General features: G+C 43.1%; 4 protein-coding genes across 13 annotated transcripts; 1 reads left to right on the top strand and 3 right to left on the bottom strand.

Annotated features, from left to right (window-relative positions):
* Positions 1-15842: 15842 nt before the first annotated feature.
* Positions 15843-24210, top strand: Letmd1 (LETM1 domain containing 1). 4 transcript variants are annotated; one of them, XM_042668757.1, is made up of 9 exons: positions 15847-16010; positions 16532-16683; positions 18071-18186; positions 18999-19081; positions 21183-21369; positions 21494-21595; positions 21697-21849; positions 22883-22979; positions 23789-24210. In XM_042668757.1, the coding sequence occupies exons 1-9, from the start codon at positions 15886-15888 to the stop codon at positions 23857-23859; spliced, it is 1086 nt and encodes a 361-aa protein (XP_042524691.1). In that variant the 5' UTR covers positions 15847-15885; the 3' UTR covers positions 23860-24210. The 4 variants fall into 4 exon arrangements, with proteins under 4 accessions (XP_042524694.1, XP_042524691.1, XP_042524692.1 ...); XM_042668758.1 differs by having other exon boundaries at positions 15855-15900; XM_042668759.1 differs by having other exon boundaries at positions 15855-15900; positions 18067-18186.
* Positions 24211-24484: 274 nt separating this feature from the next.
* On the bottom strand, positions 24485-43800 carry Csrnp2 (cysteine and serine rich nuclear protein 2). Of its 2 annotated transcripts, none has more exons than XM_042668815.1 (5): positions 43631-43800; positions 37171-37407; positions 35430-35689; positions 30374-30670; positions 24485-28699 (listed from the first exon to the last, which is right to left on the bottom strand). In XM_042668815.1, exons 2-5 carry the CDS (start codon positions 37319-37321, stop codon positions 27776-27778), a joined length of 1632 nt encoding a protein of 543 aa, XP_042524749.1. In that variant the 5' UTR covers positions 37322-37407; positions 43631-43800; the 3' UTR covers positions 24485-27775. The 2 variants fall into 2 exon arrangements, with proteins under 2 accessions (XP_042524749.1, XP_042524750.1); XM_042668816.1 differs by lacking the exon at positions 43631-43800 and adding an exon at positions 43522-43577.
* An 8937-nt stretch (positions 43801-52737) lies between these two features.
* Tfcp2 (transcription factor CP2) lies at positions 52738-107909 on the bottom strand. Of its 5 annotated transcripts, none has more exons than XM_042668817.1 (16): positions 107724-107909; positions 107115-107273; positions 82063-82214; positions 80455-80531; positions 76849-76954; positions 72895-73001; positions 70539-70691; positions 68442-68552; positions 67310-67398; positions 63985-64033; positions 63328-63421; positions 62382-62472; positions 59962-60104; positions 59349-59491; positions 54590-54641; positions 52738-53203 (listed from the first exon to the last, which is right to left on the bottom strand). In XM_042668817.1, exons 2-16 carry the CDS (start codon positions 107234-107236, stop codon positions 53166-53168), a joined length of 1527 nt encoding a protein of 508 aa, XP_042524751.1. In that variant the 5' UTR covers positions 107237-107273; positions 107724-107909; the 3' UTR covers positions 52738-53165. The 5 variants fall into 5 exon arrangements, with proteins under 5 accessions (XP_042524751.1, XP_042524752.1, XP_042524754.1 ...); XM_042668818.1 differs by having other exon boundaries at positions 107652-107729; XM_042668820.1 differs by lacking the exon at positions 107724-107909 and adding an exon at positions 107547-107616.
* A 5136-nt stretch (positions 107910-113045) lies between these two features.
* Pou6f1 (POU class 6 homeobox 1) lies at positions 113046-132489 on the bottom strand. Of its 2 annotated transcripts, XM_042668731.1 has the most exons (12): positions 132404-132489; positions 130183-130408; positions 129153-129245; positions 127159-127354; positions 124123-124244; positions 123235-123460; positions 122454-122707; positions 121693-121821; positions 120670-120873; positions 118200-118341; positions 117087-117255; positions 113046-115934 (listed from the first exon to the last, which is right to left on the bottom strand). In XM_042668731.1, the coding sequence occupies exons 3-12, from the start codon at positions 129198-129200 to the stop codon at positions 115589-115591; spliced, it is 1836 nt and encodes a 611-aa protein (XP_042524665.1). In that variant the 5' UTR covers positions 129201-129245; positions 130183-130408; positions 132404-132489; the 3' UTR covers positions 113046-115588. The 2 variants fall into 2 exon arrangements, with proteins under 2 accessions (XP_042524665.1, XP_042524666.1); XM_042668732.1 differs by lacking the exon at positions 130183-130408.
* Positions 132490-142752: the final 10263 nt, after the last annotated feature.

The raw sequence follows: 142752 nt of genomic DNA, 5'->3' as shown, positions 1-142752 counted from the left end.
AGAGACAAGGATAACATAGCACCCTGTAGTGCAGTGCTAAACTTCAGCTATTTCATGAGCCAGAGAAGGAGCTGAAAGAGCTGAGGGCCTGGCTGCTGTCCAGCCACAGTGAGTTGAGCCAGCAGAGAAACCAGTACAGCACACATGGTACCAGCACCTGCTGTCCTCCCAGCTGCTTAATCTTGCAGGTATAAAAACAAACCAACAAAAAAGCAGTAACTATGAAATAGTACAAAAAATGCCTCGTGATGATTTGTACAGAAAACATAAAGGCAGAGAAACCAGTTACTCTATTAATAACTCAACTAAGTAACTGACATTGGAAATAGAGAAGGGATGGACCCCCAGAAACATTGAGGACTTGGCCACCAAGTGAGTAGGGAAAGTAAAGAAAATTGAAGATGAGTTATATAGGTTTCCGGTTTGTACAGATGGAAGGTTTTGCCTTTCACTAACATAGAGAAAGAAGAACAAAAAAACAAACATCTGGTGGGAGGATGTGTACTTAGTAGACAAAACTACGGTAGCTAACATTTGATGAGTTCTTTTGGTGTGCCAGCCACACTCACTGTTCTACATACTAATACCTCTTTCTTCTTAATTAAGAGCTATTTAGACACCATTTTGTAGACTGAAATTCAATACAACACTGACACTAAGCACCTGGAAGTGCACACATAAGGTTCCCACGTTTCAGAGCTCTCACCTCAGATACCAGCTGTATGAGCTCTGATCTTCATTAAGAGTCTGCTGAATTGGGGGCTAGGAAGGTGGCTCAGTGGTAGAGCGTTTGCCTTGCATACCTGAGGCCCTGGGTTCAATTCCTCAGCACCACATAAGCAAAAAAAAAAAAAAAAAGCCGGAAGTGGCGCTGGGCTCAAGTGGTAGAGTGCTAGCCTTGAGCTGAAGAGCTGAGGGACAGTACCCAGGCTCAGAGTTCAAGACCCATGACCGGACCAAAAAAAAAAAAAAAAAAAGAGTCTGCTGAATAGCAGAGACACTCCTATTGCTCTGAGAATGCCTATGTAGTGTAGCAGTACATGCCTGTCATCATAACTTCATGGGAAGTATAAATAGGTGATTCATAGTCCATGGGCACACCAAGGCAGGAAATAAGACCCTATCTCAAAACAAAACAAAACAAAAAAATAGCATAAATGGGCTAGAAGCATGACTCAGTTCGTAGAGAGTAACCATTTAACAAGCAGGAAGCCATGAGTTCAAAACCCAAGCACTGCCGGGCGCTGGTGGCTCACGCCTGTAATCCTAGCTACTCAGGAGGCTGAGATCTGAGGATCGCGGTTCAAAGCCAGCCCGGGCAGGAAAGACTGTGAGACTCCTATCTCCAATAAACCACCAGAAAAACCGGAAGTGGCGCTGTAGCTCAAGTGGTAGAGCGCTCGCCTTGAGCTGAAGAGCTGAGGGACAGCGCCCAGGCTCAGAGTTCAAGCCCCACGACCGACAAAAAAAAAAAAAAAACAACAACAAACAAAACCCAAGCACTGCTAAAAAGAGATTTAGACAGGCACAGGGGCTCACTTCTGTAGTCCTATCTATTCAGGAAGCTAGGAGCAGGAGGATCTTTGTTGCAAGCCAACTCAGGCAAAACGTGTGCTGGATCCCATCTCAACCAATAAAATCCAGGTATGGTGGCATGCTACCACTCTGCCCTTGTCATCCCAGTTACAGTGGGAAGCATAAAATAGAAGGATCATTGCCCAGGCCAGTTCTGGAAAAAAAAAATGAGGCCCTATATCAAAAGTAATCTGAGCAAAAAGGGATAGAGGTCTTTGGCACCTGCCTGGAAAGCATGAAACCTACTACTGCATCCAGCAGAAGGAAGAAGGAAGATCACTAACTTCTCTGCTCAAGCTGGCCTGAAACTGTTGTCCTCCCTATCTCAAATAAACAAACAAATCTCAATTTGATAAGTTCATTGTAAATTCACTGTGATCAGATAAAATATCAAAATTTTCTGAAATATGTGTGTGTATTTAAAAAAATTTTTTTTGTCAGTCATGGGGCTTGAACTCTGGGCCTGGGTGCTGTCCCTCAGCTCTTCAGCTCAAGGTGAGTACTCTACCACTTGAGCCACAGTGCCACTTCCTGTTTTCTGGTGGTTATTTGGAGATAAGAGTCTCATGGACTTTTCTGCCTGGGGTGGCTTTGAACTGAGCTCCTCAGATCTCAGCCTCCTGAGTAGCTAGGATTACAGGTGTGAGCCACCGGTGCCCAGCCTATATTTCAAAGTTTTAAGAGTCATATACCTGTAATTCCAACATTGGATAAGGCTAACACAGGAAGATGACAAGTTCAAGGCTTCATAGAGAAACCCTATATCAAAATGACATGCCATTATCATATATTATATAACATATCTAATAAATCTGTTATATAATGCTATATAAATGAATCTATATTAAATAAATCTATATTAAAATAAGCAAGGGTACTTGCAGGGGGAAGTGGAGAGAGGTAGACAAATGAAGGGGGAGTAGTTTGAAGGGGGGTGAAAATATTGAAGGGGTGACACAGAGCAAGATGCATTGTATATATAAACTGTTTTGTTAGAGGGTAAAAATATTCAGTAATAGTTTACAAAATTCGAAAAGTAGAGAGAAGGGGGTGGGTTGGGAGGGTTGGGTAAGAATGTTGAAAGGAGTGACATTGATCAAGACACATTGTATTTATAAACTGCTTTGTTGAATGGCAACTCCTTTGTACAACTACTTAAAGATAATAAAAAATATTTAAAAAGTTAGAAATATGTTGATATTGCCTATATATTATATAGATATATATACTAAAGATATTGGCCTGATGTGGTGGCACATGCTTGTAACACCAGCAATGAGAAGGCTGAACAAGGAAGGATGATTAAAGAGTTAGAAGCTAGCCTAGAACCTATCTCAGGAAACAAAACCAGGTCTAGGGGATGTGGCTTAGTGGCAGAATGCATGTCTTGCATATACCAGGTTCTAGGTACAATGCCTAACACACACACTTCAAATAAATATGAGTCATAGAAATCAAGACAGAAGCCCTTAAGGGTACGAGGCCACCACAGGTCAATCGTTTAACTTCAGCAATTGCTTGATGTGTGTTTCGAGGTGGGTATGTCTTATATTTATAGCTGTCAGCTTTTATCCCATTCCCAAGAGGAAATCTTTGTCTTTGTTCAACTCATTTCTGAACTAATAGAGGCATTTATCAGAAAGTTGGCGCAAAAGGGTTTAGATAAGGTTTTCTTAGATAGACTCTCCAGCTCTTATCTAGACACAAGTGAGTCAGCATCTGTTGTGTTCAGCATAGTTCAGGCTGAGCTGTAAATGCCAAGTGGTACTAAAGACAACTGATGGATGAGAGTTAGTATGAATTAAATACTGAAGTGGATACTCAAGTATCTATAATCAGACCTGTTTCCTTTCTTTTTTCCTTCCTTCTTTTCTTCCTGTCAGTTGTGGGGCTTGACCTCAGGGTCTAGGCACTATCCTCATAGTGCTCTACCATTTGAGCCACAGTGACATTTTCAGTTTTCTGGTAATTAATTGGAGAGAAAATTCTCATGGCCTTTTCTGCCTGGGCTGGCTTTGAACCATGATACTCATATCCCAGCCTCCTGAGTAGTTAGGATTACAGGTGTGAGCCACTGACACCCAGCTGTTCCTTCTTTCAATACTATGATCAAACTCAGAGCCTCACACATAGCAGGCAAGTTCTCTATTACTGAGATACATCACAGCACTTTGTTATATTTTATGACAGGGTCTCACTAAATTGTTCAAGCTGCTCTGGAAATTCTCTTTAGTCTCCAAAACAGCAAGGATTGTGAGTGTGAGTGATACCATTGGACAATATAAGCTTCTTTTTGAAACTGGGGTGAGTGTGTGATGGGTGGGTATATATTTTGTGTGTGGGGGTATATATTGTGTGTGTGTGTGTGTGTGTGTGTGTGATTTTTGTATGTGTGCAAGTCCTAGGGCTTGAACTCAAGGCCTGAGTGCTATCCCCAAGTTTTTGCTCAAGTCTAATACTCTACCACTTGAGCCACAGCTCCACTGCAGCTTTTTGGTGGTCAACTGGAGATAAGAATCTCATGGACATTGAATGGAAGATCTTAGATCTCAGCTTCCTGAGTAGCTAGGATTACAGGCCTGAGCCACTGGTACTGCTATGTTTTTATTTGAAAAAAACAAAAAACAAAAAAACAAAAATAAAAAAGCTTCCTAGCTACTCAGGAGGCTGGGATCTGAGGGTCACTGTTCAAATCTAGCCTGGGCAGGAAAGTCTATGAGACTCATCTCCAATTAACCACCAGAAAATTGGAAGTGGCCCTGTGGCTCAAAGTGGTAAAGGTCTAGTCTTGAGTGAAAAAGATCAGGGACAGTAGTACCCAGGCCCTGAGTTCAAGTCCCACGACTGACAAAAAACGATAGGAGGGGTTGGAGGAATGGTTCAGTTGGTAGAGTGCTAGACAATGAGGGAAAGCAGCGACTTCTGAGTTTGATCCTGGTCTCAGACCTATACAAAAGAAAAAGAAATAGAAAAGAAATAGCTTCCATGAGTAACCATGAGTGGTTCTTTATGGTTAAAGTAATAGAAGCACTGAGTTTAAAACAACAACAACCAGGAAGCAAAGTTGGACAAAGAAAAAATAAACCTAATTATGAATCAAGTTTATATATTGCTAGACATTCCCCAAAACTCCATTGTAAACCCTCTTGATATCCCTAGCAGGACTTCACAGGAGCCAAAGAAGCTCTTCCCCATCCCTTGTTAATTCCCAGAACACAGCAGCAGTACAGTTATTTCCTGTCATGTTTAAGAAGATCAAAAAACAATTTACAAAATGAGCAATTGTATAGTCTTAAACATGTCACATAAACATACTGCTTGGCAGTGGTGCTGTGGCTCAAGTGATAAAGCCTAGCCTTGAGCATAAAGAAGCTCAGGGATAGCACCCAGGCCTCAAGTTCAAGCCCCAGGACAAGCAAAAAACAAAAAACAAAACAAAGCAACAAAAAATACTACTAAAACAGTGCATATGCTGGTAAGGAGAATTTGTTTCTCCACATGATTACTGTACCCAGAGTACTGGTGGAAGTACATGTTCTGTCTGTGAGAAACAAGCAAAAAGGGGAAATCAGGTTGACATTGTAAACAACCTTACTGGTAGAAATGCAACATATTACCTGATAGAACCTTCCTAATCACTGGAACTCACACACAGCTAAAACATTGCCAACAGCCTTTACTCAGGCTCCTTAAGGTTTCTGAATCTGAGACTGACTAGACCCACCCAGCTCCAGGGCAAAGGCTAATAGAGTTATAGCCACTTCACAAGGAATTTTGGTTTCTTATTTATTTTGTCAATGTTTACCTACTGATACCTACAGACAAAAGCTTATGACATCAGACCCTGTGACCATCTTCATGACATTTAGATGGGTTTAGGGAACAAGAGGGAGGAATGGAACACCAGGTATGAGGAGGAACATGTAGAGCAACTGTGATTGTGTGTGGTATTGAGAAGCTGAGTAAACGCACAGTGAGGGAAACACAGTGGTTTACCCTGAATGCCTTTAAAAAGACAGTCCATTCAGGCTGTAGACTGTGTGCAAAAAAAAACAGTCACAGGGCTGGGAAGGTGGCTCAGTGGTAGAGCGCTTGCCTTGCATGCATGAGGCCCTGGGTTCAATTCCTCAACACCATATAAGCAAAAAGAGAAAAGACGGAAGTGGTGCTGTAGCTCAAGTGGTAGAGCGCTAGCCTTGAGCTGAAGAGCTGAGGGACAGCGCCCAGGCCCAGAGTTCAGGCCCCATGACCAGACCCAAAAATAAAAAAAAATAAATAAAATAAAAATAAATAAATAAATAAATAAAAATAAATAAAGTCCCTAATTTAAAAACAAAAACAAAACAAAACAAAAAAGTCACAATGCCTCTGGGACCAGATAAGCAGAACACACCAATAACACAGTGCTCTGGAAGGAAAGCTCCAAAGATGAGAAGTTCTTCAAGCCATTCCTTTTCCCTTTCTCACCGAGATGATGGCCAGGAAGGATTTTTGCTCATTTATGTCCACCTGACAGCTGTGATTGACTTGACAGAATCTGTATCAACCTAAGTTAAAATGCCAGAAGTGGTCGTAAAGACACTCACTTCCTGATGCTATAGCAAAAAGTGGTAGAGCACTAGCCTTGAGAGTAAAAGCTCAAGAGACAGCCCATAAGCATTGAGTTCAAACCCCTTGACCAACAAAAAAGATACCTACTTTCTCTACTTTAGAGTGCCACCTTCTGGCACCAGAGAGGTACTTCAGTCCCATCTTGCTGAGGAAGAATTTTGCAACCAGTGACAACTACTTACCTGCTTGGGGTTTGGTTAGAAGGACTGGCAAAGATAAGGTCTATATCCAAGTTCTTTGGGGCACAAAGAAAAGAGGTATAGTACATAAAATGTAAGGTGGTGATACATGCCTATAATCCCAAGTACTACCAGGTGGAGACAATAGGATTCCAGTTTGAAACTAGCTGGCAAAGGTTTGGGAAACTCAAACAAAAGATTAGCCTGGTGCTAAGGATTTATGCCTGTAATTCTAATTACTCAGGAGGCTGAGATTTGAGTATCTCGGTTCAAAGCCAGTATTGGCAGACAAATTTGTGAGACTTTTATCTCCTAATTAACCAGGAAAAAAAGGAAGTGTTGATGTAGCTCAAGAGGTAGAGTACCACTGTTGAGTGAAAAAGCAAAGCAAGGGGGCTGGGAAGGTGGCTCAGTGGTAGAGCGCTTGCCTTGCATGCATGAGGCCCTGGGTTCGATTCCCCAGCACCACATAAGCAAAAAGAAAAAAAAAAAGCCAGAACTGGCACTGTGGCTCAAGTGGTAGAGCGCTAGCCTTGAGCTGAAGAGCTGAGGGACAGTGCCCAGGTCCAGAGTTCAGGTACCATGACTGGACCCCAAAAACTAAAAAAACAAACAAACAATATTTTAGGGGGGGAGGGGGGGAAGGGGGGGGAAGGAGAAGGATTGGGGGGGAGGGGGGAGGCTGGGAAGGGAGGTGAAGGGTAAACAAAGGAGGAGGCTGCAATGCTTGGTAAGAAATGTACGCATTATCCTGCCCATGTAATTGTAACCCCTCTGTACAGTATGTTCACAAATAAAATAAAAAAAAAAAAGAAAAAGCAAAGCAAAAACATGAGGTCCTGAACTCAAGCCCCATCACTAGCACCAAAAAAAAGAAAAGACAGCCAGGCTCTGGTAGCACACGCCTGCAATCCTTGCTACTTAGGAGGCTGAGATCTAAGAATCATGGCTCAAAGCAAGCCTAGGCGATAAAGTCTGTGAGACTCTTGTCTCCAATTCATGACCAGAAAACCAGAGTGATTCTGTGGCTCAAAATGACAGAGCACTGGGCCTTGAGCAAAAAGAGCTCAAGGATGGCGCCCAGGCCCTGAGTTCAAGCCCCACAGCTGACAGAAGAAGAAAGAAGAAAGAAGAAGGAGAAGGAGGAGGAGGAGAAGGAGGAGGAGGAGAAAAAGGGAGGAGGAGGAGGAGGAGGAGGAGGGAAAGTAATGGAAAGGGGAAAAGGATAGAAAAGGGAAACATTCTTGTCAGAGGTAGCTTTTGGGAATAAAGAATAAGATGGCTCTTTTTTTTTTTTCCTTTTGAGTCTTCTCTTCCAAGCCCCGTCTCCTCAAAACCTGAGTTTGTAAAAGCTATCAAGTTTTGCTATCAGCACCCCTTTGGAGGAGCAGTATGTTTATGTGACATGTTTAAGAATGCACAATTTCACATTTTGTAAATTGGTTTTGCTGGAGGAGTAATATAAGGAAAGCTCTGGAGCAACATATCTGAAGCTCTCCAACCCTGTTCATTCCCAGTATATGTAGCAGCACAATTATTTCATGTCACAATTAAGAACAAGGAAAAGGTTTCCTAAAAAATTAGTATTGTAATGACAGCAGCAAAAGTTAGCTTTTTGAAGATTATATCTAAACTGTTTTCAGGTTAGAAGTTAGGAAGCAGAAAACACACACACACACACACACACATACACACATTTTTTTCCCATCCAGAAGTACAGTCCCAAAAACAAGTATGAGCTATTGCACATATTTTGTGCAACATTGTATTTGTGCAACAGCACATACTTGTGGCTTTGTTCACATAGCAAACTACAGAAACACACTGGGTCTAATGGCTCCACAAGGAAGATGGAGTGATCTAGTGTTTATCTGTTACAGCCATTGTTACCATCTTCTGTTGGCAGAGCTTTAGAGATGCTTACTACATGAACACAGCCCAGGAAAGACATGCCCAGTGCAATCAAACATAGCCAACCATAGAAGCAAAGCATGGTCATCATTTACCTGGGTCTGGGAAGAGCCCTCTCACCCACCAAGATGGTTCCACTACTGCTCACTCTGTGTGTGTGCTGGGATAGGGGGGTACTTGTACACGAGTGCTGGGGCTTGAACTCAGGCCTGGTGCTGTGTCTGAACTTTTTTACTCAATGCTAGCATTCTACCACTTAAGCCACAGTTCAACTTAAAGCTTTTTGGTAGTTAACTGAAGACTTTGCCACTGGGCTGGCTTTGAACCATAATCCTTAGATCTCACTCTACTGAGTAGCTAGGATTACAAGTGTGCGCCACCAGTGTCCAATCTCACACACATACACGATGCCTTAAATATCCAGCTCCATCCATCTGCTTCCACCAGCAACGGTTGCCTAAGTCAAGTTCTCACCACCATCCAGTTCAAACAATCTGATAGGCTTCTTCCTCAACAAAGCCTTCACATGCTATTTTCAATACTGAGTTCTCTGTGTCCCTACCATTTTGTTTGTGGATGGTTTCTTTTCTCCAACTGGGAAATGCTTGATGACCCCTTTCCTTCAGCTGCCCAATTTCCATCATAAGGAATGGGGAGAATGTCTGACATCTCATGAGACTGCTCTCAAACCACAAGAAGTCCCCATTTTGGCACTGAACAGTAGTAACTAACTTTGGAATTGGCCCCCCAACTCCCAAACTGGGATTTCAACAATGTCATTATCTCAGAATGAGAGGACAACTCCATACCTTCAGAGCAATTCCCATGAAGGAAGGATTCCTCTAACTTGTAAACAGACTTAAAAAACAGTTCCTGTCCAGGGAATAGTCTGTTACTTGGGTTTTCCATGTCATAAGATTTAGTATCATCTGTGTATGCCTGGTGATTATTGGGACAGGAAAGAGAAAAGCTATACAATGACATACTTTTTCAATATTTATAAGGGTGATTTTCCCAAAAGATTCCTAACCTGTGGCAGACACTGGCAAGGGGACTTGGTGAGTGCCCTAGACATCACGCATCAGGTTCTGGCTAGACATTGGTGACTCATGACTATAATTCTGGCTACTCAGGAGGCTGGGATCTGAGGATCTCAGTTCAAAGCCACCCCAGCAGGAAAGTCTGTGAGATGCTTATCTCCAATTAAACACCAAAAATCAGGAAGTGAAGCTGTGGCTCAAGTGGAAGAGCTAGCCTTAAGCACAAAAGCTAGGAATAGTGCCCAGGACTGAGTTCAAGCCCTAGTTCAGGCCCTACACAAAAAAGGGGGGTAGAGTTGGTTTTTTTTTTGGTCGGTCATGGGGCTTGAACTCTGGGCCTGGGTGCTGTCTCTCAGCTCTTCAGCTCAAGGCAAGTGCTCTACTGCTTGAGCCACAGCACCACTTCTGGTTTTCTGGTGGTTAATTGGAGATAAGAGTCTCACGGACTTTCCTGCCCGGGTTGGCTTTGAACCGTGATCCTCAGACCTCAGTCTCCTTAGTAGCTAGGATTACAGGCGTGAGCTACTGGTGCCCGGCAAGGGGTCGGGGGGTAGGGTTTTAATCTCCATCTTTAACCATGCTTTGCAGCAGAAATGCCATCACTTCATCTGATCTTTAACTGTTCACCCATGATGTTTCATAGAGAAACCTGTATAAAACAGGCAGGGAGAATTTACTGTTGCTCATGCTATAACTGTTTTCCACTAATGTAAATAACTTTAAGGAAGATCTGGGAAATATAAAACAATATTATCTACATTCCCTCTTTCCCAAGACAGCTGCTATTATCATTGCATAATATAGCACATTTTATTTTTTTAAAAATAATCCTGGTGCAAATAATTTGCATGTAACACACAAGTTCCAGAACAGCAAAACCAGCAAGACTGCAGCTAAAGACTTGCAGATTAATCTGCATCATTCAACAAGACAACGCTGGGAGCAGCATCTCAGACAACACACAGGGAGCGGCTGGGGCTGGTGGAGTGTTGCATACTATCCATTAATCAACAGGACGGGGTCTGAAATGATCTCTAAAACTAATAGTAAGCCCTAAAAATAATGGCAAATGGCAGACCAGACCAGGAAACCAAGTGCAGCATCCCAAAGTATTTCCTTTAGCTTACAAAGGACAAAAGATATGGCCTCAGATCAGAAAGTCCAAATTCATTGTAATTATTTTTGTTCCTTTGTGCCAATCTCAGGGATTGAAGTCAAGGTCTAGGAGCTGTCTCTGACCTTTTTTGCTCAAGGCTAATAATGCTCTACCACTTAAGCCACAGCTCCACTTCTTGCTTTTTTGCTAGTCTTGGTGCTTGAACTCAGTCCATAAAGGAATGATTTCCTTGGACCTGAGGGCATTTTGTTGGCATGGCCTTAAGCACAAGTGACAACAGTGTTCACTTAAGTCAGCTTTATTTCCTACCAGATGATGGCCAGCGATTCACCACCCAGGCAGTCAGAACATCATGGGGCAGGCAGCTGTTTATAAGATTTTGTAATAGCTAACATTCAGCAGCAGCCTTGTTCCGAACAGTTGAATGGGATTTACCCACTGGCCCCCTCCCCCCAACCCCCGCCCCCATCTTGAGTCTGCTCTTCGGTGCCTGTTTTTACCTTAGCCAGTAAGTGATAAAGCAGCGCAGTAGTGACCCTATCCTCTTATTGCTTTAATCTCAGATTTTTCTTTCCTATGCTCCTCTCAGAGACTCCCATTCTTTACATTCCATTCTGATGGCAAAATAAGAGGTTACATCTGTTTTTTCTTCCAGTTCTTCTCTCTTCCATGAGCACAAAACAGTAAGCTAAGACATAATCTTGTGCCTTGCCTTTCTATTTATTTATTTATTTTTGTTGGTTGTGGGGCCTGAACTCTGGCCTGGGCACTGTCCCTCAGCTCTTCATCTCAAGGCTAGCGCTCTACCACTTGAGCCACAGTGCCACTTTCAGCTTTTTCTGCTTATGTGGTGCTGAGGAATCGAACCCAGAGCCTCATTCATGCAAGGCAAGCACTCTACCACTGAGCCACCTTCCCAGCCAGCCTTTCTACTTTTTAAGAGGCCAGGAGTTTTGTTGTTATTGTTCTTGTTGTTTTGTGCTTGTGCTGATGCTTGAATTCAGCACCTCAGCATTGTCCCTTGGCTTTTTCACTTAAGGCTTGAGCCTTACCTCCACTTCTGGCTTTTCGTAATTGAAAGAGTCTCATGAATTTTCTTGCCCGTCTGGCTTCAATCAGTGATTCTCAGAGCTCAGCCTCCTGAGTAGCTAGGGTTACAGGCATGCTACCAGAGGCCACTATTTATATCTCTTTCAAGTTGTAACTATTTGTGGAGCTGAGGTTGAAAGCCAGGATCTCATAAATACTAAGCAAGTGCTCTACCACTGGGCTAAATCCCCAGCATTTAACTCTTCAAATTTCCTTACTGTCTTGTCCACAGTCAGGTGGGCACTGATGTCCAGTCACACTACCCATAGCAAAGGCCATACCATTGAAGTAATACCTTGCCATTTTCTTTTGGCAGTCATGGGGCTTGAACTCAGGGCCTAGACACTATCCCTCAGCTCTTCAGCTCAAGGCTAGCGCTCTACACCTTGATCCACAGTGCCACTTCCAGTTTTCTGGTGGTTTGTTGGAGATAAAAGTCTCATGGACTTTCCTGTCCAGGCTTGCTTTGAACTGTGATCCTCAGATCTCAGCCTCCTGAGCAGCTAGGATTACAGGCATGAGCCACAGGTGCCCAGCGCATCTTGCCATTTTTAGTTACAGTAGTGCAGTACATGGCATTTAGTGAACAACTGTCAAATAATTTCTGTTGAGCATTCTTGCCTACATGGTTAGATGGTCACTTCTGGATTTCTCCCTGAAGGTGATCTTTCCTCCTTGTCCATTCCTTCAGGCTTCTGGATGGATCAACTATTGTTCCAGAACAATTCAGTATGAGGAATGTATGAGGAATATGAGGTGAATGGCAGATTTAAGATTGTATAGGATACTATGCATTTATTGGGGGCAGTTATACAAATATAGTCCTGTATGGCAGCCAGACTAACTACATCCCAGAAATTTGGGGCAAAAAGAATCAGATTTATGGGCTATTATAAACATGACTTCCTCCTGGCTACAATGTACCTGGTTTATCTTCACAGAATACTGTCAAGAGTCGAGTACATCTCTGAAGCCAGGATCCAAGTGTAGAGTACCACGTCTCCAATCAATTACAATATGCTGGGAAACTGGAGGAAAACCCAAGCTGGCCACTGAGAACTCACACCTAGTAGTCTTAGCGACTCAGGAGGCTAAGAACCCAGTTCAAAGCCAGGACTAAGCAGAAAAATTCACAAGACTCTTTTTTTTTTTGGGGGGGGGGGTGAATCCAGCTGTGGGGCCTGAACTCTGGGCCTGGGTGCTGTCTCTCAGCTCTTCAGGTCAAGGCTAGCACTCTATCCCTTGAGCCACAGCGCCACTTCCGGCTTTTTTCTTTTTGCTTATGTGGTGCTGAGGAATTGAACCCAGGGCCTCAGGCATGCAAGGCAAGCGCTCTACCACTGAGCCACCTTCCCAGCCCTCACAAGACTCTTTATCTTGAATTAATTAGCAAAAAAGCCTGAACTGGAAGCATGGCTCAAAAGGCAGAAAGCCAGCTGTGAGCAGAAAAAGCAGTGAGAGCAATGACCACTGAGGTTAAGGGCTGCAGAGCAGGGAAGGCTGAAATGACCTGGGGGACTGTGCTCTGACTTCTCCCATCAAAAAGTTCAGGCCTCCTCTGCTACCACCTTGGCTCAAAGAGAGGCCTGGGAATTCACATTATCTTATTATTATTTTTTATTTTACAAAGTCTTACTGTATAGCCCAGACCATTCTTCAACTTGTAACTCTCCTGCCTCAAACTCCAGGGTGCTGGGATTACAGGCCTATGCTGCCATAGTCTTTAATCTTTTGTTTTCCTTACTAAGTTTATTATAACCAACAAGGTGAAAACACTGCTTTCATGTTCCTTAGAACTGTGTACCAAATTAAGTTTATTTACAATCCCTTTAACAGTGTTCAAAAGCAGCATCCAATTCTTTGGTCAGCTCCTCTGAGTTTTCCTAGATGTGCTCAGAGAGCCAAGTGGAGTGGTGCATTCCTGTAATCTCAACTGACAGAACCAAGCAGAAGGATCCTGAGTTCAAAGCCAAGGTGGGGTACTTAGTGAGATCCTGTCTCAAAAAAAAAAAAAAAAAAAAAAGGGGGTCAAGTATTGTGGTGTACATCTGCAATCCTATCTATTCCACAGGCAGATAGAAGGACCAAGGTCTCAGCCTTTTAGGCATATACCACTCTATCTGTTAGAGGGGCAGTTTTGAAAGCATTCTTTGGTTACATACAGTATACAGAATTAATTAGAGAAAGGACAATAGAAATGCCAAGGAAAACAGTAAGGCAGCTATTTCAGTAGTCTAGATCAGAGCCTGGTAGCTTAGACAAAGGTAGAAGCAGTTAAGACAGATGGAAAATGGCTGGTTGAAGAACATCAGCCCAATGAGATGGCATTCAGAAGCAATAAAACAGTACTTTGACGAATGAATGAATTTCTGTTCTGTCTTTTCTTGTTTGCTTGTTTTTTTTTCTTTGTCCATCATGGGGCTTGAACTTGGGGCCTGGGCACTGTCCTGAGCTTCTTTCTTGCTCAAGGCTAACACTATACCACTTGAACCACAGCTCCACTTCTGTCTTGTTTTTTGGTGCTTAATTGGAGAGTCTCATAGACTTTCCTGCCCTGGCTGGCTTCCAAATGTGATTCTCAGATGTTCTTTTTGTGTGTGTGTCAGTCATGGGGCTTGAACTCAGGGCCTGGGCGCTGTCCCTGAGCTCTTTGCTCAAGGCTAGCACTCCACCACTTTGAACTACAACTCCACTTCTGATTTTTGAGTGGTTAATTGGAGAAAAGAGTCTCATGGGGAGTTTTCTACTTGGGCTGGTTTTGAACTGTGATCCTCAGATCAGATCTCAGCTTCATGAGTACCTAGAATTACAGGCATCAGCCACTGGCACTTGGCCAGAATTTTTTTTTTTTTTTTTTTTGTCGGTCGTGGGATTTGCCAACTCTGGGCCTGGGTGCTGTCCTTCAGCTCTTCAGCTCAAGGCTAGCACTCTACCACTTGAGCCACAGTGCCACTTCTGGTTTTCTGGTGGTTTATTGGAGATAAGAGTCTAATAGACTTTCCCGCCTAGGCTGGCTTTTTTGTTTTTAATTGTCAAGGTGATGTAAAGAGGGGTTACAGTTACATAAGGTAATAAGTGCACTTCTTGTCAAACTTGTTACCCCTTTCCTCATTTTCCCCCTATTCTCCCTCCCTGACCCCTTCGGACTGGCTTTGAACCGCGATCCTCAGATCTCAGCCTCCAGAGTAGCTAGGATTACTGGCGCCCGGCTAGAATCCTTAAAAGGTATGTATTACTCTAAAGAGACATAAACAGGACTATTTTTTAGTGACATATCTACGGTCATACACTAAAGGAAATGCCAGTGCTAAGATCAGCATCCAGATCCTGTGATTTCAAATGGGATGGTCTTTCTATCCTCCTCCATAGAAGTATTTGTACATACGTCTCTCGGAGGCATCCAGATGCCACTTTCAGAAATCCTTTGTGTTTAGTTTAAAAAAATTACTGGGCACCGATAATGTGCCACGTCTGGAACCCAGTGTTAAGTGTACAGCAGTGAGCTGAGAAGTGTCTGCCTTCAGTCTAGTTCACAATCAAAGGACACAAAAGTTTGAACAAGTGGTTACACACTCACACACACGGGAGGGGGGCTATTCCAGGGGGAAAGTGTGCCTTCTTTGTGAAGTGCACTAGTTCTGAGAGGGTGACCCCAGCCCAGCAAGTCTTCCACATAAATACCATCTGAGCTCAAGCCTGGACTTCAGTCATGAAAACCATCCCCTCCACACCTCGCCTAACCGAGTTCAGAGGACGGAGGGAGGGGTTAAGAAGGAAAGAAAAGAAAAACAAGAAAGAGAGCGCGTCCAGTCCTGAGAGCACCCGGGGCTGTTCCCAACCTTTGCCGCCGCCGGCCTGACGGTCCCGGGCCTCGCAGGCCGCCACGGCTAGAGGGCGCCGCGCGGTCCTCCCGCCTTCCAGGGCCAGGAGGCGCCGGGCCCCCGGCCCCGAGAACGGTCCTCCGACACCCAACGGCCAAAGCCCCACGCCCCAGGTACGAGCAGAGGTCAAGGACGGCGCTGGGAGTCCCTGAGGGAATCACAAAGGGCACTAGACGCCTCAAGGAGACGGCGTCCTCTGCAGCACAAGCCCCACCACCGACAGGAGCCCGCGCTCCCTCAGGGAGACCCAACTTCCGGCGTCCTTATACCAGGAAGTGCTGCCGTGTCCAATCCCGGGCCTCCTTTCGCTTGGAGTCTCCGGAGTCCTTCGCCGGGCCAAGCTTGTGTGGGAGCCAAGCGAGCTACAACTACCAGTCAGCACTCAGGGAAGACGCATGCGTTCTAGGGATGATGAACCTTGACCCGGAGGCGACCTTCTCGCTTTTTTTCCCTCCCTCACGCTCCGCTCCTTCACTGTGAAGATGGCGCTGTCCAGGGTGTGCTGGGCTCGGGCTGCGTTGTGGGGTTCGGCTGTGGTCACCCCTGGACCTTTTGTCACCCGGAGGCTGCAACTTGTTCGCTCTGGCCTTGCTTGGGGAGCCCCTCGGTGAGGGACCTGGAGAGAGGAAAGCATTTTTGATGTCCAGACCTTTCCAGTGGCTCAGCTTTGGTGCTTAAATCCTCAGGGTTCTATGAAGACTTGGCCCTGGGATTTTCATTCTTCTGTGCAAGATCCCTGCTCTAGGGTCCTGGTTCCTGATCCTCTCGACTTTCAGGGCTCTATATTGTCTGTATCCTGAACTCATCTGTCAGACGTTTTCTTTCTTAGTCCAGGTTTTTGTGGTCCTACCTCCTTCCCCACTTCTCTCTGGTTTTACCTTGCACTTTAAATAATCCCTCGTATTCGAAACTTTTCTGGCTTATATCACTTGCTGGCTTTTCTGCTTAGTCTCCCCCCTAATCTGGTTGTTTCTCTCTCTTTGACCCCAAAGATTGTCCTTGTATTTGAGAAGTTTCAAGTCTTGGCAGTGATTCTCTGAGACATGCATGTATTTTACATTAGAAATAACAGATAGAAAGGGGCTTCCAGGACTCGTTCCCAGATAGTCTGTTTGATCTTCCTTGTAGGTCTTCAAAGCTTCACCTTTCTCCAAAGGCCAATACGAAGAACTTGGTTTCTTACGTGGTGACCAAGACAAAAGTGATTAATGAGAAATACCATCGTTTCTTGAGTCGTCATTTTCCTAACTTCTATGCACTGTATACAATCTTCATGAAAGGTAAAAACAAGCTAAAATAGAAATCCCTAAGTCAGCTCTTGGTCAGTGTCAGAAAGTTAGAATAACTAAGATCATTAGTTGGTTTTGTTAATTGGATGTGAGCAGGGATGTCTGCATTTACATAAATGTTTGAACATTAATTCTTATCAACTAGCACATCTGAAAAATGTTTCTAGGATATTTCTGAAGAATGGTGTGAGACACAATTCGTGATAACAGGGGAGAGTGGAGGATACAAGGATATTCACATACCCTGCTTAACCACATTCTTGGCTATAGTAGAATTTACTTGTCCTGTACAAGGGCAGGGATTTGTAGCAACACAGATCTGCTGTTTGATTTATCCATTATCATGGCCCATAATTATTTTAGGTAGCAATTATTTTAGGTGGAAATATCACCACATGTATTTTAGTTCAAATTGGAGATCAGCTAGTTACTAAGAAATCGCACAAACACATGCACACACATACACATGATGTCAGTTGCTCACTCTGTAGCAATTCAAATCCCAGCTTGTCATTTACTGGCTGTACAGGTGGACTAATAACTTCTCTGTCCCTTGGTTTTCTCACTTGTAAAATGAGAATAATAAAACCTATCTACTGGCAACATAGTTGTGAAGATAAGTCAACACATGTAAAGAACTTAGAACAGGGCCTGATCTATATTAAATGCCCAATAAGTGATAGCTATTATTACACTCCCTGCTTTTATCATAATGCTAATTATTACTGCATCATGAACTTGAAAATTTACCCATCTGTATCTACAAAGTGGGGATATGAATGGCTGCTTTGTAGAGCAGGGTGTGGTGCTCACAGTCCTATAATCCCAGCACCCAGGAGGCTGAGTTTAAGCCAGCATTGGCTTCGTGGTAAGTCCTCATCTAAAAAATAAAAAATGTGGCTGATTTTCTAGGCACATGCTGATAGGCTGAGGCAGGAGGACCTTGAGTTCTAGGCTAGTCTCAGCTACATAGACTGTCTCAAAAACAAAATTGTCCAAAGCTAAGATCATAAATATAGAAAGTTTAAATGCAACCACAGAAACATATCACAATATATGAAAATATGCCAGAAAGGAGAAACATTAATAACTATCTGGGAAACAGAGTTAATTTAAGCAAGACCTGAGGTTAACACCTAGGATTTGAAAGAAGAATGAGTAATGAACTAGTAGGGGGAGATGATAACAAATTACAGAAGACCACTTAGCTGGTGGGTAAGTGGGACTGATTGACTTCAACCCAATTTAATGCTTTTGAATAAAGTGTTGGGAAGGGCAGATGTGTGTGCATGCAGAAGTGAACATGGAGTAAGAAGTGTGGTAAGATTCAAACTGGGATAACATTACACTCTGTCCTCTAATCTGTTTTTTGAGGCAGGATTAAAGATGTTATGGGCCGATGCCAAAAAGGCTAAAAGAATAAAGTTAAATATGAAGGAGCACAATATAAAATTTCATCAACTTTCATACCGGGAGATGGAGCATTTGAGACAGGTATGGGCCAGTGGCAGTTCACAGAGGTAATTACAATTAATTAAGAGCTCAAATTGTTGGTTTTTGTTGTTAACTTTTCCTTTTTGCTGTGAGATCCAACTATTGGACTGAATGGTAATGGGGGAGGGAATCCAATTATTTGTCAGAATTGGCTTCATTCAGTATTATAGCCTTCATTAGTGCCATAGAATTTCTGGTATACTTTCTAAATGAAAATTCTGAGGACTGGGCTGGGAAGGTGGCTCAGTGGTAGAGCACTTGCCTTGCATGCATGAGGCCCTGGATTTGATTCCTCAGCACCACATAAGCAAAGAAAAAAAAAAAGCCAGAAGTGGCGCTGTGGCTCAAGTGGTAGAGTGCTAGCCTTGAGCTGAAGAGCTGAGGGACAGCACTCAGACCCAGAGTTCAGGCCCCACGACCAGACCCAAAAAAAAAAAAAAAAATTCTGAGGACTAAAATCTACTTTGTTACTGAATATAAGTTTTACTAGGAATCATAGGGAAGCAGGAAAGTAGTGTTTAACAGTGACTTGATGGACAATTTTGAAGCTGAGCATGGGACTCTGGGATGCATTCTACAAATCAGGAAGGATTTCCTGAGGGATTTGCTACAATGTGAAGTCCTGTACTAGATTTTTGGTACATAAAAGTGAATAAATTGGAGGTTTGTCCTCAAGGGACTTACCATCTAGAAGTCAACAGAAGTAAACCTTTTCTGGGATGTAAGTTTACTGCCCAGTTGGGTGGAGGGATTGCCCATGGTATTAAGAACTTACTTGATTTGAGACTGCATCTCTGTTTGTTTTTGTTTAGTTTCGTCGGGACGTCACCAAGTTTCTTTTCCTAGGTATTATTTCCATTCCACCCTTTACCAACTACCTGGTCTTCTTGCTAATGTGAGTACACACTTGGATCTCTCCAATATCTTGAGGTTGTTATTATATTTTAGATTGTTGATTTTTGAGGTAGTAGGGTTTTGAACTTGGGGCCTTGCTAGACAGATACTCTACCCCTTGAGCCATGCTTCCAGCTTAGCTTTTTGCTGGTTATTTTGGAGATGGAGTCTTAATAGACTTTTCTGTCTGGATTGGCTTTGAACTATGATCCTTTGGATCTCAACTTCCTGAGTAGTTATGATTGCAGGCATGAGCCACTGATATCCAGTTAGATGTTTTTTATTAATTAAAAATTATTTTAACATGCATGAGGCCCTGGGTTCGATTCCTCAGCACCACATAAGCAAAAAGAAAAGCTGGAAGTGGCGCTGTGGCTCAAGTGGTAGAGCACTAGCCTTGAGCTGAAGAGCTGATAGCGCCCAGGCCCAGAGTTCAGGCCCCACGACCGGACCCCCCCCCCCAAAAAAAAAATTATTTTAAGTAGTACTTTTAAGAAACTAGACAGAGGTTATCAAACTTCCTGCTCAAGTCTTTTCATTATCCTAAGGTTCATAAAAATCACTCAGTAATACATTTACTGATGTTATCACAGTGGTAGGTGTAGGTGGCCTAGCTGTCCTGAGTGATATAAAATAGATCACGATCTTCTTCCTCAGCCCTACAGACAGCATCTCACTACCTGGGGCCATTTTTTTTTTCCTCAGAAAAATAATGCATTTCATATTCTGATATATCTTCATCCTGAGGGGAGACTTCTATTTCTTGAATATTGCTCAGATTATCTGTTGCTTTATAACAACTGCAGAGCTTACCACTTTAAAACAGTCACTGTTTTCATGACTTTGTGGGTCAAGAATATCCACAGGGGTCAGGCAGGTGATTGATTTTTCTCATCTGTGTGATGTTGACAGAAGTTCCTTAGTGACACTTAGCTGCTTGCTCAATGTATTCGTCTTTTATCTGTATTACCACTTTTTTTTTTTTTTTCTGAGTTAGGATCTCATTGTATAGGATCTCATAGCCTAGGAAGACCTTGAACTTGGAATTCTCCTGCCTCTGCCTCCCAAGTTCCCAAATGCTAGGATTAAAGATATTGTATGTCATTTAATACATATTAAGTCAGTCCCAGCTTTTTGTTGTTGTTGTTGTTCCAGTCCTGAGGCTTGAATTCATGGACTGGGTGCTGTCTCTGAACTTTTTTGCTCAAGTATAATGCTCTACCACTTGAGCCATAGCTCCACTTCTAGCTTTTTGGTTGTTAATTGGAGATGAGTCTCATGGATTTTCCAGTCTAGGCTGGCTCTGAACCGTGATTCTCAGATCTCGGCCTCCTGAGTTAGCTAAGATTATAGGCATGAGCCACTGGTGCCAAGCTCCAGTTACTCTTAGGTGTGGTCCCTTGGTAGGGAAAGCTGGAAGTCTAGAAACATCAACTATAGTGCGTGCATATGGCCTTTTCAGTATGGTAGCCTTATGGTTCTGGGGACTTCTTAAATGGCTCCAAAGGTGACTGTTTCAGAGAATAAGTCTGTATGACCTTTGATAACCTGTCTCAGAGGTCACAGACTCACTTCAGATCCAGTCTGTTGACTAGGTCAATCACTCAGATTGAAAAAATGAAGGCACATAAATCTTACCTGTCCCCAAAAGGAATGCCAGAAAATCTGTGGCCATGTTTTAAAATCACCACATATGTGGGTAAATTTAAGCAAAAAAATACAAATGTTCTCCTTTTCCATACTGTCTATATAGAAGGACTCTCTATTACAGGTGGGTTGTCAACATCACATCCAGTGTCCAGCTTTGTCTGCAGTCCTGTCTACAGCATGTTCTTCCCATGCTTTAGTCCAAAAGGAGCCATTTTGTCTCCTGATCTGTGCCAAGCGATTCTTCTGCTTGCTTTCATGTCAAATTTCAGTAACATTGCTTCAGTTTATCTTTAGACCTTAGGCTGAGATGCTTTAAAGTAAAAGAATACTGAGGGAGAGAAATAGTGTCTCCATCCCTTCTTCCTGGTATACATGTCTGTTAAGTGTTTGCTGAGCCCACTTTGAAAGAAGCCAGTTTCAGCAAGTGACTTTGTGGTTCTTTTTCCTTTTAGGTATCTGTTTCCAAGGCAGCTACTAGTCAAGCATTTCTGGACCCCCAAACAACAAGTTGATTTCTTAGATGCCTATGATGCTCTCCGGAAGCGGTCCCACTCAGAAATCATTAGTTATTTAGAAAGAGCCATCCCTCTTCTTTCTGACACAGGGCTTCGGTGGCATCTGAAAGATCTATGTGCCAAGGTATTCCTCTGGCTAACTCTTCGTGCACATTTAGGAATCTAGTGAAATCCAATGTGCACTAAGCTAGGTGAGAGAGCCAGTCAGGACCTTCCTAATATCTCCCCAAATTCTTGCCCCTCCCAAGATACAGAATGGTACCCACCCAGCAGTCCATGATATTCTGGCTCTCAAAGAGTGTTTCTGCAGTCATCCTTTGGGCATGAACCAACTGCAGGCTATACAAATCGTGAGTACTTTGAGGCCTTCTCATTTCCTCAGCCTTATCCTATTTGGGGTCTTTGCTTATGGGCAATCTATTTGACTTTCTCTTATTCTGGGCTCTCACAGAAAGCCTTGAGCCAAGCCATGCTTCTCACACCTTACCTGCCTCCTCCTTTGTTGAAATACCGCTTGAAGACGCATACCACGGTGATTCATCAGCTGGACAGAGCTCTGGCAAAGCTGGGGATTGGCCAGCTGACTGCTCAAGAAGTAAAATCGGTATAGTATCCCACAATGGGCTGAAAGGTTATAGAGCTCCTTGTCTGGCTTGTTGGATCAAAATCCAGGTGCTTCCATCACAATGTACCTAACTGTAGGAATGAATTGTCCACAGTAATTCTGGTTTATACTTTTTTTTTTTTCTCCTGACGCTTCATAAACCAAGGACCCTAAGCTTGGTATGTTAGCACATACCTATGATCCTAGCACTTAGGAGGTAAGGGAAGGTGGAAGTGAGAGGGTCTTGATTCCCAGGCTAGCTGGGCTACATAATTAGATTGTGTTAAAACAGAACAACAACAAAAACTAAAAATTCTACATTTTGCACCTACTGTCTTGTTTAGATAGGTGTGTTAATCAGTTTCCCATTATTGTAATAAATAGCTGAGAGGGAAGTTTTGGAGGTTTTAGTCTGTGATCATTTGACCAATTGCTTTTAATCCTGTGATGAGGCAGTGCATCCTAGCAGTGAGTATCTACTGGAGCAAAGCTGCTCACCTGTTGCATCTGGAAAGTGAGGACAGGAGGAAGGTTGCCTTGTCCCAATGACCAGAAGACTTCTCAGTAGGCAGCATTCTTATAGTTTCCACCAAGTAGGGAACTAATCCTTTCATTTTTCTTAGTGCTAGGTGTTGAACCCTCTAAGGTCTTGTGCATGCTGATCAAGCATTGTACCTCTGACATACACCCCTGTCTTGGGACTGAGCCTTTAGAACATGAGTTTTTGTATGCCATTTCAGCTGTAGCATTAGGCCTCTTTGCCTCTCATCCATCAGTTCAAAGTACCATGGTGAAAAGTTTCTCATGAGGTTGTACCATTTAAAAAGGATTCAGGATGTGGCATTTTGGCACACATCTGTAATACCAGCACACAGGAAGCCAAAGCAGGGACTCCCAAGTTTGAGGCCAGCCTGGGCTACATAGTGACACATCCTATCTCATGTCAAAAGGAAAGGAGCCTGAGGAATACTTGTAGATTTCCATTTCTGACTTGGTATGATTATTAAGGGCATTTCTCTTCTGGGTGGTTTAGGCTTGTTTTCTTCGTGGACTGAATTCTACACATATTGCTGAAGACAGGTGTCGAACTTGGCTAGGAGATTGGCTACAGATTTCCTGCAGCTTGAAAGGTAAGACCTATTTCTCTGATCATGCCAATGAAGTCCATCTCATTTTTGTATTTTATCCAGAGTTATTGATTACCTTGTGATTGATTACTTTATTTAACATCTGATTGAAAAGGTATGAACTCATATGCCTCTTCCCTTGCCTAGGCAGAGTAAGGTGGACTGGCAGGAAGGAGGGAGGGCATGCTGATCTGAAGCACTTTATTACCTTTGTCATTTTTGATTTTTTTTTTGTTGGAGGGACTATTTTGTGCTTGAAAGGATAATTATCCATATATCTGGCTTTTGTCTCCACTTGTGACAATCAAAATACCTGGGAAAGTGTGAGATGTTCCCTGGGTTGAGGTGTAGAGTAAGGGGAGAAGGGCAGGATTGAGCACTGGTCTGAAGACTAAAACTAGAATTCCCTACTGGCTAAACAGGAATGATCTGAGGTTGGGCATCAGCACCATCGGTCTCCTGTTTGGAAGTTTTCGCCTTTCTAGGCCTATAGTTATTACTTGTCTGGAAGCTGAGACTGGTCTTTATGGTACCATTGCCTACTGGAAGAATCCCAAGGCAACAAAAGTGTTTAGTACTTCTTGCTATTCTATTCCCATCAGTAGAATCAAAATATTTCTTGAGAACCAAGAAATAAGAGGATGAGTTGATAGAAATATATAGTGTGAGGGAGAAAAAGCATGTGTGCAGGGCTGGAACGAAGCAGGGAATAGACTCTTGATTCCATGCCTTCCTACATCCTGTTTTAAGTCTCCAAGGCAGTTAGAAGACAAATCATCCTTTAGCCAAACCACTAACACTGATGTTTTCAGAGGCGGAGCTGTCCCTATTGCTGCACAACGTGGTCCTACTCTCCACCAACTACCTTAGGACAAGGCGCTGAGTGAACCCTGGAGTGGATGGCATTGTCCTACAGTCGCATAGTACAGCAGTGTGGGACCAAAGAGCTTGTCAGAATATGTGTGCACTGTTAGGTGTGTGGGGTCAAAGGAGCAGGTGCCATGGGCTTCACAGAAGCATGCTTTCCACGCGGGAGCTACATTCCTCTCACGGCTCAAGCTAAAACCCTCTTCACAAGAGTGGCCCACGTGAGGCATCATCCCTTCTTCCTTGTACTAAACTGGAGCTGGCAGAACCTCTGCACCAGTCTTGGCTTGTGATGTGTTGTGTTTCAGTCCTCTAAAGTCAGGTTTTGCCTGAGGTGGGAATCATTTGTCCTGACTTGACTGTTTTTTTTGGGGGGGGGGGGGCGGGGGGGTCTGGCTGTATTGCCCAGGCTGGCCTCAAACTCCTGTTTGAGGGATCTTTCCACCTCAGCCTTCTGAGTAACTGGGACTACAGGTGTTCAACACCATACCTAGCTTCACTGCCATGTTTTTCATAGCTGTTTTCCCCCACAGGATTCCTAGCTGATCAGAATTGCACTTAGACTGGAGCATAAAAATCCTTGTATTTTTGAGTGCTCTCTTCTATCCTGCTATGACCAAAAATGGGATTTTTTTCTTTTGTCCTTACTGGCATGGACTAACCACTCCCTTTCAAATACCTTCACTTTTTTTTTTTTTTTTAAAGGAATAACTTAAGGGAACATTGTAAAGGAAGTGCTGACTGGTCTCTTCTCCAGTGTTTACAGCCTTCAGCCCCTATTGTCTTAAGGGCTGTTACACAGTCCCCATGGATCTTAAATTACTTGCTACCTCCACTGTTGCAGAAACCCAACTATAACCGACAGTGGCTGTCTCCTTTGGGCCATAGGTCAAAACTGGTGAAGGTACTACCCAGCCCTGGGAGACCAGGAGAGATCGGCATTAAGATAGTAAGTTATGTTTAGCTTTTATGTGTACATCTATGACCTGTAGTTCTGTAATAACTTACTATAAATGCATGAAGCACTGTTTGAACCCAAGACTGCCTGAAATATGCTGATGGAAATTATTCTTGTACAACCTAATCACTTTTCTAAGGCTCCTTTTACAAGACTGACATAATCTAATGAATGTGGATTTAATTGATTGAAGTAGAACCTTCTCATGGGATGGAAGTTTTGAAGGAGCTGATTTGAGTTGATCTTCTAGTGGACATTTTAAAGTGATAACTAGGAATGGAGAGAAATGAGACTACAAAGGGCGAAGATGTAACAGGGCAGGAGCAAGGCTTCCTTCCACTAAAGAGGTACATAGGACCTCTGCGGCAAGACAGGCTTGTGGTATTTCAAATAGAATATTCTCCATTTCCATCACAAAGTATTTCTCTTGTTAACACTATTTCTTGACTGACCTAATTAGTTTTATATACAAAGCCATAAAAGCCTTTCTCTAACAAGTAACTACTTGCAGTCTGCTAAGATAACAACAACACACCATTCTTTTGAATATTTGTTTAATATTACATTTAAATATTCTCTTTAAATACAGCATTATCACAATGTAAAGAACCTAAAGGGGAAATTGTTTTCAGAGAACCAGACAAGCTTTGGATTCACATTAAAAATACTACCTGGGTACAGTGTGTGAGAAAGGAACTGGAAAATAACAGAGTTGTGGTCATGAGTCATTTCTTTCATCTAGGCTTAGATGAGTGGGACTGAAGCAATCTGCTTCTATAATCAGGGCCTTGCTTTGCTAGCAACCATGAGCTATAACGTTGTCCAACTCAGATAGCACCAGAAATGAGATGGACTTAGGTTGTAGAAAAGGCCTTTTGCTTGACAATAAATGTTAAATGCTAAATAAATGCTAAATGTTTAGTATTCAGAAGTTTGGGGTCAGTTTGAGTCAGAATTATAGTTAATGAAGGAATGGACTTAGATTAAGAAACTATAGCTTTGCGGGAATATCAAACACATTAGGGGTTGGCAATGAGTTTAATAATTACACATTTTAATTCATGACTCCAAAGGCTAATGTATTTCTTAATATGTAACTGGAATCCATGTCCTAAATTAAGTTGTAACCTTTCTAAGGAGGGAATGTGCAGAGCACTCCTTTAAACAAACTTTGATTATTTTCTTCTTTGAGTTGCATTCCCAGTTAAACTTCAGACTTGTGTTTGGCAGTTCTAGTCTACGTGGGAATATCATCTACATCCCAGGGACTAAATTTTGTGAGCCAAAGGCTCACAAAAAAGGGAGAGATAAGGATCTGTGTGTATTGAAGGACTCTCCTCTAAACATAAAGCCAGACAAAACCAGGAAAGAACAGGAAAGGCAGAAGTAGTTAAAACCTATACCTGTCTTGAGTGAATGCCCTTCAGGCTGAGTTTAGAGATCATATAGGTGGAGTACTGCCACCACATACATGAAGTTGGCTCTAAGACACCAGGACCTTACTATCTCCCCCTATCCCACCAAAAAAAAAAAGGCATTACTTTTTTCTTTTCTGAAATGAAATTTATACCATGCTTCATTTGCCAGAAATGAAGCTTGGTATAAAGATACTAGAGAACCAGTAGTGTTCGTTCCCTGCTGCCTTCATTGTAAAAGAGGCAAAGGTATCATTGCCAATAAAGAAATCAATGTTGTTCAATGGAGACTGTGAAACATAAGCTGAACATGAGATGAGTAAGAACTGATGGAGGCAAGGTCTGAATTCGAGTTGTATTATTCTATACATTTTAAATACAATTAGATATTGAATTCAGTGGAACCTGGAAACTGTATATAGCCTTTAAGAATTGATTTGGCTTCCAACTTTTATAAATCATCCAGATGAAGGTATCTGATAAACATCTGCAGTTCTTAGTGTTGAACTGGAATAGTGTAAGAACTCTAACCCTGTATATATCCAAGAAGGACAAGGAGTAGAAGAAAAACATAAAACAAAAATGAGTTGATGACCTTAGATTGCCACATCTTATATTCCACTTAAAGCTCCAATCTCCCCGAGGGTGGGGAGCTGATAAAAAAGCGGATATGACAACAGTAAAGTCATCTTTCCATATGGTAGGCTATTCCTGTGGCCTCCTTTGGACATAGTTAATGCTCTATGGGATGGACGGGTGAGCCTCACCTGAAGCTGCTTGGCCCAGATAGCATTAGATACATGCAGAAGCCTCAGGTTCTTCAAACCACACACCTGGCCAATATTTTTTTTTTTTTTCTTTTCAGTCAAAGGATGGAGGAAAGAAGACAGACAAATTTAACTCTAGTATCTAAAAACATGTGAAAGAAACAATTCAAGTTATAGACCAGGAATCCCCAGTGTGGGGAGCAGGTCAGAAAACACCAAACATGTTAAATATTAACTTATTTACCAAATAGGTTCAGGGGAAGACGAGTTAAAATTTTAGACATCCTGGAGGTTTGTAGAGAAAGCAAGACCCTTCCACCCTCTCTGTAGATTCAACCAGGTGACCTTTCCAGGTGTATGATTATGATACACCAAGATGGGATGTCAGAATAACCACTGAGAGAAATGAGCTTGTCCCTGCCTGAAGCCCAGGTGAGAAGGGGCTCTGCCAGGCAAATTCTTGTGTTCTGGTCCCTATGTGAGGAACAGCAGCTTGAGTTACCCAGCTACTCCTGTGAGATCCTACATCTTTGCTTTGATGGCCCAGAAAGTTTAGTACTGGGCACTGTGCAGCCTCTTCTAAGACTCCCCAGATCAAGATGGGGCCGCTCCTGGTATTGTTTCCATTTTAAAAAATACTTGTACAAACAATCCTTTCCCATCCAGTTTCCCCAAAGACCCCAATAAAATAACATGGGAGCAGCAGCTGCTTCTAGTCTTGTTTCGAAATGGCGTTAGATAAAATAAGGGAATAAATAGAGAACGGGCAAGAGGCAGTACGGTGCACCCATGTCACACTGCCAGAGGGAGTTCTAGGGCAGACTCTTCAGGTGGCCGGTCCTCATTCTGCTGGGAGCTCTGCTCTACCCCACAGCCCTCTTCATTGTCTGTGCGGAAAGGGAGGCTTGAGGGGGACCAGGAGGGGCAGAAGTCTTCGTTCTCAGGCTCCTCGGGGTCACAGTCGTCAGGTAATAGCGCATCTAGGGTGGGTGCTTTCCCTACATCTGACTTACAGAGGGCAGCTGGGTCTGTGGGGCTGCAAGCCACCAGTGAGGTAACAGGGAGGGAGAAGACACTCACATCCTTCTCCTTGGGGAAAGAGGCTGTGCCTTCTTCGATATCAGGCTCTCCTTTTACTCCTAGGACTGGCCTCTGCTCCACCTGGTAGTAGACCAGGGGCCCACTGTTCAAGTAGGATGGGTTGTTCACCGTCGAGGCAGATGGGTGGTCCGAGTTCTCAGCAAAACATAGAACAGAGGAGCCGGGGGGCAGCTGAGCCTGGATGAGAATGGGGGCCGTGAGGCCTGGGCACAGCTCTTCAGGCACAGCCAGGGGCTCTTCCAGGATGCACACGCCCAGGCTCTCAATGCTTGAGTCCAGGCTGGCACTGGAACCACTAGAGTCTTCCTCAGCCTTGAGCCGCTCCAGTTCCTCCGCACTCTGCAGGTGCATCACTGCAGTCTCATTCTCAGCGATGAACTCCTGGAAGTCCTGAGTCTCTGAGCCCTGAGCTCCTGTCAGGCTGCAGCTGGCCGTGGGTGAGGGCTCCTCCTCAGGGGCTGCTGGGCGACTCACCTGCCGCTTGCTCTCTAGCTCCAGCTTCATGATGGTGTGGAGGTAATGAGTCCGCACACGGATTGGATTAAACTCTATGCGCCCAGCCATGTTTCCACAGCCATCCCTGGAGCAGCCGCATGGAAAGGACATGCGATCCACCTATAGGAGGCACAAAGAGGTTGAGGCCAGAGGAGATGGACAGATCCAGCAGGGGAGATAGGAGACATCAGTTGGCAAACTGATTTGATGCCTTATTACAGTTAAAGCAGCAATGGGGCCCACACATGACATGCAAGCCCAAGCTAACAGTTGAAATGGGACTTTTCAGACCACATGTGCTTCAACTCCTGCTCAGCCATTAATTATCGGTGTGACCTCAAGAGAGTAGATTATTTCTCCCCAGGGCTTTATTTCCTCTTTTAAGTAAGGCGTCCACAAAAATCACATTAGAGGCTCCTTCCAGTTAGAAAGCCCAGAGATACATCTTTGAATACTGACAAATCCAAAAGTGGAAGAAATGCAACTTGCCTTGGGAACTTCCAGAACTTACCTGGTTTACAAACACTAAATGGCTGGGCCCAGGCCTACAGCCTTCTACAGTGGCAACACTAAATGGAAGATCTCGCTAGTCCAAAGCAATAAAGACATTTTAGAGAAACTAAACAAAGGTGCCTTAGTTTGCTAGGGCATGAGATGAGGTTCAAACAAATAATGGCCAGCTTTTCTCTACCTGCTTCCCTTCCCTGAAGGCTGCCCAGTTTAGTTCTGGAGCAGTCACAAGATTAACTCACAGTCTACACAGCTACCTGAAAAAGAGATGCTTTCTGTCTCCCTAAATCCCTTTGCACCCCAAAGGAAAAATACATACACACACATACCAATAGTTAAAAAGTTAAAAATTAAAAACACAAGGAAGCAAAAAGCACAGAGAAATAACACAAATGTCTTCCTACAGTATGAACTTATAGGAATACTACTCCAGTCCCACCGACTGTGTGTGTGTGTGTGTGTGTGTGTGTGTGTGTGTGTGTTGGTACTAGGGCTTATATTCAGGCCCTCATACTCTCACTTGGCTTTTTCACTCAAGGCTGGTGTTCTACCACTTGAGCCACAAATCCAATTCCAGTCCCACTAATTCTTAGGACTGTTCTGTGAATTGACAGATTCAGTATGATACTTGAGTCTGAGAAGAAGTATTTAGCCAGATCTGCTACAGCTAAAAATAACAAAAGGTTGGTTAGGAAAAGTTCAATAAGGACTCAGCATCCACAGTCTAGAGATACATGATGCAGATAAATTTCATTATTTGGGATAGTAGTAATGCTTTTCACTAAAATGTATCTTCCAAAGTCTTTTGTCAGAACGCTGACATAGGAATGACCCTTCCCCTCCAGAAACTGAGGCTTTAAATTCTGCCAGCTGATCTTGAATTATAGGATCTCCAAGCCATTTTTGACTCTTACAAAGTTGGAGTCCAGGTGTTGTATTTGCAGGTAGACCCCTCCACAGGTCCCTGCTTCCTTTTATCTTGAGGAAGCAGTCAGAATTCAAGCACAGTTACTAAAGTAACCATACACACCTCTGATCTTCCCTTTGCTAACAGCGCTGCTTATCCCCTCTGAGGTAGGAAACATAAAAGGTAAGAGGCACCTCCACAACTTAAGAATCCTGTCATGCTTGTTTCCTTTGTTGGCTGAGGAAGGCTGAGGAACCCAAGTACGTTCATAGCCGTGGGGCCCCCATCCTGGGATGGACAGCCTTCCATCTTTACCAGCACCCCCACCACAACCCCCTGGACTTGGTGTAGATCATCTCAGGCTGACTCTGACTGACCTGGCATTTAATCCCAGCCTGGCTACAGGCACATGCTTCTGGGTCACAATACAGCCGACAGTCACATCCACACTCTTCTCGAGACAGCCGGATGGCTCGAAGTTCTTGTTTCTCTTCAGCATCAATTCGGTGGACCCCAGAAGCCCTCAGCAGGGCCCGTCGACGTTTGGTGGGCAGAGGCTGAAGGAAGAAGTAATCATCCACTTCCACATTTTCCACATCAATATCTTCATCTGAGACGTCATCCAGGGTCAGGCCATCAGCCTCCACTGACTCTACTGTCCCATTCTTGGTCAGCTGCCAAGAGATAGGAAAGGTCAACCTACAGAGCGTTAACACAAGCCTGCTCACAATGATCAGACAGCAACACTATGTGTTGAATTGCTGCCATCATGGGAAGAAAGGCTCTGTTCCACAGAGAGATGTGAGGGCTGAGAAACAAAATTCTAAGTTTTTAATTTTCTTTTAGCCACTAGTCTCCATGACTAAACCACCAAACTGGACAGCACAGATTAAGTGGTAAAACTAGAGCAGAAGGATAGGAATCGTAGGCTGCTCTAAAGTCACCCCATCAACAGGTGAGACATTGCCTTTCTGGGTCCAAGTTTCTCAGTGGGTGTGGTGGTACATGCCTGTAATCCCAGCTATTTAGGAGGCTAAGGCAGGTAGTCTGTGTAACAAAGCATAATACTGTCTGAAGAAAATTTTATAACCATATTTCACCTTCTCTCTTGGCAGGAAGTTGCTCACAAACATCCCCCACCAATACTCTCAGCCTGCCTGCTTGATAACAATGGGGGGGAGGAAAGGGGTGTGTGTGTGGAGGAAGGAAGGTATATCAACAGGTATTTAAGGGATATACAGATAACCTGGTAAAACATCCTTCAGCTTGTACCTTACAAACCCAAAAATCTACCTTCAGGGTAAAAAGGTACATTACAGTATATTCCATAATGTGAACAATTATTTGTGTGTGCAGAAGAGCTGCCTTTCATAAGTCAGATGAAGGGAAAAAAGGCTGATTAACAGCTATCAAAGAAAGCCCTTACTTCTATCCCAGAAGAAATGCATTCTCTGTCCTTTCTAATTTTTTTTTAATGTGACTTCAAAAGAAAGGTCTATATAAGGAAGAGTGGCATAAATAATATTGAGTATACTAATCTGGGCAGGAATCTGGGTGTTCTGGGTTGAGATGGACAGAGAGCAGGAAAGGGAATCTCTGTGAAAGGACAGGCTGAAGACAATCTGTGTCTGAAAGAGTTCTGCAAACTCACTAGAGAATCCAAGAAAATGAGGCCTCACAGTCCCTAGGGCTCTGGAAGCTGCTAGCAGAATGAAAGCCTAGTGACTGAAGTGTTTGGTTTATTTCATCAGACAATAAGCCTAGTGCTAGGAAAGAACTCCTGGGAGAAAGGTGATGCAACAGACCTAAGTAGTAAATCACATACCTGTTGTTTTTTTTTTTTCTTTTTCCTGGGGGTAGGGAGGACTGGTTGAGAAATGCAAAGCAAAGTAGGGCTTCTAGGGGCTTTCCAGTCTATTACTTTTATACCAGGTAGGCCAAGGTACCTTTCTGAAAACCTTAGGGTTTGGACCTATATCATTAGAACTGGCTGTCTCCCAAGCACTCTCCCTCCTCCCATTAGAATCTCAAGGCAGGGAGGTTAGAAATACAATAGAAATAATGCATGTAATAGAATTTGTGGTAGAAGTGGCATTTCAAATTAGTGACAAGTTTTCTAGTCACTGAATGGTATTGCAATGTGTGATTATTCTTTAGGAAAAGAATAAATTTTGGGGGAAATTTCTGGGAAAACAGAATGAATTCTATATGGATAAAACAGCAAAATATAAACATGACAAAACTAAAATATTAGCAGGGAACACAGCTCAAGTGGTATGTACTTGCTGGCCTGCTTAAGGTTGTAGGTTCAACCTCCAGGACTAATAAAATATTGAGGAAAAAAAGATGGGCACCAGTGGATCATACCTAACTGAGGAGGCTGAGATCTGAGGATTGCAGTTCAAAGCCGGCCTAGGCAGAAAAGACCCTTTATCTCTAGTTAATCACCCCAAAAGCTGGAAGTGGAGCTGTGGCTCAAGTGGTAGAGCACTAGCTTTGAGCACAAATGCTCAGAGAAAGTGCCCAGCCTCTGAGTTCAAGTACCCCCTCAAAAAAAAAATTGAGAAAACTTACATATAATGGAAAATGAAGTAACTACCAAGAGGTAAATGGAATAGTCCAAAGGAAAACAAACATTAGATGGTATTTGAGAGATTCAGAATGCATGTGTGTATGTGGGCCAGCTGCCTTCCTTATACACCATTAAAGATGGGGGGGGGGGGGCGGGGAGAAGAGAATAAACAACCTGGAAAGGGTCAAGTACAATAATACATCTAGCATCAAGACGTACCAGACACCAGCACTGCTATACTCACTGAACACTCTAAGTAGGAATTTAAATTTCAGTCTTGAGTTTGTCTGGCATTACCTCTAGAATTCCTACAAGCGGGTCACAACAGGATGGTAACCTGTTTAGAAAAATGACTCTTCTACCAGATTTAGGAGGGAGGGATTGTTTTTTAGGGAAAGAAAAGAATGCCTTCATTAGAACTGATGAAAAGAGTTATTTGCCCAGCTGTTGCTATAGCAGCAAGAAGGTGACAAAGTTGGTGATGGAATTCCTCAGAAGAAAGGCAAGGCTGAATGTCATTCCAGTTAGAGAAACAGGTGCAAGGCTTTAAGGGCAGGCTGACAGTTCTCAGAGGGAAAGGCATGGGATCTTGTAAGCCTAAATTCTCTTCCACCAGTTCTGTACCTCACTCTTGGTGAATTTCACCTATGACCCTGGAAATAATGCAGCCAGCATGCTTTGGACTAAAACGAACCCACGTTTTTTGTTTTGTTTTTCTGTGTTGGGAATGGAACCCATGGATTCATACAATAGGTGAGTGTTCTACCCCTGAACTGTACCTCCAGTCCTGGGGTCTAGGAGACTTATAGAAATGATAGTCATGGAATGGCAAACTGGGTGAAGATAGCAAATAAATGGCTAAAAAGAGCTATCTGTAATAAGTCTTCTCCTAAGCTGAAGAGTTGGTGCTTTATCAGATAGTATGCACTGTATTATCCAAATCTAAGTAAATATGTAATAATGTTGTTTGCACCAGGAAGATTATCAATCATCTAGGGTCACAGAAACAACAGGCCCCCTTTCAGAGAAGGTGAAAAAATCCTAAATCAGCACTGAGGAAAGATATAATTTTTTGACAAAATATTTAAAACTGTGCTTCTTGTAAAGCACAATAGTTCACTCCTTATAATCATTCCTATAATCCCAGCTACTCGAGGAGGCAAAAATCAGGTGGACTGAAGTTCAAGGCCAGCTCAGGCCAACTGTGAGACCCCTATCTCAATCAATATGCCAGGCATGAAGGCATGCCCCTATGATGCCAGCAACATGAGAGGCGTAGGCAGGAGGTGGCATAGGTAGGATATTGTGTTTGGAGGCTGGCCTCATCCAAAAACAAAAGATCCTACCTGAAAAAGAACTAAGCAAAAACAACAACAACAAAGTCTAAAGGTGTGGCTTAATCAGCAAAACCTGTCTACTAAGTGTGAGTCCCTAGTTCAAACCCCTGTACTAGGGGAAAAAAAACCAACAAAAGAAACAGTATTTTGGGGGGGGGGCACCCACTTCTTTGGGTGTCCATGGTGACAGACTTAAAATATTTCAGGCATTCACATTTTAAGTGTTTTGTGGGTTTTTTTTTTTTGCTGGTCCTGGGGCAGAACTCGGCCTGGGCACTGTCTCTAGGCTGCTTTTGCGCAAGGCTAGCACTCTACCACTTGAGCCACAGCACCACTTATGGCTTTTTCTGTGATTAATTGGAGATAAGAGTCTCATGGACTTTTCTGCCTGGGATGGCTTGGAACCATGATCTTCAGATCTCAGCCCCTGAGTAGCTAGGATTACGGGTATGAGCCGAGCCACCAGTACCGGGCCATTTTAAGATTTTTTTTAAAAAAATTGTTGCCTGTAATGGTAACTATTGGGGAGACTGAGGTCTAAGTATCTAAGGATTGTGATTCAAAGCCAGCCCAGGCAGAAAAGTCCCTGTAAGACTATTATCTCTAATTAACCACTCAAAAAACTGAAGTGGTACTGTGGCTCAAGTGGTAGAGCACTAAGTCTTGAACACAAAGAGGCTCAGGGACAGTGCCCAGACCCACAACTGAGGAAAAAAAAAAAAAGGCTGGCCTGGAACTAGTGGCTCATGCTTGTCTAATGCTTGTAATCCTAGCTACTCAAGAGGCTGAGAATTGAGGACCGCAGTTCAAAGCCAGCCCCGGCAAGAAAGTCTGAGACTCTCAGCTCCAATTAAGCACACATACACACAAAAGGCAGGAAGCGGCACTTGGCACAAGTGGGAAAATGCTAGCCTTGAGCAAAAGAGCTCAGGGATAGAGCTTAGGCACTAAATTCAAGCCCCAGAACCAGCAAAAAAAAAATGTTGCAAGGATAGTGGATAAGCAGGGGAAGGCATTTTGCTATCTCTAACAGAAATCCTCTAAAAGATGACAAGAAAGGCTCAGAGGCTCAGACTGAGATTTGACTGCAGATCTGACACTTATTCCAAAGAGGTGAAATCTCTAAGTACCAAGAATAAATTTAAAATAAATAAATGGACAGGAATTGGAGGTATGGCTCAAGTGCAGAGTGCCAGCCCTGAGTGAAAAAGCCAAGCAAGAGCGGTGAAAGGCCCCGAGTTTAAGCCCCAGTATCAGTATTGTTGTGTATTAACAACAAAAAACAACGGGTAGCCCAGCATGGCAACACAACCCTGTATGTAACTTAACACCTAGGAGTTTGAAGCAGGAGAAATGTGAATTGGAAACCACCTTCTCATATATATAAATGGCTAGTTCCAACCCAGCCTGGGCTACAATGAGACTGTCTCAAAAAAAAAAAATATGCATGCATACATATAAACATATAAATGGGCCTTTCCCACTTTGCTGAGGCATAGGGAAAGTACCAGACTCCTTAATCACCTTCATTTTCTTGGCATGGAGTTTCTCCTCCTTCAGGTGCTCACGAAGAATCTCTCGATGGTTCACCTCCTGTTCTTGTGCAAACTCACAGAGTGTGTAGCTGCGTACAGAGTTATGGCGCTGGGCCATGCCCAGAGAGCTACCGCCCTGGCTGGGCACACTGGTGAAACCCTGGCGCCTGGCAAAGTAGTATACAGTCACCTGGTCAAAGCGCACATTCTTCCTCCGTAGCTGTTTCTGCCGCTTCAGGATGGATGTGGCTGAAAGGAGCAGAGACAAGGTCAATAACTCAGACATGGCCTGTTGAGGGCCCTCCCCCTTTCTTAAGCATGAGGCCCTTAAACTCTTTCCCACGTTTGTGTTGCCTGTCCCTACAGAACTTTCTAGTTTTTTCAAATCATAAATGCACAGTTGGTAGGGTCCTTGAACTCAGCTGGTTCATACCACTGCCTCAAGACTAACTTCATCTAAATAGATGGCCACAAAAATCTATTTTTAGACAGCAACTGGGAAGAGGACAGCTAGGTAATCTTTTCAGGATGTAACAATCAATAGCTTCACTAGTTACATGAGGCAATTTAATTAAAATTACGAAGATTTAAAAATTCAGCTCCTCAGTTACACTGACAATATTTCAAGTGCTCATGGGCCACATACAGCTAATGGCTACCAATGGACAAGGTAGATAAGGAACGTTTTTATCATGACATTAAATTATAGTGGACAATATAGACAGACATACAGAGAAGATAATACTCCCACCCCAACCCCCTATAGTCATCTAGATAGTCTACTGTTATAGCATGAAAGCAATCACAGACAATGGTGTGACTGTATTCCAATAAAAGTTTATTTATAAAAATAGGTAGTGGGGGCTGGGAAGGTGGCTCAGTGGTAGACCGCTTGCCTTGCATGCCTGAGGCTCTGGGTTCAATTCCGCAGCACCACATAAGCAAAAAGAAAAAAGCCGGAAGTGGCGCTCTGGCTCAAGTGGTACAGCGCTAGCCTTGAGCTGAAGAGATGAGGGATAGTGCCCAGGCTCAGAGTTCAGGCCCAACGACTGGACCCCCCAAAAAAAAAAAGGTAGTGGGTCAGATTTGGGCAAAATAAGACCAGAATTTCTTTGTGTGTGTGTGTGTGTGTGTGCATGGTACTTTGGCTTTAACTCAGGGCTTAGGCACTGTCCCTTAGCTTTTTTGCTCAAGGCTGGTGCTCTACCACTTAAGCCACAGCTTCACTTCTGGCTTTTTGGTGGTTAATTGGGAGATAAGAGTCTCACGGACATTCCTACCCAGGTAGCTTCAAACTAGGATCCTCAGATCTCAGCCTCCTGATTAGCTAGGACTACAGGTGTGAGCCACTGGTGCCTGGCCTGTCATCATATTTAAAATGCCAAAGAACTATTTGAACTATAAAATGAAGAAATCTAGAGGTAGCCCAGCTGTCTAGTCAGTAGCACTTGTGTCCTGCTACAGCAATATTTCCTGAAATTCTAGGGGGGTTTGTCGGGGAAAAGGATGAACGTCTGAACTCCCATTCTAGGAACCCACAAACCATGATGTACTTAAAATCAGCTGGAGTAAGTCACACTTTAGTCTATGCTCTTGGAGCGATGAGGTATTCCAAGAGCAAGAAAAGATGACCTGGGCAAATCCTCAACTGGACAGAAGCAGTCTCAAGCTGTAATGACTCTCTGCTTGGGGAATGTGGGGGGCCAAGCAGGGAGGAATGGCTCACTCACGTGTGAAGCTGGTGGTTGTGGGAGGATTGAGGCTGTCACAGCTGTCAGCACTGTCACTGCTGGAGATCTCATCGTCGGAGTTGGAAACTGAGGAGCCCACATCCACATCATCAAACTTCCTCTTGAGACCAGAGCCCGTGAATGCATCCATTGGGTTTCAGAGGGTTTCCTTGTGGAGCCTACCGCGCTGGTTCCAAAGCTCCTGCTCACCACCAGTTAACCAGATGCATTAGGATTCTGCCCAAGGGAAAAAAGGTGTCACCATTCCTGTCCTAAGACAGGACCCCTTTCTAAGTCTACACACACAGCTCTCAAACTGAAGAAAACGCATTTGACCCAGCACCAACATCTGGTTTCTCTACTGATTCCAGCCAACATTTTCCTACTCTCCCTTCAGCCCCTCCAGTCCCAATCCCTCTTATAATAATGATATGAGTAGCCACAGCTCTCTTCCTTTTGGAGGGAAGGCCTAGGGTTCAAATCCAGCTGGGCTTAGGCATCTTTAGCCCAGACTAACAGACACTGTTCTAGTTACACAGGAGAGCTCTCCAAGGGCCCAATTGGAGGAGCCGGGGATCGAAGGCAGAATTAGGCTTTGCCTAAACATAAGTTAGACCCAATTATTTTTCCTAGTGATAATATAGCTTGGCATTCCCCAAAGTATGTATCTTAAATACACTAGTTACATGGATATTAATAGCTTTTACACAAAAATAGGACTGCTATGTCATAATAATCAGTTTAGAAAACTGCTTAGAGCAGAACCGCTTAGAGGCTTTTAATATACTAATGAGCATGGTGAACGCTGGGAGAAAACCCAGAAAGCAGTTTCACAAACCTGATTGTGGAACCTACTGTTTCCAAAGTATGTGAGGGGGCAGATAATCTCTGGAATACACTTTGGGAAATATTGCTTCAAGCTTTTAATTTTTTAAAGGGCATCCACAGTCAGGAAAACCCTTGACCCAGATCTTCACAAGTGTGAAGAGTCTCACCAGGGTCCTCAAAAGGGCAAATGTAGTACTAAAGAAAAGGATTCAAGATTAGAATCTACACTAGCTTCAAAACCCAGAAACTGAGTAAGGTGCTGGCTGGTGGCCTGTAATCCTAGCTACTCAGGAGGCTGAGATCTGAGGGTGGTGGTTCAAAGCCAGCCCGGGCAGGAAAAGTCTCTGAGACTCTTATCTCCAATAAACCACTAGAAAATCGGAAGTGGTGCTGTGGCTCAAGTGATAGAGCACTAGCCTTGAGCTGAAGAGCTCAAGGACAGCGCCCAAGTCCAGAGTTCAAGCCCCACGACTGTCAAAAACAAAAAACAAGAAACTGGGACTTGGGGTTGTACCACAGTAGTAGAATGCTTGCCTAGCATACACAAGGCACTGGGTTCAATTCCCAGCACTACAAATTTAAAAAATTAAAAAAAATCTTTCACAATCTCACACTGGCCTGGCATCATCATCATCATCATCATCATCATCATCATCGTCAATGTGAGAGAAACATAGCTTTATAATTTCTGCCCTTTTAAAAGGAAACAGTAAAAAAAAAATAGTAAAAGAACGGATAATTTACTGTTTACAGCAATATGGCAGACAGTGTTTCAACATGCTATCATGCAACAAGGAAATCTGAAAGCTCATTTCCCAGGTTCAAGTCTTTCTCCTCTGTCTTTGGACTTGAGTTACAGGAGGACACAAATCTGCCCAAGAGGAATGCTGTGCAGACCAAAGCCGCATGTGATGAGGTATGAAGAAGCCTCCTTTGCTTTGCCTCAGTAATGCCAGAATCACCCCAGACTATGATCTCACTAGTTGCTAATTATGCAGCAGGAATAACAACACTGCCCAGAACTACTGGGCTGCATTACTGCAGAGCAACTACCCAGAATATACTGTAGTGGCAAGAAGTACCTGCTACAGAGTTGTTTTTTCTAAACTATGTCTCCTGGAAGCAATTTAGATCAGTTCTACAAAGTCAACCAGATCTAAGAAGTATTTTAGAGAACATAATTCCTAATCTGTCTACTCAGATCATGACAATTTCTGTATTCAAGTCACAGATGTACCTAAAGACTTCAGCCGTCCTAAGTCTCAGACAAGCACATTCCTCAGATAAATTTGGCCAGGGAGGGGGAAAAAAAAAATCAAGCACTTGCTAAGAATTATAATTAAATTTTAAAATAAATCCAAAATACGAGTTGTGTTTTTCAGGCTACTGATCAGAGGTCACATTCTTAGGACATGGTAAGAATGGAGAGTGCCAAGGACATTTTATGGGTTAGGATTTTTAGCTGGCTAACAAATTTCTCATTCTGTCCTATTATTGGGTGCATAGGCACAGGGCAACACCCTTGTAATTGAGTACACGTGAGTACAATGAAAACAAAGAGAAATGCTGATACTGAATTTAATTTTTCCTTCTCACTTAATACCTTATCAACCACATGAGAAATCAATGAGCAGAAAATCTGCTTTCTCAAAAAGGGATTAAATCCTTCTTCAGTTTTAATGAAGTTATAGGTTCTTTCTCTGATAGCAATTACTAGAAAGGGGGCTTTATTCTCACCCTGGAAGCATGCAAGGATTTCTGGTTAGAAGAAAATGTGCAGTCCTCTAATTTCCTCAGTTGTCCCTTTGCTTCTGGTGGTATGGGGTTTCTTTGAAAATTGTGTGTGTGTGTCTGTCTGTCTGTGCCCATCCTGGGGCTTAGACTCTGGGCTTGGGTGCTGTCCCTTAGCTTTTTCTCACTCAAGGCCAGTGCTCTACCACTTGAGCCATAGCTTCACTTCCAGCTTTCTGGTGGTTAATTGAAGAGTGGACTTTCCTGCCCGGGCCAGCTGACTTTGAACTGAGTCACACTTAAATGTGTGTTTGTTCCAAAATCATCTTATTACTAAAATTCTACACCACCCTATCACAGTGGTCCTCAAAGTATCATTTCTCTTTAGGTTACTTTTTGTGCTCTTGAATGTAACAAGGGTTATAAACTACTTGTTTCAATCTCTCCTGGTCTTTTTTCCTATGCCTTTCTCTACCTCTACAGCTGGAATAATGGTCTCTATGCAATGATGAGGTAGTAAGGGAAGTAGGATAAAAGATAAAGATATTAAACTTAGGAGAAAAATTTCCTTAGGCTGATAACAATCAGATCTACATGGGTTATGAAAGGGCTGGGGATATAGCTCAATGGTAGAGCACTTGTATAACATACATGAGGACTTAAGACCCTCAGCACCACAAAAACAAGCAAAAAAATATTTAATCAACTTGGATAGTACTTTGGAAATTTTTCTCCTACTTTAGCTCTCTTCACCTTACCTAGACCTATCTGCATCACTTTCTCTGAAATTAATTCCATTAGTTATTTTTAATTGCATTTACCATTCCTTGACAACCAATATAATAAGTTGACATTTCAATTCCACTCTCCTTAGCCAACTCTTTGATGCAAATTTTACTTGTTTATGGGCACCAAAAACAAACCACTCACCCACTTCCATAGTGACCTGAAGAAATCTTTTTTCTTTTTCTCTTATTCTAGTGTCAGCTATAATAGATTCCATGCTTTTCAATTCATCAAACTCATCTTTAATAGAAGCCAATCATTCCCATTTCTCTCAAATATTCAATGGTAGAGGATCAATGCTATATTCAAGGGATACTGTTATACTCTACGCACTTTAAAATAAAGTTGAGCTAGAATAACATGGAGAAATAAAGATGAGACTAGAATTCTGTACTGATAACTGACAGTTAATTGTCAAAAGGACCAACTCAAACAAAGGCTTTTGCTCAAATAATGTATCTCTCTGTAAAAGCTTTGAAGTGTTAAGTGAAATGAAAATCAGTTGATACTTTCTAACTACATGCCTTTAGTCTTAAAGAGTGTCTAGCTGATTTCCCAAGAGTATATGAAATAGTTCAGATCTACCATATATAGAAGACATTCAGTTAATACCAAACAACACTAGCATGTATAGCCGGGTGCCAGTGGCTCACTCCTGTAATCCTAGCTACTGAGGAAGCTGAGATCTGAGGATCACGGTTCAAAGCCAGCCCGGGAAGAAAAGTCTGTGAGATTCATCTCTAATTAACGACTAGAAAACTGGAAGTGGTGCTGTGGCTCAAGCGGTAGAGCGCTTGCCATGAGCTGAAGAGCCCAGGGAATAGCGCCCAAGCCCAGAGTTCAGGCCCCAGGACCGACAAAGAAAAAAAACAAAAACAAGAACAATAACAACAACAACAAAAACAACTAGCATGTATATTTGGGGGGAGGGGCGGTTGTGGGGGCTGAACTCTGGGCCTGGGCGCTATCCCTTAGCTCCTCAGCTCAAGGTTATCACTTTACCATGTGAGCCACAGCATCACTTCCAGCTTTTTCTGCTTATGTGGTGCTTAGGAATCGAACCCAGGGCCTCATGCATGCAAGGCAAGCACTCTACCATTGAGCCACATGTGTATTTTAGTACTAGATCTAAGTTTCTTCAGTCCTAGAAGATTCCTATAAACTACCAAAACCAACCAACCAATGATCAGCACATGTAAGACTACTAGGAGAACTAGCCAAGGGGGAAAAAAATCTGTGGAAGCAGAATGTATATGCAAAGTTTAGGTAATGTAAGCCTATTAAAAGTCTCAAATAAAAAGAAAGAGAAGCTGGGCGCCGGTGGCTCACGCCTGTAATCATAGCTACTCAGGAGGCTGAGATCTGAGGATCATGGTTCAAAGCCAGCCCGGGCAGAAAAGTCCGTGAGACTCTGATCTCCAATAAACCACTAGAAAATCGGAAGTGGACTGTGGTTCAAGAGGTAGAGCACTTGCCTTGAGCTGAAGAGTGCAGGGACAGTCCCCAGGCCCAGAGTTCAAGCCTTACAACCGACAAAAAAAAAGAAAGAGAAAGAGAGAGAGGAAGGGGGGAGAAGGAGGAAGGGGAGGGGAGGGAGGAGGAAAGCAGAGGGAGGAGGAGAGGGAGGGAGGGAGAAAGAAAAGGAAGGAAGGAAGACATCTTACAGGAGAAAGGATTTTCAATGAACTGGAACCCAATCTCCCGTTAAAGGGCAAGGGACTCAAATCTCTAATAAGATTGTGACAGCTATCCAGCAGGGTTTTCCTTTTTGTTTATGTGGTGCTGAGGAATCGAACCCAGGGCTTCATGCATGCAAGGCAAGCGCTCTACCACTGAGCCACCTTCCAGCCCCCCAACGGGGTTTAAAGAAAGGCAGGCTTGTTACTAAGTTTTATGATGAACCTGAATAAGATGATAGCATGCCCTGTTTCCCTTTTACAAGATACTATAGTATGGATGATTATCAAATACTACAACTTTCATGCATCTGGATGTCCTCTTATCACCAGGACCATGAACTCACAAATAACTCAAGTGAAAAACTCCTGTTTAAGCTAGGTATTTAAAAGAAACTCCCTCCCCCTATTTGCCCATTCAACTAACATAAGGTTAGAATTTGGCTCTGCATGTCTAAACTACCATCGTGGGGAGGCCACAAGATCCTTGAGGTAAAACTAGAACATGATGCTGCATTAACTCTCAAGGATAGCCCGTCATTTATAATTGTGGCACACATCAACAATGTGGCTTTGGAGAACTGCAAGATGGAAAGCCAGTAAAAGAAAATCCGAAAGAACTATGGCTTCACCGGGAACTGAACACTGTAGGACAAGGGGACAGTGTTGTGTCGTGGGGATAACTTCTAACATTTCATACTGAAGAATGGTTTGTGTTGTCACACTGCCGCTGTAAACCCCTTTAAAACGATGAATCGAAACCACAGTACTAAAATGGATGGATAGCAGTCGGCTGCGTGTTTGGGCCGGGGGGTGGGGAATCAAACTAAGCAACCAGGGCAAATGATGCTTTCATTTTTACACACAACGCCAGAAAAAGAAGAAGAAAAAAAAAATGAGAGGCATCAGGAATCGAGGCTGAAGGATCATGTCAAGTCACCAGTTCCCTTTAAATAACCACTAGCGGTGAAACCCTTCAGCTCTCGACCCATTTCTCTGTTTCCTGCTAACCTTCCCGCTCATTTCAATGTCTGCAGCCCCTACTCAGCCTTCCCCATCCCTTCCTGCCGGCTACTCACAAATTCCCAGCCACTCCTCCCACATTTTCCCCGATTCCCCCTCCCCTTCCTTCACTTCCCTCCATCCTACATCACTCCCCACTCCACCCGCAAGCCTGCCGGCTCCCAGAGCCGCCCATCCGTCTCCCTCGAGGTGCCCCCCGCAGCTCCGGGCCCGCGACCTCCGTGCCCCTCGCTCTCCTGACTCTTCCCGCGGCGCCCTCGCTCCCCGCCCCCCGACCGCTCCGCTCCGTGCTTCCCTCATCTCTGACCCCTCCATCACCCGGCTCGGAACCGGACCGCTCCTCCACAGCCGCCCGAGGGTCGATCCCGAGTCAGGACGAGGCGGCGCCCTCCGCCCCGCACCCCCAGGCCCATTACCGGCCCCGCCGCGGCTGCCTCCTCCCGTGATGGTCTCTGCCACCCCCGCCGCCGCCGCCGCCGTCGCCCCAGCCCGGGTAGGGAAGGACGGAGGAACGAGCGAGTCCCGGGCACCGCGGCGACGGTCGGGGAGCTCTCAGGGCGGCAGGGTGGGAGGGAGGGTGAATGGGCCGGCCGGCCGGCAGGCGGGGAGGGGGGGGGTGGGGGGGGAGAGCGGGCGGCTCCGACAACTCCGGAGCCCCTGGCAGCAGAAGGCCAGAACCGCCCCGGCTCCGGCTAACAATAGGCTCCGGCCGCAGAGCTCGGGCTCTTATATGCGCCGGCACGTCCTGGCTGGGACGTAGGGCACGCCGGGAAATGTAGTCTACGTTCTATCTTCACGCCCGATGCATGCCGGAAGTTGGAGGCGGTGAGTGCCGCAAAGCACAAGCCGGCAGGCGGAACCACGCCAGTTACGGACCCCGGAAAGCAAAGTGAGGTGTGGCTGCGGCGTTTTGAAGCGGAAAGGCAGGTGACCCATTCCTCAGCTACCCATCTTCAGTGATTGAGTGGATTCCCCTGTGAAGTTCCCCTTTTCCTTTCTGCAGGACCCCATTTCCACGCCCAAGGTGGTTGTCCTTAGCTTTATAACGATTTGCTGGAGCCTGCACTGAGTTATAAAAAAATGACAGGCAATAGCTTAAGTAACCATCTACCTTTATGATTAAACTGACTTAAGCGGTTTACTTTGTTGTTGTTGTCGGTTGTGAGGCCTGAACTCTGGGCCTGGGCGCTGTCCCTCAGCTCTTCAGCTCAAGGCTAGCGCTCTACCACTTGAGCCACAGCGCCACTTCCGGCTTTTTTCTTTTTTGCTTATGTGGTGCTGAGGAATCGAACCCAGGGCTTCATGCATGCAAGGCAAGCGCTCTACCACTGAGCCACCTTCCCAGCCCCGGAGCAGTTTATTTCTTTAGAGGAAAATTCCTTAGGGTCTGAGCGTCCTAATTTTGCAACCCACCTTTAAGTTAGGTTAGGAAAAACACAAAAACGAAGAAGTAAAAAAAATCTGGGTATGTCCTTTAGTTCCTTCCTCTTTCACTGACAATCTATCACCTTATTTTAACTTTTTCCCTCCTGTGTTTTACCACTCTGGCCTTGTAGTTTGAATCAGTGCTCCTACCTCAGGGCCTTTTGCCTGCTTCATACTTAACTCCTTCAATTTGTTCTAATGTCTCCATATCAGAAAATTCCATAAATAAATGTACACATACATATGTATGCATATATATACATACATACCTGTGTCTCTATCATCTACCTACCTACCTACCTGTCTATCTGATGGGGACTCACTATGCAGTGCAAGTTGACATCAAACTCATTATCTTTCTGCCTCTGAGTGCTGAGATGTTAGCCATATTTTCAAGATAATGGTTCTCCTTAGTTTCTGTCTCTTGGTTTTATATTTCCCAAGCTTTATTATAATCTGATGTGTGTGTGTGTGTGTGTGTGGTTTTTGGTATTCACTCACTTGACCAAATTCCATGAGACAAAGGAATTGTTTTGTCTACTGTGTTCTCAGAATCCAGTACAAAATCCAGTATTTGGATGTTTGGGGACACAGTACCTATCTATGGATAGATGGATGAATAGCAGAACTTATTTATTTTGGGCTGGTACTGGGGCTTGAACTCAGTGCCTGGGCATTGTCTCATAGCTTTTTTGCTCAAGGCTAGTGCACCTACCACTTGAACCATACCTCTACTTCTGGCTTTTTGGTGGTTAATTGGAGATACAAGTCTCATGGACTTCTCTGCCCAGGCTGACTTTGAACCATAAGCCTCAGGTCACAGCCTCCAGAATAACTACGATTACAAGCATGAGCTACTGGTGTCTGGCAAATTCAGACCAGATGTTTCTAGGGCTGGGAATGTAGCTTAGTGGTAGAGTACTTGCCTAGCATGCATGAGGCCCTGGGTTCGATCCCCCAGCACCCCATAAACAGAAAAAGCCCGACATGGAGCTGTGGCTCAAGTGGTAGAGTGCTAGTCTTGAGCAAAAGAAGCCCAGAGACAGTGCCCAAGCTCTGAGTTCAAGCCCCAGGATTGGCAAAAGAAAAAAAAAGTTGTTTCTAAATCTGTGGATTTTTCATTGCAGCCCAGACATTCTGAAACCAAATCCACTGGCTACCAAGACATCTGTCTCACCTTTAGAATTGTGAGGTTCAGTGGCTTAGGGAAAAAAAAATGCCAAGAACTTACTTTTTTCTCTAGAGATGACATTGGAGACTCCAAATGGCTTGGATACACTGATGCAAAATAAATCACAAAAAAAGCAGTCCTTGGGCTATCATGCACTAATCTTCTGATGAAATATAGAGGTAATATGATAGGTGATCAAGCACATAGATCCTGGAGCCAGACTGGCCTGAATATAAACCTATTTTTCCACATGTGTGGTACAGCCCTGGGCAAACTTCTCTTAGCTTCTTCATCTGCAAAATTAGGATATCAGTATGTTTTTCACTGGAGTTTGTGAAGGTTAAATATTACAAGATGTGTTTTTAAAATAGGTGCTTCTGCTCATGTCAAACAGATATTCTGCAGTATTGGTATATATATATATAATCAGTCATGGGGCTCGAACTCTGGGCTTGGGTGCTGTCCCTGAGCTCTTTAGCTTAAGGCCAGTGCTCTACCACTTGAGCCACTGCACCACTTCCAGTTTTCTGGTGGTTAAATGGAGATAAGAGTCTTACAGATCTTGCCTGGGCTGGCTTTGAACCTCGATCCTCAGATCTCAGCCTTCTGAATAGCTAGGATTACAGGTGCGAGCCCCGGGCCTGGCCTGGTGTATTCTTTAAGTCTTAGAGTTGGTATAAAATTTTTTTTTAATATATTTTTTTTGAGTCCGGTCCTGGGTCCTGAACTCTGGGCCTGGGCGCTGTCCCTCAGCTCTTCAGCTCAAGGCTAGCACTCTACCACTTGAGCCACAGCGCCACTTCCGGCTTTTTTCTTTTTGCTTATGTGGTGCTGAGGAATTGAACCCAGGGCTTCAGGCATGCAAGGCAAGCACTCTACCACTGAGCCAACTTCCCAGCCCGAGTTGGTATAAAAATTTACATCAAAAAGTGAGTTACAAATTAAAAGTAAATATTCTAGTACAGAAAGCCTTAACACAATAGTACAGCATTTACAGGAATAACAAAAAAAATTTGAAAGCTGGGCAAGGGATAGCTGAGCAGTAAGAATGCCTGTTTACTATGTATAAAGATAAACCCTATTGCCACCAAAAAGAAAAAATAAAAATGATGCAGAATTAAACTCTATGAAAAAAAAAGAATAACAATGATATAGCTAGGTGGGACATTTATGCAATTTTTGTTGAGATTGGAGTTCTTATAATAGATCAGTATGAGACATAACAGATTAATTCCTATATAAAAATCACCCTGGCCAAGGAAGCAAACTAATGATTCAATAAAATAGTTCTTCAGCCGGCCACCAGTGGCTCATGCCTGTAATTTTAGCTATTTCCGAGGCTGAGATCTGAGGATCTGAGGATTGAGGTTCAAAGCTAGCCTGGGCAGGAAAGTTCTTAAGACTCTTATCTCCAATTAACCACCAGAAAATCGGAAGTGATGTTGTGGCTCAAGTGGTAGAGCACTCACCTTGAACTGAATAGCTGAGGGACAGCATTCAGGCCCAGAGTTTAAGCCCCACAACCCACAGAAAAAAAAAAATGGCTCAACTCAGTTCTACAGTGCCAAACTACTCAGCATTGTTACATCTGGTCAGAGAAAAAAGTCCACAGTATAGAAAGAGCAACTGAGTCCTGACATAAAATAGTTGTACTCTAACTGTGTGTTGCTTTCAAGACTGGATGCAGACACTTCCTTCTGTGATTTTTCAGAGTGATTTTTCAGGAGAGTCCAATCTCTGTAGCCAGCCCTATGCAAAAGATTTTCTCTGAGTACTTGGGGATACAAGGAGTTTTGAGAGCTCTCTTGCATTATGCATACATTAGAAATGGCTGGCTGCATTATCCCAAGCAGTCTTCACTTGCCAAGCACCTCCAGCTCAGTGATGAGATCACGCTGTGCCCGTCACAACAAACCCAGTGCCTGACTTCCAGGAATCAGGACATCTTTTGTTGTCTTCTGTTTGTTGGGTTATAATCATTTCCTAACCAATAAGATCGTCTGCATTTCTTTTCCCTTTATGAGACTGATGCTCTGATAAGGCTTCTTCTTCATTTCCCTTTATTTTTAGTTTTTTATTTTATTGTGGTACTCACATTTGAACTTAGGGCCTTATGATTGATAGTTAGGCACTCTGCCATTTGAGCTATTTACACCCAGTCAGTCCTTTTTTGCTTTATTTTTTCAGGTAAAATCTTGGGTTTTGCCACGGCCAGCCTCAGACTGCAATCTTCCTATCTAGGGCCTTCAGCATTGCTAGGACCACAGGCATCTACATTTGGCTTATTGATTAAGATTGGGTCTCACTAATTTTTACCCAGATTGACCTTGAATCACAGTACTCCTGATCTCATGCTCCTGAGCAGATATGATTAGAGGCATAAGTCATTTAACTAAATGGCTTCTTAAATTTAATCATTTAGCCAAGCATAAGTGGCTCATACCTGTAATCGTAGCTACCCAGGAGGCTGAGATCTGAAAATAGTGGTTCCAAGCTAGCCTGGACAGGAAAATAAGTGAGACTCTTATCTCCGATTAACCACCAAAAAAAAAAAAGCTAGACACGGACATGTATCTCAAGTGGTACAGTACTAGCTTTACACAAAGTAACTCAAGGAGGGGGAAGGTGGCTCAGTGGTAGAGCACTTGCCTTGCATGCCTGAGGCCCTGGGTTCAATTCCTCAGCACCACATAAGCAAAAAGAAAAAAGCTGGAAGTGGTGCTGTGGCTCAAGTGGTAGAGCGCTAGCCTTGAGCTGAAGAGCTGAGGGACAGCGCCCAGGCCCAGAGTTCAGGCCCCAGGACCGGACCCAAAAAAAAAGTAACTCAAGGACAGTGCCAGATCTTGAGTTCAAGTCCCAGGACTAGCATACACACAAAAAATAATTTATGTGGGCAAATATCGAGCTATAATATTGGACAATCTTATTACTTAATAGCCACAATTCATTTAGTGGCTAGTACTTAATCCTTCAAAGTTTTGCAATGACCATTCCCACAATAACCACTTTTTTTCTTTTTCCCAGTACTTGGGGTTTGATCTCAGAGCTTCATGTTTGCTAGGTAGGCACATGCCTCTAGCCCTACCTTTTAATTATCAATTCTCTAGACAGACTTTTCTACATGGAACCTAATGTGCTTCAAGGAAATGGTTTAAACAGTGGTAGGTCAAATAGGATGTTACTTCACATCACAGACAGGACCCAAAACATAATCATTCTGCTTCTCATATACTCTCACTCTAATAGAAATATTAAACTATTTAACTTATATATCAATTACCACATTGTTTAAAAGTTAAAAATCTAGTCAATGTTACTTCTAGGACCGTATCTTAGGGCTATGTATTTAAAAACCCATGAAGGCCGGGTGCTGCTGGCTCCTAGCTACTCAGGAGGCTAAGATCTGAGGATCATGGTTCAAAGCCAGCCTAGGCAGGAAAATCTGTGAGACTCTTATCTCCAATAAGCCACCAGAAAACCGGAAGTAGTGCAGTGGTTCAAGTGGTAGAGCACTTGCCTTGAGCTGAAGAGCTGAGGGACAGCATTCAGGTCCAGGGTTCAAGCCCCACAACCACCACCACCAACAACATAAAAAGAAAACCCAAACAACAACAACAACAAAAAACACCATTAAGATGCATGTTCAAATATGCTTAACCAAAACAATATACAAAGAACAATCATTTAAAAAAATGATGTATAACTATAAATTCTAATATAAAAAGATATGCAAGATAACACTAACTACAAACATCAAATTGCAATCCAGGTGCCAGGGGCTCATACATATAATCCTAGCTACTCAGGAGGCTGAGATCTGAGAATCATGGTTCAAAGCCAGCCCAAGCAGGAAAGTCCACAAGACTATAGTCTTCAACTGATCACCAAAGAAGTCAGAAGTGAAGCTGTGGCTCCAGTGGCAGAACACTAACTTTGAGCAAAAGAAGCTTAGGGACAGCACCCAGGACCAGCACACACACACACACACACACACACACACACACACAAAAGTAAGGGGAAAAAAATAATAACCTTCTTTATAGTTTGAATTTATAAGTTTGTATATTACTTTCATAATGAAAAAGCAAGTTTAAAATTTTCATTTGGCTGAAAGGATCAATACTAAACATGCAATTTTGTAAAGCAAAGTGAATGTTTTATCACTGTACCAATTCTTAACAATTCTATAACATTAGCCCAAAAATGTTCAGCGGAGATCTAGAGAAAGCCTAAGATATTTATGGCTGGGAGCATAGCTTAAATGGTAGAGCACTTGCCTACCATACTCAAGGTCCTGGTTCAATACCAAGTACAGACAGAAAAATAGATAGATACCATAGATACCCTTATATGTATGTGTGTGCGCATATGTATATATTGGTATGTGTCCTAAGATAGTTTCTGGAAATTTAAAGTTCTGTAATCACAATGCTATATAAACTCATTTCTATAAATGTGAAGACTATTTTTAGGAACATTTTAATATATAATTTCATTATTTTTGCTTATGTGGTAATAAGGAAACGAACCCAGGGTCTCATGCATGCTAGGCAAGCACTCTACACCAAGACACATTCCCAGCCCCAACTACTTTTTTTTTTTGGTCAGTTGTAAAGCCTGAACTGAGGGACTAGATGCTGTCCCTAAGCAATTTTGCTCAAGGTTAGTGCTCTACCACTTTGAGCCACAGTACCACTTCCAGTTTTCTAGTGGTTACTTGGAGATAGGAGTCTCATAGACTTCTGCCTGAGCTAAATTTGAACTGTGATCCTCAGATCTCAGCCTCCTGAATGGCTAGGATGACAAGCATGAGCCTGGCTGAAGACTTTTGTCTAGGAGAAAATAGAAAGTGTAACTTATAGTCAATAGAATTCTATACAACACTTTCAGTACATAAGAATCACTGACTCAACAATTTGGAAGAGACCTTAAAAGTTACCTGATCTAACCTTTCTAATCTGCCATTTAGCTGGAATGAGTGGGGAAAACCATATCTAATAGCAGCCTGCTAATGAGAGGCAGGCCCATTCCACCTAAGCTAAGCAGCAGTTCCAGGAACATAATACAACTAGAAATGACTCTTCAAAATGAGGGCACCTAATAATCACCCACTAAATAAGCATTGAGGTCTAACATGTCAAGTTCCCTGAGTTAATTTTAAATAAGCTATTGACTAAATTTTCTGGTTCCAAGGTTTCCAAGTGTTTCAAACCAAAAGAAATTAGACCATGTTGCAGGTTGATTTTAATGAACAAAAATCTTCATGTAAAAAACATTTAAACTTTATCAAATGTTTTAAAAAACATACACACACAAATCCAAATCCAATACAGACAGAATTGTTTAACATCATTTTTGTTCACCTAAGCACATCTGTAAAGAGATTTTTGGATAAAACTTTGCATGTTGATAAAGAAGATCAGTGAGGCTCCACATTTGTTTACATACCCCCACACACAATCTTTTATAAGGAATTACTAATATATGGTTAAAAGTATGAAGGGAGAGGAATGAATCCCTTATAAGGCTTACATAAAAGAACACTATATAAGTAAAAGAACTTCCTATTCCAAGTGAAAATGCAGAGAAGAAAGGATAGTTTCCAAACTCAGTTATAAATAAATAATTTATGAATGTCACTCAAGAACAATGAATTTGGGAGTTATATGTAATTCCAAGTTTTTGTCATCTCAAATTTTGTGATTCTGATAAGTGATAACCAGGCGCTGGTGGCTCACACCTAGAATCCTAGCTACTCAGGAGGCTGAGATCTGAGAATTATAGTTCAAAGCCAGCCCAGGCAGGAAAGCTCATGAAACTGTTAACTCCAATTAACCAGCAAAATTTGGCAGTGGAGTTGTGGCTCAATTGGTAGATTGATAGCTTTGAGCAAAAAAGCTATGGGACAGTGACTGGGACTGTAGATTAAGCCCCAGGAGTACACACGTGTGTACACACACACACACACACACACACACACACACACACACGATTTTGCAGGTCTTTTGATTATCATTATTTAAGTGTGGTTTGTCTCTTTTACTTCCTCAGTCCAGTTCCCCTAAAAAGCCACAATATTAAACTATGGTGAGCACAGGCTAAAAAGAATAGCGTGGAGTCGGGTGCCGGTGGCTCACACCTGTAATCCTAGCTACTCAGGAGGCTGAGATAGATCTAAGGATCATGGTTCAAAGCCAGCCGGGCAGGAAAGTTCATGAGACTCTTATCTCCAATTAACCACCAGAAAACCGGAAGTGGTGCTGTGGCTCAAGTGGTAGAGCACTCGCCTTGAGCTGAAGAGTGCAGGGACAGCGCCCAAGCCCAGAGTTCAAGCCCCATGACTGACAAAAGAAAAAAGAAAAAAAAAATATAGTGGTGATATTGGAATAATAAGGGCCAGAAAGCCTGGGTTTAGATCTCCACATCACTACTTGCGAGCTATTAGCTAAGCTACCGCCACCATGTGTCTTTCTCATCATTGTTAGGGATCACCAGTGTCTCCTCCATATAGTTTTTTGTTGTTGTTGTTTTTCTTTTTTTTTTTAAAGATTAAAAGATAAACCATTTAGAGAATGTATTACACATCCCGGCTCAATTAATGTTAGGCCAAATTCCTATTAGTTGTAGCATTACAGCTAAACTGAAAGAAGTCAATACATATATTTCACTGTTGATAAAGTTGTCGGAGACCAAATGTGGTAGAGAAAAAGAGAGATGACAATATGTTCAATGTAAAAGATATTGAAGACCTAGTCTTATGAACATAGATATTTACTTTTATGTTAGAAAAGAATTACAGATAGTGGCCCTAGTGGCTCATACCTGTAATCCTAGCTACTTAGTAGGCTGAGAACTGAGAATCACGGTTCAAAGCCAGCTCAGGCATAAAAGTCCATGAGACTATTATCTCCAATCTCCAATCTCGAGCAAAAAAGCTAAGGGACAGTGTCCAGGCCCTGAGTTCAAGCCCCAGTATGGGTTAAAGAAAACAAAAATTACATGGCTCCATATCACGAATTCAACATCTTTCCATCAAACGTCACAATTCTCATCATCACTATTCCCTACATACACCTTAAATAATGTTCCTACTGACTCAACAGCAGGGGCCAGAACTGCAACTAAAAACTTGCTAGAGAGTTGCATATTGGGCAGTAATCTGTGCTTAGGCCAACTAGTGCTTAGGCCAACTGAGAACCTGCCTCCAACGTTTGCATTCCTCCCTCCTTGCCATGGTTAGTTAGATGAGCCAGGTTCCTGAAGACCTTCAATCTCCATATCTCCTTCAAGAGGGGTAGTTTTCAAGAGGGGAAGGTGAAGGAAGCAGCAGACACTGACCGTGGAATGCTCCACACCTACTTCAGTATGATATGATAGCTATCATTGGTTTCTGCTGTAAAAAGAGAGAGACATACTCTTTAGTCATCTGTAAAACATAATAGGACAAAACCAAAACTATCATAAGGTTCTTGGTGAGAAGGAACAGAGTCAGAACAGGACAAAGGGCAGCATACTTATTAACATAGAATATTGGCACACATGATTCCCAGCTTACAAGCACTCTAATTTTCTGACTTTACAATGATGCAAGAGCCATACATATTCATTAGAAACTGTACTTTAAATTTCGAACCCTTCTTGAGTTCAAAATACATGCAATATGATAGTCTTTTATGGTGCTGGCCACTGGCAGTCAACTACATTTTGAAATTAGCCACAAGATCACCAGGGTAAAATGCTGATAATCTACTATGTACTGTGTTGCAGTAATGAGTGATAGTCTGCATTTTTAAAAATATTTTTCAATTTATATTGAGTTTATCAGGATATTGAGCTCACCATAAAACAAGGGGCATCTATAATAAATATGTATTACAAAAACAACATGGTTTGGGTTTTTTTTGGGGGGGAGGTGGGAGAATTAGTCATGGGACTTCAACTCTGGTCTGGGCACTGTCCCTGAGCTCTTTTTGCTCAAAGCTATTACTCTACCACTTTAAGCCACAGTGCCACTTGCTGTTTTTTGGTAGTTAGATGGAAACAAGAGTCTCACAGACTTTTCTGCTCAGATCTCAGCCACCTGAGTAGCTTGGATTACAGGCATGAACCACTAGTTCCTGGCTAAAAACTATATATATATATTTTTTTTTTAAATTTTTTTTTGTCGTTCATGGGGCTTGAACTCGGCCTGAGTGCTGTCCCTCAGCTCTTCAGCTCAAGACCAGTGCTCTACCACTTGAGATACAGTGCCACTTCTGGTTTTCTGGTGGTTTATTGGAGATAAGAGTCTCACAGACTGATCCTCAGATCTCAGCCTCCTGAGTAGCTAGGATTACAGGCATGAGCTACTGGCACCCTGCTTAAAAACAACATTTTTATTTCTTTATTTGCCAATGGAAGATAGAATGATTATATCATCAAATATACTTTGTCTACTTTGACAATAGCAAAAACCAAATCATATAAGGAACAATCTCCAATAATGTGACTTTCTCTATTGCACATATGGTTGCTACCCTACTTTTTCCTCTGAAAGAAGTAAAATATGTTGCTGAGATTATAGGTAACACATCTGTAATCACAGCACTCAGGAGGTTGAGGCAGGAGGATTGTGAGTTCAAGGGCATATAAGATATGAAAAGACCATGTTTTGTTTTTGGTGCTATGAGGTGGAACCCAGGGCTGTAGCATACACTGTATCATTGAGCTATAACCCCAGCCTGAAAGAAAGTTTTAAGCAATTTAGAAAACGATATTTGTCTTATAACTGTTTTATTACCTTTCATTGTGTCCAAAATAAAACAGGCTTCTTCCTGAAAGTTCTGTATCATCTGAAAAAAAGCACGAAAATTTCTGATTATTTAAACCTTTCAATTTTCTGTATTTGATTATGAGGCTTAAAAAATTATATTAGCTTTAAATAGGAAACAATCTCTTTCTATTTCTGTATTTCTAAGGACAACCTTACATCCACAGGGGTTTATATGAGGGCCTTTATAGATCACAAATAGAGTACATCATTAATTTCTATTAATCATGTATTTTCCTTCTACTTCTCAAAAGGCTTATCTTAAAATTAAAAAAGTAGAATATGGAGCTAGGCACCAGTGGCTCATGCCTGTAATCCTAGCTACTCAGGAGGCTGAGAACTAAGGATCGCAGTTCAAAGCTAGCCCAGGCAGGAAAGTCCGCGAGACTCCTATCTCCAATAAACCAACAGAAAACCAGAAGTGGCGCTGTGGCTCAAATGGTAGAGTGCTCATCTTGAGCTGAAGAGCTCAGAGACAGCACCCAGGCCCAGAGTTCAAGCCCCATGAACAACAACAACAAAAAAGTAAAATATGGGTTAATGCCATATGCCAATACTTTTAAAATTTCTCTTCCCCATTTTCTCTTCTAAAATTTTCATAACATGTCTTATAAAATAAAAGCATAAGTTTCTCTCTTCTAGAATCTTACCAAGGGGTAAAGAGATAGCTCAGAGGTAGAGAGCTTGCTTAGCATATATATAAGGCCTCAAGTTCACAGTTCAGCACTGTCAAAAGGGGTGCCACACCTCTACCTGAGGTGTGAAAGCCTCAGTACCAAAGTGGAACCACAATGGTGAACTCTAATATCAGAATAACCAACCCTTGTATAAATCACTTGGCTTCCAACTGAAGAGTGATCAAATTGTCAATAGAGAGGACTCAAAATAATTTTGGGGCCAGGGGATGGTGGCTTATGTCTGTAATTCTAGCTACTCAGGAGGCTGAGATCTGAGGGTTTGAGTTCAAAGCCAGTCAGGGCAGGAAAATCTGTGGGACTCTTAACTCCAACTAACCATCAGAAAATCGGAAGTGGCACTGTGGCTCAAAGTGGTAGAGCACTAACTTTAAGCTAAAGAAGCTCAGAGACAGCTCCTGGGCCCTGAGTTCAAACCTAGGACTGGCACACTCTCTCTCTCTATATATACACACACACACACACACACACACACACACACACACACACACACACACACACACACACACACACACACACACACACACACACACACACATATATAAGTATACTGTATATATATATATAACATGTATGGACAATATAGGTATATATGTATGATGATTTCTGGTAACACCACTGTGCAATTCTTAGGATATAGCTCAGAAGTTTAAAAAGAATTCCGATGCAGTTATAACACAACTCTACCCATTCCTATGAAGTTAGGTCAATTAGGTTCCACAGCACTTAATCTAGGGGAAAACCAGGATGGAATTGATGCTGAACTCTGTCATTTTTACAATAGGCAGTAGTTGATGACAGACAATTCATCATGTGTTAGGGTATGGGAAGTAAATGAAATAATCAATCTCATTAGCAGATGCATGTCTAATTCTTTTTTCTTTTGTAAGTGTTGAAGACTGAACCGAGGGCCTTATGCATGCCAAGCATTTACTCTACCACTAATCTAACCCTATTGCCTTTTCTTGATGCTTAATAATTACTTAGTAAAACATATTAATGTTTAGTAATTAGTTCTTAAAACATGTAATATACTTGTTATTTTTAATCAGTTGCATAACTATGGTGATACTCTATTAATAAATAGAATTTCAATTTGGAGGGTTTATATTTTCTTTTAACCTACATCAATTAGTTGTATAACATTTACTCATTTATTTTTCTTTTCAAATTGTTAATTTTTTGTTCCTTTTAAAAAATTTAGCATTAGGGCTGGGAAGATGGCTTAGTGGTAGAGTGCTTGCCTTGCATGCCTGAGGCCCTGGGTTTGATTCCTCAGCACCACATAAGCAAAAAAGGAAAAAAGCTGGAAGTGGTGCTGTGGCTCAAGTGGTAGAGCGCTAGCCTTGAGCTGAAGAGCTGAGGGACAGTGCCCAGGCCCAGAGTTCAGGCCCTAGGACTGGACCCCCCCACAAAAAAAAATTAGCATTAATTAGTTGTATTAAGGGGTTTTCATTTAACATATCCATTTATGTATACAATGCATGTAGAGTTATTCCCTCTATCTTTCTCCCAGCTTTTCAACTTTTGTTTTTGTGGGGGGAGGGTGGATGCCAGTCCTGGAGCTTGAACTCAGGGTCGGGCACTGTCCCTCTGTCTGTGAGCTTCTTCACTCAAGGCTAGCATTCTACCACTTGAGACACAGCTCCATTTCTAGCTTTTTGGTGGTTATTTGGGGATGAGAGTCTTATGGACCTTCTGCCAGGGCTGGCTTCAAACCACAGTCCTCAGATCTCAGCTTTCTTAAATAGCCAGGATTATAGGCAGAAGCCACTGGCACCTGACACCTGGCTCCACTTTTCAACATTTACTGAAACAAACTCTTTGGTTGAAACAAATTTTTCTTTCAAAGAAATATGGCAATACCACAGAAGTGGTTAACACCTATAATCTTAGTTACTTAGGAGGTAGAAATTAGGAGGATTGAGGTTCAAGACCAGGCTGCACAAAAAGTTTGTGAGACTTCCATCTCAACCAATAATTAGAGGCAGTTGCATGTATGTATTATCCTAGCTATATGGGAAGTTGAGATCAAGAGAATTACAGTTCCAGATTAGCCTGGGTAAAAAATTTGTTATACCCTCCTGCCCCCTGCCATTTCAGTATGGTAAATGCCTGCCAACCCAGCTACTGTAAGAAGTATAAGTAGGAGGACTACAGTCCAGAACAGTCCAAGCAAAAAGTGAGACTATATAGTAGAATAATCAACAAAAGCTGTAAAGCATAAAAATGTTGCGTTAGCACAGAAATCTATGAGAGTCAGGAATGTTGATGCATACTTATTTTAGCACTCAGGAGGCTTAGGCAAAAAGATCATGAGTTCAAGGTTAGTCTGGACTACACAATGAGACCTGTGTTAACAAAACAAAACAAAAACAGAACAAAACTACTCTGTAAAAGAAGTGAATGAAAATCTGAGTTGAGGGAAACAAAGGAATGACACAGAAACTCTTAACTCATAAAAAGCATAATCACGTACTTTTTAAAATGGATGATGTTAAATCATCCATTAAATCATTCTTGTAATTTTGGTCCCAGTACTGGAAAAAAAAAAATCACTCTTTTATTTGGGTTACATAGAATGGAATTAGAATAGTGATAAAACAATCTTGTTTCTAAATGTCACATTTGCCCAGAAATGACGTCTTTAAACTTTTCCCACAAATGAACAATCGTTTACAACTATTGAAACCTAAACAATATGAAATCAACTTAAATATGGGCAAGAGGATATACATAGTTTCTAAAAATTAGTTTAGGAGGTAAGCAAGCAAAAACATCTGAGCTAGGCACAACAGAACATGCCTACACTCCCAGCTATTCATGAGACTGAGGCAGGTAGATCACTTGAGCCCAGAAATTCAGCACCAGTCTGGGCAGAATAGCAAGAGCCTATCTCTTAAAAATAAATAAAAATTTAAATAAATAAATATGAATTTAAAAAAGAACTGAAAGTTGGGTGTCAGTGGCTCACACTGCTGAGGAGTGAGCTGCTCAGGAGGCTGAGATCTTAGGACTGTGTTTCCAAGGCATTAAAATCCATGAGATTCATTTCCAGTTAACCACCAAAAAGCTGGAAGTGGGGCTGTTATTCAAGTGGTAGAGCACCAGCCTTGCACAAAAAAACTAAGAGATAGCACCCAGGCCTTGAGTTCAAGCCCTAGTACTGGCACACACAAAAAAGTCTGAAACCTCTGGTTTAGAAAATAGAGCTCTAGGGGCTGGGAATGTGGCTTAGTGGTAGAGTGCTTGCGTAGCATGCATGAAGCCCTGGGTTCAATTCCTCAGTACCACATACACAGAAAAGGCCAGAAGTAGCACTGTGGCTCAAGTGGTAGAGTGCTAGCCTTGGGCAAAAGAAGCTAAGGTACAGTGCCCAGGCCCTGATTTCAAGCCTCAGCACTCGCAAAAAAAAAAAAAGAAAAGAAAAGGAGAGAGAGAGAGAGAAAGAGAGAGAGAAAAAAGAAAGGAAATATAAAGCTCTAGCTATTTTCTCTAGCTAGTGGCTCACGCCTGTGATCCTATCTACTTAGGTGGCTGAGTTCTGAGGACTGCAGTTTGAAGCCAGCACAGGAAGGAGTCTGAGACTCTTATCTCTAATTAACCACCAGAAAAGCCAAAAGTGGGGCTGTGGCTCAAGTGGTAGAACACCAACCTTGAACTTCCAGGCCCTAAGTTCAAGCCCTAATACTGGTACTGGCATGCGTGCATGTACGAGGGCGCGCGCGCACACACACACACACACACACACCATAATACTAGTACTGGCGCATACACACACACATACACCATAATACTGGTACTGGCGCATACAGACACACCATAATACTGGTACTGGTGCGTACACACAGACACAGACACACAGACACAGACACACACACAGACACACACACACAGACACACACACACACACACACCGAGAAGAAGAAAGAAAATAAGCTCTGACCTAATAAAATTGATTATACTCTTGTTATATGTCCTCACAAATTCAATTATCATCTGGTAATCAACTGTACTGAAAAAAAAATATCTACCTCATCGCTGATAAGCACATGAATTCCTGTTGGTCCCTGTTTGTAAATCTGGCTAATTTGTCGAGGAGAAATGCTGAAAAGCTGAGCGATTTTTTCTGTCAATTCAACAGCTGTCAGTTCTTCTAGATAGATTGCATGGTATACTGAAAGGGGGAGAAAACAACCATAGTCAGTACAAAAGTTAGTTCTCTGCATTCATAGGTAATCTGACCATTAGGAATGTCCACTTTTCTCTAAGACTCAGATATCATATTGCCGGTGTACAGATCATGGTTCTTTGGCTATGAGATGTAGGACAAGTTATTTTCTTCATTTAAATGTTGGCAAAAATAACATTTACAACAAAGAGATTATTAGTTATAAAATTTAAAGTGTATAAAAAGTGTTGGGGCCAAGTGCTAGAAGCTCATACCTGTAATCCTAGCTACTCAGGAAGCTAAGATCTAAGAATTTCAGTTCAAAGCCAGCCTAGGCAGGAAAGTCCGTGAGACTCATCTCCAATTAACCACAAGAAAACCAGAAGTGGTGCTGTGGTGATTTGATAAATGCCCATCACACATGCCCATAAGTCTTATTTTCACCTTTCTGTCCTGGTCTGCCCAGAACCACCTACCGAAGAAAGTACCATTTGAGTCTCCATCCTCATGCTTCTGCTGTGGCTGCTGCTGCTGTTGCTGTTGCTGCTGCTGTTGCTGCTGCTCCCGCAACTGCAATGATTCCTGACAGACATATATGGTTAATCTTGGACGCACCATCCTAAGGAGGTAGAAAAGAACTGTTAGTTTTATAGTTTTTATGGTAAGTACATTGTGAGATTGTATGTCTACATTGCTAGACCAGTGGTTGAGAAGTGGCAGTTCATGGAACAAATACAATTCATGATTATATTTTTTGTTTTTTTTGTTGGTCGTGGGGCCTGAACTCTGGGCCTGGGCGCTGTCCCTCAGCTCTTCAGCTCAAGGCTAGCGCTCTACCACTTGGGCCACAGTGACACTTCCAGCTTTTTCTGTTTATGTGGTGCTAAGGTATTGAAACCAGGGCCTCATGCATGCAAGACAAGCACTCTACCACTAAGCCACCTTCCCAGCCCGCATGTATATGTTTTATTAGCTCCTCAGTGATTGTTTCTGTTCTTGAATGTGAATTAGTTCCAAAAGGAGACATCTGACAAAACTTTGACTTTTCTTAAAAACTCAGTTCTGGCAATCTAGGATCCTCATTCTCACATGAAAACAATCTCTTACGTGTTATATGTATTCTTCAGCAAAACCTTGGCATTCCTTCATACCTGTGTGGCTCCTGTGGTCATTTCAATTTGTGGGTTCTGGTGTAAAGATTAAAAATAATCAAAGTGCAGTCAGGAGCCAATTGCTCAGTCATCAATAATCCTAACTACTCAGGAAGCTGAGATCTTAGGATCGCAGCTCGAAGCTAGCCCTGACAGGAGAGTCCACGACACTTAGCTATAATTAACCACCACAAAATCATAAGTGGTGCTGTGGCTCAAAGTAGTATAATACTAGCTTTGAGCAAAAGAGCTCAGGGACAATGCTGAGCCCTGAGTTCAAGCCCTACAACCAACAAAAGGGGGGAAAAACCCTCAAAATAGATGACTATTTTGTAGATCAGGTTCAAATACATATTTTTTTTCTTTAAAAATGCTACTACAGCTGGGCGCCAGTGGCTAATGCCTATAATCCTAGTTGCTCAGGAGGCTGAGCCCAGACAATACTCTTACCTCAGCTTCAGAAGTACTGGGATTATAGGTATTCAACTTACTACTATTTGTTTTGTTTCTTTCAAAGCCCTTATCATTATCCAAAATACTTATTGTTTATATCTGTCATTCTCCTTATTAGAAAGTAAATGTTGCCAAGGTGTAGTGGTTCCTGGTCTACTTGGGAGGTGAAGATTGGAAGATTGGGGGATCATGGTTCAAGACTAGTCTGGGCAAAAAAAGTTAGTGAGATTTCCCCCACCATTGCCACCATCTCCCCTGTCTGAAGATAATGAAATGTGGGACTCTGCCAGAAAATAACTAAAGCAAGAACAAGGGCTGGAGACATGGCTCAGGTGGTAGAGCACCTGCACAGCAAATTGAGGCCCTGAGTTCAAACTCCAGTACAACCAAAAAAAAAAGGTAAACTCTACATCTTGTCTGTTTGCTTACCAGTTTATCTATAAAACCTACAAAAGTACTTGGCTCATGCTGAAGACAATTAATATTTTCTAGATGAAAAAACAACCTGGAAATGAAAAAACTGGGATTGCATGGAGAATTCCTTAGATCAAATGTATGAAAGGGTACTCATTTTGGCAGCACATATACATCTGTCTTTATTTGGTATATGGCTGGCATTTCCAAAAATGTTTTGAGCCATGCTGGTGGCTCGCACCTATAAATCCTAGCTACTCAAGAGGCTGAGATCTGAGGACTGCAGCAGTTCAAAGCCAGCTTGGGCAGGAAAGTATATGAGACTCTAATCTCCACTAAACCACCAAAAAAGCTAGAAGTGAAGATTTGGCTCAAGTGGTAGAGTGCTAGCCTTGAGCAAAAGAGGCTCAAGAATAGTGCCTAGGCCCTGAGTTCAAGCCCCAGGACTAACACACACACAAAAAAAAATAATTAAAAGAAAAACACAAGTTTTGACTTGGACAGTATGGCTCAAGTAGTATCTGTTTACCTAGAAAGCTTGAGGCTCTGGGTTTAAACTCCAGAACTGGAAGGAAAAAAAAGTTTGACAAGATTTATGTAACTATATGCTGAATCCCTGAGTCCAACTTCATTGCTTTTTTTTTTTTTTTTTGGGTCCGGTCGTGGGGCCTGAACTCTGGGCCTGGGCACTGTCCCTCAGCTCTTCAGCTCAAGGCTAGTGCTCTACCACTTGAGCCACAGCACCACTTCCGGCTTTTTCCTTTTTGCTTATGTGGTGCTGAGGAATCAAACCCAGGGCCTCATGCATGCAAGGCAAGCGCTCTACCACTGAGCCACCTTCCCAGCCCTTCATTGCTATGTTAACAGCAATTACATACCGGCCTTTTAATGCATTAAAAAGTCTGATTCCATCTGCAGGGCCACAGATTTGGATCACATCATCTCTAGTTAGTTTCAATAAATCTGCCCCTGGAATGAATATAAGAAAATAAGTGATAAAGGCAAAGATTCTCTTCATTAATGGCTATTAAAATGGGTCTTTTACAAGGATACCTCATCACCAGCAGGTTACAGCCTATCATGGCATATAGACCCTTATATAGACTCCTGTCTGCGCTAATGTCTCAGTTCTCATCCACCTAACTCCTCCACTTAACCCGATGCTTTCATTGATTTGTTGAATAAGGAAATTCTTCTTCCTTCTGAAATACCCTCCTACCATGTGACCAAGACTCCTATCACACAAGATTTACCTGACATGTTACATGTGTTCCCTAACACTAGGCCATCCCCTGAACATCTCTCTTGATATACACTTCCACTGGACCACCTATCTACTAGTGTTTAATGTTCATGTGATTTTTTTTATATGAGATGATGAATGATTTCTCTGATCACCAAGTATGCCTTATTCATTTGTGTACTCCTACCGCTGCTCGTACACAAGTGCTGACCAAAAGTAGATGTTGTAAATGAAATACAATATAGAGACATCAAGGGAAAAATTCAGATTATCTACAAATGTCCCTTAATAAAATATTGTATGGAAATTACATTTGAAAAAGTGTTGCATGGAATAAGTATTTTAAAGCTAAAATGAGTTCAAACTAAGAGGTGCTTTTAAACTGATGAAAAAGCCAGGAGTAGTTAATAAACACTGTACACATAAATGGACTTCTCAAACTGAAACTCCCTTATACAACCAATTGATGATCAACTAAAAAAAGGAAAGAAACACTACCCCCATCACATCAATACCAGAAGACCCTAGAATGCAAGTAAATATCCCATTCTGGGGAAAAGAAAAGGAAAGGCAAATTTCACCTGAAAAGTTGGTAAAAAGTCTTGTAAATGTAGAAAACCGGTTTCGATGCAACCACTGTTGAGCTTCCTGAGGTGTGGTTGTTGGCAAAAGGTTCTGAAAGGGAGAAAGCATTTATTTTTAGTTGCTAAAGAGATTCATCTGTTACCTCGTTAGGTACACTGCCAGTCAAACACACCTATAAACCCACACTCAGATAGGCCTAGTTTGTTTACAATTATTTACATCATATCAGTATCTTTCTCTAATCATGAAAGCTACCATAGAGTTTTATATTTATCTCCCTGACTAAACTATAAGCTCTTTAAATTCAATGGTACCTGTAAGAATAGCTATAAGGAAGATGAAGTGGGAAGCTCATTTAAGCCACAAGTTTGAGACCAGCATAGGGAACATCGTGACACTCCATCCCCAAATTTTTTTTAAAAAAATGTTTAAACAAAGTCTGAAAAACAAGACAAATAGAAAGCTGAGGGAGAAAAAAAAGAAACCAAAAAACTTTTATTTCAAGGTCTTGAGTTATCAATTTATATTTTAGATCCCTAGCATGATTTCTGGCTCAGAGTGAAAATTCAATAAACAAATGAGTGTATAACATTCCCTAACAATTGGGCATTTATATAGAATCACAAATAAGTGACATTCAGCTTTAGACTTACATCTGTGACTGGAGGGGGCGGCTCTGGCTGATGGTTTGGTGAACCATTTCTAAAGAAACATTTAAAATGAAGGGATGAGTCCATGACACATACTAGGGTTCATTATCTCATTCTTCATCTTCTAATTAAAGATTTAACTTAGAGATTTGAAAAAAACTGTGCTCTCTTAAAATATTTATTTTTTCTTGGGTCCGGTTGTGGGGCCTGAACTCTGGGCCTGGGCGCTGTCCCTCAGCTCTTCAGCTCAAGGCTAGCGCTCTACCACTTGAGCCACAGCGTCACTTCCGGCTTTTTTTTTTTTCTGCTTATGTGGTGCTGAGGAATCGAACCCAGGGCCTCATGCATGCAAGGCAAGCGCTCTACCACTGAGCCACCTTCCCAGCCCTCTTAAAATAGTCTTAACAACATAGTTTTTCAGTTTATGTCAACCTAAAACCCTGATAGGAAGATGGAGAAATTATATTACTTACAACATTTTTTATTACAAAAAAAAAAAACGAAAAATTTCCATAAATTGTAACTTATGACATAAATGTCATTATGACATTCATTATGTCATAATGAATATTTATAAGGGGCTGGGACTATAGCTCAGTAATACAGCACTTTCCTAGCATGACTGAAGTGGCCTAGATTCAATCTCCAGCACTATAAAAAATAAATAAGAATATTTACAAGAAATTTATTAGAATGAGAAACACTAGAAGCCAGGCACTAGTGGCTCATGCCTGTGATCCTATCAATTCAGGAGGCTGAGCTCTGAGGATTGACGTTTAAAGCCTAACTCTGGCAAGTTAGTGAGACTTCATCTCCATTTAACCAGTAAATGAGTTGGAATAGAGGTATGGCCCAAGTGGCACAGAACCAGTCATGCATGAAAAGCCAAGCAAGAGCACAGGTCCTAAATGAGGCGCTGGTGCCTCAGCCTGTCATCCTAACTACTCAGGAGGCTGAGATCTGAGGAGCACAATTGGAAGCCAGCTGGGGCAGGAAAGTCCATGAGGCTCTTATCTCCAATTAACCTCCAGAAAACCAGAAGTAGTGCTGTGGCTCAAAGTGAACGAAAAAAGCTCAGCGATGGCACTTAGACCCTGAGTTTAAGCCCTACAACCCAAAACAACAACAAAAAGTTTATGTCCTGGTATGGAGGGAGGGGCACAAAAAAGAAAAATATTTATAAAAATATGTATAAGGGCTGGGAAGGTGGCTCAGTGGTAGAGTGCTTGCCTTGCATGCATGAGGCCTTGGGTTTGGTTCCTCAGCACCAGATAAGCAGAAAAAGCTGGAAGTGGCACTGTGGCTCCAGTGCTAGCCTTGAGCTGAAGAGCTGAGGCTCAGAGCCCAGGCCCAGAGTTCAGGCCCCCATGACTGTCAAAAAAATAAAATAAGATATAAAATCAACTGATTTACTACTACTCCTTCTATATTACTATATTAAATATGCACATATATAGGAAAATATTGTAAGATTTATGCAATGTAATATGATCACAGTTTTATCAAGAAAAAAACAGTGTATGTATGTAGTAGGACTGACCCCCAAGGCCTTGGGCCTTGTACATGACAGGCAAGTGTACTATCACTGAGCAACACCTGATAAACAAATTTTTTGTGTGCCAGTCCTGGAGCTTGAACTCAAGGCCTAGTATCCCATAGTTTTTTCCACTTGAGCTATAGCTCCATATCTGGCTTTTTGGTGATTAAATTGGAGCTAAGCATCTCACAGACTTTCCTGCTTGAATTGGCTTCAAACCATAATCCTCAGGGCTCAGCCGCGTGAGTAGCCACTGGTGCCTTGTAAACCATTATTTTAAAGCAGCTTCAGGAATGAGTGCTATTTAATTTGTGATCCAAAGGCTATCTTCACATCTCTGACTTTTTTTTTCTTCTTCTGATTTTGGATTATCTGCTTCCCTAATGTCTGCTTCCTTTATGAGAGAAAAAGTCACACCTAATAGTGAATTACAGAGGAAAAAAAAAGAAAATGTAAAGCACAATTCTTAAACTCTATGTACAGTACTTTAAGATGCTTATAAATAGATGGTATCATCCTTGTAGTTGGTGAGGAAAAAAATTCTTTAAAATGGTATATGTACATGTCTATTATCCCAGCTACCTAGAAGGCTGAAGCAGAAGACTAATTTCAGCCCACGAATTCAAGGCCAGCTCATCTCAACTAAAAAAAAGAAAAAAAGAATAATGCTGAAGTTTTAGTTTAGCCTGAGCTGCAAAATTCAAGTATGATATTCAAACTTACTAATTATCTCAGGGCCCTATACTATATTTCTTCTAAAACTACTACTTCTTTCTGTTGGTAATTGTTACATTTAAGCTACTTTAAATATTTCAAGAAGTAGATCAAACATAGAACCCAACTAAATCAAAAAGCAAACATTATGATCCATCAATACACACACATTTGCTAGCTTATTTCTAAGTTTCAATATGGCTATAAGGAATACATGCTAAACACTAGGACTATAAACCAACTATTTTTTAAAACTAGAGTTGATATCAATACTCACTTTCAAATATCTCTGATAATAAAAGACAATACAGCAAAATTAACTGCATCCCAGGGATACTTAAATTTTATTTTGGCTATCATCTTAAAGGCCCCTAAAAATGATTAAGAACATTGGTTTTTTTCTCAGTGCTGGGAATGAAACCCAAGGCCTTGTTTATACTAGACAAGTGCTCTACTACTAAGAAATATCCTCTCCCCACTACAGACTTTAGTGTCTAAACAACTGTGCTTTCAATACTAAGTAACATTCCCTGCTGCAGGTATGAAGAAGTAAATAATACAAGGTGAGCAGTAAGAGGGCAAATCAAGAAACCCAGATAGGCTAGGTGCTAGTGGCTCATGTCTATAATCCTAAAGATTCAGGAGACTGAATTCAGATTTCAGGAGGCTAAGACCTAAGGGATGTGGCCCAAGTGGTAGAGCACCAACCCTGAGCAAAAAAAAAGCTAAGCAAGAGCTCTATTTCAAGGCCCGGTACACAGAAGTGCACGCGCGTGCACACATGTGCACACATGGAAACCACCCAGATAATTAGTCTCATAGTTGCTAAAAATTGACCATAAATGTTTTGGTATCTCTAATGCTATTTCTGAGGAGGAAGGAAAAAGAAGGAAGAAAAAAAGGCTATATTAAAATCTTTAAGTCTCTTTTGAAGATAATCCAAATTTTAGTTAATATAAAAAATTATCAAAGACTGACCAAATAGAAATACTTGTTGATTTGGAAAGATACTATGTGTGGAAATATAATGAAGTACATATTTAGTACAAATACAAGCCAATTTCATTTTCGACTTACCCTTCCCCAAGGGAAAAACTGCTATGGGAACTGTTGAAGCCAGGTGATGGGGAGTTATTAACGTATGTGATCTCAGGCCATGGAGAACACTGAAAACAGAGGACAGATTTGATAAAGAAAAGCACATTTCACGCCAGTGCAGGTGGCTAGCTACTCAGGAGGCTGAGATCTGAGGATCACGATTCAAAGCCAGCCCGGACAGAAAAGTCCAGAAAAGTCCGTGAGACTTTTATCTCCAATAAACCACTAGAAAACCAGGAAGTGGCGCTATGGCTCAAGTGGTAGAGCGCTCGCCTTGAGCTGAAGAGCTGAGGGACAGCACCCAAGCCCAGAGTTCAAGCCCTACCACCGACAAAAAAGAAAAAGAAAAAGAAAGAGCACATTTCACTCTAATGGCCCATTAAATATTGTTATTTCAAAAGCATATCTTTTTTTTTTCTTGCCAGTCCTGAGGCTTGAACACAGGGCCTGGCCACTGTCCCTGATCTTCTTTTGTTCAAGGCTAGCACTCCACCACTCGAGCCATAACACCATTTGTGGCCTTTTCTGTTTATGTGGTACTGAGAAATCAAACGTAGGGCTCCATGCATGCAAGGCAAGCAATCTACCACTAAGCCACCTTCTCAATAGCCTATCTTAATTAGTAAATCTTTATTCTTTTGAGGTTTCGGTAAGCAAAAACAAAAAATGCTCAGAAGTAAAATTAGAGTGGGCTAGAAATTAAATGATATATATTTCTCTCTTAAGAGTGAAGATTGGGGCTAGGAAGGTGGCTCAATGGTAGAGTGCTTGCCTTGCATGCATGAGGCCCTGGGTTCGATTCCTCAGTACCACATAGACAGAAAAAGCCAGAAGTAGTGTTAAGGCTTAAGTGGTAGATCACTAGCCCTGAGGTGAAGAGCTGAAGGACAGTGCCCAGGCCCCATGACTGACAAAAAAAAAAGTGAAGATGAAGGGATGTATGTCAATAGTAGTGGTCTGTCTGCCTAGCATGTGTAAAGCCCTGGTTTGATTATGAGCCCCACAGGAAATGAAGAGACAGGAACAAGAGAGAGAGGAGGGGGGAGAGGGGAAGGAGAGAGAGAAAATGAAAAAAATAGGCTGAAATTTTCACCAAAAGAAATCCTTTTACCTCTGTAAGAATGGTTGTCTCATAAGATGGTTGATATTTTTCCTTTTCATGTGGTGTTCGTTTCTCCATTTTTTCTCTGTCTGTTTTTTGCTTCCTGTCTGCACCTTTGGGCTAAAATAAGAAATATTTTGTCTTATACCTAAGTACTCATCTTCTTGAAAACACATGTTCACATATAAAACTTACATATACAATGATGCAAAGACAAGAAACATTACCATCTAAGTCTGAAAACAAAATTGAAATGTTGCTTGGGATTAGAAAGGAATGACAGGCCAGGTGTGATATATACCTACCACCCCAGCAACTCAGGAGGCTGAGGAAGAATACTGCAGTAGAGGCCAGGTAAATCATAAGTTTGAGGCCACCTTGGGCAATTCAGAAAGACTCTCTTAAGTCTCAAAATAATTCACATAGTGTAATCTTACTTTGTTTCAAAGAGGGCAAACTATGTATATACCTATGTAAACATTTGTATAAAAGCAGTTATGACAGTGTCTACTTCTGGGGAGAAGTTGGGAAATTTCTCTTTCTTTTATTTTTATTTTTGCCAGTATAGAGGTTTCAAGGGCTTGTACTCACTCAGCCAGAACTCTACCTCTTGAACCACACCTCTACTTCTGGCTTTTTGCCAGAATTGGCTAATTGGAGATAGTACCATGAACTTTTCTGCCCATGCTGGCTTTGAACTCCAATCCTCTGTATCTCAGCCTCCTGAGTAGCTAGGATTACAAGTATAAGCCACTAACACCCAGCTCCTGAATTCTTTTATATTATCAAATATCTTAGAATGAGAATATATTTATGAAGGCAATAAAAATAAAGACCTGAACTCCATCTTTTAACCACCTACTCAGGAAATGGAAGTTAGAAAGATTACAGTTGGAGGCTAGTCCAAGCAAAAAGTTAGCAAGCAAAACATTAGAAAGACCCTATCTTAACAAACAAGGTACAATGGTATGTCTCCAGCTAGGCTAGGTGGGAGGCCCTGGGTAGGAGGATCATGGTCCCAAGGCTAGCTCTGTGGAAAAAGCATGAGGCATTCTCTAAAATATAACTTAAGCAAAAAAGAGCTGGAGGTTTGGCTCCAGTGGTAAAGTACCTGCCTAGCAAATACGAGGCCCATAACTCAACCCCCTGTACCACCTAGGTCAAGATAAGATGAACTATGATGCTGGGTGCTAGTGCCCCACACCTGTAATCCTAGCTATTCAGGAGGCTGAGATATGAGGATTATGTTCAAAGCCAGCCTGAGCAGACAAATTCTGAGAGATTTTCATCCCCACTTAGCCAGCAAAACACTGGAACTGAAGCCAAGTGCCAGTGGCTCACATCTGTAATCCTAACTGCTCAGGAGGCTGAGATCTGAGGATCATGGTTTGAAGCCAGCCCAGGCAGGAAACGCCATGAGACTTTTTTTTTTTTTTTTTTTGGGGGGGGGGGGGGGGTCCAGTCGTGGGGCCTGAACTCTGGGCCTGGGCGCTGTCCCTCAGCTCTTCAGCTCAAGGCTAGCGCTATACCACTGAGCCACCTTCCCAGCCCATCCATGAGACTTTTATCTCCGATAAACTACACAAAAAAAGCTGCAAGTAGCACTGTGGCTCCAAGTAGTAGAGTACTTGCCTTGAGCAAAAAAGAAGCGCAGGGACAGTGCCTAAGTCTAGAGTTCAAGCCCCAGAACTGCCCCCCCCCCCAAAAAAGCGGAACTATAGGTGAGGCTCAAGTAGTACAGCACCAACTGTGGCTATCAATACAAGGATCTGAGTGCAAATCCTAGTGCATACACTCACAAAGATGATCAATTATGAGTATAATAAAAACATTCATCTCTCCATAATTTTGTAAGCTTTAGAAGAGCTTATACTTTCAACAGGCTTCAATACGAATGCATGATTTTGTTTGTCTCTTTTTCCAAGTTCTTACTATCCTGTGACCATCTCCATATGTATCAGTGGACCAAGTATCTTAGTAATTATTTCAGTAATTTTTAGCTTAGACAGTCTGCATAGTCCAGTTAACTTTCTAACTTGGTAACTTACATTAAAGTAGAATTACAAGGAAAAAGGATCCAAGGGCCAGTACATTGCCCAAGAATACCTTGAAGACTTTGATCTGGCAGCTGGCTGAATGTAAGTGCTCAGTATATTCCCCATTTTCATTCTCCTTGAAGGTATCAATTTGTACTCGGAATGGCACTCCCTTTTCTCCACCATGTTTCCTCATAGTAAACTCTGTGCTAATACAATGTACCTGAAAAGAATACAACATAAAAACATCAGTATAGCTAGCAATCCAAACCAATCAGTGATATATTTTGAGTAATTACCCATAGCAAAACTTTTTAATAGGCCATTTATGAACACTCATAAAAACTGTTTCCTCTTTTTTTTTTTTTTTGTCCGGTTGTGGGGCCTGAACTCTGGGCCTGAGCACTGTCCCTCAGCTCTTCAGCTCAAGGCTAGTGCCCTACCACTTAAGCCACAGCGCCACTTCTGGCTTTTTTCTTTTTGCTTATGTGGTGCTGAGGAATCGAACCCAGGGCCTCAGGCATGCAAGGCAAGCGCTCTACCACTGAGCCAACTTCCCAGCCACTGTTTCCTCTTTTTGATCTTGAAGAAAATATGGTCTAATGAAGGAAATGAGAAAAAAATTAACAAAAACCCTTGTTTCCACTGAAAATTTTAAATTGTTTGCAAATTCAAACAAAATAAATGTACAGATCTAATGCTATATGTTGAACCTGCTGTAAGGAATTAAATTTATTATCTGCTTCAGAGAACATAGTCTATAGGAGAAAGACTACTATTAGTAAAGCTTCTTATGTAAGATAGCTTTTACAAAGAAGAGGCACATGGCTAGGAATATGGCTTAATGGTAGAGTGCTTGCCTAGCATGCATGAAGCCCTGGGCTCAATTCCTCAGTACCACATGAACAGAAAAAAAACTGGAAGTGGCACTGTGGCTCAAGTGGTAGAATGCCAGCCTTGAGCAAAAGAAGCTCAGGGACAGTGCCCAGGCCCTGAGTTCAAGCCCCCAGACTGGCAAAAAAAAGAGGAGGCACAGTCTGGCTTGAAAAAATAGTGAATATGCACGCTTACAGAAACGGTAGAGGGTATGATTTGCCTGGCTACTGTTTAAAGTCTAAGATTGGTGAATTTTTTTTGGGGGGGGGTTGGTCATGAGGTTTGAACTCTGGTTATAGGCACTGACCCTGAGCACTTCAGCTCAAGGCAAGTGCTCTACCACTTGAGGCACAGTGCCATCTCCAGTCTTCTGATGATTAAGGGAGGATAAGAGTTTCACGGACTTTCCAGCTCATGCTGGCTTTGAATGGTGATCCTCAGATCTCAGCCTCCTGAGTAGCTAGGATTACAGGCGTGAGCCACCTGCTTAAGACTGGTAAATCTTAATAGTGGAACCTTGTCTGATTGATCACTTACTAGCTTAGGTTAAGTTATTAAACCATTCTAAGTCTCAGACTATTCCTACCTCACAGAGCTAGTTATTGTTCAAAGTCTTAAATTCATGTATACAAAGGGTTTGACTAACAAAGTCATTATTTCAGTAAATTATTGGCTATCATTACTACAAGGAAAGAATTTTGGGGGTATAGAAATTTGAACTCAGGGCCTTGCACTTGAGCCATGGTTCCAGCCCAGCTTTTTGCTGCTATTTTGGAGATGGAGGCTTGTAGACTTTTCTCTCTGGGTTGGTTTGAATCTAGATTCTCTGTATCTCAGCCTCCTGACTAGCTAGGATAACAGGCATGAGCCACTAGCACCAAGCTATAAGTAAAAGATTTTTGGGAAGGAATCATTCAAAGGACATAATCTGTGAATAAAATTTTAAGTATGCAACTGTTCAAAATAATTTTATGGATAATAGTGAAAAATTAGAATAATTTGTACACAAATAAGCATTAGGTAAGTTATGAGACAACCAAAGAACAATACACTATGCATCCATCAGCAATTACTTTGGAGAAATGTAAGTAAATAAACAGAAAATTAGAAGAGCAATTTTTTAAAAATTCTCAATGTCCAGGCACATGCTGAGGCTTCTTGATAGGCTAGGACCCTTAAAAGATTTCCAACTAGAGGTTTAAGGTACAGCTTAGTGGCAGAATGTATTTTTAAATCTTTTTTATTGTTGGTATAAAGGTAACATACAGCAGGGTTGCAGTTACAAAAGTAAAGAGTAGATTTCCTTTTGGACATTGTCACTCCTTCCCTTGCTCTCACACATTTTCCTCACCCAAATTGTATAATTCATTTTCAACATAGTATCCAGTGAGTACCACTGCTGCATTTGTTTACCCTTTGTCCCTCCAGGTAGAATGTATTCTTATTAGCATATGTGAGGACCAGATTCATTCTTACCACCAAAATAAAATTTCAAATTAACCCATCTTCTCCTTTAAGAAACAATTTGGAATGCTTTCAGCCATTCCTACCTGAATAAACACAGATGTCCTCTTTGAAGGGTCCCATAAGAACTCCACTGTATTTAGCTGGGTTGGATTAGCTCTAGGATCTATTATGCCCACAGACATTGGGATATCTGGAAACAAAATGACAGAATTCTTACACTGGTCTCAGACTCCTGAGCTCAAGCAATCTTCCTATTTCAACTTCCCTGGTGCCAATGACTAACGGCATTTGCCACCATGCCCAGGTCTACTTGGTTTCAAATTAAAAAGCAAGGATTCATTCACCCATAGTTACAATGATTTTCATGTATCATACCCTAAACTTCTTTCTTGCAAATAAAAAAAGTCTGAATAAAAGAATTAAAATAGACTTATGCATTCTTCTTCTTCTAACCCTAACCCTAGTGGCGGGGAGGGGGAGTGCAGGCAACGTAGTGAAACCCTGTTTAAAAAACAAACAAGCCAGGCCCAGTGACTCAAGAATATAATCTTAGCTACTTGAGAGGAAGATATTGGGCAGTTTAAGACAAGCCCCATCAGAAAAGTTAACAAAGCTCCAATCAATGACTAGGCATGGGGGTGTCATCCTAGCAACAAAGGGAAGTACAAATAGGAGGGTCATAGTCCAGGTTGGTCTGGTCAGAAAGCAAGATGCTATCTTGAAAATAACCAATGTGAAAAGAGGTTGGTGTAATGGCTCAAGAGGTAGAGTGCTTACTTAACAAGTCCAAGGACATATAAACAAATGGAACAGAACCAAGAGTCTATATATTGTCAAGAGAATTCCAACAAGGGTACCAAGACTATTCAAAAGGATGAAGAATGGTCTTTCCAACAAATGCTCTTAGATATCCATCCACATGCAAAAAAAATAAAGTCAGACCTTTACCTTTGTACCATATACAAAAATTGACTCAAAATAGATCCATGACCTAAGTGACTGTAAGACCTAAAACTATAAAACATATAGGAGAAGCTTTATAACTGGATTTATATAAGACACCAAAACCTTAGCCAATTTAAAAGATAACTTTTGTGTATCAAAAGGATATTATCAAGCCAGTGCTGGTAGCTCAAGCCTGTAATCCTATTTAGTCAAAAGACTGAAATCTGAAAATCAAAGTTCACTGACCGCCTAGGCAAAAAAGACTGCAAGACACTTATCTCCAATTAACCAGCAAAAAACCAGTAATGGAGGTATGGCTTAAGTGGTAGACTGCCAGCCTTAAGCAAAAACACCAAGCAAGAGTATAAAGCTCTGAGTTCAAGCCCTAGTCCTGGTACAAAAAAAAAAAAAAAAAAGAAGACAAAAGAAAAGACAAGAAATAGCCACATACTGGTTGCTTGTGCCTATAAAATTAACCATTCAACACGCTGAAATCTGAGAATTGTAGTTTGAAGCCAGCCTGGGAAGAAAAGTCTATAAGACTCGTATCTCCAATTAACCAACAAAAAGCCAGAGGTAGAGATGTGGCCCAAATGGTAGAGCTTCAGCCTTTAGTGAAAAAGCTATAGGACAGTGCCCAGGCCCTGAGTTCAAGCCTCAGCACAAAAGGAAGAAGAAAGAGAAGGAGGAGGAAGAAGAAAGAGAAGGAGGATGAGGAAGGAGAGGGAGGAGAAGGAGGAGGAGGAAGAAGGAGGAGGGAGGAGGAGGAGGAGGAGGAAGGAGGGAGGAGGAAAGAGGGAGGAAGAAGAAGAAGAGCAAAAAGATGTCAACATAGTTAAAAGAAAACCCAAGCAGGGCACTGGTGGTCCTAGCTACTCAGGAGGCTGAGATCTGAGGATCACGGTTCAAAGCCAGCCCAGGCAGGAAAGGCCATGAGATTCTTATCTCCAATAAACCACCAGAAAACCAGAAGTGACGCTGTGGCTCAAGTGGTAGCACACTTTCCTTGAGCTGAAGAGCTCAGAGACAGCACCCAGGCCCAGAGTTCAAGCCCCACGATCGACAAGCAAAACCTGACAACTAGTGGCTCATATCTTTACCTAGCTACTTAAGAGGCTGAGATCTAAGGATTACAGTTCAAAACCATACCATGTAGAAAAGTCTGTAAGACTCTTATCTCCAATAAACTACTCAGAAAACCACAGATGTGAAGCTGTGGGTCAAGTAGTGGAGTACTAATTTTGAGCTAAAGAAACTTAAGGATAGTGCCCAGACCCTAGGTTCAAACCCAGAACCAGCACACATACACACCCACACACATACACTCTGACAAGACTTGAACAGCTAGTTATTTTCTCAAAAAATATACAAATAACCAATGTATTTCCTGTCATTATTCATAAGGAAAAATCAAATCAAAACCATAATGAGATACCACTTCACACTCATTAGAACAGTTATTACAAGAAGAGGAGGGAAGAAGAGGGGGGAAATAGGAGGAGAAGGAGAGAGAAGAAGAAGAAGGGAGAAGGGAGAGGAGAGGAAGGAGGAGAAGGTGGTGGAGAAGAAGGTCAGTCTGGAGATGGAGGTCAGTGACAGGGTGCTTTCCTAGCATGGACAAGGCCCAGGGTTCCACTCTAAGAACAAGGAAGAAAGGGAGGGAAGGAGGAAAGGGGAGGGAAGGAGGGAAAGAAAAAGAGATAGAAGTATTAGTAAGGATATGGGAACTTGGAACTCTGAGCACTAATGAGAATGTAAAATGTATAGCCACTTCAAAAACAATATACTCATTCCTCAGAAAAATTTAAACTAGAATTACCAGATGATCCAGAAATCTCAATTTTGGGTATTTATGCAAAAAAGAAATGAAAGCAGACACTCAAACAAATAGCAGCATTATGGGGCTGGGAATGTGGCTTAGTGGTAGAGTACATGTTTAGCAAGCCCTGTGTTTGATTCCTTAGTACCACATAAAACAGAAAAAGCTGGAAGTGGCACTGTGGCTCAAGTGGTAGAGTGTTAGCCTTGAGCACAAAGAGGCTTAGGAACAGAGCCCAGGCCCTGAGTTCAAGCCCCAATACTAGCAAAAAAAAAAAAAAAAGCAGCATTATCCACAATATTCAAAAGATGGAAGGAAGCAATCTGTGTATACATTAACAGATGAATAAACAAAAGACAATGTACACACACACACACACACACACACACACACACACACACTATATCTATATACCCATTCACCACAACGAAATATTACTCAGACCTAAAAAGGAAGATTTTCACATATACTACTATAAGGATAAACTCTGAAGACATTATGCCAAATAATAAAAGCCAGTCACCAAAGGACAGATACTATATGGTTTCATTTTTATGAGATACCTAGAATAGGAGCTACTAGACAGTGGGAGACAGGGAATAAAGTGTTAACTGTTTAATGTATATAGTTTTAGCTTTTCAAGATGAAAAAAGTTCTTGGGATGGATAATGCTGATAGCTGCACAAAGTAAATGTACTTAATACTATTGAAACATACTGACTAGGGTAGTAAATTCTGTTATAAAGTAAAACATTCATACCATTTTACCACAATTTAAGATAAACCAAAACCATTCTGAAGTAATGGATGCAACTGCCAAGGAACTAAAGTATTCATACTTGCTATATCAGTTTGATATCCTATATAAGTAATGTTTCTTCTTAATAAATATCCACTTCAAGCCAGGCAACTGGTGGCTCATGCCTGTAATCCTAGCTACTCAGGAGGGTGAGATCTGAGGATCAAGGTTGATTCAATGCCAGCCGGGGCAGGAAAGTCCGTGAGATCTTACCTCCAGAAAACTGGAAGTGGTGCTGTGGCTCAAGTAGTAGAGCATTTGCCTTGAGCTGAAGAGCTCAGGTACAGTGCCCAGGCCCAGAGTTCAAGCTCCACAACCCCCACCCCGCCCCCCCCAAAAAAAAAGAATCAAAAAACACATTAAAGTTCATGCTGAACCTCTAAAGCCTATAAATGAAGGTAAATGTCAAGTAAAGAAAACTAATCCTCAGCCTATAGTTAAAGGCACTTCCTATGCAACAGTCTCTTAACTCACCTATATCAAGAATCCTATCTCCTGGTCGGTTCCACCTCCAGCCTTCCAGCTGCTGATGCTCAGTGTACTGTAGCCTTCTGTCATGGAATACTACACGGAATATACTCTAAAAAGAACAACAAAGTCAGTAAACTATGCCCCTTGAAAATCAATGTAGCTGAGTCCCTGGTAGTGGGATTTTAGTCATAATCAAAATTACCTAAGAACCATTTTCCTCGAAAACCTGTACCATATTAAACTCTGTGCCTGGATAAATTTCATAATTTCTCATATGTAATCTTTTTTATTTTTACAGGAATATTAGTGCTTGAACTAAGAGCCTCATGCTTGCTAGGCTGATGCTCTACCACTGATCCATACCTCCACTTCTGTTTTCTTAGATTATTTTTTTTTAACTTTTTGAAATCGGGGGCTGGGAAGGTGGCTCTGTAATAGAGTGTTTGCCTTGCATGCATGAGGCCCTGGGTTCCATTCCTCAGCACCACATAAGCAGAAAAAGCTGGATGTGGTGCTGTGGTTCAAATGGTAGATTGCTAGTCTTGAGCTGAAGAGCTGAGGGACAGTGCCCAGGCCCAGAGTTCATGCCCCACAACCAACCAAAAAAAACAAAAACAAAAACATTTTTATAAAGGGGTTATGGTTATGTAAGTCAGATAAAGAGTACATTTTTTTTAAACAATTTTTATTTGTTATTTTTAAGCTAGGGTCTCATGTCTTGTCTGGGCCTGAACTTAGAGCAAGGGCTATCTATTTTAGGCCCCTCTGTCATAGCTGAGATGACAGGTACACACAATCATGCCCAACTTTATTCAACTGAGATGAAACCTGTGGACTTTTCTACCCAGGCCATCCTGGAAGTATATGCTCTTGATCTCAGTTCCACATATTGATTAAGAAGGGGTCTTGCAAACTTTTATACCCAGGCTGGCCTCAAGTCAAAATCCTTTCCTCAGCTTCCCAAGTAGCCAGGACTATAAGCATGAACCACCTATGCTCAATTTTGTTTTGTTTTGTTTTTGTCGCTGTTGTTGGTTGTGGAGCTTGAACTCAGGGCCTAGGCACTGTCTCTGAGCTCTTTTGCTCAAGGATAGCATTCTACTGCTTTGAGCCACAGCACCACTTCCAGTTTTTCAGTGGTAACTGGAAAGAAGTCTCATGGAGACTTTTCTGCCTGGGCTGGCTTTGAACCATGATCCTCAGATCTCAGCCTCCTGAGTAGCTAGTATTACAGCACTGGCTTGGTTTGGTTTTTAAGACAAGGTCTTGCTATGTAACCCAGGTCTCAAACCTGGTCTCAAACTCTCAATCCACTTGCCTCAGTCTCTTAAATCTTGGTATTACAGGGATGCACAACTATACCTGGCTTATAATCTTCATTAATATAATTGGCATCACATTTAAAATGTCAACGTACTTCTATGTAAAACATTTCTATGTACTTTCACTGTTATGCTTTGTAATGTCTAGCTTAGCCCTTCAGGTATATAAGCAAAACTCACCACTTCCCCTGCTTGCTAACCTATCATACAATCAATGAAAGTTGTGAGACCTATTTCCATCAACTTTCCTTTTGTTACTCTTACTTTGTGAAGGTGCCTATTAATCCCTCCCATCACTTTTCACAATTCTACTAAAACTGTTCCAGCTGTGCTGTGAATTCTCAAAATCCTTACTGTCTATCTACAAAGTGAATTGCTACTCATCAACAGCAAGGTTCCACCTTTGTTTGTTACATTTTTATTTTATGTACAAAGAACTATCATAGTCTTTTTTCATTGAGTGGATGTTCTGGGAGAGCCATTCAAAGATCACCTGGTACAACTGAATGAAGCCTGTATCCTGCAGGTACTAACAGAAACATGCTGACACTCGTTGAACCTCCATTTCTGGATCAGATAAGTCTAATTTGAGCAGAATGGCAAGAGTGAGAATTCTGACCAGATTTTTATGGGTAACTCCAACAGAGCTGCTTTCAGGGATGCAGCAAGGCCAAGGATAGATCATATCAACGGTACTTTCTATTTATCTTGCCACAAATACCAGGAATCCAAAGAGCTATTGAAGCTCCTCTAAAGATCTCAAGGAGAGCTGGGGGAAGCTCAGTGCCAGAGTGCTTGCCTACTATATGTGAGGCTTGGGGTTGGTTCCATCCTAATAACATACACAAAACAAAAATCTTGCCAGGCGCTGGTGGCTCATGCCTGTAATCCTAGCTACTCAGGAGGCTGAGATCTGAGGATCGTGGTTTAAAGCCAGCCTGGGCAGGAAAAGTCTGTGAGACTCTTATCAATAAACCACCAATAAACCACCAGTAAACCAGAAGTGGCTCTGTGGCTCAAGTGGTAGAGCACTAGCCTTGAGCTGAAGAGCTGAGGGACAACACCCAGGCCCAGAGTTCAAGCCCCATGACTGACCAAAAAAAAAAAAAATCTCAAAATTAAAAAAAATAAGTTAGCTGTGGGTGCTGGCGGCTCACACCTGTAATCCTAGCTAATTAGGAGGCTTAGGATCATGATTTGAAGCCAGCCCAAGCAGGAAAGTCCATGAGACAGTTAGCTCTAATAAACTACTCAGAAAAAGCCAAAAATAGAGCTCAGTGGTAGATCACTAGCCTTGAGCAAAAAGAAGCTCAGGGTCAGCGCATAGGCCCTGAGTTCATGCCCTAGGACTGGCACAAAAAGAAAAAAAACATGCCGGCGGTTCACACCTGTAATCCTAGCTACTCAGGAGGCTGAGATCTGAGGATCACAGTTCGAAGCCAGCCCAGGCAGAAAAGTCCATTAGACTCTTTTTTTTTTTGGGGGGTCCAGTCGTGGGGCCTGAACTCTGGGCCCGGGCGCTGTCCCTCACCTCTTCAGCTCAAGGCTAGCACTCTACCACTTGAGCCACAGCGCCACTTCCGGCTCTTTTCTTTTTTCTTATGTGGTGCTGAGGAATCGAACCCAGGGCCTCATGCATGCAAGGCAAATGCTCTACCACTGAGCCACCTTCCCAGCCCCTAGACTCTTATCTCCAATAAATTATCCAAAAAAAGGTGGAAGTGGCACTGTGGCTCAAGTGGTAGAGGGCTAGCCTTAAGCACAAAGAGGCTCAGGGACAGTGCCCAGGCCTTAACTTCAAGCCCAGGACTGCCAAAAATGAAAAAGAAAAAAAAAAAGCCAGAAGTAGAGCTACGGCTCAAATGGTAGAGCACTAGCCTTTAGCCAAAAATCTCAGGGATAGCACTTGGGCTCTTAGTTCAAGCCCGAGGATTGGCAGTAGCGTGCATGCATGCAAGTGTGCGCACACACACAAATCATCATCATCATCATCATCATCATCATCATCATCTTGAAGTTACTTCATCCAAAAGCACATCATCAAGCCAGGAGACTACTCTGAACATAGACTTGTAAATCTTTGGTTTCTGCAGCTCTGAAAAATCTATATGAAGAAAGGGACCCCAAAAAACCAACAGATCAGTTTACTCTCGACCAACTGTGGCAGATAAAAAATACCATCAAGCTCTTTATAAAAGCAAAAGAATATTAAATCAAAGGTTATATACTGACCCAAAAGGGTCAGCAAAAGGATATTGTACAGAATGATTTACTTATTTTCTTTTACCTTCACCAATTTGCCATTAATTTCTGGAAGTTCCCCAAGTTTCCTATTGTCTAGCATTCGGATTTCATAAGACTGTCCTAGAAGAAAAAGGAGTCATATATTATGTCTCACAAATTAACTTACCTAGATTCAGAAAGGATGAAATTCAGTTGGCTGAATATACAAGATAACATCATTAGTATTGGTAACAATAACTATACACCTTTATAAGACATTAGGTACTACGTTAAACACACACACACACACACACACACAGACACACACACACACACACACACACACATACACAGATTATTTTATACACTAGATACAACTTCCTAATTCCTAAGTTGTTACCAATTCTCTTTTTTGTTTTTTGGTCAGTCCTGGGACTTGAACTCAGGGCCTGGACACTGTCCCTGAGCTTCTTTTGCTCAAGGCTAGCACTCTACCACTTGAGCCACAGTGCCACTTCCAGCTTTTTCTGTTTATGTGGTACTGAGGAATCAAACCCAAAGCTTCATACATGCTAGGCAAGCACTCTACCACTAAGCCACATTCCCAGCCCCTTAATCCTATTTTTACAAGTAAGAAATTGAAACAAAGATTTAAAATGAAGCTGGGTGCTGGTGGCTCATGCCTGTAATCCTAGCTACTCAAAAGGCTGAGAGCTGATGATCATGGTTCGAAGCCCAGGCAGGAAAGTCCATGAGATTCCTATCTACATTTAACCACCAGAAAACCAGAAATGGCACTGTAGCTCAAGTGGTAGAGTGCAAACCTTGAGCAAAAAGAGCTCAGAGAAAGCACCCAGGCCCTGAGTTCAAGCCCCACCACTGACAAAAAAAAGTTAAAATGACTTATCCAACGCCACATAACTGGCAAACAATAGAGCTAGGGTTTAACACTTCTCAGCCAATAACCAAATGGTAAACATAAATTAAAAAGAAGGAAATGTGAATTAAGAATGTTCAAGGAGGGGCTGGGAAGGTGGCTCAGTGGTAGAGCACTTGCCTTGCATGTGTGAGGCCCTGGGTTCGATTCCCCAGCACCACATAAACAAAAAGAAAAAAAAAAGCCGGAAGTGGGGCTATGGCTCAAGTGGTAGAGCCTTGAGCTGAAAAGCTGAGGGACAGCGCCCAGGCCCAGAGTTCAGGCCCCACGACCGGACTCCAAAAAAAAAAAAGAATGTTCAAGGAGATATAAATATAATACATAAATATATAAATGTATTATTAATGATTCAGGCACTGGTGGCTCATGCCTGTAATCCTAGCTGTTCAAGAGACTGATATCTAAGGATTACAATTTGATGCTAGCCTAAGCAGGAAAGTTTATGAGACTCTTATCTCCAATACACTACAAAAAACTGGAAATTGAGTTGTGGTTCAAGTGGTAGAGTGCTATTCTTGAGCAAAGGAAGCTCAGGGACAGTGGCAAGGCCCTGCATTCAAGCCTAGGACCAGCATTTAAAAAAAAAAAAAGTGATATTAAAACTCAAATCTCTGAAGTAAGTTTGACAGGACATATGGAAAAATATACTCTCTACTCTCTTTCCTCTAAATGTCCCTAGTAAAATAGCCTGAATTCACCAGGTCTACAATATTAACAAGAGAGGAAACATTTCACCTTGATTGAGATATGTCAGAGTCTCATCATGGAGTTTCACAGCTGGAGACGTGGCAGCACAAAGCACATACTGAAAAGGTAGAATTTCATTCTCATTATCAGGAGGCAAACTTGACTCTTCTTGCTTAAAAATGGGCAATGCAAGGACATCACTGAAAGAAAACAAATGGCTTTCATTAATATCTGACAATGGGCAAAGCAGACTTATTGTTAAAAATTTAACTAATCGGGCTGGGAAGGTGGCTCAGTGGTAGATTGCTTGCCTTGCATGCATGAGGCCCTGGGTTCCATTCCCCAGCACCGCATAAGCAGAAAAAGCTAGAAGTGACGCTGTGGCTCAAGTGGTAGAGCTGAGGGACAGCACCCAGGCCCAGAGTTCAGGCCCCACGACCAAAAAAAAAAAAAAATTAAAACTACAATGAACTAATCTTGCATTGGAAAGCAATAAACATCATGCACTTTGGCAGAGCATCATCCAACCCATTTAGTTCTGCTATGACAGCCCTCTGACCACAAAAAATGTAGGTAAGGACAAATATTATCTGTTAACTACCTATTTATCCATATAGTATTCTAGGAGTCATACATAGGGTTTCTGAAAGGACTCTGAAAATTATATGCAGTGATCCAAAATGTAAATCCAGGATACTCAGGGCTATCATCTGACTATGGTTTATGTTCCCACAAAGATACAAACATTATATGCTGGCCTGAAGCTTGGTCCTCATTATGGCAGTGTTGAGGCATAGAACCTTTAGGAGATGAGGCTGAGTGGAGGTCATGGGACATTGCTCTCAAAAAGAAATAATAAAAGGTAGGGGGTAATAGCGGTTTCAAGAGATCAGATTAGCTCTTGATAGAATGGCCTGTTATAAAGGAGACTAACATCTCCCCTGCATTTCCCTTTTAAATGCATTTCTCAATAGACATGATAATACATGCCTGCAATGCCAGCATTAGGGGAAGCTGAGACAGGAGGACTGCTTTAGCCTGGGAGTTCAGGGCCAGCCTGGACAACATAGCAAGACCCTGTCTCTTAGAAAACAATAAAAGAAAGCCAGGCACTGGTGTCTCATGCCTGTACTCCTACTCAGGAGGTTGAGATCTGAGGACCACAGTTTGAAGCCAGTTCAGGCAAGAAAGTCTCTTATCACCAATTAACCAGCAAAAAGCAAAAATGGAGCCATGTCTCAAGCGGTAGAGCACTAGCCTTGAGCACAAAAGCTCAGGGACAGTGTCCAGGCCCTAAGTACAAGCCCTAAGTACCAGCACAAAAAGTAAAGAGACAAAACAAAATGATATGTCCAACAGAAGTATACTGGATACATAAATAACAACAAAAAAAAGCATTATCATCACCTTCACTATGTGATGTCATTCACCAAGTGGCCTTCACTAGGGCTGAGTGGATGCCAGTGTCCTTTGCTTGAATCTCCAGCATTTATTCATTAGCTAGCACTGACTATTTTATTAAAGCTATACAATATATTCAGTGTGTTTGTTCTAAGACAACTATGGTGACTCTATAAGAACATTAGTAGATCTACTATATAGACTAGGTCAATTTTTATAATTCCTTAGCAGCCATAAGAAAGCCAGGCAGAGTGGCACAAGTCTGTAATTCCATCTACAAGGAGCTGAGGCAGAATGATTGCATGAAAAACAGCAAAACCTTGTCTCAATAAATAGAATAAGCCACAAGAAAAGGGTAGCTGAGTGCCAGTGGCTTATACTTGTAACCCTAGCTATTTGGTTTTTTTGTTTGTTTTTGTTTTTTTGGTCGGTTGTGGGGCTTGAACTCTGAGCTTGGGAGTTCTCCCTGCGCTCTTCAGTGCCACTTCCGGTTTTCTAGTGGTTTATTGGAGATAAGAGTCTCACGGACTTTCCTGCCTGCGCTGGCTTTGAACCGTGATCCTCAGATCTCAGCCTCCTGAGTAGCTAGGATGTGAGCCACTGGTGCCCGGCTAACCCTAGCTATTTGGGAGAGAGATCGAAAGGACAGAGGTTTGAGGCCACTCTGGGCAAGAAACCTATGAGACTCCATCTCAATCAATAGATGAACATAGTGGACCACACCTGTCATCCAGTTACACTGGAAAGATTGGATGGATCATAGTTCCAAGCCAGCCCAGTCCCCACCACCCAACAAAAAAAAGAGTTCAAAGATCCCATCTCAAGAGAAAAAGCTGGCATGGTGCCTGAACCTGTTTTCTCAGCTACCTCAGAAACACTAAAAAGGACCATGGTTCAGGTCAGCCTGAACAAAAAGTGAGAACCTATCTCAAAATTAACCAGAGCAAAGCCGGGCGCCGGTGGCTCTCGCCTGTAATCCTAGCTATTGAGGAGGCTGAAATCTGAGGATCGTGGTTCAAAGCCAGCCCAGGCAGAAAAGTCCGTGAGACTCTTTTCTCCAATTAACCAATAGAAAACCAGAAGTGGTGCTGTGGCTCAAGTGGTAGAGCGCTCCCCTTGAGCTGAAGAGCCCAGAGTTCAATCCCCATGTCCGACCAAAAAAAAAACAACAACTAACCAGAGCAAAGGTACTGGAGATATGACTTAAGTGGTAGAGCACCTGCCTTTTAAGTATAAAGCCTCAGTTCAAACTCTAGTACTACCCCCCCAAAGAAAAATTAAGAACAAATTAGTAACAAATGAGCATATATTTCAAAGTGACATTCTGTGAAATATCACTAACAATTAGATGAGCCTTTAGTTCCTTCTTCCAAGAAAAATCTTCTAATGTCTATCATTCTGTATTAACTTGCATACAAAAGACACATAACCAAAGAATTCTAGAATGGCTCTGCTAGCCATTCTGATGTACTAGAGGAAGACGAATACAGAACTAGGCCAAAGTCCTATGTTTCAGTCCCTGGAAACTTGGATGAATCTTTGGCAAGCTCCCATAAAATCTTTATTCCTTCATGTGCAAAGTGAGAACCATCTTTTGCAATCAAGAACAAATACATAGCTGGGCACTGGTGGCTCACACCTATAATCCTAGCTACTCAGGAGGCTGAGATCTGAGGATCAGTTTGAAACCAGTCCGGGCAGGAAAGTCAATTACAGTCTTATCTCCAGAAAACTGGAAGTGACACTGTAACTCAAAGTGGTAGAGTGCTGGCCTTGAGCAAAAAAGAAGCTCAGGGATAGCACTCAGGACCTGAGTTAAAGCCCCAGTCCCAGCAAAAAAAAAAAAACAAAAAAAACAAAAAAAAACTCATGAGAAAGTATCTATGGGACCATAAAATGTTTATGGTGAAGGAGTAACAAAAAATTTTATCAAGTGGCAAGAATGACCAGGAACTTCTCCTGGATCTTGATCTGTATGTACTTTACTTCCAATTTTTAAAAATGCACAAAATTTAAGAAATGCACCAAATTACAGGTTATCTCTAGTTATCTCAAGACAAGTCATAAACTAAGTCAGGTGCCAGTGGCTCACAACTGTAATCGTAGCTACTCAGAAGACTGAAATCTGAGGATCGTTTGAAGCCAAGTCCAGGTAGAGAAGACCATGAGACTCTCTATCTCCAATTAGCCACCAAAGAGTTGGAAGCACAGGTGTGGCTCAAGTAGTAGAGCACCAGCCTTGAGTGAAAGGGTAAGGGATAATGCTCTGTTCCCGAGTTCAAGCCCCACCGCCAACACGCGCGCACACACACACACACACACACACACACAGTACTCCTAAAATAAAATGCATTTTAATTTCCTTTGAAGACAACTAAAATTAAAAAGACTGACAACCCAAATGGTAAGGAATTGTAGCAACTAGACTTGAACACTTGCCAATGGAAATGAAAATGACAGTAACTTTAGAAAAGAGAGTGGCTAGTTTTTGTTGTTTTGGGGTTTTTTTTAAAATAAAGTCAGCCATACAATTCACTCATGTGTATTTATTCATAAAAACATGAGTTCACTCAAAGACTTGAACATGAATGTTAACAGCTTTAGAATAGAAAGTAGAAAGAACTCATTATGTTTACAATTAAGAGAATAGATGCACAAAATGTGCTCATAATCCTGGGATGAACACAACCCAACAAAACAAAAGAATGCAACAGCATGGATGAATCTTAAAGATTTAATACTGAACAACAACACAAAAGACACTAAGAATGCATAAGGTATAATTCAATTTACATGACATTCTCAAACAAGCAAACCTAAAGAGAACAATGGTTTCTTGACCAGGCAGGTTCTGACTTGTTCTATGCTATGACAGGTATGTGCTAGATGGTTTTAAGTATACAAATTTGTGCTTTCAATATGAACACATAAAGAGTATGTAAAAAAAACTGAGAAGATGGAAACTTGATGGAGATTTAAATGACTTTTAAAGTAAAGTGACAGGTACAAAAAGGTTAGGTTATTTTGTTTACTTTGAATTTGTTTGAAATGTTTATGATAAATAGTTAAGGTCTAGGTTTTTGTTTTTAAAGGAAAACATAGCAATTTGGCTTAGTGGAGTCTGTTCACCTAGCATGTGTGAAGTCCTTAGTTCAAGCCTCAGAATCATGACAAAAACAAAAAGATTCACATTTGCTGGACAGGGTACAACACACCTGTAATCACAGTACTTAGGGTAAGACAAGGATAGCAAATTTAAGCTTCTAGTGGCTAAAAATATTTCAAGACCCTGACTCAAAAAGAAATAAACAAAAAAGGAATACAGTCAAATCTTTTCATTTTTAAATATTACACTTGAGGGGCTGGGAAGGTGGCTCAATGGTAGAGCGCTTGTCTTGCATGCATGAGGCCCTGGGTTCGATTCCCCAGCACCACATAACCAAAAAGGAAAAAAAAAAAACAGAAGTGGCGCTGTGGCTGAAGAGGTAGAGCGCTAGCCTTGAGCCGAAGAGCTGAGGGACAGCACCGAGGCCCCACGACCAGACCCAAAAAATAAAACAAACAAGCAAACAAATAAATAAATATTATATTTGTAACATGAAAGAGATAAAAAGTAATGTTTTGCTATAAACAGACGAAAAACAAGTTCCTTATAAGCACCTGTATTCCTCAGTAGCAAATATACACAGTATACTTGGTAATTATATATAGGCAAAAACCCTTCTGATAAGAAACTAAAGACAACCCTTCCTTTTTTTATTGTTTGGCAGTGCTAGGAATAGAAATAGATGAACCTTTTGTTTGTTTGGATACTGCTATAGTTACTGTTTGTGAGACAGGATCATACTACATATATTACCCAGGTTGACCAGGAACTCATGATTCTTCTGTCTCAGCCTCCCAAATACTGGAATCATAGGCATCACCACTATGCCCAGAAGATGCTTGAATCTCTATGTGTGATTCATAATACTAGAGGTTAAATCAAGGGCTTCCCCATGGTAAGCAAATGCTGCACCACTGAGCTACACTCCAAGTCCAAGAATCTTTTTTTTTTTTTTTTGGGGGGGGGGTCCGGTAGTGGGGCCTAAACTCTGGGCCTGGGCGCTGTCCCTCAGCTCTTCAGCTCAAGGCTAGCACTCTACCACTTGAGCCACAGCACTACTTCCGGCTTTTTTCTTTTTGATTATGTGGTGCTGAAGAATTGAACCCAGGGCCTCAGGCATGCAAGGCAAGCGCTCTACCACTGAGCCACCTTCCCAGCCCCAAGTCCAAGAATCTTAAAGACTACAAATTCTCATTGGAAAACAAGCAGCAAATACTCTTGATAGTAGCCTAACACACGGGTGTAATATTGTACAAATTCTGTAGCACAAATACAAACACAGACAAAGCAGGAAGAAAAACTTCACTTTCTTCAGATGGTCAAACAGTAAAGATAGATGTTATTGGTTGAAACCATTAGCCTAGATGCAGATCAGATTTGGGTTTATTTTGTTTTATTGAGACAAGGTTTTGCTATGTAACCTAGGCTGGCTTTGAACTCACAATCTTGCTTCAGCCTCCAAAGTGCTGGGATTATAAGTGTATACCACCAAGCTCAACAATTATGAATCTTTGTTGTTGTCAGAGTTCTTTTCTAATGGGGATGAAACTTAAGAGCCTCATACATACTAGGCAAGTCTGACTTGCAAATCCATTTTTGCAAAACAGTTTCTAGAGACTAAAAAAATTAGTGCAAAGGCCAGAAACACAAACAATACTTTCTTTCCTCAGGCCTGGATATATGCTAATGTCACTCAGATGTGTGATAGCAGTGGGAAATCTTTCCTATCCATATTAACTTATCAGATGAAACATATTCTTGTTCCCAAACTACAAAATTATGACATTTTCTTGAAAAGTACTTTGTTTCAGTTCTACTTCTCAAAATCACAAATAGTATAGACAGGTAAAGCAAAACACCACAAATCTAAAGGAACATTGTAGTAATCTTTGGGAAACCTTACTGCCACACCATTCTCAAATATATCACATCTGATGATTCCTTGAAAGATAAAAAGATTACTAGGCATCAAAGCAAAGGAGACTTGGGGAAATAATAACAGCTCAAGAAAACCACCCTATACTTATTATATTCAGTGTTATTTTTTTCTTTTCAAATGTCACTGCTTAGCAAGGGTGATACACAGCAACAGTTGCTAGTCTCAGCACTATGTGGCATCACATCTAGCCCCTATGACTAAGCAAGGAACTGCCATTTGTGTTTGAAATTCTAAAATCAATTCAAAGTCATCCCTAAAGTTAAAACAGTACAGCCAAACCAACTACATAACACTGTATTTCCTCATCTGAGATTTTTAAGACCCATAAAGCCCAAATGTGCTCAAATTATTTATGTTTTAGCTATACTGCATTTTTTAAAGTATACTGTGGAAATGAGTAGCATTGATTACCACATTCCCAGAGATGGAGGCTAAAGATCATTGGTAGTCGGGGCTGGGAAGGTGGCTCAGTGGTAGAGTGCTTGCCTTGCATGCCTGAGGCCCTGAGTTCGATTCCTCAGCACCACATAAGCAAAAAGAAAAAAGCCGGAAGTGGTGCTGTGGCTCAAGTGGTAGAGTGCTAGCCTTGAGCTGAAGAGCTGAGGGACAGTGCCCAGGCCCAGAGTTCAGGCCCCACAACCGGACCCAAAAAAAAACAAACAAAGATCACTGGTAGACACAGTTCTAGGCTGCTCCTACTCTCAAAGCAGATTCAAGCCTGGCGCTGGTGGCTTACACCTGTGATCCTGGCTACTCAGGAAACTGAGATCTGAGAATCAAAGTTCAAAGCCATCCAGGGCAGGAAAAGTCTATGAGATTCTTCTCTCCAATTAAACACCAAAGAGCCAGAAGCTAGCCTAGAATGAAAGAGCTCAGGACAATGCCCAGGCCCTGAGTTCAAGCCCCAAGACTAGCACCAAAACATACAGACTCTCTCTCTTTGTCTTTCTTTTCTCTCTCTCTCTCTCTCATTCTGAACCAGTTTTGGTAAATTCAGTACAGATTAGAAAAATCTGCCCTGATAGACTCTAAGTAGCTGATGCAGAAGTATAACTTGGTATTTTACTATATTCTCCAATTGCTTCGTGTATCTAATTAATTAAAATGAAATACAAGTTATTCAAAAAGATAACTTCTCTTGCATATACTTAGTAAATATTCTTGATTTGATTTACACCTCTGTTTATTTTCATTCTCTAGACTGCTAAGGGCCATATACATGTATTATTTTGGAATTCTTTTTTTTTTTTTTTGGGTCCGGTCGTGGGGCCTAAACTCTGGGCTTGGGCACTGTCCCTCAGCTCTTCAGCTCAAGGCTAGTGCTCTACCACTTGAGCCACAGCGCCACTTCTAGCTTTTTTCTTATGTGGTGCTGAGGAATCGAACCCAGGGCCTTGAGCATGCAAGGCAAGTGCTCTACCACTGAGCCACCTTCCCAGCCCCCTATTTTGGAATTCTTGATATCTTACCATAGCTCTACCAAACATAAATATATAGAAAACTTACCTGCTAAGAGGATAAGTTGAATATATGTCAAAAATATGTATTCCCAAGTGCAAACCCATATTTGAGAGTGGAGCCATAGCAGAAAGCATTTCAGTGGAAGAAAAAAAACAAACAGGCAGTTTCAGGAATGAACTATCCTGTATGTAACTAGGGCATACAATCTGCTATTGCATGGTCCCCTGAAGTATAAATACCCTCTTACTATAAGGCAGTAGCCCTTACCAGTGTCTACTAACTCATAACTATGGTCTTCTCCCCTCAGGCCTATCAGCTGCTATGATGTTCTCTTCTAGAAGAGGAAGAGGTTTAATGAGCTTTCCTTGCAGCATGACAAGAATAGATAGCAATTAAGGAAGTTAGAAACTAAGTTGGGATAATGTCATGAACTTCAACTTCTGTATTTACAACCCTCATTTAGCTCTCTTTCTCAAAAGAAATTCTGTTATCTTTGCATTATCTGATGGAGAAAGAAAATAGGAGGGAGGTAGAGAATAGACAGAAAGTTTACGAATCAACTTAGAATTAGATGGATCCATATTATACATTTATTTATATATATGTGTGTGTATAATATATATATGTATGAAGAAAAGAAGTTTTTCTTTTGCTTGCTAAGCAGGTGCTATGCTACTTGAGGCACATCTCCATCTTCTTTACACTGGCTATTTTCAAGATAGGATCTTGCTTATACCCAACCTAGCCTGCTTGTGATCCTCCTATTTGTGCTTCCCAGTCATTCTACTTCCCAGCTAGCATGAGATGACAGATGCCACTGTGCCTAGTCATTGCTCAGAAGAGAGTCACTGGAAGTTTATTTTTTTTGGCCTAGCTCATCTTGAACCAGAACCCAATTTTTTTAACACCCTCCCACCCCCCCGAGTTCTTGAACTCAGGACCTAGGCACTGTCCCTGAGCTTTTTTTGCTCAAGGCTAGCCCTCTACCACTTGAACCACAGTGCCACTTCCAGCTTTTTCTGTTTATGTGGTACTAAGGAATCAAACCCAGGCCTTCATGCATGTTAGGCAAGCACTCTACCACTAAGACACATTCCCAACCCTTGAACCAGATCTCTTCTGCTTCCTAAGTAATTAGGATTACAGGCTTGCAAAAGGAGGAAAACACTATTCTAAAAAATACATATTTTAGCCAAGCACTGGTGGCTCACCCCTATGATCATAGCTACTCAGGAGGCTAAGATCTGAGGATTACAGTTCAAAGCTAGCCAGGACAGGAAAGTGCCATGAGACTCTTAGTTCCAATTAACCACCAGAAGTGGAGCTATGGCTCAAAGTAGTAGAGTGCTAGCCTTGAGCAAAAGAGCTCAGGGACAGCACCCAGGCCCTGAGTTCAAGCCCACAGCTGGCAAAAAATAAGTAAGATTATATACATATATAGATATAGACAGACAGACAGACAGACAGATAGATATAAAAGAAATGGTACCTGCTGGAGGGGATGCGGAGAAAGAGGAACCCTACTGCACTGCTGGTGGGAATATACACTAATACAGCCACTTTGGAAAGCAGTCTGGAGGTACCTCAGAAAGCTAAATATAGACCTCCCCTATGACCCAGCCATACCACTCCTAGGCATCTACCCTGAGCAGCAGGAACCTGGGTACAAGGACACATGCACCTCCATGTTCACTGCTGCACTGTTCACAATAGCCAAAATATGGACACAACCCAGATGCCATACTACAGATGAATGGATCCAAAAATTGTGGTACCTATATACAATGGAATATAATGCAGTCATTAGAAAGGACAAACTAATGGCATTCGTAGGGAAATGGATGAAACTAGAAAAAATCATTTTGAGCAAGGTAAGCCAAGAGCAAAGAGATAAACGGCACATGGTCTCCCTGATATGTGGATGTTAAATCCAAAATGCAAGGAGATATGACAAAGCAAACAGGACTCGAGAAACAAAGGACCTCTACTCATTTTGTCGTATCATTACTAAATGACTCCACATTCTTGACCACATATATGGGTGTGTGTGTGTGTGTGTGTGTGTGTGAGTGTGTATGCACACATCTGAGGGAAGCTAGGAGGAAGACACAAAACCAGAAGGAAACAAGAAAACATACAACAGAGAAGTGCATCAGTTGCACTGGACATTGATGAAACTCAAGAGCAGCGATGGGAGGGAGGGAGGGAATGAGAGGGAAAGAGGGAACAGCTCACACTAAACAAAAGGAAAGAAATGTACATATCACCCAGTGTGGAAGAAATAGTTGTATTGTCAAAGCTCATAGAACTCACAAACTTTATAGACCACAATAATGACAATTTGCCTTGTGAAGGATAAAATGTGTTTGTGACTTTAAGTATCACTATCTCACAATACTGTGAAATTTATGTAATCACTTAATCTCTTTCTTTTTTGGGGGGAGGGGGTCCGGTAGTGGGGCCTGAACTCTTGGCCTAGGCACTGTCCCTCAGCTCTTCAGCTCAAGGCTAGCACTCTACCACTGGAGCCACAGCGCCACTTCCGGCTTTTTTCTTTTTGCTTATGTGGTACTGAGGAATCGAACCCAGGGCCTCATGCATGCAAGGCAAGCGCTCTACCACTGAACTTTCCGAGCCCCTCACTTAATCTCAATAAAAACAAAAATTTAAAAAGAAATGGTACCAATACATATATCAGGAGGAAGCTAAAGTCCAAAATCTGCTGAGACTTGTGAAAATGGTAAGAAAAGCACAGGACATTCTTTGATGTACATACTAATTAATATGAAGCTAAGACAGAAAAACATCTAAATTCTTTTCCTGTTTTGTTTCCTTTTCTTTCAAGAAAAATTATCTCAAGAATAGAAAGAAAACAAATTCTAGGAAAGGTAAATTAATTAAACCTCAAGTAGCGAGGATTTAATCTCCCAAGTAGCTAGGATTACAGGTATGAGCCACCAATGCCAGGCTCACACTAGCTTTTTATGCAATTTTAACAAGGGGTGGGGGGAATTATATCCACACTGTAAACCAGAATGATCTGGAGTCCAAAAGTCCAAATGAGTCTGCAGAATGTTTATCAGAGTTGAAAACTGTAGCTTGGTGGCAGAGTGTTTGGTAAGTATATGCAAGGCCCTGGTTCAATACCCAGTGCTAACAACCCCCTCCGAAAAGGAATAATTTATGAATATAAAAATACCATTGAGAGCTGGGAATGTGGCTTAGTGGTAGAGTGCTTGCCTAGCATGCATGAAGCTCTGGGTTTTATTCCTCAGTACCATATAAACAGAAAAAGCTGGAAGTGGCACTATGGCTCAAATAGTAGAATATTAGCCTTGAGCAAAAGAAACTCAGGGACAGTGACTAGGATTGAGTTCAAGCCTGAGGACTGGCAAAAACAAACAAACAAAAATACCATTGGCTATCACCAGAAGACATGACCTAACTAACTCCATTTTCCTGTTTTCATATGGTTTTACCAGGGAATGCTATGGCCATTAATATTATCTAGATTTCAATACTGCATAGTCTTTCTTAATATCTTATTCAAGGTTAAAAAAATATATATACATATATATGTAGATATGATTTTTAAGTTACATATAGCTATACCTGAAAAGGAAAAATGGAGGAAAAATGAAAATAAGCAAAACTTAGGTAACCCAAATGTAGCCTTAAGTTTTTTTTTTTTTTTGTCGGTCATGGGGCTTGAACTCTGGGCCTGGGCACTGTCCCTCAGCTCTTCAGCTCAAGGCGAGTGCTCTACCACTTGAGCTACAGCGCCAGTTCCGGTTTTCTGGTGGTTTATTGGAGATAGGAGTCTCACGGTCTCTCCTGCCCGGGCTGGCTTTGAACCGCAATCCTCAGATCTCAGCCTCCTGAGTAGCTAGGATTACAGGCGTGAGCCACCAGCGCCCGGCTTGTAGCCTTAAGTTTTATAGACCATAAAATGGATTGACACTTGATGACTAGGCTCTACATGTCCTTTGGTAGCTAACCTTCAAAGACAGCCTCTAATGACCAAGGTTTCCTCATATGGACAGCCTGCCATAGTCCTCCATCCACACTGAACTGGAGAAAATAGCAGTGTGCTAGTTTGGGCCTAGAGATTGATATTTCAGGAAAGCTAGCTTTCGCTATGTTCTGTCCTATTTTAAGTGGCAAGGATGTGACAAAAACAAATTGAAATAAGGTTCCTTTATCTCTAAAGGAAGGTATCATTATCTTTACCTAGCAATGAATCATACTAAATTATTGTGAAAACACTTATTTTTTCTCCAGTGTCTTTATAGTATTATAAATACTCAAGGAAGCATAAATGAATTTTTTTACAGTGACAACAGGAGGTTTTAATGTACTGTGTGAAGTTATTTTTTTTAATGTCAAGGTGATGTACAGATGGGTTACAGTTATATAAGTAAGGTAATAAGTACATTTCTTGTCAAACTTGTTATCCCTCCCTCCTTTTTCTCACTTTCCCTCTCCCCCCAAACCTCCCCCAAGTTGTACAGATCATTTCCAATATATTGTCTCATGTATACATAAATGAATTTTTTAAGAATATATAGTAGGCCAGGAGTCGGTGGCTCACGCCTATAATCATAGCTACTCAGGAGGCTGAGATCTGAGAATCAAGGTTCAAAACCAGCCCAGGCAGGAAAGTCTGTGAGAATCTTATCTCCAATAAAACCACTAGAAAACCAGAAGTGACGGTGTGGCTCAAGCGGTAGAGGGCTAGCCTTGAGCTGAAGAGCGCAGGGACAGTGCCCAAGCCCAGAGTTCAAGCCCCATGACCGACAAAAAAAAAAAAGAATGTATAGTAGAAGCCAGGTACTAGGCACTTATGCCTGTAATCCTAGCTACTCAGTAAACTGAAATCTGAGAATAGTGGTTCAGAGCTAGCCTGGGCAGTAAACATCTCCAATTAACAAAAAAGCCAGAAGTTGAGTTGTGGCTCAAGTGGTAGGGCACTAGCCTTGAGCAGAAGAGCTCAGGGACACCTCCCAGTCCCTGAGTTCAAGCTCTAGAACTCACACACACATACACACACATTATATATATACTATATATACACACATATACATACACATTATATATATACGTACACATTATATATACATACACTGATGTAACTTCAAGCCAAGTTGGTAGTCATTTCTGTAATCTCAGAACTTGTGAGTGCCAAGAGGGAGAAAGCAAAATGATCAACAGTTCAAGCCAACCTGGGCTATATTTTAAGACTGTATGTCAAAACAAAAAAGAATAACAGAATGCAATAAGACTCAGTATGTTTTTATTCAACTCTGCCCTGCAACTTAAACCTGGAACACAGACTGTTAAGTATAATGCACAATAAATAAATAAAAATTATACTATATCTGATTTTATGCTGTTCCTGGTAGAAAGATACTGGTCATCTGACAATCTTTCTTTGAGAATAATGTTATTGGAATTTGTTTCAGATCTTTTAAGTATTTAATGGTTTTGATGCCTGTAATCCCAGCATTCAGGAGGTAGAGAGAAGAAGATCCTAACTTTGAGGCTGGCCTGAGCTACACTGCCAGAAGCTGTTAAAAAAAAAAAAAAAAAAGCGCAGGGTAGTGACTCAGGCCTGAAATATTAGCTACTCAGGCTGAGATCTGAGGACTGCAATTCAAAGCCCAGACAGGAAAGGCCATGAGACTCTCATCTCCAGTTAACTCTCTAAAAACCTATGGCTCAGTGGTAAAGTGTTAGCCCTGAACAAAAGAGCTCAGGGACAGCACCCAGGCCCTGAGTTCAGGGCCCACAACCAATAAAAATAAAAATGAAAATAAAATCTGGGCTTTCTATCTCTTCCGCACAGTTATAAGTATTTATTTATCATTTATTTGCCCTGGGGGTGGGGGTGTTAGGTTGGCCTTGAACTCAAGATCCTTCTTCCTTAGCCTCCCAAGTACTGGGATTGCTGGTATGCTTGACCATGCCCATTTTATATCAGTCTTGTGGTATAGATGCACATTTATACGTGTATCCAATATTTACCAAAATTGATTTATTTCCCTCTTCTCCCCAAGTCTTCAACTCTCTCTTATTTTTACTTACTTGCCATTTATTTTCTTCTATAAGAAATGTGCTTTCATTTTTCTTTCACTTAGAAAGCCCCCTGGGGGCTAGGAAGGTGTCTCAGTGGTAGAGTGCTTCCCTCGAATGCATGAGGCCCTGGGTTCAATTCCTCAGCACCACATAAGCAGAAAAAGCCAGAAGTGGTACTGTGGCTCAAGTGGTAGAGCACTAGCCTTGAGCTGAAGAGCTGAAGGATAGTGCCCAGGCCCAGAGTTCAGACCCATGACCGGCAAAAAAAAAAAAAAAAAAAGCCCCTAAAAGCCTGTATCAGAGCCTTACTTATTTTTGAAGCTTAAAAGTATCTGACTAGGCTGGGCATGGGTGATTCACACTAGCTATTCAGGAAGCTGAGATCTGAGAATCTCATAGTTAGAAGCCAGCACTGGCTGGAAAGTCTGGGAGATCTTAAGATTCTCATCTCTGTTTACTGCCCCCCACCCTCACCCCCAAAAGACCAAAAGTGGATGTGTGGCTCAACAGGCTAGCCTTTGGCAAAAAAAAAAAAAGCTCAGGAACAGCACCCAGATTGTGAGTTCTAGCCCCAAGACCAACACACATACACACACACACACACAGTATCTGACTAATGTCAGGCACAAATCTGCACACACACACACACACACACACACACACACACACACACTCACACACACACACACACACACACACACAACATATCTGACTAATGTCAGGCACAAATCTGCTTCTAGAGAGTTTTCAAGCTATTACAAGTATAACCAAACAAATCTGGATCAGCAAAGCCCTATCTCAGGAGATGTGTCTATTTCTGCCCCCCCAACCCCACCCATACATTGTAGGATTAGCCCTTCCCAGCCTACAATCTAATTCATCATTGCTAATTGAAAAACCTTACCTGTGGCATCATTAACACCAGGTAGGTACTTTTTTTTTTTGGGGGGGGGGGGGTCTGGTTGTGGGGCCTAAACTCTGGGCCTGGGCGCTGTCCCTCAGCTCTTCAGCTCAAGGCTAGAGCTCTACCACTTGAGCCTCAGCCCCACTTCCAGCTTTTTCTGCTTATGTGGTGCTGAGGAATCGAACACAGGGCCTCAGGCATGCAAGGCAAGCGCTCTACCACTAAGCCATCTTCCCAGCCCCAGGTAGGTACTTTTTATAAGCTTTTAAGATCACTGACTTTGCAGTTAGGTAAAAATGGCAACTTTCAATAAGTCAGAGATTGTACTATGAAGGGAATCTGACATTGTTGTTGTAGAAAATATGGTTATCTACCATCATAAAATGACATAATTGGAAAAACACCACAAGAGTTTTTTGGTTTTCTTCCTGTAACTTAGGAAACTCACTTTAGCTCTTTTTAGTGCTAAGCCTCAACACTTATTTTTAGGTTCAAAATGTCTACCAATTAGTGCTTGAAAAAAAAAATCCTTGCAGTTAAGCTTCCCTCTTAATTGGCAAGCATCATTCATCACCTGTCTACCCTTTGGGTTGCTTCCATCTTACTTGTCTCATCCCTTCCTTCATCCCAAGCCTAAATTAAGGATAAGCACTCCAGTCCCCATTCCTCCCAGCACAGAAAGACAATCACAGATACTTCTCTGGTAAAGGCTTTGCTGATGGTGACTGCTGACAAAATCCTAAACATATCAGAGTTCTAGTCCAATGAATGGGCAAATAGGCCTTAGCTTTCTCCTCCTCCCCTTTAAACTCACAGTGGTAAGTCTTATGAAAACTCCTCCTCCTAATCCCATCTTTGGTAAAGGTTATTTTTTCTAAAATAGCCAGTATATTGTTAGTGTAACAATATACCCGAACATCTGGGACACTAAGAAGGCAGTGTTTAGACTCAGACAGGCATAGTGGTACATACTCATAATCCCAGCTACTCAGGAAGCATAAAGATCAGGAGGATCATAATTGAAGGCCAGATCAAACAAAAAGATCCTCATCTCAGGGGCTGGGAAGGTGGCTCAGTGGTAGAGCACTTGCCTTGCATGCATGAGGCCCTAGGTTCAATTCCTCAGCACCACATAAGCAAAAAGAAAAAAAGCCGGCGCTGTGGCTCAAGTGGTAGAGCGCTAACCTTGAGCTGAAGAGCTGAGGGACAGCGCCCAGGCCTAGAGTTCAGGCCCCAATGACCGGACCAAAAAAAAAAAAATATATCCTTACCTCAACCAACAAGCGAAGAATTGAGGTATACACCTGTAATCCTTAGCTACTCAGGATACTGAAATCTGAATCTCTTTATTCGAAGCTGGCCCAGGCCCAAAAGGAAAATTCTAGATACTCCCTATCTCTGATTAGCCAGCAAAAAGCTTGACTAGAAGTGTGGCTCAAGTAGTAGACTGCCAGGCATGAGCTAATAATAGCATTATTCACAATAACTAAAACAGAGAGGTAGCCAATATGTCAATAAGGTACACTGCTCTGCATATATGTTAAACTCATATTTAATCATTTTGTTTATATCTTCTATTTCATACCTTTGTCTATCCCTTAGTAAAACTGGTACTGAAATCTCCAATTATTATTGTAACTATGTCTTCCTTAAAAATCTGTAAACTTAAGCCAGGTACTGGTGGCTCAGGCCTATAAGCCTAGCAACTCCTGACTTCAAGCTTAAGGACCTGCACAAAAAAGAAAAGAAAAGAAAGCTGGGCACCGGTGGCTCACACCTGTAATCCTAGCTACCCAGGAGGATGAGATCTGAGCTTCGAAGTTCAAAGCCAGCCCAGGCAGGAAAATCCATGAGACTTTTATCTCCAATTAATCACCAGAAAACTGGAAGTGGCGCTGTGACTCAAGTGACAGAGTGCTCACTTTGAGCTGAAGAGCTGAGGGAGAGTGCTCAGGCCCAGAGTCAAGCCCCATGACCGACAAAAAACAAACAAATAAAACTTTTACCACATATATTTTGATGATTTGTTATTAGGTGTGTAAATGCAATTGCTACATCTTGCTGCATTGAACAATTTACTAGTATACAAATGTCCTACTTTTTCATTTATAACCTTTTTGGATTTATAATATATTTTCCCTATTAGTAGGGCCTTTATTGATTTCTTCTGGATATTCTTTTCATGGAATACCCTTTGTGTGTATGTACTTGCATGTGTGTGTGTATATACATGCTTGTGCATGACTGATCTCAGGGCCTATGCACTGTCCCTTAACTTTTCTTTCTTTTTTCCCTCAAGGCTAGTCTTTTAGCACTTGAGCTATAGCTCCCCTTCAGGCTTTTTGGTGTTTAACTGGAAATAAGAGCCTCATGAACTTTCTTACTCAGGCTGGTTTTAAACTGTTATCCTTGGGTCTCAGCATCGTGAGTAACTAGGATTACAGGTGTGAGCCAATAGTGCCAAGCTTGTGTTTTATTTTGTAGTGAAATGTTTAAATCATTTTCTCATTTCCTTCTGTGCATATCCATGAGCTATTTTCTTTGTGTTATCACAAGAATCAATCACCCTAAGTTTACAATGCTGACTTTATACCAACTGAACTTCAGTAACATACAGAAATTTTGCTCCTTTACCAGTTCTGCCTCCATCCCTTTAAGTTGCTGATATCATAAAATTACATTTCCTTCTACTATGTGCCCAATCTCAAACCACATAGAAAACAATATGGAGTTAAAAGAGTCACAATCATATTAGCTTTGTGATAATGTTTTTTATTTAAATATATTTATTAGTTTCAAAGCATGTAGAAAATAAAAGGTGACGTTAAATGCCATCATTACAATACTAGCTTCTAGATCTTATTTCATATGATATCTAGTTTACTAATATCCACTCACTGCAACGTATTTCTTGCAGGGCCTGTGCAGTATTAACAAACTCTTCAGCTTTTGTTTTGTTTTGGACAGCCTGGGCCTTGAACTCAGGGCCTGGGCACTGTCCCCAAGCTAGCACTCTATCACTTGAGTCACAGTGCCATTTCCAGCTTTTTCTGTTTATATGGTACTGAGGAATCAAATCCAGGGCTTCATGCATGCTAGGCAAGCACTCTACCACTGAGCCACATTCCCAGCCTTTCAGTTTTTATTTGGATGTCTTGACTTCTCACTTTTTTTGGTGGAGGATAGTTACTGCAGTTTGAACTCAGGGCCTTGTGCTGGGTAGGGAAAGGTTCTACCACTTTAACCATACCTCCACTCTTGCTCCTTTTCTGCTTATAGTGAATACAAGATTTTTTTTTTTTTGCCAGTCATGGGGCCTGAACTCTGGGCCTGGGTGCTGTCCCTCAGCTCTTCAGCTCAAGGCTAGTGCTCTACCACTTGAGCCACAGTGTCACTTCTGGCTTTTTCTGCTTATGTGGTGCTGAGGAATCGAACCCAGGGCCTCATGCATGCAAGGCAAGCACTCTACCACTGAGCCACCTTCCTAGCCCCAGATACAAGATTCTTGATAGTCGGGTACTAGTGACTTATGCCTGTAATCCAAGCTATTAAGGAGGCTGAGATCTGAGGATTATGGTTCAACGTCAGCCAGGGCAAGAGAAAGCCCAAAGACTCTTGCCTCCAGTTAACTTCTACTTCTCCAGAAGTAGGGCTGTGGCTCACGTAGCAGAACATTAGCCTTAAGTACAAAAGCTCAGGGACAATGCCCAGGCCCTGAATTCAAGCCCCAGGATCAGACTCCTCAAAAAAAGATTCTTGATCGACAAGTTTAGTTTGATTGCTTGTATTTTCTTTTAGTACTATGAGTATATCAGCCCTCAGCCTTCTGACTTCCAAAGTTTTCTACTGAAATATGTTGAGGGCTGCAAATGTGGCTCAGTGGTAGAGCCCATGTTTATCACCTGGGAAGTCCTGGTTCATTTTGTACTGAAAAAAAAATCTTACTGAACATCCTGTGACATTTCATTTCTTTTGCTGTTTTAAAGATTTAAAGTTTATGTGTCATGGTGTGAATCTAAGTTCATAATTCTTGGCATTCAGTGAACTTCTTGGACATTTACATTTATCTTTCATCATACATGAAAACTTTGTGGGTATTACTTCAAATACTATTTTTGTTCCTTTTTCTTTTTTGGAGATACCCACGATGCATATGTGGGCCTGCTTCAGTGTCCCCCAAGTCTCTTAAACTCTGCTCATTTTTATTCACTTTTTTTTTCTTTTGCTCCTCAGAAGAATAATTAACATTGACCTGTCTTCAAGCTCACTGCCTTTTGCATGCTTAAATCTGCCTTTGAATCCCTATACTGAGCTTTTTGTGTGCATGTGCCAGTCCTGGGGCTTGAATTCAGGCCATGGGCAGTATATATGAGCTTCTTTTGCTCAAGGCTCATGCTCTACCACTTAAGCCATAGCCACAGCTCCTGTCTGGTCTGGCTTCAAACCCTGATCCTTAGATCTTAACCTCCTGAGTAGCTAGGATTAGAGGCTTGAGCCATGGGTGCCACATTCTACTGGTTATTTTTGATATAAAGGTTTGCTTATTGCCTAGACTGCACTCCTATTTTTCACTTCCTGTCATAGTTGGAATGACAAGCATATGACACTACCCTTAGCTTCTTTTGCTGAAATAGTCTTGTGGACTCTTCTAACAAGGCTGGCCCAGAACCATGATCCTCTTGATCTCCTGCATTGCTGACAAGTACCTGACATCATAACCAACTGGTTGAGAGTCTTGGTGAATTTTTCTGCTTGGGTAATCTTCTTTTTTCTTTCTTTTTCTTTTTTTTTTTTTATGCTGGTACTAGAAAATGAACCCATGTTCTCACAAACAGCCTTGAGTTTTCACTTAGTTTTTCCACTCACAGCTGTTCTTCCACTTGGGCTAGCTACTCAGGAGGCATACCCATAACATATGTACCCAAATGTTTACAAATATCATGTGGTCTTTCCCTTTATGAAACAAACATGCTACAGTTTGATATGGAGTTGCCCCCCAAAGTCCCAGGTGTTAAAGGCTTAGTCCTCAGTTTGGCAATATTGGCAGGTAGTGAAAACATTAAGGGATAGGACCTAATGAAGAGGTCTTCTGATCGTTGGGATCATGTCCTTGAAGGAGGAAGTGTGGCCCCAGCTACTTTCTCTTTTACTCTCTGGCATGAGGTAAGTAAGTGGTTCTTCCAGGCTTTGTGCTCCCCACAGTGACGTGCCATCTCATGAAGGCCCAAAAGCAATGAAGCCAATTGATCCTGGACTGAAGCCTCTTAACTGTAAGCCAAAATAAGCCTTTCCTCTTTATGAGCTGATTAGCTCAAGTATTTCTTACAGTGACAGGAAGCTTACTAACATAAAATATAAGGCCAGCTGGTGCTGGTGGTTCATGCCTATAATCCTAGCTACTGAGGAGGTTAAGATCTGAGGATTGCGGTTCAAAGCCAGTTCGGGCTGAAAACTCACCATGAGACTCTTATCTCCAATTAACCACCAGAAAAACCAGAAGTAGTACTGTGGATTAAAGTTGCAGGGCACTAACCTTAAGCAAAAGAGCTGAGGCACAGTACCCAGGCCCTCAGTTCAAGGCCGACAACCGAACAAAAAACAAAAAAACAACAACCAAAAACCCCTATAAGGCCATAGCAGCATTATTCATTAAACCAAACTGTGTCCCACAGGTTCCTGAATGCTTGGTGCTATTTTGAGAGGTCACACAAACTTTAGAAAGTGAGGCCTAGCTGGAGGAAGGAGGTCACTGGGACTGTGCTACTGAAGGCTACACTTGCTCCCCTATCCCTGCCTCACTGTCAGCTTCCCATCCAGTATTAGGAAAACAGCCTCCTTCTCTTCATACTCCTGCTGCAATGATGTTCTGCTCATCAAGGGCCCAGAACCAACAAAGCCAACAACTATGGATTTAGCTCTCTGAAAGTATAAGCAAAATAAATCTTCCACCTTTTAAGTTGTTTATGTCAGGCATTTAGTCAAAGCAATGAGAAAGTTAACTAATTTATGTCAGGCATTCAGTCAAAGCAATGAGAAAGTTAATTAATGAATAATATAAATGTCCATTAATGGGTTACATTGTGGTATATGTATACAATGTTATATTATTCCACCATAAAATGGAATGAATGGGGCTGGAAATGTTAGCTCAGTAGTAGAACACTTACTAAGCATATGAGAGTCTCTGGGTTTAGTTCCAGGAGCTACACACACCCACACACAAAAATACTAAGTAGTAATATATGATAAACATGGATAAAACACTATGCTAAAGCTTAGAAGCCATGTACTATATAGTAAATAAATCCACAGAAATAGAGCAGACTGGTGGTTACCAGGGAAACCGATAAGAAATGCAGAGCAATCTACTTAAAGGGCACAGAGTTTTCTTTTAGGGTGTTGAAAGCCTTTTGGAAGTAAATTGAGATGGTGATTGCACAATGAAGTCATCATATTAAATGCTACTGAATTGTTCACTTTAAAATGGTAAAATTTACTAGCAGAAAGTGGTAGGGCACACCTGTAATTCCAGGACTCAAGAAGCTGAGGCAGGGCTGGGAAGGTGGCTCAGTGGTAGTGCGCTTGCCTTGCATGCCTGAGGCCCTGGGTTGGATTCCTCAGCACCACATAAGCAAAAAAAAAAAAAAAAGCCGGAAGTGGCGCTGTGGCTCAAGTGGTAGAGTGCTAGCCTTGAGCTGAAGAGCGAGGGACAGCACCCAGGCCCAGAGTTCAGGCCCACGACCGAACACAAAAACAAAAACAAAAAAAAAAAAGAAAAGAAAAAAGAAGCTGAGGCAGTAGGATCTTGAACTAAAGGCCAAACTCGGCTACATAGCAAGTTTGAGGCCTGCCCACCCAAGACTTTGTTTTGAGAAACAAAAAAAGTTAGTTTTCTGTTCTGTTATTTGAACTTTACTTGAAGAAAGAAAGAGGAAGAAAGAAAAAAGAATGAGAGAGAGAGAGGAAGGAAAGGAGGAAGGGAGGAAGGAAGGAAGGAATGAAGAAAGGAAGGAAGGAAGGGAGTGAGGGAGGGAGGGAGGAAGGAAAAAAAGAGAGAAAGAAGAAAAAGAAAGGAAGAAAGAAAGAAAGGAAGGAAGGGAAAGAACGAATGACGGGAGGGAGGGAGGGAGGCAGGAAGGAAGGGGAATGGGAAGACAAGAAAAGGGGAGAGGAGGGAAGAGAAAAATGAAAAGGGAAAAAATTATAAACACAACTCTATTGAAATACACCTTAGTCTAAACTTAAAGTGTATGATTCCACTGTTTTTAATGTAGTCAGAGTTGACAATAACCATCACTAACAATTTTGGAATATTTTTCTCTCTCCAAAAAGAAACTTTATGTCCATTAGCACACAGTAACTTCCCATTCCCTCCTCCTCCACAGCTCTAGTCAAGCACTAATCTTTCTCTATAGACTTGCCTATTCTGGTCATGACACAGAAATGGAATCATTTGTTATATGTCTATATTTTCAAGGAATCTCATTTACTTTTACTAGAAAGTCTGTGCCATGTAGAAAAATATAAGGGAAAATGGAGAATTCTAAAGGGCTGCTTATGAAAACAATAGTGGCAAGTACATAATACACCCAAAAAAGTGAAAAAAGTAAAAAATAAAGTACTTAAAATTGTGGCATGGTATACTCTCAAGGAAAAAAAGCATATTTGAAAACTGAACAAAAGTCTGATGTTGGAAGAAAGTTATAAACGTAAAAATATGTAATGAAGACTAGTCAGGGTATGATTTGTAAGGCAATCTTTTTCTTTTTTTTTTTTTGGGGGGGGTGCGGTATGTGCCAGTACTGGCACTTGAACTCAAGTTCTTGCACTCTTGCTTGGCTTTTTCATGCATAGCTGGCAATTTACCTACTGGAGCCATGCCTCCAGTTCTGGCTTTTTTGCTGATTAACTGGAGAAAAGAGGCTCTCCAATTTGTCTTCCTGGGCTGGCTTCAAACTATGGTACTCAGATCTCAACCTCTTGAGTAGCTAGGATGAGTAGCACTCTTACACTGTTAAGTCTCATGGTATGAAGAGTATATATAATTGAATACACAGCAGATGATCAGATGTTTTTTAATGAAGTTGACTATATGGCTAGAATCATATTTAATAACTTCCATCCTAAACTTTATTATCCTAAACAAAATCAAACTTTTTGCTGTGGCAATCTTTATTTGAACAGCAGCATAGAATGCTGCTGGTTTTCTGGTGGTTAATTGGAGATAAAGAGTCTCACAGACAATCTTGCCTGGGCTGGCTTTGAACTGAGATCCTCAGATCAGCCTCCTGCGTAGCTAGAATTATAGGTGTGAACCATTCACACCCAGCAGTTCATCTATTTTTACAGGCAAACAGGCTAAAGTTAAAACTAAAGTTAAAGTCCGGCACTGGTGGCTCATGCCTATAATCCTAGCTACTCAGGAGGCTGAGATCTGAGGATTGTGGTTCAAAGCCAGCCCAGGCAGGAAACTCCGTGAGACAGCTCCAATAAACCACTAGAAAACTGGAAGTGGTGCTGTGGCTCAAGTGGTAGAGCGCTTGCCTTGAGCTGAAGAGTGCAGGGATAGCACCCAGGCCCAGAGTTCAAGCCCCATGACTGACAAAAATAAAACACTAAAGTTAAATTTCTCAAGACATTGCATAACGGATCTCAATTTTCCCTGAAAACCATTAAAATATTTACACAAAGATAGACTTTATTATTCTAACTGTAAGCAAAGATTCCTGAAGTGCTTAAGTATTAAGTTCTAACTCATAATTTTGCCTCAGTGAGAAAAGACAACTTTGAATTAGCAAGGATAAAGAATGGAATTTTAAGCCTGGCTCCAGTGGCTCACGCCTGTAATCCTAGCTACTCAGGAGGCTGAGATCTGAGGATTGTGGTTCAAAGCCAGCCCAGGCAGGAAAAGTCTGTGAAACTCTTATCTCCAATAAACCACCAGAAAACCCGAAGTGGAGCTGTGGCTCAGGTGATAGCGCACTTTCCTTGAGCTGAAGAGCTGAGAGACAGCACCCAGGCCCACAGTTCAAGCCCCACGACCGACCAAAAAAAAAAAAAAAAGGAATTTTACATTACACAACTCTTAGTGGCTCTTACTACTAGAATGATGAATTCGCCCATTTGCTTCAAAAAGAGAACTTTCCCCTATCACCTCATAAACCCAATGAAAGTCTTAAGTTCTAGAGTTGCTTGACTCATTTAGATGAAGTCTTACACTGAATTGGAAAAATCTAATTATAGTCCACCTAACTCCAACAAGCAGACATGTCCACATCTACAGCTGAAACAAACCATTTTGGTAGCCAATACATACCAATAAGTTATATATGCTGCTTTCAAACCATATTTTTAATGTATTATCAGCAATTAGTTTGATACATTGAGGTCCAGACAAACCTAAAAGTTTTCTTTGCCACTTTTTCATTTCACAGCTAATGAGGATGGAAGTTTAAGTGAAACCTTAAAGCAGGCTGTGAGCCAGGTTCCAGTAGTTCATAACCTATAATTCTAGCCACTCAGGAAGCTGAAATATTAAAATCAAGGTTCAAAGCAAGCTTGGGCAGGAAAAGTCCCTGAGTCTTTTATTTCCAATTAACCATCAAAATACCAGAAATGGAGCTGGTGCTCAAGTGATAGAGCACCAGCCTTGAGCAAAAACACTAAGGGAGAGCGGTGCCTTGGCTCTGACTTCAGGTCCCAGGACCAACACATACACACAAAAAAGCATGCTAGTGATAAGATGTGACTGTGTGGACTTCTGCAGCAAGGTTCTTCATTTCTTTCCAATGAGCAATAGATCAATATTAATCATTAATCCTCAGCTCCCCTGTCCCCAACTTCATAGACGTCCCTCACATACTGAAAGTAATCCTTCTTCACATAAATCCAACCACACCCACACATATACATAGCATCAGGTCCCAAGTCTCCCTCCCACATTGGCACAACAGTCTCTCAACTTTCTGGTTGCTGATCAAGGACCAATTCTTCATCCTCCTCCTAATCCTGCCCAGACTTCACACTGCCTACAATCTCTTTTTCCCGTTCTTCCACAACGCCAACTCACACCAAGTCCCTATTTCCCTCAACTTCAGACAGCGTTTTTAAAACTCCATACACCTTTCCTCCCTGCCCACTCCCCACCCCCCACCCCCAACTCCGTGTTTCTTATTCTTGCCTTTGTTAGTAAGGTCTGGGAAAATCTCACTCACCTCATGCTATAGGCACCAGCACCCAGTTCCTGGCCGATCCCAGACAGGCTAGCATCAAAGTCCTGCACCAGCCCAGACTCAATCACTTCATCGGCCAGAGGCAGCTTCAGAGCCCAAGCCATCCTGGCTCCGCTCTTGCTCCCGGTGACACCGTTTCTTCTATGTACAAAAGCGCAGAACTTAATCCTACCCCCAAGGGTTCAAGACAGCATAAACTACAAACGAAAATCACACCTGTAGTCCCCACCAGCCACCACCACCACCACCACCACCACCCCAAAAAAAAAATCTGCCCTGCACAACTCCACAACTAATCTCGGGTACCCTTGGCACCTTAGTGTTGGGTGCCCGGGCTTCTAAGAGTCTCCGGCTCCGCTCCCAGGGGCGTGGGGCCTCCCTCGGCTTCACTATTCCAGACTCCTGCACACCCACCCACTCCCCAGGGTAGCCTCCGCAGCCCGTCCGTGCTGGCCCAGTCTGTCTTCCTGAGCAGACCCGCAGCAGCCACAAGCCCAGCCGGCAGCGCCGCTTTTGTACCTTTACCTCCGCCCCCTTCGACTAGAATCCTCCCCTCTCCCGAGACCCGCACTTTTCCCCTCCAGGCCTCACTTCCGGTCAGTCCTAAGAGAGCTTCCGGTCACCCCTTCTCAGCCCCGCAGCTCTTAGAAATAAATCCAGGTTCCTGCTGAGTCGTCTCCTCGCCCTCTGCAGCCCCCCTCGACGGCCGGGAAACCCGGACAGGAAAAAAAAAAAAAAAAGTCCAGTGCAAGATTGAGACTCGTCAGGCCCCTTCACTGGCCCGCCGCCTCACCGCCAACCAATCATGGCGCCCTCTACCTTTGCTGGGCCGGCAAAAAAACGTCATCCTGGCGATAGCCAATGAGAAATAGACTTCATCAGCCTCTACAGCGATGATAGGTTAGCTCCTCCACAGCTCCCCGCCCCCGGAGGCGGGCCGAGAGGTCTGGATTTGAAGGGCTTCTACCTGAGTGGAGGAGGCGTGGGCTGCGGGCCCAGGTCAACACCCTGACTCTGAGTCGTGACACAGTCGCGCTCCCAGCGGCTCTCCCACCCCTAGCGGGAATTCGTTTGCCCAAAGGTTCCCTATTCGTGTACGTTTATTCATGCTTGGCCTCTTGTCTTATTAAACTCACATCTCCTAAGGGAGAGACCCTGCTGAAGACCCAGGTCCATTGATAAATCATTTTGTCCTGAGCCTTCTCCCCAAGGCACTTGGAAAGAAAAACATGAGGTTGAAAAGCAAACGAACAAAGTAATGTGGCTTTTCAAAGGTGATGAAGGAGGCATGTTAGAATTTAGAAGATCTGAAGATCACAGCTGGGGCTGGCATCTTCACGTACTAATTTGGTGACTTCCAGAATAGTCACAAATGGAGCTGTGGCTCAAGTGCTCTATCACCAGCCTAATCTAAAAAGGAAAGTGAATGTAGGCTGAGGATCACAATTCAAAGCTAGCCTGGTCTGAAAGTCCATGAGACTCTTAACCACCAAAAAGCCAGACGTGGAGCTGTGGTTCAAGTGATAAAAGAATGAGCGTTGAGCAATAAAAGCAGCAGTGTCCAGGCCCTGAGTTCAAGCCCCAGTACCAGCACAAAACAAAGTAACAATAGCCACATATTCTCACTGAGATTTTAGCTTCCTCAGTTGTAAGCAGATAACTATACCTGCTCCACAGCATTCACTGGCTACTTACCTTGTCATCCTAGTTTCATGAGAAGCAAGAAGTGGGTGAGGAAATAGTAACAATAATAATAGTAATAATATTAATAGTAAAAACAAAAATGTCTGGAGGTGTAGCTCAGCAGTAGAATGCCTGACTACCAAGCATGAGGCCCTGAGTTTATTACCACAAAAAAAAGGTATATTCAGTTGTCTAGGTGAAAAAAAAAAAAGTCAGTCATGTGCCTTGAACTCTAGGCCTGGGTGCTATCCCTCAGCTCTTCAGCTCAAGGCACTCTACCATGTGAGCATAGCACCACTTCTGGTTTTTCTAGTCATTTATTGGAGATAAGAGTCTCTAACCAGGCGCCAGTGGCTCACGCCTGTAATCCTAGCTACTCAGGGGCCTGAGATCTGAGGATCGAGGTTCAAAGCCAGCCCAGGCAGGAAAGTCCATGAGACTCTTATCTTCAATAAACCACTAGAAAACCAGAAGTGGCAGGCACTGTGGCTCAAGCGGTAGAGAGCTCGCCTTGAGCTAAAGAGCGCAAGGACAGCACCCAAGCCCAGAGTTCAAGCCCCACAACCGACAAAAAAAAAAAAAAAAAAGAGTTTTCCAGCCTGGGCTGGCTTTGAACCTCTATCCTCAGATCTCAGCCTTCTGAGTAGCTAGGATTACAGGCATGAACCACCAGTGCCTGGCTCAGAAGAAAAAAAAAATGTTTTTGGTCTTTCGTGGAGCTTGAACTCTGGGCCTGGGCGCTGTCCCTGAGCTCTTCAGCTCAAGGCTAGTGCTCTATTGCTTGAGCCACAGCGCCTACTTCCGGCTTTTTCTGTGTATATGGTGCTGAGGAATCGAACCCAGAGCCTCATGCATGCAAGGCAAGCACTCTACTACTGAGCTACCTTCCCAGCCCCAGAAGAAAAATTTTAACTGTGCCACGTTTAGGAAAATATTTAGAAAAAGAAAGCCAGGCATTGATGGCTATTGTTTAGCTATTACTATTCTTTTTTTTTTTTTTTTTGTCGGTCGTGGGGCTTGAACTTTGGGCCTCAGCTCTTCAGCTCAAGGCGAGTGCTCTACCACTTGAGCTACAGCGCCACTTCCGGTTTTCTGGTGGTTTATTGGAAATAGGAGTCTCACGGTCTCTCCTGCCCTGGCTGGCTTTGAACCGCGATCCTCAGATCTCAGCCTCCTGAGTAGCTAGGATTACAGGCGTGAGCCACCGGTGTCCGGCCTAGATATTACTATTCTTGTGACCAAAGTAAATCCTAGCACCTGTCATATCTACTTAAATCACTTTTCTCTAAGACTTAAGGACTTGAGGACTTGAGGAATCATCATCTTCAGGTCAGCAGCCCCTTTCCAACCCTCAGGCTTCCCTTCTTACTCTATTTGCTCAGGTTAGTATTGCTGGGTGCCTAGGTCAATACCTGGCACTTTCCTCCAAGTACAGGAAGAAACCATAACCTGGCGGGCTTTTTTGAGGTTGACCATCTAGCCTTAAATCTTATCCTCTTCCTGTAGTCCACCCAAGGAGCCTCTGAGGGCCAATTAGCTGCTTTGAAGGACCCTGTAGTTGAAAGAAAATAAAATCAGTAATTTTCGCAGCTACACAATTCCAAACAATCTCAAGTTCCTCTCCTCCCTTGTCTCTATAGTCCAGAAACCAGCCCACATCTCTTCCAGTTCATACAAAGTCAATTCCTTTCAACCCATCCACCTAACAATGAACTTCCCCAAGCCTATTTCACCTACCCCCTTCTCTAAAATCTTCCTGGGCCAACTGCCAGGAGCCACCCTTAACTGGTCTTAGCCAGTAACATCAGCTCCCAGAACTCTCCTGATGGGAACTGCTAGCTCCGTCTCTGGCCAGATTCCATTCACTATCACATTTCACAATCTAAACCCTGCCTAGCTAAGCAGAATCCTTGCCCCTGCTCTCTCAGTAGCCTAAACCTAGGCTTATTATTCCCTTAAATGAAAAGTAGGAAATGCACCAAGCTCCCCATCTGACAGTTATTAAGCATCTCTTCTATGCCCTGGCCTGTGTACTGAAGTGTCACAGTCCAGCGTGGATTAGCATATCAGCACTGTGAGATCTATGCTGGCTGGGGTAAGTGCTGGATTCTAGTTAATATTTTGTCTCAATAGAGTGTTATAAAGCTTGTGTCAGTCTTAGACATCCATTAACACCCTGGGTGGAAGCAGGTTGATGACACATAGTGTAGAACCCAGCACAGTGTCTAGCACAGAAATGCTGGTTGGGTAGAGAAAAAGGGAATGCCTTGTTTGGGAGACAGGACACTATAAAGGAGATGGCATGAACCCATGCCTAGGAGGTAGACCAGCCAACAGAGAGAGAGAGAGAGACAGACAGACAGACAGACAGACAGAGGAGAGAGCAAGCTTTGTGAAAGCTATACTCTCTCATCAATAAACTCATCTTCAGTCTTGGGGGGAAATGCAAATGGAGATTCATTTACCATACAGCTACATCTTTTTTTTTTTTTTTTGGTCAGTCATGGGGCTTGAACTCTAGGCCTGAGCTCTATCCCTCAGCTCTTCAGCTCAAGGCGAGCACTCTACCACTTGAGCCACAGCACCACTTCCGGGTTTCTGGTGTTTAATTGGAGATAAGTTTCATGGACTTTCCTGCCCAGGGTTGGCTTTGAACTGCCATCCTGAGTAGCTAGGATTACAGGCATCAGCCACCCGCTCCTGGCTACAGCTACATCTTTATAAGGAGCTGTATAACTGGGCATTTATGGCTCATACTTGTAAATCCTTGCTATTCAGGAGGCTAACATCTGAGGATTTGAAGTTTGAAACCAGTCCAGGCAGGAAAATCCATGATCTCCAATTAACCATTAAAAAAAAATGCAGAAATGGATGTGTACTCAAGTGGTAGAGGGCCACGCTTGAGTGAAAAAGCTAAGGGACAGTGCCCAGGCCTGAGTTCAAGCCCCAGTACAGGAACAAGAAAGAAAAGAGAAAGAAAGGAAAAGAAAAGAAGAAAAGAGAAAAGGAAAGAAGGAAGGAAGGAAGGAAGGAAGGGGGAGAGAGAAAGAAGGAAAGAAAAAGAATGAAAATAAGAAAGAGAGAGGGAGAGAAAGAAAGAGGGAGAGAGGGAGCTGGGAAGGTGGCTCAGTGGTAGAGTGCTTACTTTGTATGCATGAGGCCCTGGGTTTGATTCCTCAGCACCATATAAGCAGAAAAAGCTGGAAGTGGCGCTGTGGCTCAAGTGGTAGAGCGCTAGCCTTGAGCTGAAGAGCTGAGGGACAGTGCTCAGGCCCAGAGTTCAGACCCCATGACCGACAAAAAGAAAGAGAGGGAGAGAGAGGAGGGAGAGAGAGGAGGGAGTGAGGGAAGAAAGGATGGAAGGAGAAACAATATTAGAACTGTACAAATCAAGCTAACTATTCATGTAGATTTCTACATATCTAGATTAAGTTGTGGTGATAGAGCCCTTAAAAAAGAGGTCTGAGGGAACATGTTTGCTTTTTTGCTTTTTCATCATGTAAAGATGTCTATGTTGCATCAGACACTAGATTACCAATTTCTTGATTTTTTTTTTACTTCATACTCTCCATAACTGTGAGCAGTTTATAAACTACCCAGTCTAAGGTACTTTGTTATAACATTTGCTTGCTTATTTCCATTGTGGGGCTTGAACTCAAGGCCTGGGTACTGTCCCTGAACTCTTTTGCTCAAGGCAAGCTCTCTACCACTTGGAACTATAGCACCACTTCCAGTTTTCTAGTGGTTAACTGGATATTAGAGTCTCATAGACTTTACTGCCCAGGCTGGCTCTGAGCTGAGATCCTTGGATCTCAGCCTCCTGAGTGTCCAGGATTTATACGCATAAGCCACCAGCACCCAGTTCCAAAGAACTTTGAGACCTGTAAGTGTACAGACCGTTAGCAGAGTCTGCCAATATTATACCCAGAGAAGAGGGTACAGGAAATGAGTTTAGCAGAGGATTCTGGAGTCCTTGATGCCCAGAATGTAGCCTAGAAGTAAAAAGGGGCACACCCCCTTGGGCCTGCAACCCCATAAGGAGGCCTGAAACTGAGGGCCAGAGCAGGGGCTTCTGAAGTAGGATGACAGGACACTGACCCTCATGATTTTGCAATGGGATTTTCCAGGCTGCAAGTTCACAGCAAAGGCAGTTTCCTGTATTTTCCAGGTCTCTAATACTGATTCCTTATGTTTCTACCTTGACAAGTGACCAAGAAACAAGCAGAGCAGTACAAAAGAAAAAATACTGTTTATTCCACACAACTACATCAAGTACTTGTCCTCAGTTCTCCCCTCTCCCCACTCTTGCCTCCAGCCTTCAACAGGTGTTGCTCAGTACTGAGAAACAGTTAGAACATCAAAACCTGGGCGGCAGGAAAGGAAATCTGGGCATGGGAATGTGATTGGATTTCTAAGAACACCAAAACAACCAGGTTTATCATTCCATCCTCAGTGTGTTACTCAGTCCATGTGACAGAATTCTTCCCTGGACTTTGCCTGCCTAGATCGTGCAGGGTTCAAAGGCTCCAGCTGATTCAGCAAGTCATAGAAGTTTTGGTCTCTCTTAAAACAAGCAAATCATACAGTTAAACCATTCCTGTTCCTTCTCTTGTCTTTTCCATTCTCATTTTAACCCTGGCAAAGAAGCCACAGAGCTCTGAAGTAAGTCCAGAAAGATACTTTCAAAACAAAACATCTATCAAGTCCCTGATGGTGCCCGATGGTATGAAAAACAACATGAACTGCCTTGGGCAAGTGGCCCAGGTCCCAGATGCTTCACAGTGGTCCTTTGTGGGGAAGTTAGGACCAGAGACCATAGGTGAGAGAGCTCTGCTTTGGGAACATTCTTTGGGCACCTCCATTGGGCCTTGGGATTGTTCCTCTGGTTTAAGATTAGTTCAGCCTTGGGAAGACAGATTCTGATGAGGGAGGGGCTGAGAACTTGTGACTCAGCCTAATTTAGACCGGTGGTTCATGGGGTTTCGTTTTCCTGCCATGCCACAGGACAGATGGTGTCTTTTTGCACACCCTGTATTAGATGCTACTTCCAGGACACCAGCTGTGACCCACTTGTCTCCCAGAAAAAGAAAGCACTACTGAGTGCAAACATTTGTGCATGTCCCTAATTCACTGAAATATGAGTCACTGACTCCTTGACCAATTCTGGCACTGTTGATAATTCTTAATGAAAACTTGTCAACAATACCCCTCCCTAGTGGGCTCTTCATCTCATATAGGCAGGTTGATAACCATGACCTAGAGGGTGAAGTCTCCCTCCAGGAGATATATTCTTTCGGAAGGTTGAGTGAGGAAGCTGTCCACCTCTCTTTTCACTTCTACCAAACTCTGGAAGGCTTGGGTGGTCCAAATGGAGCATGGGGATGAGGGGCAGCTGCTAGAAACTAAGCTCTGGGACTGTGCTCCTTTGTGGCACAGCATACACAGCAAAATCTGGAGAATCTAGAGTCACATAGGACATTTTTTTAAGCATGTGGGAGGGAACCCAGGTTGTTGTGCATTGATTGCTAGGTAAGCAATCTACAACTGAGATGCCTCCCCAGCCCAATCCTAAAAAGCTGCCTAGCCATAGTGAGGCTGGAAACTCAGGTTGGATGCAATGCCCAACTCTCTGCCATGGCTTCTCCCTCTAGAGGAAAACCCTTTCTACTCTGGAGCTTTCTGAGGGGGGATGGTGAGTGGGGAGGAGACTGCTTACACACATGGTCTATGACTCTGCATCAAGTGAGATTTCTTCCGTCCCCAAGGTTTAAAATTACAAAGAACATTATGCTTAAGTCAGCTTTTACACAAGACTTCCTCAGGCTGCCATCCATGCTTCCTGGATTGTTAACCTTCCCTTAGTGCCTTGTTGTCTGTTTAAAGTTCCCAGTATTCATTCCCAGTTGGGTATGAGAATAATGATAGAGAGAAAGCATTCTTTTCCTCATTTTTTTTTTCCTCCAAGATTGCTTGCTTGCTTAACTAGGGTAATGTTTTCCAACTCAAACTCTTTTTTTGTGTGGGCAGATGGCCATGGGCAGAGATTAGATTAAAATCTGGAAGGATGGGCTTATCATTACGAAATTTCAGGACAGCAGCAGACCCAGGCAGCAGGTAAAGTTCACTGCTTGCTTCCTTCCAACATGGATTACACAAGAAAAAGATTCTATTGTAATGTCATCTCCTCCATCAAATGAACCACAAGAGGGACTCATGTTCTGTCCCAAGCTTTGGAAACCTTCTGACCTTCTACACTTTGATAAATGCATCTCTTGGGTTCTTCGAGGGGTTTAGTATAACTGTATGCAAAGTAGGAGAGGGCAGTGTGAGGCTGGATGAATTGTTTTAGCTGCCACAGTAGCACAAAGGAGCAGCAAAGGAGAAAGGGTAGGTGCGTAGAAAGAGAATGTCATCAAAAACAAGAGCTAATGCCAGTGGACCCCAGGAGGTACTACAGCCCTGCCCCAAAGGTGGGACATAGAATTTGCCCTTCGGAAACCATGTCTACAAAGTGCTTCTCCAAGAGACACCACAAATACCCTCCTTCAGAGTGCCTAGAGCCCAGAGCCTGGGGCTCTCATGTGGCCCTGTCTCTCTGCCTCCCAGGGTGTGAGAGATGTTGGGGGAGAAGAGGGAGGCACTGACACACATGCACGTGGTGAGGCTCATGACCTAGGGCCAGCACAGCTGCACGTAGGACTGTCAGGGCAGTGACAACAGCTGGGTGCTGAGGGGAGTACAAAGTGCTGAAACACAGGGCTGGGGGCTGAGCCCTAGGGAATCTGAAAGACGTTCAGCTTGCTGGTGTTCTTGAGTGTCTGGCGCCGGTTACAGAACCAGACCCGCACTACCTCTCGGTCATAGTTGAGCTCCTTAGCAATCTCTGTGATCTCCTGGCCAGTGGGCAGTGGGTTCTTCTCAAAATAGGCATTGAGAGCCTCGATGGCCTGTGGAGTGAAGGAGGTGCGGCGTTTGCGTTTCTTGGAGGGCTCACCTCCCACAAATTCCATCAGATTCTGCTGGCCTTCCTGGTTCCGAAGTTCAGCCTCGTTCAGCCACTTCTCCAGCACTGGTTTCAGCTTCTGAGCACTCTTGGGTGTGATATCCAGCTTCTCAAACCTGCAAGCAACACATGTCCAGCAAGGGACAGAGAGAGTGTCTCAGTCTGTTTGGCATACCCCATATCTGGATGGAAGTACTACCCTCACAAGCTGGAGAGACTCTATCCAGGGTACCCTTACTGCCCCTACAGCACTACTATCTCTCTGGTTCAAGCAAGCCCAGACTCCTCTGTTTCCCAAGTGCTAGCAGGCAGACCATGCCCTGGGCCTCAGATGGGCAAGGCAATGACAACAGTGCCCTAAACAACAGGTCCAGAATGTTCACATCCAAATGAAGCTTGTGAGGAGTCATCCTGAGTAGCCTGTAGGGGTCGCCAGTGTCACCAGTGTCACACATGACTTCAAAACTCACAAGTCAGGCTGTTCCTTCTTGCTGAGCACATCATGGAATAGTCAGCAGCAGCAGCAGATGTAAACATTCAGCCATTAGTGAGCCATTTACTTATTTCTGTTTGAAATTCTAATTATCTCTCTGCTGGTTCTAGCATCAAAACGAGTTTGCAAACTGCACACAGAAAAACCTAGCCCTATCACTTTCTAGTTATACCTTACATGAGGGAGAGGTAGGGCGTGACAAGAATATTGTATGTAGTTGAGGGCCAAGAGAAAACTCCCATTTTTGTGTTTCATGTTCGAAAATAGCTTTCTTTTTCTGTGTGTGTGTGTGTGTGTGTGTGTGTGTGTGTATACCAGAACTGGGGCTTGAACTCAGGGCCTTAAACTCTCACTTGGCTTTTTTTTGCTCTACCACTTAAGCCACAGCTCCACTGCTGGCTTTCTGCTGATTATTTTGAGATAGGAGTCTCACTGACTTTTCGGCCCAGGCTAGCTTTGAACCAGGGTCCTCAGATCTCAGGTTCTTTTTGAGCTAGGATGATAGGCATGGGGGCACCAGAATTGGGCTTATTATGAACTAGCTTTTGTGCTACAATTTCTGAATAGATTTGGGCCCTAGAATGTCTGAGTCAGTCTTTGGCTGCTGCAGTAGTGTCCATATCCATCCTTAGACTAGACTTCCTTATCTGGAAGGAGACAGGATGGTAAGAAGGAGAAATGTGGAAAGAAGCTGGATGCCCTGGTCCCCATGAGTGCCCAGGGGCAACAGGCCCTGAGCAGGCCTCATGACCTTCTCCAGGGCAATCTTACTCACCGACAGATGGCAGACTGGCTGTAGGCTGGTCCTTCTGTTGCAGTCAGAGCCTGGCCCACTTGAGTCTGTGTAAGGCCCAGGGAGAGCCGCCGGATCTTAAAGTTCTTGGCAAACTCCCGGATCTCTTCCAAGTTGATCCCGTCCTCATCTAGACTGGGAGTATGCGGCTCTAGGCCAGAGGAAGGGACCAAGGATGACTGTATCAATGGGAATCAACTCAACCTATGTGGCCCATTTGCCTGGGCTGGTTCAGTGGTGAGGGATGAGGACATCTGTCAAAAGGCTGTATACCTTTAAGACTCCTGCCACCAGGACAAGTAAGACTTGTGGACAAGGGCCCTGGACCACTGTATTGGGAGGGGGGGGGTGTAATAAGATCTATTTAAGTTCCAGCTCTAACTGCTGGCCTCCCTCATGCTCCCTAGTTCTGCCCCAAGCATAGCTTTTGGCCATCCACATTCCTCAAATACTGAGTAAGAGAATGCAGTAGAGATAGCCAATGGTTTGGCGTCTCTGAAAAACAACCAGTCAGGAGCAGCCTTCACTAATATGCCCAGAATCCCGCCCAATAGGAATGGGAATAACAAAGTCAAGCCCTCACTTTAGGCCTCTTCCCTTTCCTTTGGAACTTCAGGAACCTCCCCTCTCCTTTCCATTCCCTCCTTCTCTCCCTCTTTCTTTCCCTCCCTACCTCCCTCCCTTCCTTTCTTCTTTCCTTCCTTCCTTCCTTTTCTTTCTCTTTCTCTTCCTTCCTTCCTTCCTTTTCTTTCTCTTTCTCTTCCTTCCTTCCTTCCTTTTCTCTTTCTCTTTCCCTTCCTTCCTTCCTTCCTTCCTTCCTTCCTTCCTTCCTTCCTTCCTTCCTTTTCTTTTTCTTTCTTTCCTCTTTCTTTCTGACAAGGTCTTGGGGCTCACTATGTTGCCTAGGTTTGCCTTGAACTTCTAGTCTCAAGAGATCTCCTGCCTCCGTTTCTGGTACAACTAGGGTACAGGCCTGGCACCCAGTTCTAGGTAGTTTATTAAGGACAGCAGTATCTGAGGAGGTTGGGTTCCAACACCCCCCCCCCCCCCCCCCGCCCCGGGCAATTCCACATTCCTCTACCCAGAGCCACTTACTAGACACCAACTGGCTGACTGTAGGAGTCTCTGAGCAGGTGATGGGGATAGGAGCAGAGGCAGATGGCTTGGCTGCTGGGGCGGGACTAGCAATGACCACAGCAGGCTGGGGTACAGCTGGTGAGGGCTGGATGGGCTGCACCTATGAGAAAAGAGAAAAGCCTCTGTTGGTCTCTGCCAACTCAGGAAGTAGAAACTCCTGGGTAGAGCACAGGCAGGACAGAAATGGGTATGAGAGTCTCACTCACCTAGCACATTCCTGTGACCTAACAAAAAGCAAAATTAGCCGATGTCTATGAACACACACACCATGATAATGACCTTCTAAATAATCACCTAAATGTAACACCTGAGACAAGCCACTAAGAGACTCAGAAAAGTTGAGTGTACATGGTCAAAGCCTCAATAAATAACCCCCTCGGGCTAACTCTCTCACATCCCTTCTTTCAAAAGAGAAACTTCAACCTTATTCTAGGCTCTGAAAATCTAGGAGTAGGAAACTGATAGGTAATTACTGGGACCTTCCCACAATGAGAGAGTATGTAGTCGTTAAAAAAAAAATTGGGCTGGGGAGGGGGTAACAATGCTCGACAAGAAATGTACTCATTGCCTTAATCATGTAACTGTAACCCCTCTATACAGCATCTTTACAATAAAATAAAAAAATTTAAAATCACAGAAAAAAAGGTAAGGCTGGAAGCTGGGTGCTGGTATCTTAGCTACTCAGGAGGCTAAGAGCTGAGGACTGTGGTTCAAAGCTAGCCCAGGCAGAAAAGTTCATGACAGTCTTATCTCCAACTAACCACAAAAAGCCAGAAGTAGAGCTGTCGCTCAAGTGGTAGAGCACTAGCCTTGAGTACAAAAGCTCATAGGCAGCACCCAGACCCTGAGTTCAAGCCCCAGGACCAGCAAAAAAAAAAAAAAAAAAGTAGGCTTGAGATGGCCTAGAGAGAGTATCTGCATCATGCAGAAGACCTTAAGTTTGATCTCTAACACAGACCCAAAAAAAAAAAAAAAAAACTACTTTGAGTCATAGTGCTAAGTGAAAAAAGAAAGATGTGAAAAAAGAAAGGTTTTATGGAATTTGCCTTTAAAATATTAAAATACTAATTAAAATATTAAAAATTTAAAATACATATTAATTTTCATGAAATAAAATTGAGAAATATAAAATAAGCTGTCAACAGAAGTCATCTTTGGAGGTAGAACTAGAAGGGATTTTTATTTCTTCTTCTTTTTGGTAGTAGTATTGGGGATTAAACCCAGAGCTTCATTCATGCTGGGCAAGTACTTTTCCACTGAGCTACATACCAGCCCAGCGACTTTAACCTAGAGCTAGGGTTCTGTCCCTAAGCTTTTTTCTCTTTCTTTCTTTCTTTCTGCTCAAGGCTAGTGCTCTACCTCTTGAACCATAGCTCCACTTTTGGCTTTTTGGTATTTAATTGAGGATGAGTCTCACAGACTTTCCTGTATTGGCTGGCTTTGAACTATAATCCACAGATCTCAGCCTCCAGAGTAGCTAAGATTACAGACATGGGCCATCAACTGCTTGGTTACAATGCCTCTTTTAACTAGATACTTTTACAATATCTATTTTCAGATAAGGCTAAGTAGTTATTTCCAAAGCTTAGAAGCAGCATACAACTTTTGAGGACCACTGATCCCAATGGCTCTGGGAACTTAGCACATTCTTGGCCCCATTCAGACCTATGGAATAAGAAAATAGTCTGACAAGCCCTCCAGGTGATTCTGATGCACAAGTTTGAGAAGCATCCATCTAGTTTCATGTTCCTGTTTCATTCTCACCTGACCCTTATCTGTCAGAGCTCGCTTTTCTGGGGACCCAAAGGACCTTAGCCACACCCCTATGCTGAGCTACCTAAGGCTAACAGGGACATTTTAGTCTTTTTTTTTTTTTTTCGCCAATCCCAGGGCTTGAATTCAGGGCCTGGGCACTGTTCCTGAGCTTCTTTTGCTCAAGGCTAGCACTCTACCACTTGAACCACAGAGCCACTTCTGGCTTTTTCCATTTATGTGCTACTGAGGAATTGAACCCGGGGCTTCATGCATGTTAGACAAACACTCTACTATTAAGCCACATTCCCAGCCCCATCATCTTTGTATCTTTAGTACTTGGAATATAGTAAGCCCTCAAACAATGCTTCTGGAATGAGGAAAAAATAATCAAAGCCTCAATATAAGGTAGTGGGGGAAAGGAAGCAGAAGGGGTACAGAATAAACTCCTGGGGCTTTTCTGCCAGTTTGTTCATTCTGTAGCTCAATCAGACCAGTCCACTTTGACTACCTGCAGCATATATAGATTCCCATTGGCTTCTACTTGAGGGCTTTCCTCACTTTTGCAAGTGTCTTGCTCCCCCAGGAACTTTAGAAGCTGCTCTGCTCAGCAGTCTGAAGGGAAATAACCATTCCCTCCCTCCCCCGAACCCCCCAATGCCTCCATCCCTAGTACCTCACTCTTTGCTGGGGACTCTGGCGTGCTTGGCTTCCGGACAGTCACAGGTGGAGGCAGGGGGCTGCTAGCCAGAGTCGCAATCACCTGGCCCTGGGCATTTAACAACAGTTGAGGGGTCACAGCCTGGACCTGCAGGCTTTGAGCTGGTGCTGAAGCTGCCACACTAGCTGAATTCACCACCCATGGAAGTGTTCCAATAACCTAAGAGGAAATAAGGGAGGGGCCCCAAGTATGAGGGTTGTATCCAACCCACCCTCAGCCCAAATCCCCATACTGGCAAAAACTAACTTGGACAAAACACTTAAGCCATCTGGCTGTTTTTCTCATCAACAATCCACCCTGGAGGCTCCTTTATTTCATCCTCAGAGCTGAGGTACAGCTGGAGTGGGACTGTTTGTGAGTCAGAAACCTGAATGTTAAGTCAGTACTCTTAATCTTCCTTCCTTTTTCTTTGTCTTTCCCTCCTTCCCTCCCTTCTTTCCCCCCTTTCTTTCCTGTACTGGAACTTGAATTCAGGGCCTAGGCATTGTCCTTTAGTTTTTTTTTTTTTGCTCAAGGCTGGCACTCTACCACTTGAGCCACAGTTCCACTTTCAGCTTTTTGGTGATTAATTAGAGATTAGAGTCTCCTGCACTTTCCTGATCACCCTGGCTTTGCACTACAATGTTCAGAGCTCACCATCCTGAGTAGTTAGTAGCCACTAGTGCCCAGCTTAACTTAGTATTTCTGAATCTTGTTCTCTCCAGTAAAATAAAAATCTCTACCAAATAGATCTGTACTCAAAACAGTGAGATAAAATATGAGAAAGCACCCAGCACAAAGCCTGTCCATAGATAAAATCCTACAAGCAGAATGAGTGCCTCTAGGGGACGGTGGTGGCTGGCCCCAACATTAGCTGAGCCCCAACAGCTAGGGCCTTCAGCTTGACTCCCAGTTTGAGTTTCTAGGATGCTTACTTAGCCCAAGACCTGGCTAGCTATTCCACAGCACCCACCCTCAGCCCTAGCTTTCACCACTTGCCTGTCCCTGAGCATTGGTGAGGATCTGACTGCTGATCCCTGGCATGCCGGGAATGGTGTTGGTAATGACCGGAGTTGTAGTGAGGGAGCCCAGGATCTGGGTCTGTCCCCCAAGGGAAGCAGCACTGATCTGTGGGTGGAGAAAGAGCCTTGCTCAGAGGCCAAAAGGGTGAAAAGAGACCCAGACAGAGGGAAGAGTGCAAGGACATTGTTGGGGATGGGGTGCATAAAAGAGGGTTGCAGGTCTAAATACCTAGAACTAGGAAGGGGCCACTGGGGGCAACAGGGAAGGGTAGGGCCACAGTCATAGAACAGTAACTCTTGTTTAATCTTTCCAGCCAGGCCTGGGGGAGTAGAAGGGCCAAACTGGAGAGGCTGGTGTGCTCTTAGTCACATCTGGCAACCCCACTGCTAAGCCAGGAGCCACATTACAAAGACACTAGCACAGAGCCGTGAGCCACCAGCTGCACCTTAGCGACAGCTCACAAGGTTGTAATCCCTAGACATCCCACCCTCCAAGGCTCATCCAGTGGTTCAGGTTCTGGAGAATTTGCCCAGGCCTCTTGGTAGAGGGTTGCTTGCTTTTGTTTGGGTTGGACAGGCTGACAGCTGTAAGAAGACCTCAGAGGGAGCCCATCTCTGCTGGTGTTGGAAAGGGCTGGATTCAAGGGGCTGGTCCTCCTCTGTGGGAAGGGTCACTTCCACCCGTAGCCCTAGCTTTGGTCCATCCCTGGTTAGCCCTGGGTGAGGGCAGCAGCTTACGATTCCTGGGCTAAATGCAAAGCCTGCAGGCTGGACGGTGATCTGTGGGGTGGTATCCACTGGCTTGGGGGGAGGGGCAGCAGCAGTGGCAGCAGTGGGCTGTGGTATGATGGCAGGCGTGGTCTGTAGCAGCGGCTGGGTCTGGAACAACGTCTGGGGCTGGGCTGGTGGCCGGGGCTGGGCTGGTGAAGCAGCCTGGATTGGTGGGGCAGCTTGTACAGGTGCCGGAAGGGCGGTGTTCAGCACAGCAGTTGCTATGGAGCAAGGCAGAGACAGAGGTGCTCAAGTGCCTAGCCATGGCCCAGAGTGGCTCCAATCCCATCTGGCACAAGAATGACAGGGGGCTGGGGCAGTGGGCATGGGAACAGGCAGTTGTAATTCCTTGGATGCTTGAAGGCCTGATGCATGTCAACATCTTTCATTCCCACCCCCCTCCCTTGGGCCAGTAGATTTGTAGGTTCAAGAACTAGATGTTGAATCTTCTTCTCGCAATCCTTCTCAGGAGGCTGGTCATGGGTGAATTCTAGCATGGGGAAGAGAGCAGTCTCAGGCAGTTGGCTGAAGAAAGAAAGGCCTGCTGGCTGGCTTGGTGTCCTGGCCTAGAGTCCCAAAGTTGGTGCTGTGGCTCTGTGGTTAGATGCCTGGAACACTGGATCCAGACTGCAGGGCTCTTGGCCTGGGTGGGCCTCAGGTTCTGAGTCCAGCACGGCAAGTACACGTGCAAGGGTGGAGTGTGGGGTGGCAGGGCATCTGGTGCAGTCCTGGGGAGAATTGCCGTTACCTTGGAGACTGGCTAAAGGTGGCTTGAAAATTCCCCCCGGAGGAGAAGCAGCGGTCAGTCCTGGGAGGGCAGCCACAGTTGCTGTAGGAATTGTCCACACGGCCAGCCCCTGCTGCCCAGCCACTTGACCTGCAATACTGATGGGGATAAGAAGAGGTTGAGTAACTGCCCCTGCTGGAACCATAACTCCTGTCAGAACTGTGGCTAAGTTTTCCTGAGTCAAGACCTGCAAAAGCAAACAAGATTTCAAAAAAGAAAAGAAAAGAAAAAAAAATAAAAAGAAAAAATCAACATCCACAGAGCAAACACTGGTCTCTCAGACCCAGTTGAGCATAAACAATTATTCTGAGGGCAGTGAGGGAAAAGGCCACAGGAGGGTGAGGAAAAGGTTTCAAAGCCTAGATGGAGGCCTCATCCTGAGGGGTGCTTGCCAGATTATCCTTGCCTATAGAACCAGTGATTTGTGAACAAAGAACAAGAGAAGAGGTGCAACTAAGCAGTCCAGGGTCTGCAGAGGCTTCCAAGAAGTTCTGATGGAGAATACTGTCTTTGCTTGGATGCCTTGGAGAATCGTGCATAGAGCAAAGGTCACCAGGACTGCAGGATCCCACACACAGCCTCTCGCTGTGCTAGAGATGTTCCCTAGCTCTGCATGAGGACTCTGAACAACCCCTTAGCTCTTCCAAGCATGAAAGAGATCATGTTATTTCTACAAGGAGATTGCCCAACAAATGCACATCTTCTTTTCCAGTGGGCTTTATCTTAGGCAGGGGAGTCTAGTAGGTAGCCTCTGCCTTATACTGCCTCACAGTTTCTCAGATCCCATAGTTCCTTCATGCCATACTCCTGCCCACTGCCCTCTGTCCAACTCCCTAGGGTGGCCCTTACCTGGGGGGCAGCTTGTAGAGCCAGTGGCGTCAGGGTCTGTGATGCCTGAGGCTGGGTTTGGGCTTGGCTGAAGGTGGCAATGGCAGGGGCAGGACTCGGAGGGATTCCCGGGAGTGATTTCACTTCATGTGGAATTGAGAGAAAGAACAAGAAGTGAGGGGAGGGGTGAATGGAGTAGAATATCTTGCCTGCAGCCGGAAGTGGTAACTTCCAGCCCATGTTTATTTCTTGTATAACAGAATACTAGTTGCTGGCTTTCTCTGACCCATGAAGCAGCTTTCCCAGTGCTGCTCAGTGTGAGACTTCAGCTGGAGAGCCCTGGGTCAGACAGGAAAGATAGGCCACCTTCTCTTCTCATCTGCATAAAATACATGTCTGTGCATAGCTGGGTACCAACCCCTCATTTTCTGGCTCTAAAAGACATTGTTACATTGTCACAACCTGTTATACAATCAGCAGGTCAGGGAGGTAAAGTGCTAGAATTGATGAAAACAGCAAAGGGGAAGTCAGCCAGCAACCAAATTCTTCATCCCATATTCAAGCTACTTTTGGATACAAAAAGTGCTGGTTTAGTTGGATGCCTCTGACCTATGCCTATAATCCTAGCTACTTAGGAGGCAGAGATCTGAGAATCTTGGTTCTAAGCCAGCCTGGGCAGGAAAGTCTGTGAGACTCTTATCTCCAATTAACCACCAGAAAACCAGAAGTGGAGCTGTGGCTCAGAATGATAGAACACTAGCCTTGATTGAGAAAGCTGGAAGTGGAGCTATGACTTAAGTGGTAGAATGCTAACCTAACCTTAAGCATAAAAGCTCAGGGACAGTGCCCAGGCCCTGTGTTCAAGCCCCTGACCAATACACACACACACACACACACACACACACACACACGGACAGTGCCCAGGCCCCTGACCAACACACACACACACACACACACACACACACACACACACACACACACACACGGACAGTGCCCAGCCCCTGAGTTCAAGTCCCTGACCAACATACACACACACACACACACACACACACACACACACACACACACACACACAAAAAGCAGGGACATGGAAATTCTTACAGGGCCAAGTTCCTGAAATTGGATATGACTTTACCAAACTGCAGGGTCATAGGAGCTCTTTATGCCAGCCAGCTTTTCTCTGCCTTCCTTGAAGTCTGAAGTCAAGAAGACTTTTTAGCCAGGCACTGGAAGCTCATGATTTTAATCCTAGCTACTCAGGAGGCTGAGATATAAGGACTGTGCTTCAAAACCAGCCCAGACAGGAAAGTCCGTGAGATTCTTATCTCTAATTAGCCACCAAAAAGTAGAGGTATGGCTTAAGTGGTAGAATGGCAGCCTTGAATGAAAAAGTTAAAGGACAGCACCCAGGCCCTGAGTTCAAGCACCAGTATACTCCTCTTGCTCTCCTTCTCCTTCTTTCTCTCTGTCTCTGTCTCTGTCTTTCTCTCTCTCTGCCAGTCCTGGCTCTTGGACTTAGGGCCTGTCCCTGATCTTTTTTGCTAAAAGCTAGGTTTCTATTACTTGTGCCACAACTTCACTTCTAGCTTTTTGGTGGTTAATTGGAGGTAAGAGTCTTAAGGACTTTCCTGCCTTCACTTTCCTTCAAATCACGACCCTCAGATCTCAGCCTGATAGGGATATAGATGTAATCCACTGGCAGCCAGCTTATGTATTTATTTGTAAACATTACGGCTTTGAATATCTTTGATTGGTCCTTTTTTCTTTGTGGTGTAGTCCACTGAAATTCCTTTTGAGGAGAAATCAATTGTTGACATGGAAGGAAGTCATCACAGGAGGGAGAGAGAGAGAGAGAGAGAGAGACTTTCTGCAGAACAAGACGTCAACTTCTTGATACGGTGTTTTATTCAATGATGAGAAAAGGGTGGTCTATGGCTGGAGCAGTGTCTAGGCCCATAGCTTAGCTACAGTTGCCTCACATCTGTACTGTAGGAGCATCTAGTTCATACCCTAAAGTCATCTTTGGAAAAGGACAGCACCGTAAGTCTACTGAGAGGAGGGAAAGGCATTTTCAGGGTTCTAGTTCATCTGTCTGTACAGTCTGAGGAAGGTAAGATGTCCTTCCATCCTCAGCTCCTGGAACCTTCCAGCTCTAACATAAAAATGATTGAGTTTGAAAGGGTTGGCTGGTGACTCACATCTGTAATCCCAGCTACTCAGGAGGCTGAGATCTGAAGATCGTAGTTCAAAGCCAGCCTGGGCAGGAAAGTCTGTGAGACTCTTACCTCCCATGAACCACCAGAAAATTGGACATGGTGCTATATAGTTCAAAGTGGTAGAGCACTAGCCCTGAGCAAGAAAGGTCAGGACAGCACCCAGGCCTAGTTCAAGCCCTACAACTTGACAAAACAAAACAAAAAGAAAGAAAGAAAAGAAAAGAAAAGCCTCCATCCTGAAGGTTCAGGCCTCTCTGCATTGGACCAACACTCTGGTTTGTATCTAGGAGCACACTGAGGTGGATTCAAATTTTTATCTATCTATCTATCTATCTATCTATTTATTCTTGGCGGTTGTGGGCCTTGAACTGGGGGCCTGGACACTGTTCCTGAGCTCTTCAAGACTAGTGTTCTACCACTTTGAGCCACAGCGCTACTTTCAATTTTCTGGTGGTTAATTGGAGATAAAGGTCTCACAGACTTTCCTGCCTAAGTTGGCTTTGAACTGCAATTTCAGCTCTCAGCCTCTTGAGTAGCTAGGATTACAGGTGTGAGCCACCTGCACCGGGCTAGATTCAAATTTCTTAGGATAGTCCTCACCAATCAGTGGATCCCAGCTTTGCTCTGACAGTGATTCAAGGAGAACTCAATTTCAGGAACAAGGAGGATGAAATAGCCCTGGAGGCTGGCTAGATGCACAGACTGTGGTCACAGGCTATCCAGTGAGCAGGAAGACAAGGCTGTAATGCCACATGGGTCCCCAGGACTTAGGCTGGCTCACCAGGAAACTGCAGAAGGGACCCAAGGGGAGCAAAACCACATTGGAGTAATAGCCTCATACCAGCTGCATCTGTAGGGGGGTCTGGGTTGTTTGGCCCAGCTTCACCAGTGTTTTCTCTGGCTTCAGCAGGGTCTTGGTTCTGGGAGCCCTCGGTAGCCACACCCTCCAGTCCTTTCCCCTCTTCCTCAGCCGGGAGCTGGGCATCCACTCCAACTTCCAGCACTCGGATGGTCTCATGGCCTGACATCACGATGACCTGCAAGCAGAGGAGGATGGGAGACATTGCTAGGGGAGGGGGAGCAGCAGGAGCTCTGGGTATGGCTGGGGGAAAGAGGAGAGGGCAACATCAGGATGCTCACCTCCTACTCAGAGAGGACTGTGTCCTCAGGAATCATCAGAGCCTTGGCCAGGGGAGAAGCTACTAGAACAAAACAGTGCTTGGAGATAGGAAGAAGGGCCTGACAAAAACAGAGAAAAGTCTCACAGAGCCAAACCATTTGGGAGATATTCTTCTTTGCTCTGTGGGACGTAGTGCAGGCAATGGGAAATGGCCTTATACACAGCTTGCAAAGACATCTTCTTGGCTGCTAGGATACTGGAATGGTGGCTATGTAGGCTCCTACCACAAGCTGTGTGTCCACATTTTAGGTTGGGCCATGAAACAAATCCATCTTTACTTTTCTTTGAAACCCCCTAGAAGTTTCCCAAAGACAAGTGGATGGAAAAAAATTAGGGCTCCATAATGATGAGAAACTTTTTAAAGCTCCTGATACCATTATTTTCAAAACTCAGATAAGGGGCTAGAATTTTCCTGCAAACTATATTCCTGAAAGAAGGAACTGGAATCCTGAAGATGCAGTCTCTCCTGCCTCACCCCTGCACGGACCCTCTGAGCCAGGCTTGAGGTCCCAGGGAACATGTTCAGACCACAAGGGCCCCTCCAAGAGCCTGTGGTGTGGACAGTCCCGGACCTTTCTTTCACTGGGGTTTCTGCTCAAATGCCAGGCTCTTTTACTCCTCCCCACACACTGAAATGCTGCTGTTAGGACCCTTCAAGAATCCTGGATGAACTCTGTACACTAAAAAGTTTGTAAGGATTGGAGCCAGTGGCTGACGCCTGTAATCCTAGCAATGCAGGACACCAAGATCTGAGCATCAAGGTTCGAAGCCAGCCTGGACAATAAAGTTCAAAAGACTGGGAAGGTGGATCAGTGGTAGAGCGCTTGCCTTGCATGCATGAGGCCCTGGGTTCGATTCCTCAGCACCACATAAGCAAAAAGAAAAAAGCCGGAAGTGGTGCTGTGGCTCAAGTGGTAGAGCGCTAGCCTTGAGCTGAAGAGCTGAGGGACAGCGCCCAGGCCCAGAGTTCAGGCCCCACGACCGGACCCCCCCCCCCCGAAAAAAAAAAGTGTCCCGGACTTCCTGCCCAGGCTGTCATCAAACCATGATCCATAGATCTCAGCCTCCTGAGTAGCTAGGATTACAGGCTTGAGCCACCAGAGCCTGGCTTGCTTGATAGCTTGCTCACTGTCTCTTTCTTTCCTTCCTTCCTACATTCCTTCCTTCCTTCTTCCTTCTTTCCTTCCTCTCTCTCCCTCCCCCCCATGTATGGGTGTGTGTGTGTGTGTGTGTGTGTGTGTGTGTGTGTGTGTGTGTGTGTTGGTTCCAGGGCTTGAACTCAGACCAGAGCCTCACACTTTCACTCAGCCAGGTTGCAGCTGGTGCTCACCCATTTGAGCCATACCACCAGCTCAGCTTTTTTCTGGTTAATTAGAGAATCTCTCTGATTTTTCTGACCTTGCTGACTATGACTGCAATCTTTCCGTCTCAGTCTCTGACTAGCTAGGATTACAGGCATAAACCCAGCTTTTAACTTTAATCTTAAAGTCAGTTTAAGTCCCAATCTCAGCCCCTGAGAAACCCTAGCTGGTAACTCCCTCTACATAGGTGAAATGACTATGAACTTTGGTAAGAACAACAATGGGGTCTTCCTTGCCCACACCCCTTGCACCATAACCCTCACCACCCCTACCTCTTTTGGTCCCAGAACATACCTGCTCATTGACAGTCAGAGATGACTCAGACCCAGCTCCAGGATCCATGGTCACTGTAGGTTGGGGTGGGCACCAGCCCACACCTAGTGCATCCTGGGTAAGATGGAATTGGAAAGGCAAAGGCTGATGTGACACAGTAATAATACAATTTCTAAAAGAGTTAGAAATAGTATGGTAGGAAGATAGAGAAGAGAAATGCTCCCAAGTTTCTGGAGAAGTAAAGGGAACAGGAGTCTTTTTCTTTCTTTCTTGTTCCTTTCTTTTATTTTTTGGTACTAGAGTTTGAGTTCTTGCTTAGTTTTTTCTGCTTAAATTTCTACCATTTGAGCCACACCTCCACTTCCAGCTTTTTGGTGGTTTATTGGGGATAAGAGTCTCAGAGCCAGGTGTTGTTGGCTTGCGCCTATAATCCTAGCTACTCAGGAGGTTAAGATTGGAGGATTATGGTTCAAATACAGCCCGGTGAGTCTCTCCAATTAGCCAGGTGAAAGCCAAGAGTGGAGGTATGGCTCAAGTGGTAGAGCACCAGTCTTGAGTGAAAAAGCCAAGTGCAAGGCCCTGAGTTCAATACTCAATACTCTCTCTCTCTCTCTCTCTCTCTCTCTCTCTCACACACACACACACACACACACACACATTAAAAAAAAAGTCAAATTTGTTTGCCTGAGCTGGCTTTGAACTCAGATCCCAGCCTCTTGAGTAGCTAGGATTACAGGTGTGAGCCACTAAAAAAAACTTTAGAGTTTCACTTCCACAGCATGCCAGGCAAATAAATCCACACTCAGGAGGAAGCAAGGGTGATCAGAGCCAGACATTTGTCCCAATTTCTCCAATCTAGTGGGAGACAGTATACCCAGCAGAACCCAGAGTGAATCTGACAAACACTTAGAACCTTAGATAAGATAAACAGCACTCTGGGTTATCAGAGTACTTTCTTAGAAATCTGGGCAGGCTTCCCAGAAGAGATGGTAAAAACATTAACCTATGGTCTCTAGCTTTAATATGCATGATTGTTACTTAGTCAACTTACTAAAAAAATGAAGATCTCCAGCAAGTCCCTTCCCCCAACAGGCCTTGGGGTTCTACATAATCAGCTCTTAGATAATCCTGTGGCAGTGGCCCAAGGACCAGAGTAACACGCACATAGGAGGTTGAACATCTCCAATAGTGGACCAGCCTGCTATAAGCAATGAGAAGTGACCGAACCCTGTGAAGACAGGTTGTCTGTTTGGAGCCACAAATCAGAATCACAAAAACTAGAGGAAATAATAATAACGGGGGCAAAGAGGTTTTCACATGCATACAGAAAAGAAAGCAATTAGCATTTCATTTGAGAATTGACTATGGGCTATTTTATATAATACTAATGGATGTATCACTCAACTCCAGAGGTAAGTGGTACATAGTAGGGGTTGGAGACATTGTTATAACTTTGTTAACAGTTGAGCAAACTAAAGCCAGAATGTTCTGGATTCCTCGTCTTCCTATTCTTTTTCTTCCTCGGAGGTTGTTTTTTATTTATTTGTTTTGTTTTTGGTGCCAGTACTGGGGCTTAAACTCAGGGTCTAAGTACTGCCCCCTAGTTTTTTTGCTCAAAGCTGGTGCTCTACCACTTGAGTTACAGCTCCACTTCTGGCTTTTTGGTGGTTAAATGGGATTAAGAGTCTCACGAACTCTGATGTAAAAAAATTTTTTTAGCTGGGCACCAGTGTATGTGTGTGTGTGTGTGTGTGTCTGTGTGTGTGTGTATCAGTACTGAGTTGTGAACTCAGGGCCTTGCACTTGGCTAAGTCCTAGCTACTCAGGAGGCTGAAATCTAAGGATTGTAGTTTGAAGTCAGAATGATAGAGAAAGTCTGTGAGACTCTTATCTCCAATTATCCATCCAAAAGCCAGTGGTTCAAGTGGTAGAATACAGCCTTAAAGAAAAAAAGCTCAGGGACAGTACCCAGGACCTGGGTTCAAGCCCCAGTAACTGCACCAAAACAAAACAAAACTTGTTCCCAATAGACTGTCAATTTCAAGACAGCAGGGACCTTGTGGAGTTAGTACCCACTCCTCCTTCATAGCAGAATTATAAAGAAATGTACCACTTGATAAGGCCCTATTATAATTTTATAGTGATTAAATCTGTTTTCATGTTCACAATGCAAACTTCAGACAGAAGAGGCTTCCTTTGAATTGTTCAGATAGGGCCTTTGGTGGGTATTTTTGTTGAGTCTAGGAAGGAAGGAATTAAGCTGTAGAGAACATAGACAAGGAAGATCCAATCACAGAAACAGCACCCTAGTCTCTGCCTGCAGACTCAGGCTACCAAGATAAGGAGGAGAGGGATGCAACCACGTGGGCTGGGGTCCGGCCCTCTACTTTGCGAAGGAGGCATCTCCAGGAGCAGACTAGGCCAGGATCTCTGCTCAGAGACTCTGGTCCGTGGCCCAGTTAAGCTTCTTGAGGGCTTTTTTATTTCCCTGGCGCAGCGGCCTAGGCTGTTCGGTAGAGGTTAATAAGCTTCAGACCCCAGCCCAGAGGGAGATCTCAAAGCTCAAGTGAAGGTCAGAAGCCCTTTCTCCCTCCCGGACCCCCTTGGCCCTGCCAGGTGTGAATGACCAGGGAGAAGTGATTGAGCCATTTTGCGACTAGCATTAATAATAATATTGTGATGAAATATTTATGAGGTGCTCAGGTTCTGGGCACCCAGGTCTCTAACCCGGGAGTCCGGCCCGTCCTCGGGGAGCAAGGTGGTGACAGGTGGCCCTGGCTGACTCCGGGTGGCGGCAGTCACCGGGAATCCAGACATCCGGGTTGTCCTGGGGAGACAGGATCTGCTCACGATCGCCATGGGGGGGGGGGTGTCTGTGGATAGAGCCCCCCTCCCCTGTGATCTGTACCCCACTAGGGCTCCAAGGGCAGAAACGGGGAGGGGCCTGGGCCAGGTTCCCTGGCCGCGTCCACCTGGCGGCCGCCCCGCCCTCCTGCCCGAGCTCAGCCGGGCGCGGCCCCCGGGGGTCGGCGGCCCCAGGTGGGCAGCGGCGCGTCGCCCCACGCCCGAGCTCCCCACCGCCCGCCCGCCGCCCGGGCCCCGCATCCCGCTGCCCCGGGTCCCGCGGCTCCCCCCCCCCCGCTCTCTTTATCATAAATATATAAATTATGCTAATTACGGGCATTGCATATTAACCAAACCCGAAACCTCCCCTGCCCGGCCCCCTCCCCCCTCCGTGCAAACCCCTCCCCGCCCCGGACCCCGCTACTTACCGGAGCCCGAGCCGCCTTCGCCCCGGGTGCAAAGCGGACACCGGTTACAGATCCATCTCACAGCCCGGGCCGAGGGACCGGGGCCGGGGGCCCGGGCGGCCGCCGCCCGCAGACAAAGAAGCCAGTGCGGCTGGGCCGGAGCGCGACTCGGCCCGAGAGTCGGTCGGGACCCGCCGCCGCCCCCGGGGCCCCCCGGGCCAGGGCTGGGCAGAGCCGGAGGGGGCTCGGTGGGCTGCAGCCGGGCGGTGGGGCACGGCCGGGAAGCGGGACGGGGGCGAGGGGGGGAGCTAGGTGTGTGGGGGGGCGATCAGGTATATATTTTTCTGCTTTCCCCCTTCCACAGCCCCCCCGATTTCCCTCCCACCCCCCCTTTTTCCCTCCTTCTGCTACTTGGATTTTTTTAGCTGCTGCGTCATGAGCATAATTTATGCAAAGAGCTTTGCCGCATGCTGCACCGCCCGCGCCGGCCGCCGGGGGCGGCGGTCCGGGAAGGGAGGGGACGGGGAGCCCGGAGCCGGGGGTGGGGGTGGGGAGGGACCCACCCCACCTCCCAGCTCCCCGCCCGAGGTTTTCTCGTGGGTCGGTTGCTCTGCTCCCTCCGAGGTACCGCAGGGAGGTGATTTCATTTTGGAGGGTGCAAGGACTGGAGCGCGGGAATCCGAACTGGGGCTGGAGGGAGGAAGGGGGGGGAGACACCCGAGGTCACCCTCGCTTTAACGGAGGGGTAGATAGGGAGGTGACCGAGATGACTTCCAGCTTTCCTCTCTAGGTAATCTGCCCCTTCTCCACGTTCGAGGTCAAGTTCAAGTCCACTTGGCAACAGCTGCTGTGCCCTAGCTCTCCAAGCGCGGGGGGGGGGGGGGGGGGAGCGAGGCCCTGGATGCTCCCTCCGTCCCTCTCCCCCCACCTCCTTCACCCCACTGGCATTGTGGCCTGCTTCCCTGCCCTCTTGTCCGAGAGGACAAGATGCAAAGGAAAGACAAAGTGTAGTGGGATGGAGGAAAAGCGGTGTTCTGCTTGGGTGGCCTTGCTGGTGATGAGGAGGGTTGGGTTTATCTAGTGGCTATTGAAAACAGGGAAAGGCCTGGGGGGGGGGGGGGGACGGGGGACGGGGAGGGGAGCAGATTTGAGGACCAGGGAAACGCAGATTGGAGAAGTAGTGGAAAAGAAAAAGAAGGAAGAAAAGGGGAAGAATTGCGGAGGGAGGATCCTTAAGTGTAGTCAGCCTCGTGGGGGTCTCCTTACCGCGCCCTCATCTCCCTATCCCCCTTGGTGGTCCATGATGAGCTTGAGGCAGGTGGTAAGAAGTAGTGTGAGAGAAAAAAGTGGAAACCAGAGTCCTCCCCACAGGTTCCCCTAAGCCCCTGTGGTATCAGGAGGACTACAGCAGTGGAGGAAGGAAGTGGAGGGGCTGCGGCAGCTGGACCATGGACTGACTGGTGTTTAGGTTACCTGGTGCCTGCTCACGCCCAGAGGCTCTCCCACAGCAGCTTGCCTTGGGAGGCCTGGCATCATCACCATGTGCCTGCTTAGAAGAGATCAGATTTCGGCCTCCTGGGCAGGTGAGGAAGTAGCCTGTTGGTAGCCCACAGGTTAGCAGTCAGAAGGCTTAAGTTTTAGTCTAAGCTTTTTGCTACAGCCCAGGCAAATAATATAATCACATTTCTTATAAAAGGAGGGTTGAGTGCAGCATCTCATCCCGCTAAATTTTTGCTTGATTCCAAGAGTCTCAGCCTGGGCAACTAAGTGATATCCTCATCTCAATAACAAAAAGAGAGTTGGGAACTAGTGGCTTATGCCTATAATCTTAGCTACTCAGGAGGAGGCTAAGATGTGAAGATCATGGTTCAAAGCCAGACTGTATGTGTAAAAAAGTATTACCTCTGCAATAGTTTGAACCTAAAACTCTATGTGGCATGGTTTTATAGGTCCCCCCCATCCCCCCCCAGGCTTGAACTCAGAGTTTGGGCACTTTCCCTGAGCTTCTTTTACTCAAGGCTAGTGCTCTATCACTTGAGCCACAGCTCTACTTCTGGGTTTGTGCTGGTTAATTGGAGATAAGAGTCTCACAGACTTTCTTGCCTGGGCTGATCTCAGTCTCCTGAATAGGTAGATTTACAGGCATGAGCCACTGGCAAGCCCAGCAAGAATGTAAATTCTTTTGGTTGTTGTTGTTTTGGCCAATCCTGGGGCTTGAATTTAGTGCCTGGGCTCTATCCCTGAGCTTCTTTTGCTCAAGGCTAGCTCTCTACCACTTGAGACACAGTGCCATTTCTGGCTTTTTCTGTTTTTGTGCTACTGAGGAATTGAACCCAGGGCTTTGTGCATGCTAGGCAAGCACTCTTACCACTAAACCACATTTCCAACCCAAAGATTGTAATTTTTTTTTATAGTAGTGGTGTGACTTAAATATCTTTGTATTACCTACCTTTCTTGTGAAAGTATGGCTATTGAATTTTGTCACATGAAGGCAAAAACTCCTATATATAAATAGGTCAAAGGCTCTGGATAACACAAATGCCAGAGGTATTGTAAAGAAATAAACATATAGATGTGATCTGGGGAGCTATACATCAAAATGTTCCAGAATCCTATTTTGTTTTTGTTGTTGTGGAAATAAAGGAAAACTTTATTGTTATTTTCCCACAGTACTGGGGTTTGAATTCTCGATCTTTTGCTTGCTAGGCAGTCAGTCTACTGCTGAGCCATGCCTCCAGCCAGAGTAAACACTTTTTTTTGACGGTCGTGGGGCTTGAACTCTGGGCCTGGGTGCTGTCCCTCAGCACTTCAGTTCAAGGCTAGCTCTCTACCACTTGAACCACAGTACCACTTCCAGTATACACTTTTTTAAATTAAGATTTTTTAATTCAAATTAGTGACTATTAATTATATAAAGGGGTTTCATTGTAATATGCCTATATAAACAGGTAATATACTTGGATCAAATTCACCCTATTACTCTGACATTCCCATTTAATAATAATTTTAATGTTTATTATTCTATTTTCTTGCATACATATAAAGTACTTTGATCTATTCAAACCCCCAATCACCCTCTCCTTTCAACCACCTACCTCCTGTTGGTCCCTTTCACAAATGGTCTTTCTTCTTTTAAGTCTAAGTTTCACATCTGAGAGAAAACATTCAATAGCTGCCTTTTTGAGTTTGGTTTATTTCAATTAGCATGATGATATCCATTTACCTGTTTAGTTCTTTTTAGTTGAATAATGTTCCACTGCTTGTGGAACTTTTTTTTTTTTTGTCGGTCATGGGGCTTGAACTCTGGGCCTGACCACTGTCCCTCAGCTCTTCAGCTCAAGGCTAGCGCTCTACCACTTGAGCCACAGCGCCATTTCCAGTTTTCTGGTGGTTTATTGGAGATAACAGTTTCACAGCTTCTCTTGCCCAGGCTGGCTTTGAAACAGAATCCTCAGATCTCAGCCTCCTGAATAGCTAGGATTACAGGCATGAGCCATCGGTGCCTGGCTTGTGGAACATTTTATAAATCCATCCACATTTTTAAGATCCATTCATCAGTTGATGATGGGCACTTAGGATGATGCCAGAGTTTGGCAGTTAAACAGAGGTATGTTCTGGTATGGTACAGCTTGATTATAGGATAGTTATATTTTTGGTTCTTTAAGGAACTACACTGATTTCCATAGTGACTGCACTAATTTACATTTCCAACAGTTTATGAGGGTTCTTCTGGCCCCCAAGTTTGCCAGCATTTGTTGCTATTTATTCATTGTATACTCTTCTGCATTGCTCCTATTTGAAGAGCATATATACCCTTCCTTTCTTCTTCTTTTTTTGGTCTGAGACTGGAACTCAAACTGTATACCTGAAGCTTTCACACTCATTGGCTAGCACTCTACCAACTGAGCCGCATGTCCAACCCCATCCTTTCATTTTTCACTGGTATTTAACATGTACAAAGTAAGTATGCATTTTTGTTGTTTGGCACATTTATTTACTTACTTATGTGAGAGTGGGTACTGGAAATTGAACTCAGGATTTTTCATATTGTAGACTATCCCTCTGGCTGGAAAAATGTAATTTTATTTTTAATCTACACATAGAAATCTACACTATGAATATAGTGTGTTTCCAGACATATAAACAGTGTGTAACATGATCAGATCAGAATAATTAACGCATCTATCTGTGATCTATCCCCTCAAACATTTTGATACAGTCTTTTTTTTTTGGTTGGTCGTGGGGCTTGAACTCTGGGCTTGGGCACTGTCCCTGTGCTCTTCAGCTCAAGGCGAGCACTCTACCGCTTGAACCACAGCACCACTTCCGGTTTTCTGGTGGTTTATTGGAGATAAGAGTTTCATGGACTTTCCTGCCCAGGCTGGCTTTGAACCGTGATCCTCAGATCTCAGCCTCCTCAGTAGCTAGGATTACAGCTGTGAGCCACTGGTGCCTGGCTTTGATACAGTCTTTTTTTAAAAAAAAAATTTATGTGTACGTGCATGCCAGTCCTGGGGCTTGAACTCAGGGCATGGGTGTTATCCCTGAGCCTCTTTGTACTCAAGGTTAGCACTCTACCACTTTAGCCACAGCACCACTTTCTGGTTTTTTTTTCTGAGTAGTTTATTGGAGATAAGAGTCTCACGGACTTTTCTGCCTGGCCTGGCTTTGAACTGGGATCCTCAGGGCTTAGCTTCCTGAGTAGCTAGGATTATAGAGTGAGCCACTGGTGCCTGGTTTTTGACCCATTCTTAGACATACATCCATGTGGTCATCACACAAAACAAGATGCAGTGTCTTTCTAGAATCAGAAAATTCTCTGGGCAGTCTTTGCCAGTTAAGAAACTTGCAAAGAAGCCAGAATTCTGAGTTCTGTGACCATAGGTTATTTATTCTGGTTCTTGAACTCCATTATTTAACTGGATCAGACAGTGTATACTCTTTCATATCTCATTTCTGTCATTCAACATATGTTTGACAACCCCATATACATAACAACCATCTGGTATTTGACAAGGAGCCCAAACATATATGTTGGGAAAAATAAAACAGCCTCTTCAACAAATGTGTTGGGAAAACTGGACATTCATTCATAGACTGAAATTAGATCCCTATTTGTCATCTTGAACTAATATCATCTCAATATGGCTCTTAGACCTGAATCATTGAAACTACTGTGAGCTAAATAAGTACCCACTAAAAAAGTTAGGTCAAGGTGTAGCCCATGGAGTAGAATGAAATGGGCTACATTTTCTATTCCTAGAATACAGAAAGGAATAGGAGAAACATTAGAACATATTAGCATAGGTAAGAACTTTCTGAGTTGACTTCAAGGGGCACAAAACATTGGAGAGATAATTAACAAGTAGGATTACATCAAACTAAACAGTTTTTGCACAGCTAAGGATAGTTGTTTAAGGGAGTCATACCATTGCACTCCTCCCTTATGTCCACCATGTGTTATGTGTCTCTCCAAGCCTAACTTACTTAACATAATTTTTTTCTAGGTCTATCCATTTCTCTGCAAGTGGCACAATTTTATTCTAACAGATGAGTAAAATTCGATTGTGTATATGTACCACATTTTCTTGATCCACTCATGCATTGTAGGGCTGTTGGCTATCATAAGTAGTGCAACAGTGAGCATATAAATATCTTTATTGTATCCTGATTTGCAATACTCTGGGTAGATGCTCAACAGTGGTATTGCTGGGTCATAGAGAAGTTCTTTTTTTTTTTTTTAAAGAATCTCCAAACCTCCTTCCAGAGTGTTCTTGTTTACTTTGCAACCAACATTCCTTTGCCACATCCCCACCAGAATTTGTTGTTGGAATTTTCTATGATGGCCAATATTACTGGGGGAAGATGGAATCTTAATGGTGTTTTGGTTTGCATTTCCTTTTTGGCCAGGGATATTGAGCATTTTTCATGTGTTTATTGATCATTCTTGCTTCTTATTCTGAGAAGTCTCTATTTAGCTCCTTTGCCCATTTCTTAATCGAGTTATTGATGGGGGGGGGGTAGTTTCTTGAGCCCCTTGTAGATGTGGAAGGATTACACAGAATAAGATTTGCAAAGATAGGCAAAGCCCCAAATCAGCATTCCTGACCATATATCCCTTTAGTCTTCCTAATTAATTAGGTCTCTTCTTGTTTTGCAAACTGCTTAAGATTTCCCTCCTCCAAGAAGCCTTCTTGAATAAATACCACATTTAACTAATGAATCTTATTATTTTAATTATAGCATCGTTACAATAACTTCATCATACAATTTGTAGTTTTTAGGCCACTTGCTGTTTCTTGGGAATGTGAGCTTTATTTGAGAGATGAATGGCAGGCCAAATGTTACTTCCTTCACCTGACTTCCAAGAGCCCAGCATGCCAGAGACACTTTGCTGACCACAAGAGCCTTCCTTGTCACTGTGACCTTTCTAGAAATGTCCTAGAATCTTAACAAATAAGTCTTGAGTTCCCATCTTCCCTAGCCTGAGAACTGATTCAGCTTCAGGTCTTCTAAAACTTCTCATAGAGAAACCAAGTTCTACCAAGATCTGCCCATGTGTTCCCACCTTCCTTAGCTCCATAATTGTCTTGCCTCTCTCCTTCTCTAAGCAGCAGGTTAAAGATATCCACTGTAATTGCTAAGGGAATTGCTAAGTCTAGGCAGTCAGGAGTTACAGGGTGACATTGCAGGGGCTTCAGTTGGTAGGAAAAATCTCTCAGCTGTGAAGACAGGAAGAGCAACAATGCAGTTCCTAGGGCTTCTAGGATCAGTTGTCAGACTGAAGACCCATGAGGAAACTGGGCCATGAAGGAATGATCCCTGAAGGCTGTGAAGAGTGCAACAATATTTTAAGTTAAGAAGCCCAAACTTTCCAGGTACAGGTGCAGGTGGCTCACACTTATAATCTTAGCTACTCAGGAGGCTGAGATACGAGGATCACAATTCAAAGCCAGCCCACACAAGAAAGTCCATGAGAATCTTATTTCCAATTAACCACCAAAAAGTTAGACGTGGAGCTAGAAGTGGCTCAAGTGATACAGTGCCAGCCTTAAGCACAGAGACAGTTTGATTTCATCAAATTAAAAAAATTTACACAGCTAAGGACATAGTTACTAAGCTAAAAAAAATAAAGCCTACAAAATGGCAGAAGATCTTTATCAGCTTATACATCTGACAAGGGCCTAATATATAGAATATACAAGGAGCTCATTTGACATGCATATGCAGTATTTTATTCTATTTAATTTTAGCAATGATGTAAAACTATTGCTGGGCTGTTGTCACTGTCTGTGACAGATTACCCTACCAGCTCAAAGGGTAAATATGGCTTTTTTTTTCTTTAAGTTTTTGTACAGTAATAAGGTGAGAAGCATTTTAGCTCATAAATTATTTACCAAACCTCACAGGCATAATAGGCTGTGTGCATATTCATCAGGCTATCATACATTATTCATAAGAAGTTCACTTCAACTGTTAGAAGGAAATGAGGTTGTTGATTGAAATGCTGGAGAAATGTGGGCTTTTGTCCTCCTCTCTCCTCTCTCCCCTCTGATAAATCTGGAAGTTTCCATTTTAAATAATGCTATTTTAGGGGAAAATATTCCTGACATGCAGATATATAGAGAGAGAGAATGGAAGCTTGGAGTAGGAAATAAATTGGTAGAATCAACCACCATTCAGTGCAGTTGGATAATGACCCCTGACTTCTGCTTGAGTAGGGGGGAGCCAAAGGGGCTCCCTGCTTTCAGCAAGAGCAGCTCCTGCTTGTCTGCAAGGGTTCTGGCTTACAGCTACACACTTTTTTGTGTTCTACAGCTTAGCAGGTATCTCTTATTATCTTCATCGTTAATCCCACACCAAGTCTGTGAGGTAGAAATAATTTTCATAATGAAACAAAGCTTAGATTCAGAGAAAACCGAGAAAACTATAACTCACAAGAGCAGGGATTTATCCAAGGCCAAGCAGTTCATGAGAACCTGAACTAGGACCTGACTAAAACTGCCTTCCACTTTGAGGTTCTTCATAGTGAAGAACACTGAGTTCTGCTCTGAATGTTTAGAGCCACCATTCCTCAAACACAGCATATCATCACGTTTCCCATGAGTCTTCCTCACTTCCTCTTTCCCTTCCTCCCTCCTTTCCTTTCCTTTTTCCCCTTCCATCACACTTCCAGCCCTACAAGGTTTTTTTGTTTTTTTTTGGTCGGTTGTGGGGCTTCAACTTGAATTCAGGGCCTGAGCACTGTCCCTGAGCCTCTTTGTGTTCAAGGCTAGTGCTCTACCACTTGAACCACAGCACCACTTCCAGCTTTTTAGTTGTTAATTGAAGGTAACAGTTGCATGAGGACTTTCTGCTGCCCAGGCTGGCTTTGAACTGTGATCCTCAGATTTCGGCCTCCTGAGTTGCTAGGATTACAGGCATGAGCCACTGGCACCAGGCTACAAGGTTATTCTTGACACAAAATGGAGGAAAATTACAATAATGGAAAATCACAACTATTCAACTTTGCTTTTCACTTTCTCTATAATGCAAGTAGAAAACAGTCTAACAGTTCAACCTTTACTAGAGTGACAGCCCTCCATGGATGGATCTCAGACCCTAAGCTGCTTAAGGAACTCCTTCTGAAAGTCCTCATTGCTTTCTGGGAATCCCAGGCTTGACCCTTATGGTCCCCAGAAGGGTATTACCTCAATCTGACAATACGGAATAGATTCTGGATTAGCAAGAGGTTTGGAATATGTATGTACATGTGTGTATGTGTGTGTAGCGGGGGCGTGGCTGGGAAAAGTCACTGCAGCAGCCTTGTGGGAAGGGCACATTCTATAGAATTGTCTAAGTGAGTCTGGTACTCAAGTCCCAATCCCTTCCAGTCCCCTCCTCAAGGTTTCCACATTGAGACACAGATGAGGCTCCATTCTTCTGAGTTCCCCAGGTCACCTCTGGAACACTCTCTCTCTCTCTCTCTCTCACATCCTTCAAACTCCAAACTAGCAAATTTTGTTATCTATTGTTATACATACTCCATTGAACTTTCATTTTTAATTAGTCTGATCTCCAATTAACTACTCAAAAGCTAGACAAGGAGCTGTGGCTCAAGTTGAATGAAAAAGCTAAGGGACAGAGCCCAGGCCCTAATTCAAACCCTAATACTAGCACCCAAAAAAAGAGGTGGAACTTACCATGAGCTGATGTGGATGGGGATGAGCTCTCCTGAGAGTGAGTTGTTATAAACTAAAGTCATCCCAGTTGCTTGTTTCTTGTGATGGTTCCAGTAGCCTTTTCCCTTTCCTCTCTATCAGATCTAAGGCAGCTAGTGGGACCTTTACTAGAACACTAGTGCCATCCTATGTGGCCAAGCTAAGCACCAAGACTAGAAGCCAAGTAACTTACCCTGTCTCAGGTACTTTGTTATAGCAACACCAAACAGACTAAGCCTGACCCTTCTTGTTGAACCGCCTAGTTTCAATTAATTAGATTGATTCAAGTGTTTTATTTTGTTTGAATGTAACTTTACTGACCACCTATAACATGGTGTGCTTTTGTTAGCAGAACTAAAGAAATAAAGAACCCCCTATTTCCCAGACCAAAGAGGAAGTGTGGAAGCATGCAGTTAGGCTTCTTGAAGGATTTTTTTTTTTTAGCTTTGGCTGCTCTCTGTATAATTAAGGGAACAGCTATTACAAGATATATGGCTCAGAAATGGAGCCTCCTTTCTCATTCCTGGCAAGTCATTTTAAGAAAGACCAGACACCGCTCTGCATAATAAATGTAAAGTGTCCAGTCTGTCTGGGCAGTCTAGTAAACCCCAGGCAGTGTCTCTTCTTATTCAGTTTGCGCCAGCTTTTTCCTCACTGTGAAATCCCAAGAATGCTGAGCAAGCAGCATGTGGCCTGGAGTCCAAACTCTGATAGGCGCACACACAAAAAATAAACAAAACAAAACAAAAATCAGAGCAAAAAGGGACAGAGGTGTGGCTTGGACAGGAGACTAACTGCCAGTGTTGATTCAAACCTGAGTACAGCCAAAAATAATTAAATAAATAAATAGCTCATTTGGACTTTTCCTTTTCCAGATATTATTTTCCTTGAGCAGTGGTGCAAGTGGTAGAATGCCAGCCTCTTGAGTGGAAAAAGCTAAGCAAGAGATCAGGGCTATGAATTCAAGCACCAGTTCTGGCACAGAAAAAGACTCAATGAGCATCTTTATCTTGTTAGAGGATTTATGAGAAAGAAGAAAATATTAAAACTTCACTTGTGTGCAAAAAAGTCAGCAGTTACCCATTACTTCCACCTGCTAGAGAAAGCAGTGGACTATAACCCTCCCATTTCTGTTGGTAAGATCTTTTGACTGCTTTGCCAATTGGCTTT

Source organism: Dipodomys spectabilis, unplaced genomic scaffold (genome assembly GCF_019054845.1).
Source record: "Dipodomys spectabilis isolate Male_0828 unplaced genomic scaffold, ASM1905484v1 ptg000477l, whole genome shotgun sequence".
Lineage (NCBI taxonomy): Eukaryota > Metazoa > Chordata > Mammalia > Rodentia > Heteromyidae > Dipodomys > Dipodomys spectabilis.
This window is presented reverse-complemented; position numbering and strand designations above follow the sequence as displayed.

Bases quoted from the DNA above. Each gene is read 5' to 3' on its own strand.
- Letmd1 (XM_042668757.1), top strand. From the start codon at position 15,886: ATGGCGCTGTCCAGGGTGTGCTGGGCTCGGGCTGCGTTGTGGGGTTCG. The intron at 19,082-21,182 runs GTGAGTACACAC...TTTTCCTTTTAG, and splicing joins TACCTGGTCTTCTTGCTAAT to GTATCTGTTTCCAAGGCAGC. The intron at 22,980-23,788 runs GTAAGACCTATT...TGATGTTTTCAG, and splicing joins GATTTCCTGCAGCTTGAAAG to AGGCGGAGCTGTCCCTATTG.
- Csrnp2 (XM_042668815.1), bottom strand. From the start codon at position 37,321: ATGGATGCATTCACGGGCTCTGGTCTCAAGAGGAAGTTTGATGATGTG. The intron at 35,690-37,170 runs GTGAGTGAGCCA...TGCTCCTTTCAG, and splicing joins CACAACCACCAGCTTCACAC to CCACATCCATCCTGAAGCGG. The intron at 28,700-30,373 runs GTCAGTCAGAGT...TGCCTCCTATAG, and splicing joins AGGCTGGGATTAAATGCCAG to GTGGATCGCATGTCCTTTCC.
- Tfcp2 (XM_042668817.1), bottom strand. From the start codon at position 107,236: ATGGCTTGGGCTCTGAAGCTGCCTCTGGCCGATGAAGTGATTGAGTCT. The intron at 82,215-107,114 runs GTGAGTGAGATT...GTTTTCTTTCAG, and splicing joins GCTGGTGCCTATAGCATGAG to TGATGTCCTTGCATTGCCCA. The intron at 62,473-63,327 runs GTGAAATTTGCC...TATTCATTCCAG, and splicing joins ACTTTTTACCAACTTTTCAG to GGGCAGATTTATTGAAACTA.
- Pou6f1 (XM_042668731.1), bottom strand. From the start codon at position 129,200: ATGGATCCTGGAGCTGGGTCTGAGTCATCTCTGACTGTCAATGAGCAG. The intron at 121,822-122,453 runs GTAAGCTGCTGC...CTCCACCCACAG, and splicing joins TTGCATTTAGCCCAGGAATC to ATCAGTGCTGCTTCCCTTGG. The intron at 118,342-120,669 runs GTACTAGGGATG...CTTTTCTCATAG, and splicing joins AGTCCCCAGCAAAGAGTGAG to GTGCAGCCCATCCAGCCCTC.